At 40.4% G+C, this 121,896-nt stretch overlaps 2 protein-coding genes across 4 annotated transcripts; one reads left to right on the top strand and one right to left on the bottom strand.

Moving 5' to 3' along the window:
• The first annotated feature begins 513 nt into the window (after window positions 1-513).
• On the top strand, window positions 514-77,645 carry Cc2d2a (coiled-coil and C2 domain containing 2A). Of its 3 annotated transcripts, XM_060365370.1 has the most exons (39): window positions 514-660; window positions 6,887-6,947; window positions 9,432-9,518; window positions 11,676-11,799; window positions 15,840-15,928; window positions 16,222-16,323; window positions 17,569-17,670; window positions 18,553-18,729; window positions 20,460-20,619; window positions 23,417-23,553; window positions 24,241-24,372; window positions 30,365-30,574; window positions 31,827-31,933; window positions 37,077-37,217; window positions 39,966-40,122; window positions 40,658-40,899; window positions 42,623-42,800; window positions 43,311-43,467; window positions 45,932-46,079; window positions 47,590-47,728; window positions 48,996-49,199; window positions 51,151-51,243; window positions 52,412-52,503; window positions 53,586-53,600; window positions 55,119-55,286; window positions 56,705-56,810; window positions 58,556-58,665; window positions 59,827-59,923; window positions 60,634-60,732; window positions 62,413-62,589; window positions 64,317-64,337; window positions 65,852-66,055; window positions 68,955-69,044; window positions 70,400-70,513; window positions 71,876-72,010; window positions 72,606-72,728; window positions 74,075-74,133; window positions 75,947-76,124; window positions 77,352-77,645. In XM_060365370.1, exons 2-39 carry the CDS (start codon window positions 6,909-6,911, stop codon window positions 77,538-77,540), a joined length of 4,902 nt encoding a protein of 1,633 aa, XP_060221353.1. In that variant the 5' UTR covers window positions 514-660; window positions 6,887-6,908; the 3' UTR covers window positions 77,541-77,645. The 3 variants fall into 3 exon arrangements, with proteins under 3 accessions (XP_060221353.1, XP_060221354.1, XP_060221355.1); XM_060365371.1 differs by lacking the exon at window positions 53,586-53,600 and having other exon boundaries at window positions 515-660; XM_060365372.1 differs by lacking the exons at window positions 53,586-53,600; window positions 64,317-64,337 and having other exon boundaries at window positions 515-660.
• A 2,425-nt stretch (window positions 77,646-80,070) lies between these two features.
• Window positions 80,071-118,246, bottom strand: Fbxl5 (F-box and leucine rich repeat protein 5). The gene is made up of 11 exons (XM_021664350.2): window positions 118,057-118,246; window positions 110,161-110,376; window positions 106,852-106,947; window positions 104,210-104,396; window positions 100,472-100,654; window positions 98,680-98,805; window positions 96,030-96,178; window positions 95,070-95,152; window positions 93,530-94,252; window positions 86,440-86,588; window positions 80,071-80,871 (listed from the first exon to the last, which is right to left on the bottom strand). The coding sequence occupies exons 1-11, from the start codon at window positions 118,138-118,140 to the stop codon at window positions 80,795-80,797; spliced, it is 2,073 nt and encodes a 690-aa protein (XP_021520025.1). The 5' UTR covers window positions 118,141-118,246; the 3' UTR covers window positions 80,071-80,794.
• Between the last annotated feature and the right edge of the window lie 3,650 nt (window positions 118,247-121,896).

Below are 121,896 nucleotides of genomic sequence, written 5' to 3'. Positions count from 1 at the left end.
TCTCCTATTTCCTTGCCTTTTTGAGCCATCATGTGTGTATCCCTACAGGGTCATGTGTAGTGAGGATTCAGAGCACAAACAGAGGTTAGTTAGGCTTGTACACTCAAGCTTCCAGGCACAGCAGGCAAAGATCTTGTACAACACATTCACTCCCCTCCGCAGAGTCTTCACTGCTGCTAGTTTTGACGTCTCCTCCACACAACACGACCTGTCCTGATTCCAAGTCACTGCACCTGCGAACACCTTCTGAACTCTACCCAACACACCATGCAATCCCATGACATAAGGCACGGTACTGAGCTGAGAGCCTGTGTCCTCTCTGCCCCTCTGCCTTGCTGACTGGCTTTCACTTGTCTCTCTTCAGCAGGCTATTTTCCTCTCCTTGTCCAGCAAGCTCATATTCCAAGGCTTAAAAGTAAACTGTCACTTTAAAAGGAAAAAAAAAAAGCCGCCTAGTGACCTTCCCTGGGAACTGGTTGCTAAGCTGGTGTTTTTGCCCTGAGCCTTGGCTGCAGCTTCACAGGAAGCAGCCTCCCTTACCCCAGCCCACCCCTCACACATTTCTAAAAGATTCCCTGGCTTGACCCAACGGGCCTCTCATCACATCCCTCCACCCCAGAGAGTGGAATCTGCAAACTGCGTTTTGTAGAGTGGATTGAGGTAAATCAGTTCTTAACGGAACCAGGGCTGCAGCCCTAGTGTCCTGCTTTCAGTTTCCTTCTAGTTCCAGCTTGGAAGCCCGCCCCTGGGTGCCATGGGAGTGAACTGAATGCATTGTAACTTTAGGGACTCTGGTCTAGTTTGTGGGGTTTACTCTCTGAATGGGAAGGAGGGGCGCTGCAGGGAGGGAAGGCTTTGATTTCAGCTGCTGTCAGGGATCTGGCTTGCAGCGGACTTGCAAACAGTTTCACTGGAGCGTCCCTAGCGCAGCCCTCTCTGGCCACTGTGCTGCTTAACAATAGCTGCATGTTGCTTCCAGGCCTTTAGTTCAAGCTGTTCTGGGGCGGGTGGGAGGGAGGGAGGACATACCCAGCGATGCAAACTTTACTTTTCTTGGTAGTGGACAAAGTGCTCTGAACCACAGGGCTGAGGGCTGCCAGCCCCGTTAAAAAAAAAAAAAAATCAGTTAACCTGATTGTTTTCGTTTTTTGCAAACAGCTGCTATGAAAAGCTAGTAAAGTCTAATGGGAAATATGTATCTGCTATTGCACTTTATATAAAAGTTTCTGCAAATAGCTGTGATGCCAGTATAATGGGGGGGACTGTATGTGAATAGAGGAGATATGTGTATATATGTATACATACACACTCTCACACAAAGATAGATAGGTAGATAAATAGATAACAGGCAGACAGATGGATATAAAAAGCTGGCCTAGAGTTCCATTACAGAGTCATTCATTCAAGCTTCTGTTGAGCATCAATGAGGCAGCAGATGATGGCCTCAAGTTTCCGGTGTACCAAAATGACTTAGGCCAGGTGCAGTGCTGGGGGTTTGCTGGGGAAGCAGATGTGTAAACAGATAGCAAGAGCCTGTGAGATAAGCACCAAAAGAGATCTCTAAAAAGGTATGAAGAGCTTGGCGCACAGAAGGCCTCCTTCCAGGTAGGAGTTTCCTGCACCATTGTGCAACTGGTTAGGCCAATGCCACAGAGCACAGCCTGTGTACTGACCTGCAGTCTTCAAGTAAAAGGTGTCAGGTCCATTTGATTAAACGGCCACACAAAGCTATGTCACTAACCTTGGCTGTTCTAGATGCTGTGGCTAGAATAACTTGCTGTTACCTAGTTGATCATCAAAAAGGTGTGTGCCAGCTCCTGAGATTCCCCAGCTTTGAATGGGAGCAGTAGGGAAAGCCTCTCGTCTCCGAAGACAGAAAGTGAGCATGGCTGCGAGGGCAGGAGATCCCAGAAACACTTTAAATAGACAAAGCAAGTGGCCTGGGCCTGGCTGAAGAAATAGGAGAGGAGGCTTGATTGTAGCTGTCAGGAGTTAAAGACAAAAAGGAAAGAGAACAGGAAGAGTGAAGCTTCTTATAAACCTAAGGGTTTTCTCATGATTCTCCTGTCTCCCATGCTCTTTCCCCTATCTCTACCCCTTCTTCCCACTTTCCCTCCCAACCGAGACCACTTCTTATGACCATCCTGGCTAGCAAAAAAAAAAAAAAAAGAAAGAAAAAGACACTCTAAAGAGACATGTATGTCTCTCCCTTCAGCTATCAGATTATCAAAACAATGTATTCTAAGAGTCGGATTTCCTCCATGTCTCATGCTGGAGGGAAAACTTTTCTCTAGGAAAGACAGCTTGTCAGTCACGTAGCAAAAGGTGACTGGAGCAGTGACTATTATGTGTCAGTGATGGGCAAGACCATCACCTTCACCAAGACTGCTAGTTATGTAATCCTCCTGGTAGCTTTTATTCAAACATAAACTTCACTGATATCAGGACCCCTGAAGACAGACTTTGGCATCACTGGACTCTTTTCTTCCACTTACCAAAGTCACCACATTGAATAAAGCTCTTTCCTCTGGTTTTTCCATTATTTTTCTCTTTAGGGGACTGGTGTCCAAGCCTATCTTGTTAGGGTTGCCAAGACTCAAGTTATTTTTTTAATATTTTTTTATTTATTACAATTTATTCACTTTGTATTCCAGCTGTAGTCCCTCCCTCACCCACTCCCAATCTCACCCTCCCTCCCTCCCTCATCTCCTCCCATGCCCCTTCCCCAGTCCACTGATAGGGGAAGGCCTCCTCCCCCTCCATCTGACCTTAGCCTATCAGGTATCATCAGGAATATATTTCATAATCTTTCTCTGTGGCCTAGTAAGACTGCTCCCTCCTCATGGGGAGGTGATCAAAGAGCCAAGGCTCAGGTTCTTACCCTAACTCTGTGGCAATATTCTTAATAATAAAACCATAAATCCTACCAGTATAGAGAGCCTGGTCTGTGACAGTTCTTTCATTATAATCTTTTCAGCATGAAGCCCACAAAAACATCATCACCTGAGGCAGGGTGTATAACTGTGATTTTACAGAATTGGCAGTGTTGTTACAAGATCACACAGCTGGTGAAAAGAGGGTAATTTGAACCCAGAACCAAAAACTTTTTACAAAGGCCTCACTCTTTAAAGCCATAACTTCTTTGTAGAATTAATACACCATACTTTGGAAGCAGCTGCAATTGAGAAGTGCTTTATACAATGTAGCTCTTTCTCTCAGTACTTCTCTGCCTCCACAGAGATGCTGAATATGACTCTGATTCACTGATTTTTAGAGACAGTCCTTGTGGCCAGATAACACTTTCTTTTAAAAAACGTGTTGGATTATTGTACCGTGTAAAATAAGTTATTGGCCTAGTGATGCCCATGCCCTTCCTTACTGCTATGGTATCTGTGGCTTTCCATTATAAGCATTTTCACAATAAGGATAGTATGGTATAGATGGTAAACTTGTTTCAGCAAGACTAAAGTGTCAGAGTGTGGTAGCTGGAACCAAGGAGAACTTTGGAACCACAGAATGAAAATCTCACACCCGGAGTGTGAAATTTAAAAACTGTGACCTTGAATACATCACATAACCTTTCAAAGCTTAGTTTCCTTGGATCTAAGAACTGTTATGTGGGATTGAAGAGAGTGTATGTAGAGAGAAACCCAGGGCTTTTATTTTGATATTGTCATAGAACGTCTTAACAAGTGGCCAGGGCAAATGCTGATGACATGGGCTTATTAAAGCTGAGTCCTATTTATTCATCTTTTCTTCGGAGCAGCAGTGTTCGTAGGAAAGATAAATTTTGGTGTCATTTGATTTCTTTCAAACTCATTCGAAGGTAATGATCGGGAAAGAATGGGGAGAGAAAAACAAGTTCATTACATTTGTCATTCTCCACTTCTACTTTTTCTTCCATATATGATTTTTTTTAATTTATGAGAGTCTGTTTTCTGCTTACTAAAACACTTTACATTCTTTATTTCCAGTTCCGAAGGACCAGAGGTGTTTGTCAGAGCCATTGCTGTCTGTAAGCTCTTTGTTGTATGTTTCCTGCCCTCTCCAATACCACCCAACCCCCCATCTCTTTATCTCCCTTCAGCTTTCATCGTTTTCCTTCTCCTGCTTGGCTTGAGCTTTCTGAGGTGTCTGTATGGAAGGTGACTGACTTGCAGATCTTTTTGTTTTTCATTAACATGCTAATTCCCTAGGAAGGTCAGCAAAACTTTGAACACCTGGTGCAAGCTGCTTAAGTACCCCAGTACAGCCAAGATTTGGCTCCCTTAAGAGGCTTAAGGTTTGTTAGTTCTGTGCCTAATATTTCTCATTATCTTCTCTCATTGAATTTTCACAGCATCCTAGCAGAGCTTTGAAGGACTCCAGAATGTGCCCACAAAAAAAAAAATAAATAAAATAAATGGATCCAAATAGCAATTGAGTCATGCATTTGACAAATACACATGCACTTCCTCATGGGCAAAGTTTATCTGGGGATAAACTATCACACAAAGTGCTGTTCCTGCTCTCCTGAGCTTTGTGGTAGCGGTGATGGGCAGACACTGAGATATAATTACAAATGCAGATTGGTGGTAAGCATTATAGAAGCTGTTGCAAGGTACTCACGAAGTCCTTGGAGGATTGATACACAATAAGAAAGTTGTTGTATAAAGAACTCTCGGGAAAGACCCCTCTAAAAGTGAAGTGTTACCAGAGACCCAAAGGAACTGTAGAGTGTGTGTGTGTGTGTGTGTGCGCGCGCGCGCGCACGCATGTATTAGAGAGAGAGAAAGAGAGAGAGAGACTAACAGTTTAGCTAGCTTCTAAAAGAAAGTTCTAAGTAGAGCAAACAGCAAGTGCAAAGGTCCTGAGGCCAGAGGGTTCAAGTGCAAAACCATGCAAGGGAACTGTAAGGTTTTGACAGCGTTTTGGATTGGACTCATTAGGCAAGGGAAAGAGTCATTGGAGGACTTTGAGTGGTAGGATGTCATGATCCTACTTAAATCTCCAGCTATTCAGCCTGGCTTCCTGTAGAGACCACTGTAAGGGAGCCTTGTGGGAAGCAGAAGAGTCTGGCAGTCCCCGGGGCAGTCTGTACGAGAGACAATGGGGCTTGACTTGGCCACAGTGTTGGTAACAGAGGCTTTACAGGCGCAGTCCTGGATTCAGCTGGAAAGCCAGTAGGATATCTGAGTGGCAAATGCTGACTGTGAGCAGTCTGCAGGACCTTCCAGGTTGGGAGTGTAGAGCAGCCCAAGTCTGAAGGCCTCTAACCCAGGGAAGCCAATAGTGTCACTCTAGGGTTATGGCCAAAAGCCTGAGATGAGGGGTTGGGGCCTGGGGGCTGATGTGAGTTCTTGTCCTAAGGCCAGAGAGCCTGGACTTCAGAAAATGGAAGCCTCCTGTCTCTTAGCTAGTTCTCCTTTTCTATGGCTCTTGGATAATTAGATGGTGCCCTTCTTTTGGAAGTGGCTCTTCTCTACCTGGTTCATTCAAACTCAAAAACCCAATGTAATTTTGGAGATATGCTCCTAGACACACAAAATGGTAATTTCCCAGTTTTTTTTATTTGTTTGCTTGTTTGTTTTGGTTTGGTTTTTAGTATTTCTTGATCTAGTCACGTTGGCATATAAAATTATCACAGGTATGCTCTATCATAGGGGAATGATAACAGTTAAGGATGGTCACAAGGGTTCTGCCCTAGGTAGACTGGGTTTGTTTTGTACAAACAAACAAACAAACAAAAAAGTGAAAGTCTGTTGCACAGGCTGGTAGGCAAAGGCCAAGAGCTTAATTTAAGGTATCCACGACACAATCACCATTGGATTCTAGCATTCAGAAGAAGTGTCTAGACTTAGGTGTTAATGTGGAAAAGATCCATGTATGTGGAGTTTGTCAGGGCAGGAGTTAGGATTAGACAGCCAGGGGAATGAGAAAGGCAGGGCCAAGCTCGAGAGGACTCCAGTATTTGGCACTGGGGAGATGAGAAACCAGCAAAGCTGCCTGAGAAGGGGCAGTCTGTGAGTGGCAAGAACATTAGAAAGAAACCTGTTCCAAAAGCCAAGTGAAGAAACTGTTTGGAGTACATATCCGATGAGGTTCAGTAAATGAGATCGATAACTGATCATTAGACAGCAATGCATGGGTCATTAACAGACCCCAGCAAGAGCAGGCACAGGGCACATTAGACACCCCAAACATACCCAAAGTAATAAAGATTAGGAATGTGAGGGAATGTTTCCACGGTGTTCCCAGAAAGGCTGAAAAAATAGAGCAAGAGCTGCAAAAAGAAGTGAAATAGAAAGACGACGTGTGTGTATGTGTGCATGTGTGTGTGTGCATGTGTGTGTGTGCGTACGTGTATGTGTGTGTGTGTGTGTGTGTGTGTGTGTGTGCAATGAAAAGAAAGGCTGTTACTCAGAGCAGGAAGAAATGACTGTCTAGGCACCAGGGTAGGAGTGGGAGGTTACAATGACGGAACCCACTGACAGCTCAGAGCTGGACTGGGTAAAATCAGAAAGGAGACAGGGCACAGAAGCAAGTAGAAGCAGAGGAGTGCTGTGACCCAGTGGGAATTGTGGAGGTGAGGGGATTTGGCGCCCTCTAAGGTCTCACCTCTCTGCTCATCGACATAAGAAGATTAAAAATTGAGGCAGGGAGAGAAGAAAGCTAGAAATGGTCCTTTGCTGGTGACTTCCAGCCAAGGTCCATCTGACCTCCACGGTGTATGAGGGACAGTGTATTGGCTTCCCTCGTTCTTAGACTCCCCTTATCCCTGGGGTCTGCAATGCTTGTGAACAGGTCAACAGCGATGTGCATAAGCTTTGCAGTCTGTGTCCATCAACAGCAAGAAAGAGACATTGTTGCTTTCACTATGTCTGACCGCTTCCTTGTTCTTTCTCAGTCAGGAATCCATCACAGACAAGATGAATCCAAAGGAAGAAAAAGTAAAAATAATTTCAGAGGTAAATCACTGCTTCGCTTCCCTCTTGGGGCCCTTTGTGGGTGAGCAAGCTTAGTCTGGCATCAGGCGTTTATTGCCAGTGTTAAAAGTGATGCTTCACACAAATTAAATTTAGCACAATCGGACAGTTCTGAAAAGCCGTGGAAAGCTGCGCTTGGCACCATGGCAGGTACGCTAAGGGTGGGAAACAGAAGCGAGGTCCTAGAAAAGCTTCCTTGATTGCAACTCGGTGTTACCATGTTTGAACATGTTTGATCATTTACTGGCCGGGGGTTAACTAGGAACAGCTGCTAGGATTCTCCAAGACCGAACTGTTCGTTAGGAAAAACACTCCCCCACCTAGATTTTAGTTCATTTGCATACTAAATTATCATTTGTTACATCTGCCAAGTACAGAGACATCCTTGGGCCAAACCTAGTTTAATCTAACATACACCAGAGCACACACTTCAAGCGCTCTTATCTGCCTTTAGTGGGGAAGGAGGCTGGTGATGAGGTCTGTGCTACCTACCTCTGCCTGAAAGTTCTTTGTCACCATCTCATGAATCCAGCATGCAGCAGCTCTCACTGTCAGCTCGTGGACCCAGCTCTCAGAACACCAGTTCTTAAAAATGTGACCTCCTCTGACAATTGAAGGTTATGAACGAAACCCTGTCCTCTGAGTCTTGCCATTTCTGACTCTTGTTCAACAGTACAAGAACTCAGACGAGGGAAGCCATTTACAGTGGAGGCTGTAGCCCACTTAGACAAGGGAAGAGTGTCCTCCCGCAACCCTTACACCCCCTTGTATTAAGGCTCATGGGTTTGAGACCACAGGAAACAAAGCCTGAGAACACACTTTTTTAAATTTATTTTTATTTTATGTGCATTGGTTTATTTTATGTGCATTGGTATTTTACGTGCATATATGTTTGTTTGAGGGTGTCAGGTGCCCTGGAACTGGAATTACAAAGAGTTGTGAGCACCATGTTGGTGCCGGGAATTGAAGCTGGGTCCGCTGGAAGAGCAGGCAGTTAACCACTGAGCCATATCTCCAGCCCTTTAAAGGTACCCTTTAGGAAATCATGCAGATTAACTCTAAGCAAGTTTCCATGTGATTGTGAGCCTCACTCCCCCCCCGCCCCGTCTGTTGTTAATTCATTTAATAGTCCCTGGTGATCTAGTGGTGAAGAAAGCACTGAGGCTTGGAACTTGCATTCTACCCTCCCCTAACTCCCACTGGACACCCCTAATCCCCATTGACTAAGGATTAGGACACCCAAAACAGTCAAGGGCCTAAATTTCTCAATGATTTGCTCAAAGCCAAAGAAAACTAAGAATTAGACTTGAAAGCATGCCTGCCCACCTGGACATCCTCATCCTCTCCGGGAATCTCCTAGTTGTGAAAGGCCCTTTCCAGGCAGGTCTGGGGAGAGATGGTTAGGATGAGGCCTGTACTCAGAACTCCAGGCAGACAGAGCTCATCACAAAACCAAAAGCCCAAGCTGGGACTTGGCTTTCTCCTCGGGAACTGACCTCGGTGTCTTTTCTGAGGAAGGGGAACAATGAAGACGTGCATCAGCCAGGTTTCTGTGAAACCTTACACCACTAATGTCCACGCTCTGCGTTACAATTCTGCTTCGGTGGATTCGGTGAGGCAGTAAGAGAACTGACGTTTCTGTCGCTCTACTGTTCATTTATTGTTTAGAGTGTCTCCTTCTGTAGCTCAGGCTGGCCCTGAACTTCCTGCGCAGCCCAAGCTGTCCCCCCTGTCTTTCTGCCTCAGCTCCCGAGTTGGGGGTCACAGGTATGTGCTACACATCTGGCCACCTTGCAGTTTCTTGTTCGTTCAGAAGTGCGGACGCCCCCGTTTATAAAACTTCATAACTAGAAAACGTTAGCGTTTGGGCACTGCAGAGATCTTAGCTCTAGCCTCTTAAGTATAAGATGTATAACGTGTAACGTGGAAAAAAACTAAGTGTGGTTTGCACTCTTCCCTTGCCAAAGAGATCTGCCAAAATTCCCTGCGAGTTGAAACTCTTCTGCTAATTCAACTCGCAGGGTTGTTTTCTTTATTTTTTATCTGCTACTCAGCCTGGGAAACGGCATATGAAATCTCAAACAGGAGCCCACTGTCTGTCTCTGCCTCTTCATCCATCCTGGAAGTTTCACTTGATAGTCACCTTTCTTAGAATGAGAGTGGAGGCCACATTGTTTGTTCCCCATACCCCCAGGACCTGGGACACAGCAAGTGCTCAATGCTGAAAACATGGATGAGCACTTATAACAGTAACAATGGGTGCTTTAACACCATCTCAATTACAGTGTTTCAGTTGCAGTGCAAATTCCCCAGAGCATGACGATTTTAAGAACAGTGGCTGGCTGGTAGCCACTTAGATTTTGTTAACTGTCCCTTGGTTCAACCCTGTAGCTGTGGCTGGTGGACGTACTGAGGTCAGGGAGGAATTTAACACCTCAAGAGCTGCTTCTTTGTGTTTTGACAAAGGAGTTCACTGGAGATGATGTGGACGCAGAGGCAGGAAGACGACGAAAGAAGAATCCAAAGGTCCAAAGACAACAGAGAAAGAAAAAGGTAAGGAGTGATGAGAAACCCATGCCTGTCCCTGCAGACCGTTACTGATACACGTCTGATGGACAGCCTTCCTGCACCTCTGGGAAGCCACAGAGAATCCACAGGTGATGGCCAATCTTTGTTGCAACCTCAACTAAGGAGTCGGCCTGTGGGACATCTGTGGAGCATTATCTTGTTTAACAATTAATGCAGAAGGGTCTAGTATGCTGTGAGCAGGGTCATCCCTGGGTAGGTAGGTCTGGGCTATATAAGTAAAGTGGTTGAGCATGAGCCCACCAGCAATCCAATAAGCAATGTCCCTCCATGGTCTCTGCTCCAGTTCCTACCTCTGGGTTCCTGCACCAAATTCCTGCCCTGCCCTCCCTCTGTGATGAGTCTGCAAGTGCAAGATGAAATAAGCCCTTTTCTCCTTAAACTGGTTGGTTTTGGTCACAGCAGTAGAAACAACTCGAGTGCCACCGCAGAAAACATTCCTCCAATTCTTGGCTTACTCCTGGAAACTGTGAGGCAAGAATGCAAGTGTATGGCTAATGTGTAAGGTGTTAGTGCGGGGGTTATAAAGAGAGGCACTGGGAATAAGGCTGTGACCAATACCGAGAGCTTTTCTTTTCTTTTCTTGTGTATGTTTTGTTCTGTCTCATCAGAGATAGGACAAGTAGAAGGAAGAAAGCCACCCATTTGAGTGCTGCCACTGATGGCCATAAACCATGGTAGGCAGTAGATGGCAGTGCAGGATTACAAATCTTAAGAGACTCCCTCTTTCTTCTACCCCCAAGTCCCAAATTCCACGTTAGTCTCAGCTGGAGGTTAACTCCTGTCTCCCCAGCCTGCAGCCTTTCCTCCCCCACCTCTCTGCAGGAGTTCCTCTCCTCCGCTGGAAGCATCCCTGCAAGGTAACTCAGTTTCCTTACTAAAGAGCTGCTGGCAAGAAAAAAAGGCAAGAAAGGGGCTGCTATAGACTCGGCTGGAGTAATCATTGTGCCAGCCTGGGAGGGAGGGATAGGGAGCGCCATTTTGAGCTGGTAGTCACATGATGAGACTGCGGGGAGAGGGAGAGATAGACTTGGGAGGGGACTGGAAGTGTCAGGGGCCGAAACCTCCCCGCCAGCTCTTCAAAACTCTGTGTTCCCCCAGGAAAACAAGTTCCTTCTACCTTTTCTGCAGAGCGAACGAGGCCATTTAGGGGAGGGCACAGGGGGCTGAAAGGAGCTGCCAAAGCACAGAGGGCGACTCTAGGAGCCCAGGGACTCAGCTACAAAGTGGTGAAGTTTTTACCCATTCTTAACCAGTTCAGCCTGTTTGTTGCTCTGCAGCCCTGGACAGGAGATGCTGAGGTCAGATTTAAAAAAAAAAAAAAAAGTGTTTAGAATCACACAGCGAGCAGACAGTGACCAAAGATAAAGCTACCTGGCATCTAGGACCAAATGGGAGAAAGCCTTAAGGATTATAGGAACTCAGTGGCTGGGTTTCAGAAGCCCAACTTTTCCGGGCATCCTCCTGTTCATTTAACCTGCTCTAGAGCTTAATCCCAATTGAGGTTTTACTCAGATCTCCTCATCCTTTAAAGTCAGCTGTTTCCATCTGGATCTCTATGCTGCAGTTCTTCATACATAGCAATGAGTATACAGAGAGAAGGCAGAGCTACAATTCACGGTAGTGCTTTCACAGAGAAAGTAGTTAAATGATTGCTCAGGGTCCAAAGCCAGGCTGAGTGGGCCGTGAGCTTTATTCTGCCTGGCCAAAGAGACGTCCTTACCATCCTGCTTCCTCAAGACTTTGATGAAGATACCACAGGCTTTTCTCAGGGGCACCCCGTGTGAAAACAGTATCAGCCCAGGTTAGTCAGCGACACTTCAACAGTCCTTTCCTGTGTTATTTGGTATTGGAGATGATTGTGATTTCTGTTCTGTTGTGATTTCCTGCGTAGTTTTAAGCTTATTCCCTAGCAAATGTGCAAATTAATTTGGGGTGCCGCGACATGATGGGAAGCCTTCTAGTAACAGCTCAGGCTGACCCCAGTGACCTGAGCAAGGACCCACAGTGTATAGCGTGGACTGTACTCAGGCCCATCCTGTCCATGGTGAGCCACCACATCGTGAGAGTGGAACTGAGCCAACTGAAATCCAGACATCTCAGAAACCTCTGATCTATTCACAGCCACCCGCCACTCCCCCTGAGGAAATGGTGTCAGACAAATTCCAAGATGGTGGCCAGCAAGAGGTGGTGGAGGAAGAGCCCGAGACCAATCTCCTAAGCTTGCCAGCCCGGCGGGGGCCCCGGAGTGAGTATCTTGGTTGTGTTCAGCTGGTAGTTATTAACTGCCAACCACAAGCTCAGCACTGAGCAATACGGGGCATATTGTTTTCATATATGAGCAGAGGCCAGGCTGCGTGAATAGGACAAAGTGAAAGGAAATGTAGTAATTCTCAGAGGTTGAGTTTTGGAAGCCCCTTTTTTAAGGGAGCTTCACCCACTTCACTGCAACTCTGTGGCTCAATTTCAAAGGTAACATCAGACTAGAAGACAAGACACACAGTTTGGGGGCTTCTCTATAACCAGGAAAGGTAGAGCGCAGTAACTGAAGTAGAAATGACACAGATAATTAAATACATCCCAATTCAAAGGAGAGTGACATAGAGGGCACGAGTGTCACTGAAGCAGACTAAGACTGAAGAACAGAGGTGACACTCCTCACCCTTCATAACACTCACACTCATCCCCTCCACACTGACCTTCTACTTCTAGAAACCTTGGGTCTGGGGAGGCAGCTGCCTGGAAAAAGCACTTGGCCTTGTAAACATGAGAACTCAAGTTCAAATCCCCAGACCCATGTAAAAGCCAGGTATGGTAGCACATATCTGTAATCCTGACATTCCTTTGCCAACATCTCCTATGGGAGGTAGAGACAAGTAGAATCCCTCAAAGCTCAGCTAGCCTGGCACACACATGGACAAACAACCAGGAGACCCTGTGTCAAACACGGCAGAAAGAGAGGATCGATTCCTGTGGTTTGTAATGTGCTGAGGTGAACTCACACTTGCATGTACACACACAGGAGGATGTTTTTAAGAGCCTTGGCCTACCCTGGACTTTACAGCATTCATTCTTCTCCATACAGTGAACATCATTCATTGTGAGCCCACTGTCGCGAAAACCACTGCCCTTTACTCAATCCCTGTCAGGCAAAGTGGACTAGACAAGAGAAATGTGCTGCATTCTTCCAGGTAGACTCTTGTGCTGACGCAGAGCTGGGGAGGAGAGTAACTGTTAGACATTAGAGGCCTTTGGAAGCAGCTGACCTAAGTCCAACCCTAAGAAAAGTGTGCCTCCAACAACAGGAAAGCACCATGCAATTAGGGTTGCTAGGAATCCCAGAAAAACAGACCAAGAGTGATCCTAATAGCTGTTCCTTTTTCTGCATGCCTTTGTCAGTTTGTGCTGCCCTAACTAAGTATCATAGATTGTATGGCTTACAATTCCAAAGCCTGTTTGGCTCACTAAATGAAGCACCAGGGCTTCCTTATTACCAGATGGAGTCGAGTTGCACAAAGATGGTAGGCGGCTCCATGGCTTTGACTTAGCAACTGGGCAAGTAAGGCCATCTTCAGAGGAAAGGGGCAGCAGAAAGAACATGGGTGAGGGTTGGTAAGCAAGAATAAAGATGCGGAGTGTGAAATGCCCCTTGGGTACCCAGGTGGACATGGTTTATGGATGTAGGACGCTGGTGGTGGGAGAGCAAGGCTGGGACTGGAGAAGGCTTCCTCAACCTTCCCTCTAGAGCAGTCCTTTCTCCCCTCCATCCTGTCCCCTGGACTCTTCTCTTTTAGTACGCACCTCACCTCCTAGGCATGCTCCTGAGAACTGCTGGGACAGCCTGCTCTGTTAGGACAGAAGCTCCCCTTCTGTCCTAGAGACTCCGTGCTCTGTGCTCACTCTGTAGATTGTGTTGTCCTTCGGCACACAGAGGCTTTAAAGTTTGGTAGAGCCCCGCTTATAATTTTGTTGTTGACACCTGTATTCTTAGTGTCATTATCCAAAAAGTCATGGCACAATTCAATGTCAAAAAGCTTTTCCCTCATCCATTTTGAGTCAATTTTTGTTTATTGGGTGAGGATCTGATTTCATAGTTTATTAATCAATTTAAGTATTTACTGAGGGACATATGTATGCCATGGTGCACATATGAAGGTTCAAGGACAGCTTATAAAAATCAGTACTCTCCCTCCACCATGTAGATCCCAGGGATAGAACGCAGGTTCTCAGGCTTGGAGGCCAGTGCCTTTACCTGCTGAACCATCCAATCAGCTCCCAACATCATTCTTTTATCTTTGGACATGGGTTTTTCCAATTCCATTTGTTGAATACAGTGCTTTCCTATCTTTTGGTCTTGACACATCTGTTTAGGGTCGTTTGACCTCCTAAGACATTCCACCCTAAATGATTGCCAATTATTCTGTTTCCATTACTGAACTAGCTATGCAGTTCCATACTGGCTGGGCTTGTCCTGCCGTGGAAGAATAGGCTTGCTGGCTTGAGGGAAGGGTGTGATTATATTGACAGGAAGAGGCACATTCAGGAAAAAAATAAAAAATAAAAAAATAAAAAAGCTCATTGCTGTAGTGAAAACAAAACAAAACTGGCAAGAACAGTTTCCTCAAACCTCAAATGCAGAGCAAATGTGAGGGAAATAACTAATAAAGTTATTAAAGATTGGTTGGACAGTGTAAAGAACTTACAGATAATGAGAGAAGTCTACGATAGCCCATTAAAATATACTCATTGCCACTGTACCGGGGTAGCCAGAAGCCTTGCTTCCTAGCAAACCCTTTAGCCTGAGGCTGCCTTACCCTCCTCTTCATGGATGCCTTCCAGACCTCTGCACTTTGCTCTTGTCTGCACTCCCTGCACCCCATTTCTTTCTTTACACATTGTTGATGACATGCTAGACACTTGCTATTTTTCCTGAATACATAGCTCAGATATTTATGCCTGTCCCCTATCCCAAGCTTCCCTGTGGAAACTCCCAGCCTGACTCCCCTCCCCGTTTCTCTCTTAGTAGCATCATAATCTCCATGACCTCCGTCAACTCGTGTCAACCCTCTCCTTTATCTTCTACCAAAAAGTTCTCGAGTGGAACCAAATATCAAGCTTTCTATTTTCTGGGTATATGATCAGAGAAGCCAGTCATTTGTCAAGCATGACCATTGTCTTCATTGTCAATGATGCCCAGGAATGATAACACCTGGAGTCATCATCTGGAACCCAGCGAGGAGGCTGTGGAGATCCTATGATATTCATTCCACAGATGGTTCGTGATAGCTTTGCACTTGTTCAAGTGGTTCCCATCTACATTCAGTAATATCTACGATATACACATTGTCTCAAGGGCACAATGACTGGGAATTTAGTTGAAATGAGGATTAAATGTAGGCTTAGATTTTTCACCAAACCTACTTTATCTAGGGTTCTTAAACACCCTTGCCTCCCTTATAACACCTCCCCCACCTTAGATAGGGGATTAGTAGGAAAAAGGGCTATTGACCTCTTCTATCTACTTCCTGTTGATGGGCGTTGATGAGTCTTTAGGGGATTACCAGACTCAATCACCGGGATACCAGCAGTCCAGTCCAAAGGCCAACACCAAGAAGTAACACAAATCAGCACAAGTCAGCGAAAGTCGCAAGACTCAGTTGGAGTGCCCCCAGAGGTTCTCTGGAACGTTTCTCTCTGAGAAGTCAAGTGTTGAAGCATGAAGATCTGCAAAGCGATCCCTCACTAGGCATGGGCCTCTATATATCTGCTTCCCTCAGAGTCCACCCACTGGATGTTCCCAGCTGGCCAAAGTCAGGCCCCTCACCCAAGAGCTCACAGCAAAACATCTCGTGCCCTCTCACAAGCCACCTTTCAACAAAACATCACGTGCCCAGCGCGCAGTAAAACATCACGTGACAAAACTAAGTCTTCCAAGAAACCAGAAACCACTTTAATTAAACCCTGAACCCTCCACTCATCAGCCACCCTTACAGCCGAGAAGCTGCGTGTTGGAGTCCAGTGCTGACTGAGTTGGCAAGCGTCTGTGCCTTGAAAAATCAGGAGCCACGCATTCTGGTCTTAGTTAAACCGTAGTGACAGTCCCTAGCAGGATGCAGTTCTCCGTACCAGGCTCCAAGAAAGCAACTCATGTACTTCCACCATCAAAAGCGGCTTCCGCGCGCTTACGTGCAGCTCTGGACTAGCAAATTTATATCTCATTTTATATTTAATTTACCCCCGAAGAAAAAAAATGTATAAAAGTAATTTTCCTTTATTTATTTTTTTAAGGCTTACCGCCCATCCCTTCGGCTTCCAGAACAGGCTTTGCAGAATTTTCCATGAGGGAACGCATGAGGGAGAAGCTTCAGGCTGCAAGGGTAAGGGAGACACTGTAAATGTTCCCTTCAGGGCTGACTGCAGTTTTCAGGGGTTTGTCTCGCTTGTTTTGTATGCTCTAAAATGTGTGGATCTGAGAGCCATTCCATCTGTCCTTCAAGTCCTCGAATGTTAATATACCTCGCATTGGCACAGACCTTTTTCTGAACATTTTCCCTGCTCTGATCCCTGCTCTGCTGGGACCCTGTGTAATTACTGATTCTTCCTTAGTGAGGCAGCAGTGGAGGTTCTCTGATATTCATTACACCTAATACTTTCCTGTTTGGATTTTCAGTCCAAGGCGGAAAGTGCATTGCTGCGGGATGTCCCCACCCCTAAGCCCCGGCGCTTGCGCAGTCCCAGCGAGAGGGAAACAGAGACTGAATTTGGCACAGAGGTAAGACATGAATTCTTTCTCCTTTGACATGAGGCTCCCCTACTGTCTGGCCCTAGTTTCCATTTCTGCACAACAGGGACAAAAACTGCAACCAGATTCTTGGTTCTGTTTATGGATGAGTTAACATTGTCAGTAACAGACATACACAGTAGGTCCTCTCAGGTGGGAAGCTTCTTGGTTTTCTTCCTGAACTGCCAGGGCCTTGCACTTGCACCCTTAGCCTTATACCCTTAGCCCTGCTAGGTATAGGTTCTCTGAATATAAGCAATCCTTATGGGCTGTAAGCAGAGAAATGCAAATATTACCAAATCTGAACAACATCCAAAATAAAAAACAACTCTGGTCCCATGGTGATAAGGAGCACTCAACCTGTACAAGCAGAAGGCTCAGCTCCAAACAACCACACCTAAGGCTAGAAAGAGGGCTCTTGAGCCTTGGCTCCTATGCTGGACTAACACTGAGTCATAGTTGATGCTTTTCTTTAGAGACTAGAAATAATCTTCTGTGAAATGAATGAGTTGTGGATCTACAGAGTAAAATAAGACTTTTCATTTGGGGACCTATCACATATAAAGGTTTTGTTTGTTTGTTTGTTTGTTTTTTGTTTTGTTTAGTCTTAATAGAGCAGGGGTAAGTAAAAAAAAAAAATTCAGGCCCTCCATGTCTTCAAGTATATCTAAAGTCTGTGAACACGGCATACTATGGAATGACAAGATGATCAAAGAACAGAGGATAAGTCATTAGAGGACAGCTCTGGTTTCATTTCTGTTGCTGTAATAAATTTTTTAAAAATGGCAAAAACAATTTATTTGTCTTATAATTCCAAGTTATAATCTATCATTGTAGAGAAGTAAAGGTCGCAAGTTAGAGCATCATATCCACCATGAAAAACAAAGAATAAATGCATAGCTCTTTGCTTGTTTTCTCAGCTGACTTTCATCACTTTTGTATAGTTCCAAGAACCCCTGCCACCCATAATGGGCTTTCTCTTCCTACATAATCAACAATCAACACCACACACACACACACACACACACACACACACACACACAGACCAATTGGTCCATTAGTCCAGAGGCCAATCTGAGCTAGACTTTCTAGATCAAGACTCTCTTCACAGGTGATTGATTATAGGTTTTGTCAAATTGACAGTTATGCCAGCACAAAGCCTAACCCTCAACTTAGAATACTCTTAGTTTCTAGACTTTTTTTGTTTAATGTATCTTTTTTTTTTTCTTTACACAGTCAAGTAAAGATGTACAAGGCACTCAACAAGAAGATGACTCCCAGAATTATTCAAGAGTTAAGTTCCGAGATTCTGTACGAAAAATCAAGTCAAAAACCCAGGTCAGAAATTCTGTTGAAAAATCATGTTTGTTTCTGTTTCTCAAAAATAGCTAATCATAGATGCATAACTGACCCCTGCTGCCATGCTGCATGAGAGAGAGAGATGATTTCTACTTTTAAAGTCTTGGAGGACAGATGAAAATGCTGCCCCATTGTGGGAGGAGGAGGACAAAATGACAGGGAATGGTAAGGAAGAGAGGTTGTTCAGCTCTCAAGTTGCCCCAGTTGTTGTGATGCAGAAGGAATGAGGGTACCAACTCAAGAACCAAAATGATAATAACTGTTACTTATAAAAATGAAAAACAGATCCTACACTTCTCATCATTAACGAAACTATCTCTTCCTTGGCCTATAGAACAATGAATGTACTGTTTGACAATAATCTTTCCTGAATCACTGACTTCTATAAATACTATATTTTTATGCTTACTGGGATGTAGTTATGTAATTGTTCATATTTTTCAAAAGTAGAGCTGGAGAAAGACGGCTCAGCTACTAAGAGCATTACCTGCTCTTCTAGAAGACCCAGGTTCAGTTCCCAGCACCTACGTGGCCACTCACAATTATATGTAACTCCAGTTCTAGGGAATCTGATGGCCTCTTCTGGCCTCTATGGGATATGGTGCACATACATGCAGGCAAAACATTCATATGTATAATATAATATTTTAAAAAGTATCTAGAGTTACTTATTTTAAACACTCAACAAACTGCCTGGTGCTCTTGTTAAAATCCATGATCTGTAAGTCAGCTATCCTTCAGCAAAGACAATACAGTCAGGAGGCCTCCGTAAGCTGCAGTAGCAGCCAGCCAGCTGTCAGTTAATTATGTGGGACTCACTCAGTTTCCCCATCTAAGCTGCCACCACCTGTTTCTCTGCAGCCCCCTCCTGGGTTCCCCTCTGCAGAAGAGGCCTATAATTTCTTTACTTTCAACTTTGATCTTGAACCAGAGGAGTCAGAAGAAAAAGCACAGATAAAAGGCAGAGGCAGAGCTCATCAAGAGGACCAAGAAGGAGAAGGAGAAGAAGCACGCACACAAGAGAGACCAAAGAAAACGGTATCTGATGCAGTGATTGTGGGGAGGAGAGAGTGGGAAGACAGATGGTGGAAGAAGGGAGGAGCCTGCCCCATCCCAAAGGACAGCACACTCCTGTCTTGGTTGGAAGCAGGAGGACCACTATGCAGTGAGGATTGATGCACTTGACCTTCTGTAGCCCTTGATACAGCCACAGATGGGTAGTAAAGGCCTTAGTTAAATCTGTCCATCTTTTCTCGTGAAAAAAGAAATAGAGTAGCATGGTTTGAGAGTAGTTTTGTTTTGTTTTGTTTTTGTTTGTTTGTTCGTTTTGTTTTGCTAGATTCTGCATTGCACACAGACAGAGTCCTTGGCTCTGGAAGGCAAATGAAACCTGCCTCTCTCCCATGGCTTACAAGGGAGTACGTTTTTGTGCCAAATACCACCCCTGACTATAAATTATGCTGCGTAACTATGAGCCCGGGTTCTTTAAGTAAATATTATCAAATAAGCGTCTTCAAAGGCCATGAACCCCGCTGGGATTTAGGTTGCTGTTTAGGTTATCACTTCTGAGTTGACTTCTTCTGTTGTGCGATTTTCCAGGAAGATGGAATAACAAAAAGTAACCAATGAAAATCCACTTGTGAAAGATGAGAGGTCACCTTTATCTGATAAGAACCAAAAGGAAAATATAGTTTGTGTATAAGTGCACAGTGTGTGTACATGTGTGCAAAATATACTTGTGTGAGTTAATGTGTGTAAATGTGGATAGGTATGTGCCACAGTCCTCCTGTGTAGGCCAGAGGAGATCTTTTTTTTAAATTAATTAATTTTTTATTAATTATAATTTATTCATTTTGTATCCCAGCTGTAGTCCCTCCCTTGTTCCCTCCCAATCCTACCCTTCTTCTTTCATCTTCTCCTATGCCCCTCCCCCAGTCCACTGATGAGGGAGGTCCTCCTCCCCTTCCATCTGATCCTAGTCTATCAGGTCTCATCAGGCCTGGCTGCTTTGTCTTCCACTGTGGCCTGGCAAGGCTGCTCCCCCCAGGGGGAGGTGATCAAAGAGTCAGCCACTGAGTTCATGTCAGAGACAGCCCCTGTTCCCCTTACTAGGGAACCCACTTGGACACTGAGCTGCCATGGGCTACATCTGTGCAGAGGTTCTAGGTTATCTCCATGCATGGTCCTTGGTTGGAGTATCAGTCTCAGAAAAGACCCCTGTGCCCAGATTTTTTGGTTCTGTTGGTCTCCTTATGGACCTCCTGTCCCCTCTAGGTCTTTCATGTCTCCCTTCTTTCATAAGATTCCCTGTACTCTGCTCAAAGTTTGGCTATGAGTCTTAGCATCTGCTTTAATACCCGGGAGAGTAGAGTCTTTCAGAGGCCCACAAGAGGAGATCTTCAGGTGTATCTCATCACCTTCCACCTTGCTTGAGGCAGGGTCCATGTTGTTTGTCCACTGTGTGGGGCAGGCTAGCTGGCTAGTGAACCTTCAGGGCTTCTCCTGTCCCATCTCCCTATGGGAATACTGCAATGACAGATGCTCTTCTTGTACATCCAGCTTTTATGTCGGCTATAGGAAGTTCAAGCTGTAGCCTCATGCTTTTATAGTAAGCACCTTTACCCACGTATCTATCTCCCCCAGCCTGGAGAATGCAATGTTGTTGTAAGATATGTTAAGTTTCATTTGTTTGATATCAGTAATTCTTTTCCCAAGTGGACTAAGGATCTTGGTGTGACGTTCTCTTGCTACCTTTCAATGTTGCACAGGAGGAAGAGCTGCTTGATGAGAAGAATGCTGAAGACCTCCTGTTGGGCTTAGATCCCACAGCCCGTGACTTCGTGGCAGTCAGAGCCGCAGAGTACAAAAGTGGCCACATTTGGCTGCAGAAGGAAAAAGAAATCCTCTTCACACCTAGTCGGGCGACAGGTACTCACTTTCTTTCTTGCTCAGCTTGGACACCTTCCCTTTCCTGACGATGAAATATGCCTGGCATATTAAGGACCTCCCTTTCCAGAGCTGATCTTAGGTTGGAATATGATTTACTAATTAAGAACCATTTTGGGGGGCTGGGGAGATGCCTGGGTAGATACAGTGCTCACCACGCAAGCTTGACAACCTGGGTTTGGATCCTTGGCATCCATGTAAAAGGCCAGGTACTGTAGCACCTGCCCATTATCCCAGTGTGGGGAAGTGGAGATGGTTAGATCCCTGGAGCTCGCTGGCCAGATGAGCTCTAGGTTCAGTGAGAGACATCACTGTGTCTCAAAAACTCAGTGCATACCCATTCTCACTCACCTAAGCACACACGTACACCTGCTCCATGGCTAAACAGGAGTAGGAGAGCAGACTGCAACCAGGAACTGGCCCTCTTATTCCCAGGTGCCTTGGCTGAAGAAAGGAAGGAATAAAAATTGAATAAAAGATGACTGACTTGGTGGGGCTGGAGAGATGGCTCAGAGGTTAAGAGCACTGGCTGCTCTTCCAGAAGTCCTGAGTTCAAAACTCAGTAACCACAGAGTGGGTCACAACCATCTATAATGAGATCTGGTGCCCTCTTCTGACATGCAGCTGTACATGCAGTCAGAACACTGTATACATACTAAATAAAAAGCAATGACTTGGTGCACCACTGAGATAATATGGGTGAAGGGCCCAGTGTGTTGACTGAACTACATAGCTTTTATCCCGTTGCTGTTGCTTTTGTAGATAGCAGTGGCTTTTAAAGGAGTCCTGGCCCCAAAGGTGCAGAAAAAGCACCTTTCCTAATTTAATTTGTTGACACAGTAGTGTATCTGTGACAAATAAGGATACACATATTTGGGTGAGAAGTCAAAATTATTTTTACGAAAACCTCTAGACCCCATGAGAGTAGTGCTGACCTGGTATTTTAGTGTGATGAGTTAAGAATGATAAAGAAGCATGCCCCATGTTTTCGAGGAACAGAGGAAAAATTTCTAGGAACACGGGTATTTCTGGTTGCAGTGGGTAGAATATGTAGGAAATACAGTATCTGATGGCCACACACAGGCAAGATAGCATGATGACGTGTTAACGTCATTCAGAGTTAGATAATGTAGTCTGTAAACATTAACTCTTCAGTTACATCCTGGTCCCACAGACCGCCCTACCCCTGTTTTCTCTGGTCTGCTTTGCTGCAGTGGGGCCCACAGCCTTGACAGAATCTAAACTCCACTGGTGCCCCTCCCCAGCACAGAGCCCCAAGCTCCTCCCCCGCTACCCTTTGCCCCCTCTCACTACACCACAGCATTCTGGAAGCATGTCTGTATCCCAGCATGTGTAGTCCTCAGTGCAGTGATATCTGGCTGAAGGACAGGCATGCATTCTGAGAAAGGTCGTTAGGTGAAGGGATAGTTGTGTGAACATCACATAGTATACTGTGTGTACCCAGGTAGTACAGCCTGGGTATAGATATGGATTGTGTTGTATAGTCCCTGCCTCCTAAGAGAAGACCTGCATAGCACGTCATTCTGATAGTGCAGGGACCCGAGGCTAAGTGCAGGGAAGCCTGTGATAGAAAGCTTTGGGCTCCATTGTGATCTCATACAATTGTGGGCAGAACAGAGCCGACAGATCCATGGGTTGTTCATATGAATGACTGCACGCAGTCTTCCCCTGCAGGGTCCACTGTGCCGTATAGCACATTCACCTCTAAACAGGGGGATTGCAAGGTGCCTGCCCTGGGCAGACTCCTTCTTGTATCTTGAGTTCATCTCTCTCTTCCCCAAGTTTCTACAGTTTTGTGTCTATCGAAAGACACTCTAGAGCCGTGGTTCTCAACCTTCCTAACACTGTGACCCTTTAATACAGTTCCTCATGTTGTGGGGACCCCCATCCATAAATTATTCTTGTTGTTACTTCATAACTGTAATTTTGCTACCATTGTGAGTTGTAATGTAAATATCTGTATTTCCCGATGGTCTTAGGTGACCTCTGTGAAAGGGTCATTCGACCCCCATAGGGGTTGTGACCTCAGGTTGAGTACCGCTGCCCTAGTGTCATCCTATAGACCTTGTCTCTTGTCCCTGCCTGTTGCTCCCGCCGCCACCTATGTGGCTGGCTCTCCATAGCAGCAGCCTGGCCAGAGCCCTGAGTCACATGAGTATCTGTCACCAGGAAGTTCACAGCAAAGAGCAGCTTTTTACGAATAAAAAGGAAAGAAAGAGCACACAGATAATCCAGGTCACTTTTGCTTCACTTGGAGAAACTTTTCCTTTTCAGTGCTGAGTATCAGCCCCAGGTCCATTCTCCACGCTGACTGCCTTCCCAGGATGTGAGTTTTTGGATTGCAAACCATTTCCTTATACTTGACATCATCTAATTCTCCCAGGGATCCAGTGAAGGAAAAACTGTTAGTTCTCATACAAATGAATAGAGGTCCCAGTGTGTGGCCTGAATTCACTAGGCTAAAAATCACAATAGCTCAAACTCCCATACCCTGTCCCTTGGCTCTGAATGCCACATTCTTCTCCTCAGAACAGAGAGATGCTGAATTATTTAGGTGCCATATCTCAGTTACATGATTCTATATGATATTGCAAATGAACACATTCATCTCTTCCTCGGCTCTGCTTCTAGAAATTAATTTAGGAAATATGTCTTTTCCATAAGTGAGACCTCTGATGCTTCTTTTAATTCCCCAAGTGGCAGTTTGAAGGTCGAGACTGACACTCATGCCTATTGTATTTATCTGTGAACTACCTAGTGCCGACCTATAAAAAGCTTCCTGAGAATGTGCAGCCCAGATTCCTGGAAGATGAGGGTCTCTACATTGGGTCAAGACCGGCGGTGGCACACACCAATGAGAACATCATGGAAAACAGACTGCTGACACAGGAAGCTGTGAGTGGGGTCGCCACTCCCCGGAGGAGCCTGGCACCATCTGCTGGACTCACTTCCTCTGTAAACTCTTTCAAGGGAAATTGGTTCTTTCTAGTTCTTTCCCCTTTCTGTCTCTCAGTACATTCTGAGACGGCCCCTAAACACCACCACCTCTCCACTGCTCAGAGAACATCTCCTGCCAACTAGATACCAACATTTTCCCAGGTCTCAGTATTTTTTTTTTATTTGTCAACATAGAGAATGATTTCACTTTTGTGTTTTTCCCCTTAATTCTTTAATGAAGAGTAAGAGAACATAGAGAACATAAGATGTTTGTTAAGCATTCAGTTACCTGTCTTTCCCCTCTTTGTTTTGTTTTGTTTTCTCTGTGTACCCCTTGCTGTCCTGAAACTCCCTCTATAGAGGCTGGCCTCGAACTCAGAGATCCACCACCCTCTGCCTCCCAAGTGCTGGGATAGAAGGCGTGTTCTGCTATGACCAATCCACCTACTTGTGTTAAATGAAACTTAATAGTGGGGTGTTAGTGAAGAATCGATTTCATGGAGACAGAAACTCTTAAAATTCTTTTAGGGCCCAAGGTGACAAATGAAATACATAACCAAAACAGGAATTGTCTGAAAATGTTTTGCAAAATGTCTTCTGCCCAAATATAAAGAAATCTGGTCCTTCTTTCTGCTTGACCCACAGGAGAGGAAGTGGTTTGGAGATGATGGCAGAATCCTGGCACTGCCCAGCCCCATCAAGCCATTTCCCTCAAGGCCATCTCTGTCCACCCAGGAGCAAAGCGCCAAGGCTGAACTGGAGACTTTATACAAGAAGGTACATGTTCACATGCCCTCTTGGCTTTCACCCCTTGTTAACAGGTGAAGTTGAAGTCTCTCTGCTTACTGAATAGCTTGAGGTGAGTTTATAACATTCTACTTACAACTTTTTAAAAATAAGTCACCACCCCACCCAGGAAACCCAAGTGGCAATTGTAAGAGTGAGTCTGCGTCTACACACGTGATCCTAGCTCCCTCAGGTCTGATCGTCCCAGCTAGGGAAAGCAGCAACTTTATTTCCATAATCAACCTGGCTGTCCTTATTTTCACTTTTGCTCTTTCCTTTCTCTTTACTAGTCACATGCGCTGGAAGACCATTTCATCTCCTCTGTTTTTGTGATGTAAGGGAGGCGTATTTTCCCTGCACATCCCTTTACCTTTCTTATCTGAAGCTCTCTACCAAACTGCCTGATTTGGGTCCTTGATTTACCACTCATTTGGTGAACTTGGTCCTCTGTCTCTTTCCATGTCTTGACTCTTGCCTATAAAGTAGGATTACAAACAGTGCCTTTCTTCTAGAAATTCTATGCAGACTAAATGAGGTAATATGTGCTACCATGACAGAATATCTGAAGGTTAGAGCTTTATTAAGGAAAGACATTTAGCTCACAGTCCTAGGAGTTTAAAAGCATGGTACCAACAACTGCTTAGCTGTGCTGGAAGCTTCAGGGAAGATGCCATCACCATGGTGGGAGCCCATGTAGAAAAGCTCATGTGATGATAATGGAAGCCACGGGGACAAACCGAAATGGCAAGACCAGTTTTATAACAACTCCCCGCTTGAGCATTGGCCTGTTCCAATGATCAGCATTAATCTCTTCTGAGAACAGTGCCACCATGGTCAAGCCACCATCTGCCACCTGTTAAATTTCTGTCAACAAGCAAAAGCACCTCAGAGACCAAACTTCCAGCATTCTAAACTCTGGGGGACAAATACCAGACATCATTTTAAATCTGTAATATCTCCATGCTGATCAAACAAAACAGAGCAGGAGTATGAAGACCGTTCTGTAAAGTGGAGTTATGTGCAGAGAAGACCCAGCCTCCACTCTAAGGGCCTAAGCAGACATGTACTGCCCTTTGCAAAGGGCAGTCCTTTGCTCTCTGGCCTTCCCTTCGTTAAAAGGTGGGAATGATAATACTCTCCATGACCCTGCTGCATCCTACTGAGTGCTGAGATGACCCATGAGCTGCCTCTTTATGAACTTCAAACTTTTATAAAATAGTTTTTATAGGCAGGTGTTAACGAACGGCTGTTTTGTGTGGTCCAGGTAGTGGGTTTTCATATAGGTTCCAGTCAGGGAATGTGGGGGGACTTATTGTCCACTTGTCACAAGACAAAGATACGTAGTATAATTAGTAATCAAGACAGCATGAACTTATAACTATAACCTATCAGTATGTCTCTTCATCCAGGCAGCCATCTAAGCATGAAACATTAATATACTAAATATACTAAATATACTAGATTATGGGGAGAATTAGAAAACTGAGGTAGTTAATAGAGAGGGTGTCTTCAGGAGCTAGTGAATCCTGACCTAATTCTAAGCTAATGTGGAAATGTGTTGGAGTTAAGGGATCCTATTGTCAGTTGCACCAAGGGTAAAACTGGCTAAAATAAAGCCACTAGGATGTGAGACCAGACTGTCCTATTCTATCGCAGATGGATGACCTTTCCCTCTTGACACAAGCTGAGTCATTATAACTGGTGATTTTACCTCATGGAATACCAAAGAAATTATACCAATCTCCCAGTTTGATCTAGGCAGTCCTACAATGGTGGCTCTTCTCTCAGGTGTCTCTGGGCCGTGTCCAGTTGACAGTTAAAACTAACCAGAACAATAAATAACACTGTATGATTTTCTCAGTTCCAGCTTGACATTTGAAGACTATACATAGTGTATAATGGTAGAATCTGATTACCTCACAGTTACTTTTTGTGCAGCTAGCATATTACATTTTCCAAAAATATAATAAGGCCCACACTAAAAAATAGATCCCTTAAAACTGACTCTTCCTGGCTATACGTATGTATCCTCTAACATCTTTCCAGTCCCCTCTCACAGCAACTGCTGCAATACTAGCCTCAAATATGGGATGGATGTCACTGATTATCAGATGAATAAATAAAGAAAATGTAATAAATACACACAGCAAATGTGTTATTCAGTTTTCCTTTACTGTAACAGAATATCTGAAATAATCACTTTGAAAGGAGAAAGAGCTAGGCATGGTGACACACACTTTTAATCCTAGTACTCAGGAGGTAGAGGCAGGCAGATCACTATGAGTTTTGTGCCAGCCTGGTCTACAAAGCTAGTTCCAGGGCAGCCAGGGCTACACAAGAGACCCTGCCTCAAAGAACAACAAAATGCTGTGCTGAGGTATATTCAGAAATGTCTTTCTTTTTACTTCCATTCTTGGACTTAGCTGTCTCTTGTGCTAAATAGCTTTTCTTGGGGCTTGGCTAAGTTTTCTTATCAGATGATCAGGAGTCAGCAGTTCTTTGGAACTTGATGCTTACACTGAGAGGATCCAACTTTGATGCTCACTCAGCCCAGCAGGAGTGATCCATCCCCCAAATAAAGTCAGTCTCCTGTTAGTGAACTACTCTAAAACATTAGACTATCAATTCCAATGATAAGTGAATGTTTACCCAGAGGGTAATTTGGGAGTCTCATTTATTGACAGAGTTAATTTAGCACTGCTATTACGAACATTTCCTTTCATTACAAAGAAAAAAATTTAGTTGCTTAAAAGTGAAATAATCTGCAGCTTCTAAATTGAGATGAAGCAACTAATGACAAAAAAATGCAAATAGACATACAAAGAAAAACACTTAAACTTCAAATAAACTATGCAACCTAACACATTTTAACAGGGGATCAATCCAAGTCTGAAAATTAAAAATTCCAAATGGGACAAAACATAATAGAAAATGCTGTTTTCCCAATTACAGTAGCAAAGTGGTCGAGAGCCACTGAAGAGCAGCCCCAGTAACTGTGTTCCTTCCTTCTACCTTTCCTTTCTGTGTTGTTCTGTCTTAAACTAAAAGTGTGAACTATACCACATTGTACTAAGTTTTTGAAGTCCAAAGGTAGCAGTATCCAAAGTTGCCCTTAACCTTCATGTCCCACATGAGGAGACAGAAAGGGAGCCAGGGACTAAAGGTCCTTTGTTGGATGGGGACTGCCTGCTATCAGAAGTCTGCCAGTTGGAGGAATTTGTCAGGGATCCACTCTCCTGAACGTGAACTCATCAAGTGTTAGTTACCACTTGATGGAATTAGTACTTTCCCTTCTTGCTCTTCTTCCCAACTCTTCACGGAAGCTCTGCATTGGTTGCAAATGGCAGAAACCCAGTGAAAACTAGTTTAAGGGTCTTTGCCCAGTCCCCAAACTGAGGCTAAAACTGAAGGAGAAGGCATAGAAAGCCAAAGACTGGGACTTCAGCTGGGTGCCAGAAGACTGACACACACACCCTCTCTCTCCTTTTTTCTCTCTTACTCTCTGTGTCTCTCTCCCTCCCTCCCTTCCTTTCTCCTTTCCCTTTCTCCCTCTCTCCTTTGTTCCTCTGGTTCTTCTTCTCTCTTGTAGTCAGGGCAGGATTCTCCTTTTCCCACATATATTCTATCAATACTAAGGAAAAACGCTAGTCAGTTGTAAAGGAATCATGTACCCACACAGGTCATAGTCCAGCAATGTGGCATGGTCCTTGAATGGGAAAATGAGAGTGGTCTCCAGAAAGACCTGGAACAGAAGATGTGGGATCTCCCTAAGGTGCACTTAGGCTTTGTTATTATTTTCTCAGAACCATGTAGAAACCATCCTGTCAGTCTTGTCAACTTCACAAGTTGGAATACACTCGGAAAATACTCTCTCTCCTTGGGAGAAACTGTTGCTATTTCTTCCACGATAGTCCTCAGTTTGTAAGAAATATAAGCAGATGGAGGGTTGGGCATTCTGAGTGGCTGAGCTCAGCACCTAAGATAGAGGGACCAGCAGGAGTTACTGGATGGTGACATCATCCCCAAGATGGGAAAGGAATGCATAGAAAAGAAGCCCCAGGCAACATGCAAGTGCATACCAACACTCTACACAGGCTCTTACTCATCCCGAAAATACAGGCTAGAACCTGAGAACCACACCCTGAGTGACTGTAACACTTGAAACTCCCATAAAGAGGGGAGAGTAAGACGGAACTAGCAGCCAGAGAGGAAACTCCCATCACATCTGTGATTGACATTTAATTATATGTGTCTAGCTACATTAAAGTTATTTTAATTAATGCACGTTATCTGAGTGGTCCTAAAATATGTAAATTTAATTGCAGCCTCTCCATTCTGTACTTTTTTTTTTTTTTTTCTGGATTAGTAGACTGTTAATGTAGTAGACACTGAAGCCTGGAGGGATTGGTTTAAGACCAGTCACTCTTTTTTTTTTTTTTTTTTTGATGGAGCTTTGGGAGCTCTTTATGTTAACTGGAAAATTACAAGATTGTGTAACATAAATGCTTTATTTGCAAGTTATGAGGCTAAATGAATGTTGTAAAATCTCAAGGCAGAATTAATGCCTGATTCTGTATCACCTGAGGGGAATATGGTTAGTCGTCTATGTTTAATTCCCTTGCATGTCTCAGGGAGGGAAGCAGGATTGGGGCCAGAAGCATTGGAATCCAACCCTAGCTCTATCCTGAACTTGGTTTGGGACCATGGACACATCACGGTGTGTCTTTGGGACTCTGTAGAAATAGTAGACTGAGAAGAAATGTTTAGTTGGTGTTTGGCAACCATGTAGAGCTTTGTAGTACTTTGCATGCATTATCCTCTTTATTCAACAATGACTGCAATCCAGTAGAGTCCAGAATCAAGTAGCAGCTGATTTAGAGGGGAAAAAAATCCATTACCTGATAGGATGAGGCTTGGCATATGCAGAAGAGGGGATTCTAGCATTAGATGCCCATGATTTTAATGTTATTCCACAGTTGACTAAGAAGAGAAAAGGGAACTCTACACTTGTGTGCTACATTTGTGTATGTGTGTAGTATGTGTTGTGTATATAAAAATATGTCTCATGAAGCCAGGCGGGGTGGCACATGCCTTAATCCCAGCACTTTGGGAGGCAGAGGCAGGTGGATCTCTGTGAGTTCAAAGCCATCCTTGTCTACAGAGCAAGTTCAAGACAGCAAGGCTACACAGAGAAACTCTGTCTTAAAAAAGAAAAAGAAAAGAAATATCTCTCGTAGAATGTCTGGCTTTGCAGTTATTTTTGATAGTTTTATTAGGAGACAGCTGCCTGAGTCCAGCCATCTCTGGAACAGCCCTATCTTACTGACAGGAACAGGGCTCCAGAACCAGCTCTTACTCTGCTTCTTCAGATATTTCATGTTTGTCTGTTAATCAGTAAAAGATGTAAAGTGGGAAGTTGCCATTATCCTGTTATCTAAACTAAGGCATACAAGGCATGAATGTGTTGCCTGTCTTGACTTCAAGCTTGCCCACTCCTTTGTTCTCTTATCGTTCTAAATTCCTAGGCCAATGTCCAGGAGGGAACCTGACTGCAAAAAGCTGAGTCAAGGCTCCTGAAAACAGGTGAAACATTAGAATCCAGTCCCAGCTCAGTCACCCACATTTGCTTCCTTTCTTAACTCCTTGTATCAGAATACAATTGGTCAATGCCACAGGCCATCCCACGCCCCCTCTCTTTGTGTTTCCATCCTTTAAAAATGTTGTGTAATCTCCCTTCAGGGACATGGTTCAGATCCCTATCCCTCTGCATATGTTATTCTACTTGCTACAGATTTTTAAATCTTAGTTACAACAGAGGTCTTCTGTGATCCAAATAATGATTGATTTTCAAGGTCATCAGCTACAAAACCCAAGAAACAAGGAAACCTACGTCAACAGTGTACATCTGACAGCCTTTTTCTTTGAGGGCAGGACTGCACTCTCTAAGTAACGCCTTGAACTCACAGTCTGCTTTCTTTGCCAGGCGGTGAAGTATGTCCACAGTAGACAGCATATGATTGGATCTGCAGACCCTCCAGGAAATTTCCAACTGGATGTCGATATTTCGGGCTTAATCTTCACTCATCATCCCTGTTTTAGCCGAGAGCATGTCTTAGCATCCAAGCTGGCTCAGTTGTATGACCAGTACCTTTCTAGACAGCAAAGAAACAAGACAAAATTTCTTACAGATAAGGTACTTATGTTTTCCAGGCTTGTCATTGATGGGTTGGATTGTTCTGATTACTCTAGTTGGGATGATTTTAGCATCAAATGTTTCTGTCCCTATTTTACAAGTTCTCTCTGTCTAGGATGTATGACACACTGTCCAACCTAGAGGCAAAAGGAAGGCACTTTATTTCCTCTTCCTGTAGCTGTGATAAAAATGTCATGACAAAAGGCAACTTGAAGAAGAAAGGGTTTATTTTGTCTCACAGTTCAATATATAATCCATTGTAGTGAGGAAGTCAAGGTAGCAGGAGCCTGAAGCAATTGATCGCATCCATTATCAGGAACAAACAACAACAACTGCACACTTGATAGTGCTCAGCTCTTTCTCCATTTTACATAGTCCAGGATCTCTGCATAAAGAATGGTGCTGCCCACAGTAGGTGGGTCTCTTATCCTAATTAACTCAGTCAAGATAACCTCTCAATGCAAGCCCAGGTGCTAATCTCCCAGATGATTCTAGATCTTATCAAGTTAAATTGGGATCAGCTATTACAGGAGAGTAGAAGCCCGAACTCTGCAGCATACATTTGCCTTACAGAGGAAGATTTGTGTGGGCTACCAGCGATTCCACCCATGACATGCACATCATGTGATACGCAGTTATTACTTGATGAAAGGATCTCGGATCCTGAGACAGTTGCTGGCTTGAGAAGGTGGCTGTCCTCAGTTAGTCTCATATTTATGTAGATTTTTTTTTCCCCAGTAGCACCCAAACAGAGACCAGCTGCTTCAGCTGATGTAGAGGAATGGCTACCGCTTGGACTTGTGATACTATCCCCTGGGACTTCACTGGCATTTATGGCTTCAGACAATACTCCCCCAACCTTAAAACCTTACTGTCTATGTGAGACACTACCCTATAACACTTCCTCCACTGTTCTGATGACTTCATATGGAAAGGATACTGTTTTGTGTTAACGCAGAAAGACCCACTGTTATCATTGAAAGTATATTTGTTTGTGAGATGCTTAGTAAAATTTATATTTGTAACAAGCAGTCTCATTACCTGGCCCCCAAAGCAAAGATAAATAAACACTGTTCCATAGAATTCCAGATTCATATGAATAGAATAGGCGGTTCTTTGTCAGCATTGGTTTTGGTGGTTTTGGTGAAAGTCTGGAGATGCCAGGGCCTTGAGCAGCCACAGATGTGCTCTCGCCATTCCACTCAGGATTACAGAATTCCTAACACAGAACTTCTATTACTATCTTGTTAAGCTTCAAGCCCTGAGAAACGCTGTCCAGACCAGTCTTAACCCAGAGAAACATCAACAGCCTCTTGACGCAACCCAAAAAACCATCAAGGAATATAAATCTGAAATTCGGTGAGTAAAGTTTTCAAGAACTTCCCTTGGTCTCTGTTAGGCCATGTATTTACAGTTCATATTTCTGAAAACATGCTGAATTCATGTGAAATTCGTGGCAGAAATTTCGCAGGAAACGATGACACTGATAACCTAACATATGAATGCAGAACTTAAAGTCTGATGATAGGAACGAGGATACAGAGAAAGACCAGACTGATAAGCACTGAGTCAAGGAGGAGAGAGGGACTCACAGGCCCCACTGACCCTTTACCTCTGAACTGTTTGTTATACATAGATTCTGTTTTTGGTTGTGAACCACAGCGGAGGCCAGCAGGCTCCAAAAGATAGCTCCAGTCCCACAGTCACACAGATGGCCCTGGTTGATCTTGGAGGGTCATGAACATGATTTGTGGGGAGGGCATAGGGTGGACACGGATGGTAGAGCGGTAAAAGTGATAAGAATTAAAAAGTGTATGTATGTGAAATTATAAATAACAATAATTTTTTAAAAAAAATCAGTCTAGAACAAAAAGGTACCCACCAGCTGTAACCCAGAGTTTCAGGGGTGTGTGCTCTAAGGAGCCACATGCCTTTGTCACAGGAAGACAAATGTCGTGTGTGCAGCATCACTCACAAAAGTGAGATTTAGAAATAGCCCAGTGGTACCAGGATCACATCTGTGCAGACACCGACATCTGTCCTACAGTTTAAGATGGATGGGCCTGATCGCATGCCCCAACAGGGGGAAATCTGGAAAACAGTGTTGAATGATAAACTCATGTGCCAGGGGCTATTTGCTGTATGGTGTGGTCCACAGGGCAGTAAGAACACATGAACAATATTCATTTGTCATGGGCAACACATCTGCCTATGGACAGAAAAGGTATATGCCCCATTCTTTTTCCTGGGAGGGAGGGAGGATGTAAGGTTGCTGGGGGAGGCAGACTTCAGTTGTAATTACTACAATCACTGAAAAAACAAAACAAAACAAAACAAAACTCTTAGTAACCGAGAGAAAATGTGAGTAGGCAGCATCTTCTTCGATATCCGTAACTTTCTTTTTGAGTTCTTCATAAGTTTAAATTTTAAAATGTAAAGCCCTGGTCACTGCTCCTAAGTAAGGAAACATAAAATATGAAAGTCCTACCCCCCAGGAAAAGGCCTTGAGAGCAGTTTCTTGATGGTTGTGTATGCTGTGGGTGTTTACACGTGGGGGTCTGTGTGCATGTGTTTTATTGTTTTGAAGAATCCTTGCATATTTTTTGTCACCTGCTTTTTTATGTGCCCTGCCTCTTAGCCCTTTCTTCTCACCACACTCTAAGTCTTTGTCATTCAATCATGTAGATTTACCATAAAGTGTGAAGTCCCCAAGTGACAGGCATTACTCAGATAATTTTTAAGATGTGGAATAATTAAAATCCCTAAATTTGTGTGTTGGTTAGTTAGTTAGTTTGTTGTTTGTTTGTTTTTAAGACAGAGTTTCTCTGTGTAGCCTTGGCTGTCCTGGACTTGCTTTGTACACCAGGCTGACTGGCCTTGAACTCACAGCAATCTGCCTGCCTCTGCCTCCCAGAATGATGGGATTAAAGATGTGCCCCACCATGCCCAGCTATATTGGGTCTTTTTATATGTTGGGTATTTTGACAGAACAAATTCTTTTTTATTATTTTTTATATTAATTACACTTTATTCACTTTGTATCCCAGCTGTAGCGCCTTCCTCCACCCCTCCCAATCTCACCCTCCCTCCCTCATCTCCTCCTATGGCCCTCTCCAAGTCCTCAGATAGGGGACATCTTCCTAAAGAGCTAGCCCCTGAGTTCATGTCAGAGACAGTCCTTGTTCCCCTTACTAGGAAACCTACTTGGATACTGAGATCCATGGGCTACATCTGAGCAGGGGTTCTAGGTTATATCCATGAATGGTCCTTGGTTGGAGTATTAGTCCCAGAAAAGACCCCTGTGCCCAGATATTTTGGTTACAAAACAAATTCTTAGGACAGAAAATAATAAATCATAGAGATTCATTGTATATTTGTTTTTTTTTTTATTCCCTCCAATCTAGGCATGAATTGGAAATTCTTCTCCCAAAGTGGGAATTAGTGCAGTTTGTATACTGGAAAAGAATGAAAAGAATGCTTAAAATTAAAATTACTATTACAGTCATGTTGGTGTTTGACAAGGCCTTACTCATTATGTAAACAAAACTGGCCTCAAATTTCTGGCAGCCTCCTGCCTCAGCATCTCAAATACTGGAGGTACAGGTATATATGGTCCTATAAAATTATTTCTTATATTTAAAATGTCACTAGTTTTAGCAGAGAGAGTGAGCATGAAATAGCTTGAGAGAGATGGAGAGAGAGGAAAAGGAGGAAGAGAAAGAAAGAGAGGGAAGGAGACAGACATATAGAGAGAGGTGGGGGACGGACAGAGGTGGAAAGAGACAGAGAGCAAGAGAAACACAATAAAGCTGTTTTCAAAACAATCCTGGTTTCCCTAGAGCTGTGCTGATGAATCAGTTTGAAAAACAGCTGACTTGTATGTGAGGCAGACTCACAGACACAACCCATTATAGCTATTTCCTGGCCATTGGAGATGAAAACTTCTGAGCCTTAGCATATTTGATGCAGTAAAAGAAGGGGTTCAGCCCCTCTCTGAGTTCTCACTAAGAGAAACCAACCTTGCATAAATGGCCTATTCTAAGATAGTTTGTCAAGTAGGCCCTTTTCTTAACCCTCTGAAACCAGCTGATCCCCCACCAACTTCCCTGTGATTTCCCAACCCTGACATCTTCTGAGTCTTGGATTGGTATGGGTGACCTGGACCAGCACTATTTGAAGACTTTTTAAAGCAGCATTGTGGCTCTGTTGCTGATCTTCTGAACAAGATCCAGAATGTTTCAGGCAGGGATGATGGATGCCATGTGCTGCAGAAATAGACTTTCACTCTCCTGGGGCTTCACACTAGATGTGCTCCCTCTTGAGCGAATAAGAATCCAAGTACTACAGCTGCCATCCAGCTGTACCTCTGTATCACAGTTGCGTCTGTGACCCAACTTCTGGAAAGTGCTCACATCAGTACCATCCCCACTCCACTTACTCTGCCCTCACGCACTCCCCCTGCCTCTGAGGCAGAGCTTGGGGCTCTGAGACCTCTGCAGCCTGCTCAGCTCCTGGACACTGACACTCAGCCCTACACACATTGCCTATTTAGATAGCTCTTCCCTTGAGATGTTTTCAGTGTCCTCAGTCCACTCCCCCTCCTCCACCTAGCTAATAAAACTCCAAGGTGCCCTGGAGTTGTTGTCTTAACCCTTTAAAACCTGTATTCTCCCCTAAATAGCATCATCTCCTGTGGATCCACATAGAGGTCAGTGCATCAAAGCTTTATCTCAGCCCTGGGTATCCCATCCATTTTGCAGACCCCACTCACCTATGTAAGACTGCAGAAGTACTAACCAGGGCCCTATTCAAAAATCACCCTTCTCTCTTCCTCCACAGTTCTGCCATCATTTCTAACTAAATTTCTTTTGGGATTCTTTGCTTACTTAAACTCATATGGCAGTTGTTTTTGTTGTTGAGAAAAGTTTTCAGTATTTCTGAGAAATTGTTTTGTTGAGAACTGCAAAAAGGAAGTAGAAAAAATTCTGAAGGTGTTAACTCAGTAAGTTAACTTGATATTTCAGTTTTTAAAAATAAAACAAGGGCTGGGCACAGGTGATGCACACCTTTAATCCTGGCACTTGGGAGGCAGAGGCAAGCTGATTTCTCAGTTCAAGGTGAGCCTGGTCTACAGAGTGATTTCTAGGATGGTTACACAGATAAGCCCTGTCATTGATAGATAGATGGAGGCCAGGCTAGGGTCCACACACACCATATGTGTTAACTTATCCGCCCAGCAAGTCTGCAAAGTGACTTCTGTTAGCACGCCTACATCACAGGCGAGCATGGAGAAGTGATGTAGCTACTCCAAGGCAAGCTAGTAGATGCCAAAGCCAGAATTCACATTAGGCTGTTGTTCTCTTGCCTGCTAAGGACAAAGGAGATTCCTGAGTCCTGTCTTCCCAAGAGTAACTATCATGCTTTGCCACCCCTTTATTCTACCGCCACCCATTGAACCACAAGGAAGTCAGACCCCCCTTACTTCTCTGTACTGTCTCTATAGCCCAAGTCATTCCAAGTAGAACTGCCATTCTCTGCCCATCCCCCAGCCAGGTGATGGTAATTTCTGCAGGGCTCTGCCCCCTTAGCTTTCTTAGGACGTTCTCATAGGCAGACCCAATACCATCACGTCATCACTGACATGTGTGTCAGTCTCTTGAGCTAAACTGAATACTGCCTGAGCACAGAGACACTGCCTCTTTCCTAGGCATGTCTGTATGCCCTGGATTGGCACATGGCACCTGTTCCAAACTAACCCCCTGGCTGGTTTATGGTGTACTAGGGTGAATTTGGAGTCTAAATTTGTGAAGAAGGCTTTAAAAAATGTATCAGATGATCCCAAAACAGATTAAGTAACTGGAACAAAGAGAAAAGCACTTTCAAATGTCACCTCTTCAATTAAAACCAGAAACACTTGTCATCTCATTAGCATTAAAATTCTTCAAAGCAGGCAAGAGCATTGCATATTCTCTGTGCATAAACTTGTGATTTGCGTTAACGCAGAGAAACCCCAGTGTTTGTATGAAAACTGGGACACCAGCATTCTAATTCCATGGCAGCTGGTCCTGCTAGTCCCTTCCTTTCATAACTACAAAGGAAGCTGTCACTTGGAAGGAGCCTAGTCTGAAAAAGAATTTTAAAAGGTGGTTTAGTTTATCAAATACAGATTCAGCTTAAGAGAATAAATTAAAAGAAAACTTCCAAAACACTTACCTCATCCTATTACCTTCTCTTTTTTTTCACAGCTCCTAACAAAACAGTTTCTCAAAAATACTGAAAACTCTTAGCAAGAAAAAAAATGCCATATGTAGAAGCAAAGAGCCTCATATTTACTTAGAAGAAGAAAGTCGACGTTGAATAGGGAACTGGGCTGCTGTTCTGTAGAGGGGAGGAGGGGGCTGGATCTTGCAGCTGTCTTCTTCAATATGCAATAATGAATCATTATTACCGTTTTGCAAACTAGCATAACTTATACAAACTTGTCAATTATTACATCCCGTAGGCAAACTCGAAAACTACGTGATGCTGAACAAGAGAGAGATCGAACGCTGCTTAAGACCATCATAAAGGTCTGGAAAGAGATGAAGTCATTACGAGAGTTCCAGAGGTTTACAAACACGCCCCTGAAGCTCGTCCTGAGAAAGTGAGACTTCGCAAGTATCAGTTTATTGGGCTGTATCATACATCAAGAAAGACATGTAGTGCAGAGATACTGTTTAAAAACTACCAGCACACAGCATCAGCCCTGTAGCTGCTTCCCAGGCTGAGAAATAGAGCATTGCAGACACCTAACATCTCCCATGCCTTTCTCCAGCCACAGTTAACAGCTGTCTGGACTTCTATGATCATCATTTTCCTGGCTCTGGGTGTAACCCTTAAGAATACACATTTTAATAATGTTTGTATTCCACTTTTATAGAATCAATGTGTAAATGCAGTTACTTCTTTGTGCTCTGTATATTTCCAAGATTGATGGTGTGCAGCTATAGTTTTGTTTTATAAAATCCTACTGTAGGTGCTGAGGAGGTGTCTCAGTTGAGAGAATGCTTGCAGCATAAGCATGGAGACCTTAGTTCAGGTCCCTAGCACCTATGACAAAAGCCAGGTGTGCTTGCACAAGTCTGGAATTCTAGTGCTTGGGAGTGAGGATGGGGGGGGGGGTAACAGATGGATCCCAGAGGTCCCTGGCTGGCTAGCCAGTCTAGCCAGCTGATGAGAGCCAAGTTCAGGAAGAGAGGCTGTCTCAAAAGATAAAACTGAGAACAATAGGACACTCAACATCTATCTCTAGCTTCCACATACACCACAAACTACATTACATATAGTTTCAGACTTGCCTTTCAGTGTACACAGGTTTCCAGACATGTCCCTAGAAGGGAAATTGTTGAGTCCTAGGAGACACATTTCTCCCGCTTGACATGCTGACTCCGAATGCACTCAAGAGGGGTGATGCCCCTTAATACTTTCACCAGGATCCTTGTCACCTAGTTGGTGACAAACACCTGCTGGCATAATTTCTATTTCCCTGTTTTCTCATAATGGTGGGGTTATTAAACCTCCTTTACCTGTTTGTAATTTGCATGAGTTCTTAAGTTAACTGGAACCTCAACTTATTCAAGAAATGTACTGCAGGTACCCATGACCTCTCTGTGATCTGGAGCTATCCCCTCTCCCTTCCTTCCCAACCTTTTCCCTCCATCCTTCCCTAGCCCTCTCCCTCCCCTTTTTCCTCTAAAGAAAAAAGGTTTGGATTTTTTGTTTTGTTTTGTTTTTGTTTTTTCAATAAGAGTTTCTTTGTGTACCCCTAGCTGTCCTAGAAGTTTCTCTCTGTAGACCAGGCTGGCTTTGAACTCCCAGAGATCCACCACCTCTGCCTCTAAAGAGGAAGTTTTGATTTTAAAACAATAGAGTATATTGATATTTCTTGTTTGGTACTTTCTATCTTCTGTTTCATACAGATAACTACTTCAGCATCTCCTCTAGTCTTTATAGTTCTGTGTTTCCCATCTCTTTCTCAATTTGTTTTCAATTGTTCCTTGTTTGTAGACAGGAAAGGTATGCTTTGGTGACATGTGTGATTCCTAATTCATGAGAAGTCTATACGTTTTTATGAGTGTGGTTTATTGCCTCATCACTGTGCTGTCAATTTCCATGAAGAGCAGCCCTGCAGCTGGTATTGGTCCCTTTCTGGGTGTTTCTTTGGGGTAAATGGTGTACACACGTGTGTGCGTGTGTGAAAAGTAAGAAACTGAGGAAATTATCTAACACTTTGTTTAACAACAGATACTTTTAATGGAGAAGCTGTAATTGTCCAAAACTTAAACCATATGTAACTTGTTCAGGGCAACTTCAAGTGTGATTTTTCTTTGAGTCTTGCCACATTGGGAATATGCCAGGCTGACTTGAGTATAACTTGTATGTTATATGCCACTCAGGAGTCTAACCAGGTATGAATGTAGAAAAAGGCTCCTGGTACATAAGCAGGGAACCTTCACATCTATTTTAACCCAGGACTGTCTTAGTTAGAGTTTCATTGCTTTTATGAAGAGACAGTAAGGCCATGGCAATTCTTATAAAGGCAAACATTTAATTGAGACTGGCTTCCAGTTTCAGAGGATTAGTTCTTTATCATCATGGCAGGAAGCAGACGGAAATGGTGCTGGAGGAGCCGAGAGTTCTACATCTTGATTTGCAGACAACAGAAGAAAACTGTATGTGACACTGGTCATGGCTTGAGCATATATAAGATCTCAAAACCCATCTCCAGTCTACTTTCTCCAGCAAGGCCACACCTAGTCCAATAAAGCCACACCTCCTAGAAGTGCCACACGGGCCAAGTATTCAAACACATGAGTCTGTGGGGGCCAGGGACATACCTATTCAAAGCACCACAAGTACTGTGATGGTGTGCCTCCCACTTCCACAGACTTTTACAAAACACACTGTGAATACACCATGTTGATTGGAATGACTGGTGATGGCTCGCCAACAAAATTATTAGCAAACAACCTGAAATCATCAATCTAAGGGCAGGAGGTGGCTTCAGGGACTCAGTGACAAAGGTATAATAAAACTGTTAAAAATAAATCCTCAGGCACTACAGAGTGAGAACTTACACTGGCAACCCATGGATTCATTTAACCAGAGTGACCCTCTTGCTGAGCGGTCCACAGCTCTTCTACCTGTGTACTCACAGGCAAGTTTGTTAACTCTCTGTGCTAAGGTTTCCTCAGGGGTGGTGACAGCGTGGGGCTCATAGCCTAACACAAGCAACAGTTTTAGAAGAGGCCTTGGCACAGGGCAAGCTCAGCCTTGTATCTACTGTATTACTCTTGTATTACTCTTTTACTTCATTTCAAGAAATAACCAAGATCTGCAAATTCATTTAAAGGGAAAAAGCTGACCAAAAAGTAGACGAGGACACATACGAAGCAGAGATTCAAGCTGAGATCCATGAATTGCTGGAAGAACACATGGAAGAATACACGAAGAAGATGGAAGAATACAGAGCATCTCATCAGCAGTGGAAGGCCTGGAGGAAAGCCCAGGTTTATAAAACACCACTCAGCCTAGAGTAGGGCCGCCTAGGGAGGGCCTCAGAAGGTCAACCCCTGAGACAGGAGGAGGGCCTCTAGACCAGAAGGCCACATGGAGGTCTCCTGCTGGCTCTTCTGTCTCACTCTTACCCACTTGCTGGGGATCAAAAGGGATTGACTTGTTAATATCTTTATCTAAAAAGTCACCCAGACACTGTGCCGTGTTGAGACACTGTATTGATAGTACTGTTTGCAGTCAGTAATGTACAGGCCAAATGTGCGTTTACCATGCACAGCCATTTTAAAAGGTTGGTGGTGCCCCTGATGAATGTTCTGAGGTTGTCTCATTTCAGAGGCCCTGGATGGGGGTCGGGCTTGTCTTTGTTTGTCTCCCCTTTGGGAGAGAACTGGGACACAGGGAAATGCTAAGGACAGGCTGTGGATGGCGGGGGGGAGGGGGTGTCCAAGTCTCTCTGTTTTGAGTACCTGACCCTGAAGGACAGTCCTGGAGACCCGTTTCAAAGCTAGGTTACCTCTTACCCAACAGAGGGCCAAAAAGAAGAAAAGGAAGCAAACAGCAGAAGAACACCCTGAGGAAGAGGAGGATGAGGATCCCTTTCCGGAGGAAGAACCCAAGAAGCCCATCCCCCCAGAGCCCACTGACCCAGCTGTCATAGAGCAGCAGGTGCGGGAGAGAGTGGCCCACAGCAGGAGGAGGCCAGGGGAGCCCACGCTGGTTCCAGAGTTGAGTCTGGCAGGAAATGTGACTCCCAATGACCAGTGTCCCAGGTGAGCACGTTCTAACCATATGTGATATTGGAATGTCCAAGGTACACACTTTCTGACCATTTTCAACACTGGTGTATACTCACACATACCCATATACACACATGAGCACACAGAGAGGTATATGTATAATCATGCTACACCACGTGAACAGAGGAATCAGGCCCTCAATCAGAGGCATGAAGGTGAACCATGTGAAACTGCCCATGTATGCTTACTTTGGCGATTTCTTCGGGTTCCCCTATCTTTGTATCCCAGTTGTCACCCAGGAGCCCTCTCCATAGAGCTGGCTGTGGGAGAAGATCCCCAGTGCAAGTCAGTGCCTGCTCTCCATAGTGGCTGGCTGTACCCATGTCCCCTCCTGAAAGTACAAACACTGGTTTGTCTCTCTCCTTCTTGTTTTCAGCTTTGAGCCAGTTTATGTCTGGATACGTCTAAATTCTGGGGCTGTAAAATATTAGAGCTGATACTCCACTTAATAATGACACAAGCCTTTCTATCAGGGACAGCAAAACACTGTAGGTATACAGCAGTGACTGTTGCACATGAGTATATTTAATGGTGCTAAAATGTGGGTTTAAGAACAGTTGAAATGGTTGGGCATGGAGGTTCATGCCTAAAATGCCAGCACTTGGGAAGTAGAGACAGAAGGATCAGGGGTTCGAGGTCAGCTTCATCAACTCTGTGTCAAAAAAAAAAAAAGTTAAAATGATAAACATTGTTTTACATATTTAAACAAAATAATACTTAATTGCTATATTACCATCTCAAGCACCTATATCTGTTTTTTATTTTAATATCCTAACTGTTTACTTTTGTCAATGCTATTGACTAGCATTTTTGGCAGTGTCTCTGAAAATATATACGATAAAATCAAACCCTACTCTTGAAGGACCTGATGTGCTTTCAAACTTCCTGGCTGTAAGGCTGTTGTACTTCAGCTCTCTCAAAGTGCCAGAATACAATCTTCTGTGATTCAAATGATCTTTGAAAGTAAGACATATCTCTTAATAACTTGCATTCACTGAGCAGTCACCTACTCTTATGAAAACATGAAGGGAAAGCTTAAAGAAAGAGACCTGATCTTACTGCTAAAATGTGCTTCTATATTTTCTGTGTAACACCTATTAGATTAAACACAAGTCATTACTGTTCCTTGCAGTTTGAATTAACTCATCTTTTAAAAGCTTTGTTGTTGTTGTTTATGTGTCCATGTGTGTATGCCACATGTGTGTGGGTCAGAAGAGGGCTTTGGATGAAGGCCCTAGAGCTGGTCTTGCAGGCATTTATGCGCTGCCTGACATGGGTGCTGGTAAGCAAACTCAGGTCCCTAGAATAGCAGGAAGTACTCTTGGCCACTGAGTCATCTCTCTAGTCCTGAATTAATTCCATTTAACAAGGAATACGTTTACTTAAGCTTTTGCTTCATATACAAACATAGGTCTAACTTAAGAAAATTGAAGAGACTGTAGTACAACAGTGACTGGACTCTTGCTTTGTCTCTCATGCCCTTTCAGTGTTATCAGTGGCTTTCTCATTGGATCCATGTCAAAATATTCGACTGTAGCAAGCTCTTCAAGACCTGTCACTGTCTGTGTCAAATGGGAGGCTGATTTGACCAAGAGTTGCCACCCTATCCCTTGTCATGCTCAGGATCCAGTTAACAAATGCAGAGATCCTTAGTTCTCGAACACTAACTGCAGCTGTGTGTGCCCTCACTCTGCAGGGTGGAGGTCTCCAGAAGGGAAGATGTCAGGAGGCGCTCTGTGTACATGAAGGTGGTCTTCAACAGCAAGGAGGTGTCAAGGACTGCGAGCCGGCCACTAGGGGCAGATTTCCGAGTTCACTTCGGACAGATTTTCAATTTGCAAATATTCAACTGGCCAGAGAGCTTAATGCTTCAGGTACATCTGTTAACTATAATCCCTGCCCCAAGAATTTTGTGGTCCCTGAAGTTATCAGATAGTTTTAAATCATCTACAAGCAAAAATAGTTTCAATAGATTCTTAGTTATCAAATGTCTTTTTGTAAAGTCAGTGAAAACAGACAAGTCACCACACTAGGAATCTGAAAAGACTGGTAGGAAACTACTGGGACCAGAGAGCTCCCTAGTTGATTTGCTAAAGCAGTATTTCAATGTGATGCTCTGCCAGGATCTAGATCCTATCATGTTGATAACATTGCTACTACAATGCCCTATCCCAGGGAACTAGAGTAACTGAGATCAGGCTGTACTTGGTCCCAAGCAAGGTGGTTGGGAGGTGGGAATAAGATGGTCTCCCTGGAACTGTAATAAGACAATTCAATTTCCCCGGGCTGGGGCAGACCAGCACAAACACTCACAATATAGACGGCTACCTGAGAACACATTCTATTGCCACCTCTCCTGGCTGAGTCTCTTCTCTGGATTTCAGGTCTATGAAACTATTGGTCACAGTGGTACCACCTTGCTAGCTGAGGTCTTCCTGCCTATCCCTGAGACTACCCTTGTCTCGGGAAGGGCCCCCATTGAAGAGGTGGAGTTCAGCAGTAACCAGATTGTGACACTAGACCACGAGGGAGTCGGAAGTGGTAAGCAAAGCTGATTGCTTTCGGTAGTTCATGGTTTTCACTGTCAGATTTGGATCTATCTTTTTCCATTTCAAAGAGAATTAAAAATTATCACCAAATAATTATAAAATGGGTATGAAAAATTCAAAAGAGGACAGGGATAGTAGCTTACACCTGTGACCCTACTACTCAGAAGGCTGAGGCAGGGGGATTACCACAGTATGAAGTGCAGAATAAGACTCTGCCTCAAAAGCAGTGGGGGGAGAAAGGAAAGAAAGAGGGCCAGCAAGATGGCTCAGCAGGTAAAGGCACTTTGTGCCAAGACTGAGGAACTGAGTCTAATCTCCAGGACCCACATGGTAGACATTCTTTTTAGTCTTTAACAAGTGTTCATAAAATACATGATTGTTTGCCAAGTCTTTTGTTTATGAAAACATGTATGACTACACTACTATAAAGTATTAAAGAGCTTTGATATGCTCTTTGATGCCTTAATCCCACTTGTAACAATCTCTTAGAAAGAAGTAATTTAAAATTAAAATGAAAAATTGTGCATAAAAAAGATATACCACAGTGATATAAATGTATAAGGCTAAAAGATACTAACTTTAATCATTATCTGGAGATTATTCATGAACTTACTCAATTCTAAAATCTAATAAAATATATATGATGGGCCTTCTGGCTCCCTCCAGCATGTTTCTTAATGTCTTTTTAACCTACATAATTTATTTGCTTCTTTCACTTGTAGAATCTTCCAAAGTCACCAGTTCACTCGTTAGCCATATCCAATCACTGAAATCAGTCACTGTGTTCTTCACTTATTTTATTTTTTATCCCCAGAAATTGCTTAATTCCAGTCAGTCTGGTCAGTTCTGAATGCTTTTGTGCTTTTCTTGGACTTTCAATCATTCCTTTTTAATTCTTTTATTCATTCTCATTTACTTTATATCTTTAATCCCAGTGCTCAGGAGTCAGAGGCAGACAGATATCCCTGAATTCTAGATCAACCTGGTCTACATAGCAAATTCCAGGACAGCAAGGGCTACGTATTGAGACTCTGTTCCCCCACTCAATTTTTTTTTCCAAAACTTTCTGATCATTTTAACACCATGCTCCATACTTACTGGCCTAATTCTGCTGCTTCTTAATAGTGGCAGCTTTTTCATTTGTCTGGTAACTTTTTATTCTTTAATTCATACCTGAAGTTTCAACTCAAGAACTCTGTGAGGACCCAATCTAGAAGTCTGGAGACTCAGGCTTAGTTACAGGTGGGATAGTGACAATGGAGCTGACTTCAGGAGCCATGTATCCTGTCTGCACCCATCTTCCTCATTCATACAATGCATCCTTTAATGTTTCATAGGGATTGATATGTAAAGATAAGGGTGCCACCGCAGGGGAACAGTGCTCTTGTCTTATGTTAACAATAGTAACTGGAATTCTAGACAGTAAAGATACCATAGTGCTTGAAAAATCTTCACTTCCTTTAGTTAGCTAAACATAATAGATTTTATCATGAATTTCTAACTTGTGGGAGTCAAAGCTGTGAAACCTTCAGAAACTGAAACGGCTTAACTCTTAGTTTGCCTGTAGCTTGCCACAGTCTTTAACACCTCCCTTTCTTTCCTCAGAGGCATTATACTGAAAGGTTTTTTTTAGTTGTTTATTTTTTTGTTTGTTTGTGTGATTGTTTGTTGGGACAGGGTCTCTCTCTGGGTAGCCCTGGTTATCATGGAACTTGCTATGTAGATGAGGCTGCCCTAGAACTCAGTGATCCAGCGTGCCTGGCCAGCATGCCTTCATGCCTGGCCAGAAAGTGTTTCTAATCAGGCTCCCTTGGCCACAACATGAGAAAGTCCACATCCTTGCCACTCATAGCATAATTTTTCCCTATATCTTCCTTAATATTTTTTCCTGGTGCTTACTGCTCACCAGCATGCTAAGCATTGATCTTATTCACCAGCTCTGTCATGTACATGCAGACACAAACATCATGACATGAGGACTTGTTTCGTTAAAGCCCCCATCAGCTCATTTCTTTTTATTCATTGACATTTGTTTCTTTGCTGCTCAGGTCAGCCTGAAACAAAATAGGAGCTCATGTAAATGTCTTTAATAAATGAACAAATACCTGATTTTGAAAAACTTCATAGAAGAAAGCTGTTATTTTCCCTTATATGTAAAAGAGCCAAGGTTCAGAAAAGTTAAGTAAAGTTTTCAAAGTCCTCACAGCTGTGAAATGGCAGAACCTGGGTACTGCACACTGACAGTCTCAAGGACAGCACACCATGGAAACGCTACTCTGCGCTGTCAGAGAAAACCTAATTCTGTGCAGCTTTATCTGAAAGCTAGTGCCGTGGCTTGGGTCCTGGGCTCCATGTCACCACCCCTACCCCAGATTCCATCTTTCTACCAACACTCTTGCCAGGCCTGGGCTCTCTCCTTTCTAAACACCATCCTGTTGACCTTGATGCTCCCTTAGGCGTGCCCTTCTCCTTTGAAGCTGATGGCAGCAATCAACTGACTCTAATGACCTCGGGGAAAGTGTCCCACAGTGTGGCATGGGCCATTGGAGAAAATGGGATCCCCTTGATCCCTCCACTGTCACAGCAGAACGTTGGATTTCGAAGGTAACATGGCTAGAATGAACTGGTGACCAGTGTCCCCACTGTTACTAGAGATGTGCGGTGGGAGGCATGGGATGTCATGTTCCTTCCTTTTATTCCCAGCTTCCCGTATTTTCCTGGTACTTTTACATTTTTTAAGACAAAATTTAGGATATTAATCACCTGACATATATAGGATGGCCATTGGTGTCAAATATACCAAAAAACAACAACAAAACCCTTACAAAACCAAAAAACAACAACAAACATTTTATTTAATTGTCTCAGAAACTCTATGTGGTCTTCTCTTAACCTCATGAACTGGGAGGTGCACAGCATACAGTTGTTTGTTTCTCTCTCACTAAAGGTTGTTTGACTGGCAGAGCTTGTGGGATATGGGAAATTTCCTGCTGTTCAGCTCCCTTCTGCTGGTAGATCTTAGGTCCTCCTCCAGAGGAAAAGGAGGATCCTGGCTTCCCAGTCTAGTCAGGTGGCCATGTGATGCATGGCTGGCTCAGGCAGGAGACCCACATCCCTCTCTCAGGCTGCCTCTGCCGTCTCCTATAATTACATTATCAGTCGGTCATCTCATCATCCAGGCCATGGTTATCCCATCTCTGAGATAAAAGGATTTAAAAAACCAGAAAGATGCTTTGGTAGGTAAAGGTGTTGTCAAACCTGCATTCAGTTTAATTCTTGGGACCTACATGGCAGACAGGCTTGTCCTTTTTTTCTCCACACAGGGTATACATGCCCATACCCATATGCATGCATATACATGCACAGGCACACACACACACACACACACACACACACACACACATACACACACACACACGAGAGAGAGAGAGAGAGAGAGAGAGAGAGAGAGAGAGAGAGAGAATTATGGATAAAACTGTGGATCTCAATCATAGATAAGATACTTTTCCAAATGACTTCAACACATGGAGAATCAGAATGGGTTTGGCTTTGTCCCTTGAGTGTCCTATGTATCCCCAAACAACCTGCCACAAGTAAATGCAGCCACATGCCAACTCAAGAACCACTCATGATGGAGGCCCGGCTGTCCCCTGCAGCCAGGCATGTTTCTGATCTTCTCATTGGAGTTTAGTGCTGGGGACATCCCCTGCGGCTAAAGTTTTGGCTCCTCTGGAAGTAAAGCAAGGAATGAGCAAGTAAACTGTGATAAATCCCCCCCTTCACCATGCTGAGCATGGATCTCCTTTGAATCCTCTGTCCAAAGCTGCTGTCAAGTAGCTTTTGCTGGGAGGTGAGGCATTCAGGGCTCCCTGGACCACAGGGGCCAAGATGTGACAGGGGGTGGGGAGCAGCAGCATTTCACTGCATTGGACAGATTTGTAGCATTGGGTCACAGATGCACTATTCTATTCCTATTTCTTTATTGCCTTACAAGATATTTAATATTCAAGTAGAGAAAAAAATGGCTCCACAGCAAGCTTCCTCCTGTAGAAGGTAATGAGTCTTGTAGGCGGGCCTGATTGATTTTTCTATTTGTGTTTTGCTGTTTTTCCAGTGCTTTGAAGAGAGCGGATGCCATCTCATCCATTGGCACATCAGGGCTGATGGACATGAAGAAGTTGTCCAAGTGGGCAGCAGAGTCCAAGCTTGACCCCAATGACCCCAACAATGCCCCTTTGATGCAGCTGATCTCGGTCGGTAACATGGCCGGAGAAGTATAAGCCATTTCTAAATTCAGAGATGATAAAATACCCTGCCCTCAGCATGCATTTTCTTTTATAGTTTTCTGCACAGCTGTTTAAGAACGCAAGAGCTGTCACTCACAGTTTTAAATCTTGGCTCTTCCACCTCCCTGGCTGTGAGACACAGTTGAGCATGTACGTCCTGAACCCTGTGCTGCCCTCACAGTGGATCAGGGGAATATAAGCTGATATATATAAAGTCTTAGATGGGCACACAATCCACACACAGTGCATCTAATTAACTTGTTTTGCTATGGTTTCCTGTAGCCTCTGAGAACCCACTAAAGAAAGGTTCTATTTCTCCATTACACAAAGAGGAAACTAACTTTAGACTCAGAGCTGCTTGCGCATGACCATACTGATGATACCAGATCCCACATGCTTTTCCTCTTATGCTTTCAGTACTGATGGGAATTTTATGAAAAACTAATGGTTAAAAAATAAAAGGATGTGATAGATTTTTTTAACCATTAGTTTTTCCACAGAAAAACAAAGCACAGAGATTTCCTATCAATTGGCCTTTCTTCATGGGCCAAGAGTTTCCCTAGCATAAGAGCAGAGTCTCCTCTGCCATCCTATGGTCCCAGAAAGCCGCTGCCCATTTCTCTGTTCTTCCTAAGAGGAGCTGGAAAAGAACCTGGCAAAGAGGCCAGCAATGTCTTCAGGAAGGTAGCTGCTTCTCTGGCTTCTCTGTGGTGTCTGGGAGCTGTCATTCCTGGGCCCTCGAAGTTGGCTGGCCAGTGCCCATCTCTGGCTCACTCTCAGTAACTGAGGCCATGAGATCCTGTTCAGACCGGAGACCCTGATGACCCTGGGGGGTTGCATGAAACCAGCTGACGAGGAGCCTTGGTCTACATGTATGCACACAGGCATTTAAAAGTTGAACACATTTTATCCACATTGAGTAATCTTATTCCATTAGGCACATGGTCAAGGCAACCTGACATACAGCTCTCCCTTTCCCTGTGCATGGCAAGAGTGAAACACAGACACTGAAAGTAAAATTAACTTTTTGGGGGCTTTTTTTTTTTTTTTTTTGGAAAAATGACTTGCAATGATTTAAAAAAATGCAACATCTGCTTACCTCCATTATGTTTTAATACAACTTACCTTTAAACCTGTTGCTCACAAACTATTCAGCATTCCCGGAGCCCAGCACTGGTTTCTTTGGAAAGTATCTGCCCACTCTCTGGAGCCGTGGGTCTCCTTGCTCTTGTAGGTGGCAACCAGTGGAGAATCCTATGTCCCTGACTTCTTCCGATTGGAACAGCTGCAGCAGGAATTCAACTTCATCTCAGAGGAGGAATTAAATAAATCCAAACGGTTCCGGCTTCTCCGTCTTAGAAGCCAAGAAGTGCCAGAATTCCGAAATTATAAACAAATTCCAGTGTATGACCGAGAAATTATGGAAAAGGTATTCCAGGTAAGGGAACTATCTGCTAGGCATTTGGCCAGCTCCTGGATCTGCACCTTGTCACTGCTTTAAGCAATGCTGGTTTCTTTACTGTAGCACAATTAGAATTGTGAAGTTGAACAATGTCTTCTGAGCTAATATCACTAACTATGCCTGCCTTAACCAAGGATCCAACTCTAGTTGAGGACACTAAGTCTGTGCTAAGCACGCTCCAAGAAACAGTGGCAAAGCACAGGGAGACTTTGAACAGCCAAGGCAGGAAGGAAGCCAGAGCCCAGGTGCAGCATCCAAGGGCAATAGAAAATCAAAGGCTCAGCAGAGGACAGATCCCACAGACAGGTGGGACCTGTTGGCCCCTTGAGGAATTATAGAGAGTGGAATGTGTTTGCTGTGTTGGAGCAGGCCACAAAACACAAAGAAGTTTGTGTGTGAGGGCATCAGTGAAAAGGTTCTAAGAAATTATTATGATTTTTCATGGAGAAACTATTATTTAGTTATTCAGGTCTTCCTAGTATTCCTGGCTCTGACCACTGCTGAATTTCCTCAGCTTATCAAATGCAGTTAACTACATTATGAAATCCCTAAAAGTATGAGACTAAGGATGAGATAGGTCAGTGGCTAAGAATACATATTCTCAAAGAGGACTTGAGTTCAGGTCCCAGCATTCAACATCCATTTCAGTTTGTGGGAATGTGATGCTTTCTCTTGAACTACATGGGCAGTAAGCATACACGTGGTACACACACTACATACATACATACATATGTATATGCATGCAAGGAAAACATACATACAAAATAAAATAAACCTAAATTTTTTTTCCTTTTTTTATTTAACTTTTATTAATTACACTTTATTCATTTTGTAACCCCCCATAAGCCCCTCCCTCCCCCCCCTCTCTGCATGCATGCCCCTCCCCAAGTCCACTGATAGGGGAGGTCCTCCTCTCCTTCTTTCTGATCTTAGTCTATCAGTTCTCATCAGAAGTGGCTGCATTGTCAGGGTTCTAGGTTATCTCCATGAATAGTCCTTGGTTGGAGTATGAGTCTCTGGGAAGTTCCCTGTGTTCAGATTTTCTTGTTCTGTTGCTCTCCTTGTGGAGTTCCTGTCCTCTCCAGCTCTTACTATTTCCCACTTTACAAATAAAAGTATGTGGACAGTGGAATGCTTCTGCCTCAAGTTCTCCCAGATGCTAGGGCACCCTTCCATCCTGTCTCCGATGCTGGTGTAGTGGCTTCCTTCTCATTTGCAGACAGGCTTTTCCAGTTGACAACATGATCACCAGTATCACCCAAGTTTGGATCTGTGGACTTTAGCAAATGGAGACAGAGGTGCTCTCCTCTCCCAAGTTCAAAAACCCAGAAGAACATCTCTGAGTCACTGAATCTATGTTAGAAAGCACTGCTGGGCATTCAGCTATGACAGAGAATTTCATACTAGGTAGAATGTGGTAATCTTGAGTGGTACCTACACTATTTTATCAGTAGTTAAAAGGATAATCCTGAGTAGATGAAAGCCAAAAGCATCTGCTACTGTCCTCCCAGCAGCTAAACCAAGCCACCTGTAGCTAGACGCCATGTGCTAACAAATAGTTTTCACAAAAGCTTTTCACTACGTTTATAATCGCTTCACTTAGCACTGATAAGTCGAAACATGCCTAGGGCTTGAGCAAGCTGAGTGGTGAGCTTATTAGTACTCTGAATTACAGCAGCCTCCCTTGTTCTCCATGGTGCCTATTCCTGCCTGTGTGAACACTTTAACTTAAGGAACGGTGCACATTCCAATGGACTTGGGATCATGAGAACTGCATCTGCACCAAAGGTCAGGAGGAAGGCAGAAGAAACATTTAGAATCATGATGTATGACTTAAGCCACAGGTGCTAAATAACTCCCCAACCCCAAGGAAAACATCAGAGAGCATTTTAAAAATCATGACATGATGATGTCTTTTTAATTTTAGGACTATGAGAAACGATTACGAGACAGAAATGTAATTGAAACCAAGGACCACCTGGACACCCACCGGGCCACTGTAGCTAAGTACCTTCAGCAAGTAAGAGAAGTCACTTAAAACTGTCTTCACACGGGGAGGGCCAGCATTTTCAGATGGGAGTGGTTCTGCTTTTATAAATGTCTGTGGCATCTTGGGCAAGCCACTTAGTCTCTACAGGTTTTTTTTTTCCCACACATATAAGTAACTGATTTATAACTATGTTTAGCTCTTGAATATATGAAACTGCTAAGCTATGTGGTTTTCAGTGCTGACTGTTCTAAGTGGGGCGTGTTTACAAGGGACTCCATTTCTGAGCCCTGTCTTTCCATGAGTGCATCCATGTGTGCTGCTTTACAATAACCATTGTAAGAAGAAAAGCAAGAACTTTCAATTCACACTGAACTGCCCTTACACACTAGAAAACTAAAAACTAATTAAAACAGCCTCTTGTTCATGCTTTCCTTCTTCTATTTTTTATCATCTTAAGATTATTTATAAAAAAATGCAGTCTCCCTCTCTAGATTATCTACTCTGACTTATGTAGAAAAAATAATGACTAACAGATAGCAATTAGGAGGGCCTTTATTTCATTTAGAAGGTGAATTATTCTGTATAAATAAAATGTACTAACCAGTAAAATTTTCATCACTGGAACTCCATAAGAACCATTCTGAGCCTTAAGAATTTGTTCTCCAGCAGTGGTGGCACATGCCTTTAATCCCAGCACTCTGGAGGTAGAAACAGGTAGATCTTCGTGAGTTTGAGGCCAGCCTGGTCTATAGAGTGAGTTACCAGGACATCCAGAGCTACACACGGAAACCCTGTCTCAAAAAACAAAACAGTAGTAACATCAAGAACAACAACAAAAGAATTTGTTCTCAACTGTTCATGCTTCAAGCCTGTTCCTATTTTATTGGATTTATTGTTAATATATTCATTCAATAAAATTTTACTATCTTCTCTTTCAAAAACTTTTCAATCTCCTAAAAATATAACAGTGAGCAAAATGAAAACAACCAAACCAGCTGTTGAAAGTCTGCCCTTAAGGAGTTTTCAGTCCAGTGTGTGTGGGCAGGAGTGACTAGAGAGTACACAGAAATAGAAAACTGGCAGGGAGGTGGGGGTGTGAGACAGAGCCCTAGGTGACATGGAATCACTCAAAGAAACAGAGTCAATGGCATTTCAATAACTTGATCACCTTAAGTGATGCTGATTTTTTTTCTCCCAGGTTAGAGAATCAGTGGTGAATCGCTTCCTAACTGCCAAACACCATTTTCTTCTTACTGACTTGGTAGTAGAAGATGAAGTCCCCAATATCAGGTAAAAATAATCAAAGCTACTGTTATTGCTGCCTGTGTTTTATCTTATTCCATTACATGGAGGATGAACGTAAGATTTTGTCAGTATACAGTAGGCGTTAGAAATCTGGGCCAACCCGATTAATGCCTTATGACGGTGTTAGCTGAGGGATTAATATCAGGGCAAATCATCCTTTTTTGTCATGATAGCCCATTCCATCTTCCTCTACTGCCAAATCCATCTCAGCAGCCTTTGTCGTTTCCCATCTCAGCTAAACTAAGTCTGTCAGCCAGTATCCCCTACTGCACGTCCACTTTGCTTTCCTAGTCTCCTGATAACAGGCTTCCCACATACATCTCACACAGAGGAGGTGGTTGCAACCATACCCTCTGGGGTTCTAGGATCCCCTGGATCCCACAGATCCCAGCTTTCTGGCTCTGCTACAGAGCTGAGGTATGTGCTGGTTGAGGGCCACATGGAAAAATGGGTATTTACATGGAAGCTGGGCATTGGCGTCTACAGATATTCTGTCAGGAGTTGAGTGCACGGAAGTAAAAGGATAATTCCCTATAAGAGTAGTCTCATGGGGAGCATTGATCTCATGACCTTCGTGGTGATCAAGCATCTGCTGTTCTGTAAAGATTATTTCTGGAGGCTGAAGAGCTGGCTCAGCAGTTCAGAGCACTTAATGCTCTTCCAGGGGGCCTAACTCAATTTTCCTGCATCCATATAGGGCTCTTCATACCCTCCCGTAATATCTGCCACCATCTCCTAACCTTCATGGGACCATAAACATACCCACACACAGACCCACACATTACACACAGTTAAAAATAAAATAAATCTTCAAAGTTTATTTCCTATGCATGTACTTCCTTTCTCCCATCAAGGCAAGAAAGAAGACATGGTACTATCCACGCAACTCCATTTATGCACTAAAGGGAACAGTGACCTCAGGAATACACGCCAGACCTTTCTCTTTAGTCTAGCAGGTTGTTGGGTATTTTCAGACATAAGAGTTGCAGTTAGAAGAGATGATGATATTTCATGCTGTTTTTTTTCTTTCTTTTCCTTTTTTTTTCTGCTTTACTTTCTGCATTAAGTTCTGAAGGCTCGGGGTATGTTCATTCTTTTTTTTAATTTTCGTTTGTTCTTGTCTTTAAATTAAAATGCTTCCATTTCGAATACTCCCAGTCAACAATGTGCTCATAGGCTAGTTGCTAAGGAGGCATCAATGTCTCACAAGAGCAGTAGTTATATGGAGAGAATTCATTAGCAAGGGGGGAGATGTGTCATGTCAGGATGCCTGGCAAAGCTCTCAGGAACCCATCTTTTGGCTAGGGAGGTGTCCCAGCAGAGCGACTAGAATATAGCTCAAGTTTAAACCCTAATGCTCTTCCTGTACTAAGTAGTCTTCAGCAAATCAAGACACCTACCAGAGTCTTTGGTTTCTTTATATGAAAAGTGTGGTAAATGCAGCTGTAAAGATTAGACCTGTCATTGTAAAATTACTAGTGATCCTCTAGATAATATTGGAATATTTATAAATCATACCTTCTCTGTGTAAGGGGGGGTAGACCCAGTTTGAGCCGTTCCTGGAATCTCCTTAAGAGTCCTTGTGAGAGGGATCTGTGGTGCTCCGATAGCAGCCGCACAGCCATTATCCTCAGCTGGCACATGTCACCTGCAAAAGGCTCAGGCAAGAACCCAGACACCACAGCTGGTGGCTGTTTCCTGTGCGTAATGGCACTGTCACAAATCAGCGTCTAGGCACATGCTTTTGTCTGTTTTCCCACTCAGTTCCTCTTGTCATTCACTGACCTTGCTGCTTTTGTTGGCAGGCAGTGTCTATCTCACAGCCTCTCAGTAAAAGACTGAGAGGATTCCTTTTCTCCCAGTATCTTGCTGCTTCCTTGGCCTGCAGCATAATCTCTCATATCCTGGTCACTACCGTCCCAACAGTTATTCAGTTTAGAGCACCTAATAAGTGCAAGACAGGTGCTAGGGTGCTATGCACCCTTCCTCACTTACCATCTCAACCATTTCAAGATGCTAATATCCTCATTTTACACATGATGAAATTATCTGTTACAAGGCAAAGGGTGGAGCCAGGATTCACACTTAGTTGTGTAGTCTCAGAGAGTAAGAAGCACTATGCAGAAACTTCTCAAGAAGGCCATGTCAGGTAAATGGAGCTGGCTGAAAGCGTTCCCAGGGCTCAGGGGCAGTGCTCCCTCAAGAAGATGCAGCTAGCTCTCTGGAGGAAGTGGCGAGATGAGCTTCAGGGAGAGTAGTGCTGCAGTTGCCTGGCAGGGGTCATGGTGAAAGATGGAGAGCACAATTCATGCTTGAGGGGCTGGTGGACAAGGTCAAGAGCAAGACAGGAGATGCAGATGTGTGTGTTGGGGGTGGGGGGACGGTCACCGACCTGACTTTGCTTCCGCTAATGAGTGGCATGCAATGGGATCACCTCCTACCCCACCTGGCTTGGCAGAATGTTTAGACTCTTCCCACCCTCCTTCAAAGGAGAATTTCTAGGGGTCTCTGGGAGACCTTGGAGCAAAGTTTCTGAGGCCATCTAATAACTTTCTAGACCTTTCTTTTCCAATGTCCTAATGCTGTTCTATAATCATTAGCATTTTGGGCCTAAGCCTTTTCAAGCTGGCAGAACAAAAGCGACCACTGAGGCCACGGAGAAAAGGTCGGAAGAAGGTGACAGCCCAAAACCTGTCTGATGGAGATATTAAGCTGCTGGTGAACATCATCCGGGCTTATGACATTCCTGTGAGAAAACCCACAGTGAGGTGAGAGCCCTAGGAGCCAACCTTATAATGGAATGTGCAGAATCCAAGCCAAGCTGGATATTCTTGAATAGCTGAATAGTTTCTGTGCAGTGGGCCTTGGACATTCTTGCTGAAGCCCCTCCCCTATTGTCTGCAAGTAATGGAGTCAATTTAGGCTCAAGGATGTGGGTGTAGGGAGCATCTTTTACAATCCAAGGGCAAGAGGCACAGCTGAACTATAGGATAAACTGTAGGGATCAAGATGAGTTTCCTGAGTTCTCCTTGTCGCTCCTACTTGCCTCCTTCAGTAGAGAAGCTGGGTGCTAACCAGGGTCAGGTGTTAATAACCCATGGTCTGGCTACCTACAGCAAAGAGACATGGTCCAAGAAATGGGTGTGAGCTGGACAGAAGTGTAATAAGTATCTTTCTGTGGTTCACCTCCATTACCTGTTCAGAAAAATGAGTTATGACGATTGCGGCCCAACTAATATTAGTGGCATGACTATAATGGGGTTGAGTCTGAGGTTTTTTTAATGGAAATAGAAGAACAAAGAATTTTGTGGGTGCTCTTGGTGTAATGGAAGAAAGTAGAACTTGTCCGTTCACTATGTACAGTACCATGGTAGGTCCACTCACATACGGCCTTTCATTTAACTGTCACCACTATTACTATCTCTGTTTTTATCAGGTGGCAAACAAGCAAAGATGGTGTATGTGGCCTGGCCCAGGTCATCCAGCACTATCAGATTCTAGAGAGCGAAGCATCTTTCTCCATCCCTCTGTCCTCTTGCCCCATTATTTTGTCCTGTTTTCCTTTTTCTATTTTGTGTGTATGAATGTGCAGGGGATGTACACATGTGGATGTGAGTGCCCACACTCTTTATGCTTGTGTTCAGAGGCCAGAGGCGGATGTCATGTGTCCTGCTTTATCACTCTACCTCAACCCTCCGACTAAACTTAGAACTAGGCTGGTGGCCAGCTAGCCCCCAGCTGTTCTCCTGTCTCCACTTTCCACAGTGATGGAGTTACAAGTACATGGGCAGTCATCTCTTCAGCTCCGGCCCTTTTCTTTACTAATTCTTCATGTTACAGAACATCTATTGGTATAGTGGAAGGAAACCATAATGAGATGGAGTCAGGGTTCTGCTACAGAGAGGGACTGGAGTTCACATGACTCAGGTACCTTTGAGAGTGGAGGAAAGGGAAAGATATCCTTTCCTCTGCTCTCAGAGATACACGAAGGCCTAGGAAGGGAAGCTGGGGAAGGCTTTGGTAATCATAGGTGCCCCAGCATGAACTAGCACATACTCAAGTCTTTTACATGTCAAGTAGACAGTGGCCACTGTGATGGCTGCCAGCACCACACATCTTTAAAGACGTTATCTCAGTAGATAGGCTTTTCTTGTTATTTACTCCCTTCATACCTTTTCCCTCCCAGCAAGTTCCAGCAACCATCGAGATCCTCAAGAACTTTCAGTGAAAAACAAACTGCTTCCCCCAGCACACACAGCCCACTGCACAATACTGACTACCCCCTTGGCCAGGTAAGAGAACAAGGCTAGGTTTCTGCTTTGAATCTTGCTCTGTGTATCTTTAAGAATCGACTTTATAAGGGCCTTGGATATAGCCAGTTGGTATAGTGCTTGTCTAGCATTCTCAAAGCCCTGGGTTAGATCCTTGGCATTGTATGAACTGAGCGTGGTAGCGCTGCCTATAATCCTTGCACTTGGAAGGTGGAAACAGGAGGATCAGAAGTTCAAGGTCAGAGCAGCACACTTGGCTGCTCCTACAGAGTTCTACTACTCTCCTGGCAACCCACAACCATCTGTAATTCCAGTTCCAGGGGGTGCGATGCCGTCTTCTGGTACCTCTTGCTTGGTACCAGGCATTGTGTTACACACCTTTAGTCCTAACACTGGGTAGGCAGAGAGAGGTGAATCTGGTTTCAAGGCCAGCCAGAATTACGTGGTAAAACCCTACTTCAAAAGGTTAGGAACAAAGAATAATCTTGGTGTAGCACAAACACATGCATTGAAAACAGGCAATTTCTTTTGCAAAATGGGTGTACCGGAACCCAGGCAGGAAGTCCACCTGGGTTTTATGCTAACACAGGTGCTGACTGTGTCTTTTGCCCACTCACAGTCTTCCACAGAAGGGTAGTTTTAAAAGAATCACCAAGGAAATGAAGGAAAAGGGAAGGAATCCAGCTCCAGACCATCAACTTCCAGGAATGCAGGGGAAGGATGGCATTCTGCAAATACATGTTTTACCAGATGGGGGAAATAATTGTTTATTTAAAACAAACTTCAAGGTCATCTTCAGCTCCATAATGAGTCTGTGGCCAGCTTGGTTTGAGTGAGACACCAGCCTCTCCCAAGAAATGGTTGAAGCCGAAGGATATTAGAAGAGAAATTCATCTCCTAGAGATATTTACAATTTTTCAGACATCCTTGAAGAAGAGCTCTGGGATTCAGGCAGCTGTGGCAGCAGACCAGGCCTTGGCCAGTGCTGTTTAGTTGTACATGTGTCTTGTTTTATATTTAAACCCTACCCTCACCTCAAGTTCCCAAGATGATCTGTGAGGCAGTCACTGGATCTTTGTACTTCCCAGTATGACCACACTGAAGAAATCTCCCTTTTCTGCTCTTCACCATTTGAAAATAAATAAATAAATAAATAAATAAATAAATAAATAAAATAAAGATTACCTATAAACTCCTGAACTGCTGGAGCCCGCTGTCAGAGTTGAACAGTTCTTGAGTCAGGAGTGAGGATTGAAAGAAAAATTAATAAACCAACACACTACACATGGGATCTTTCTGAGAGGCTCTAGTAGAAACTAATTGCCTCACTTTATTCCAATAATCCCTTTTTAAGTCAGAGCAAAAGCACCTCAGTACAATGAATGAATTCACAGGGAAGTCAAAACTACTTTACCTCGACCACCTGCCTGTGTGATTCTCACACAAGCAAAAGGTGTGAACTTGACAAAATATCCCACCTGCTGTCTCCAACAAGAGGAGAGAGAGTTGGCAGCCTATCACTGACTCCAGTGAGGACCGGGGAGAAAGCGTGTCTCTCTGCTGAGACCTAAATGAGAAAGCAGCCTGGCAGACCAGCGGCTCCCACTGAACAGACTTCCTGTTTCATTTTCTACTGAAAAATACTATTTAATAAGCATGCTTTACTTTGCCTAAGATAGAGAATATTCACACATTTGATAAGCATAGCTCCTTCTATCAAAAACAAAATAATCAAAACAGACTTGGGGTTTGCTTTTGACTTTCAGGTCTTAGTACGTCCTTTCGTAGAGGTCTCTTTTCAAAGAACAATTTGCCACACAAGTACAGCTGAAGGACCCAATCCCAGCTGGAACGAAGAACTTGAACTTCCATTCAGGTAAGTGGACCACTTCTCTGTGGAGCTGGAGTGGTTGAGGTGAAAAAAGCATCATAGTGTGGAGAATAGAGCCAGAGCCAGCCTCTTGGCTCCTACAGCTGGCTGTGCTCTATGAGTGAAGTTGTCAAGCGTGGTGACAAAAGCCTTTAACCCCAGCACTCAGAAGGCAGAGGCAGGTGGATCTCTGTGAGTTTGAGGCCAGCCTGGTCTATGTAGCAAATTCCAGGCCAGTTGGAGCTACCTACTAAGACTTTATCTAAAAAGAAAAGAAAAGGAAAAAGAGGAAAATCATGCTCTTTCAGAACAGTGTACTTTCCTCAAGTCTCTGACTTCTTAGAGGCCAAAGACTTTTATTCATTTAGTACCCGAAAGGACCTAAATTAACCCTCAACTTCCATGAAGAAGAAATTAAAACCCTTGGAGGAAAGATGGTTTAAAGGCTTCAGAAGTAGCTGTTAGATGTATTCTGTATCCTGTGTGAGAAATCCTTGGAATGAAAGACCAATTTGGTAGGAAATTAGAAGTAATTAAGTCAAAAGAGGGCACAGTCACTACTGTCATAAATGAAACAAGCAATGGACGGTCAGAAACTAAAAAGCAGATGAAGAGTCTCAATCTGTGTGGTCCCCCAGCCTCTAGGCTTGCTGTGGAGGGACATGTTTACACAGGCGGTCCCGGAAAAAATTCTCACCCTTGTATCATTTGACTTCCATGTGGGAAAGTGAGGAGTGGTGGGTGTCATTTCTCCAGCCATAGTCTAGCAGGAAGTTCATGACTGGACGGTGGTCCTCTGGGCAGAGCATTTTCCAAGTACTTAGAAAGTTCCTAACTTTAGTGTTGGCTGGAGCCCTTGTAGCCATTCACCGTGCTACCTCAGGTCCTGGCAGGCAAGTTCCTTGAAAGACTTACTGTGGAGATTTGGGAATACAGGATTTACCAGTACAAGCCAGTGGAGGATTTGGATCTGCAGAACCCAAAGTTCAGAACCAGTCCCATTGGAGCATGTAATAAAAATGTGTACTTTATGTCCTTGTGTGAGAGATAACTTTAGATCAAACAAATGCATATGTTCCTACTTGGTATTTCTTAAGCATTGACACTGAATAGCCATAGTATCTGTTTTACATGTTTTCATGGTTTCTGTTCATGTGTTGTTCACAGGGCCCCCAACGGGGACTACAGCACTGCCAGCTTACAGTCGGTGAAGGATGATGTGTATATTAACATTTTTGATGAAGTGCTGTATGATATCCTAGAGGTGAGTTTTTATTTTAAGAGTCATCAGAACTTTGCATTCATTTTCATCCATATCCTCTACCACTGTGTACATCCCAACCTCAGGGGAAAGTGGGGAAGGGGCCAACAGGGAAAGGGAGTGGTGATTCTATTGCAGCAGAGTTATTTCCTGTTCCAGGGTTTGTTAGCTGCTTCAGATATGCTCCCTTATTCAATTCTTAAGTAATTGTATGAAGCAAGTTTGTTTTTAAATCTTTGGCTGACAATGAGAAAACTGAAATTCAGAGAAGTGGCTTTCTGGGGTGACAAACTATTAACTGACTGAACCTAACCCACATACTTGCAGCTAAAATCTCACTGCTTTCTTACTTACACAGCGGCCTTAGAGAAAGGTTTAGTAGGTAAAGTGCTCACTGTCACTAGTGCTAGTTTAGAATCCTAGCACACGTGTAAAAGCTGAGTGGGATGGTATGCACCTGCTTTAGGGCAGAGGATCTCTAGGGCTTGCTGACCAACTAGTCCAGCCAAAACAGAAGCTCCCATTCAATGAAAGACCTTATCTCAAAGATTAAGGCAGAGAAGCAAGTATGGAAAACATACTGGCATCGATTTCTGGTGTCCATCTGAAAAGCACGGTTAAGAGCATATATACCTGTTCACAAACACACACACACACACTTACATAAATGTCTGAAGTTCTTAAGTGATTCTTACTTTTCATGCTTCCTTTAGGATGACCGTGAAAGAGGAAGTGGGATCCATACCCGTATTGAGAGACACTGGTTAGGATGTGTGAAAATCCCATTTAGCACCATCTATTTCCAAGCAAGGGTAAGTAATTAAAGGTAGAATTACATGTGACTAGGAGACCTCTTGTATTTATTCTTCTTATTAAACTCTCAAAACTGTGAAAACATATACACACAGAGCTTGGAAGAATAAAAATCACTATGTCAAATGACTGATCTTCCATCACTGTTAAATGATATCTGCAATAGCCCTGTTCTTTTGAGTTAACAGCTAATGTATGACTGCTTGAATTTGAGTTTTTAAAACATTTAGACAGAAGTGAAGATTATGGTACAAAGTAAAGATTTGTCAAAATGATAAAAGTGGAGTGGATGAATGCCTGAAAGTAACTTGAAAAAAAAAAAAAAAAGTCAAGGCAGTTGATAGCCTGTTTTTTTCAGGTGTATTCTACCTGAAAATTCTATTTCTGAAATTGCGCACAATTCATGCTTTAAATCACACAGGCAGGCTTGACAACATACTTTTGTTGACATAATGGCTTAATGATTCCATGAGGTTGGTAATTCTTTTATGCCTTTGTAACTCTACTGAGGCAGTTGAAAACTCTAGAATCTCTTCAGAATCCCAGAGTTAAATCCATGGAAATAGGAAATTATGTGCTACTGTGATAGCTACACAGAGCAGATGCTGGCAGGACTACAGGGTCTCCAGCAAAAGACCCAAACCAAACCTCTATTCTAAGAGGCTCAGATTAACTGTCAAGCATAAGCTAGAATTGCAATCTTTCCTAAGCTACAGTCTACGACAGGATGTGTAGTGAAGTGCTTGCCATGAGAATTATAGTCCTCCTTTTAGTAGATCTTAAAAGAAAAATAATTAAAGAGCATGCCATATTACAAGTGAAGTTGCCTGTCATGTTTGATGTTGTTGAATCTCAGGTTTGCAGATTATTTAGAAATCATTGCTCTGAATGCCCTAATGTGTAGACCTCCTTTGCATGTGGTGGCAGCACCCATGCTCCACAGCTCTCTCTGCCTGAACTCATGACCGCTGGAGGCATGGTTGTTATGTACCTACTACATTTAAAAACACAGTGACATAGCAGAGAAAGATGACAAAGAGGATCAGTTATCGAGACTATGGCAAACACATACTATTAACATCAGGCAGGATATGCTAAAACATTAGTGAAAGAAACAATATATATATGTTTATCTCCTATATATATATATGTATGTATGTATACATATACATATATACACACACATATACATGTATATACCAATATAGAAATATTAGACCTAAGCCTTGACATGTAGTGAAGATTCTGAAAGGTAGAGAAGAAAAGCTGGGAAAGCAGAGAAGGGGAAGGCTGCCAGCCAACGAGCATGCATTGCATGTCAGACATTGTTCTTGGTGCCTTTCATCTCTTAGCTCATTCCCTTTACAACAGTCCTACAAATTATTGTTATTTTCTTCTTCTTACAAATTAGGCAGCTGAAGCACTTGGAGTTGAAGAAATGATTTGAATCTAGGAAACGTTCATAACCAGTGCACTCCCTAGCAAACAAAGAAAAGAAGCCAGGGAAGTATAGAGCCCTTTCTGCTGAGAACTTAGGGATTCTAAGGTGGACCAAGCTTAATGATTATCTGATATATTAGGTTATGAGAAATGGCTATTCCCTTTGAACTTCTGTTATAAAAAATCACCACAGTGCTTATCAAGCCAATCACCACAGTGCTTACCCATCTTCTTCGCAGATTGATGGCACATTTAAAATAGACATCCCTCCAGTTCTCCTGGGCTACAGTAAGGAGCGAAACATTATGATGGACCGAGCCTTTGATTCTGCCCGAAGCTTGAGCGAAGGCTCCTACATCACTCTGTTTATTACCATTGAGCCTCAGCTAGTTCCTGGAGAGCCAATTCGAGAAAAGGTAATGGGGTACAGTCTGGAAAGCCACAGTGGACGCTGAAGCCAAAGAGATGCTTGCTAAGTTAAGTATTTATAAACTGACTGAACTGCATAAACAGAAGTTCTGCTTTAATCTTCATTCATTATGCTTCTGGTTAGGACCTAAGGTTATGATGGAACAGACATGTGCATTTGCCCTTCAAAACTTAGTAGTTAAGGCAATTATCAACCCAAACTGTTAGGAAAGCAAGACAAACATAAACACGTTCTGCTTTTAGGACAGTGTTTTTCACATGAATAAAATGAAGTATGACAATTAGAAAATGAGATTATTATTTGACATTTACTGGCAAGCATGCTAAGGAAAGATTTCCATGTTTGACCTCAGATCCAGCTGTTCTATGCATGCAATCATTTCACAGCCATAAAGTTAGATGACCTTCATAGATCACAAGTTACTTTATAAATAAAGTATGAATGCGTCTTAAATAGCTCTGGAAAAGTTTCTACAAGTTTCAGCCATTATCATTTGAATTTTTTACTCTTTCCTGGGCACTGGATCTCCAATTTAAAGCTGGGGAAAAGGGCTAAATTTATTGAGCGCCACATAAGCAGTATATGGCAGAAGTAACATTTAAACATTTAACTTTACATTATATACATTCACACATCTAACTGGGTATTGAAGACACAATAGGCATTCTTTAAGCATTGGAGGTAGGGTGGCCTAGAAAAGGAGATGGAACATCTGTTATATAGCAGGTATGGTGGTGTACACTTCTAATCCTAGGAGAGGAAGGTAGGGGCAGAGGCAAGTGGATCTCTGAGTTTGAAGCCAACCTGGTCAACATAAGTGAAAACCTGTCTTAAAACAAGAACAAAGTCTACCATGCTTACACACATGTATAAACTTAACTTTCAAGTTTCTGTTATGTGACTTACTATGTGAAACCCTTGATTTCCAATTGTCATTAAGTGTGAAATGAAGACAGAAAACTGAGGCCACTTCTGTTTCGGTGTGTTTGTTTTCCAACATTGCAGTTTGGTTCATAGAAAAAAAAAATAGGTCTAAGACCATTAGCAAGTCCTATTCAGGAAAGAAAGGATCAGTGAAAAAACAAATGTAGTGAAAACCTAATCCCAGATCCTAAGCTTCATTGCTAAAGCTGAGGTTCTCAAGAAAAGAGAACGGATCCATGTCACATTATTTTCAGAAAGAGAACTATTCTGAATGTCTTTCTGTAGGTGTGTGCTCAGGTATAAATAAAAAGCATGTTCACGCACACAAATGGTCTCAGACTAAAGGCAGCATTGCGACTTCTGGCTGTTGCTGCTTTTAGTGACATTTCACTGCCCCTCTGTGGCTGCATGCAGCATTTTCCATTGACCTCTGATAGGACAGGCAAGTTAATTGACAGGCTCCTGACATCCCACAAATGCAGTGGTAAGCCCCATTTGTGATTCCCCCACAGGCTGTTAAAGAGAGGCTCCCAGCCTGAAATGCCAGGGACTACAGCCTGGAAATGGTTTTCCACTAACAATAACTTTGTAGGTTGGCAGATTAGAACTTTCTACCTCTATCCAACTCCAAATGATTTTTTAAAAAGTTTGTACTAGAGCAAGTTTTGTGAGTCAACAGCAATCCTAATACTTAAAACAGCCCTAACTTTACATTGTTTTGGTTAGAAGTCTTTAAAGCAGGTTGTTAATACTGTTTTCCTGTCATTTCTTTTTTGTTGCCTATGGTAGATGAGTGACATGCTTAAGAAGGTACTGGGTATCTTGTTTTATATTCGATTGGTCAACAGTTATGCTTTCACTAGCTGCTTTTGTATACTGCCTCCAGGGAACAGGTGCTAGGTTCCATTGTATGTGTGATCTCTTGGCAATGAAAAGTAGATGCTTGCAATGCCACAAAAAACATCTAGCCATGTGTGTAGCATGTGCCAGTCGCTGGGTGCAATCCCTAGTATAGAAAAAGACATAGAATGCCTTTGGGCCTATTTGCTATTTCATTTTGTCCGTAAGTGACTTCATTGACTCTGTGTGAAAGTCTCCTGCACACTGGGAGCTCAGCTTCATTTTCCATGACTATTTCTTAGAGAAGCAGTACAGAGTTAACAGTTATTTCTAATCAATGAAGGTTGTTACAGCTAACTATTGAGAGGCACAATGAACTCATTCTGTTTTCCTGAAATGTTCCATGAACGGAGAGGTCAAAGAACTGAAGCAGTTAAGACTCTTCTACAGTGCATTTTGCATAAACCTGAATTTGTTCCATCTAAATTTGCTTCAGAATAAACAACTCAAATTCTTGTAATATTTGGCCTTTCCATGGCACGTCTCAGATTACTAACAGCATAGTTCTCTGTAAGTGCTGGTGTCCTAAATGCATATTAATGACTTGATACTAACTAAGTGCCAGTATGTACGTATTAGGTGCCAGGAAGGGTAAGGAAAAGGTCAAATACAGGTCCTTTCTTCAAGATGCATAACAGTGCGTTTGAGTCCAAGTAGCTGAGACATTCTCTGTCCCACTTTCGTCATCCTGAAAGGCCAACAGTTGTACTGACTCAGCCTGCAGATACTTCTCCTGCATCCTCTTAGGTCTCCCAGTAGTACCCTGTAGAATCTGCTCAAACGTTCCTCTCTAGACCAGAAGTTCCTTCAGGAGATTTTCTTACTCCTTAATATAGAGTGTCTGAAATCTTTTAGACTTTTGGGAAATTGTTTTCAAATGACTATATAAATGAGTAAATGACAAATTTAATAAATAAAATTAAGGGAAAAAGCATAAATTCAGTAATTTTTCATACTGTAATTGTTCCATAATTTTGCAATTTTCTAAAATCACAATTCCTGACTTGACAGTATTATCCTAGGAATCTGTGACAGTTCACATTTGAGATGTGGGATACTAAGCCCTCTTCCCCTTTAAAAGAATAAAACTCTATTGATTGTGCTCATCAATCAGATTACTATTTCATCATTTAATTTGTATAGGTTTTTTTTATTAACCCAATAGTTTTCATATGGCTTACCAATTCACTACATTCTTTTGGTCTTATTGAATGTACATTAAGTATTTAATGGTCATTCTGATTCTTAAATTATCAATACAATTAAATAATGCTGCAGATATACCAAGAAAAATGACTTTTTAAAGAATCATTTAATCATACTTCCCAAACCACAAGTTCAGTTCATAGTGCCTGTGAAATCTGAATGTTTTCTGTCTTGACTCTTATAATCATACACATACAATGAAATATTTCTTTTTGAAGTTTGATACCGAGGAAGATGAGAAATTGCTTCAAGCAACAGAGAAGTTTCAAGCTGAATGTGCCTTGAAATTCCCACAGCGTCAGTGCCTCACAACGGTAACCGACATGAGTGGGAAAGCTGTTTTTATTACACGTTATCTCAAGCCTTTAAACCCTCCACAGGAACTCCTTAACGTCTACCCCGACAGCCCACAGGCAACTGCGGTGAGTCGCTCATAGCCAATCAGTGCTGTTAAAAATGTTTTAAAATTTAATGCACTGCCAGGTTAAGTATTATTACTCATAATACATAAGATACTAAGTACACAATATTGACAGGAATGAAAGTAATGATTCAAACTATCTTACTGTGATGAGGATTTCCTTTATTCAGGAAATCTGAAAGTGTCAGAGATGATGACAATCCTTTGTTCATTTTTTCAATAAATAATTGAGTGCTTAGTATGCCTTTGGCTTCATATTAGGTGCTAAAAATTAATATATAAACTTTCAAAATCTTACATAAACATAGTTTAATTAAGTATTGTCAGTGTTAGACATGGAATTTCTGCTTTACCAAAATAATTACTCAGTATTCTCTTTAAATTATTAGCATCACTGAATTCAAATTAACAGCATATATATTTGCACTATTTATCACATCCTAATGTGTACTCACAATTAAACATGAAATATACATGTACCATTCAGTGGCTTCAAAACTCCATACTCACCATAAAATTGCATGAACCATATATGTGTTAAGCCAATGTTAAGTGAGTACTGTAACCCATAACTGTTCTGATCTGAGAATATGGATAGTAATTGTTTCTAAGTTTTAATATGGTGATATATATATGTATATATATAAAACTTTTGATAGAATTCACTATATATAATTAATCTCTATAGGAAACCAAATAGTGACTTGAGAGCTGTTGGTTCATTTCAGGCTTCAGGCATGTGAGACAAATGTTTTACCATTGAGCTGCATCCTCAGTGCCCACAATAGTGATTTGCATTCTACCTAGCATTGTAAATGTGCATAAACTTCTCCCAGTAAAGACTGTTTAGAATGCATAAATAAAATATTTCAAATATTATTAAAGTTAGGCTAAGATAGACTAAGAGAAAAGAAATCAATGGGTAGAAAGCAAAATTGCATTAGAGTGATAACCTGAAATAATGTTTGATCTCATGTTACCTGGTAACTCATGATAACTACAACTGCATTGCAAGACTGAGGGAGAAAGAAGAAAAATCATGGAGATACAGCAGATAGGCAATTCACTGTCAAAATATCACCAAAAATGATATCTAATCCAGCTGCTCATATTGTGCTCTTCTAGAACTTCTTGAATTCAGATTCCACAGTGCACATAGTCTCTAAGCCCCTCATAGGATGGCCCATTAAGCCTTGTTTTCAGTGTTCAACCACTTTCCTAGTTCAAAGTTCCCAACTTTTCTACATCCCCCCCCCAAAAAAAAACAAAACCCTCTTATGGTCAGATCTGTAATAGCAATAGCCCAGTCCCTCATACCAACTTCTGTCTTAGTTACTTTTCTATTGCTGTGATAAAACATGGCCAAGACAGCTTATAAAGGAGTTTGGGGGTTTACTGTTTCAGAAGGTTAGAGTCTATGATGGTAAAATGGTAGAGTGTAGACCTGTTGAAGGAACAGCTGAGAGCTCATACCCTGATCCATAACTAGAAAGAAGAGACTGAGAGAGAGAGAGAAAGAGAGAGAATGCACTGGGAATGGCACATAGGTATTTTGAAATCTCAAAGCCTACGCACAGTAACAAGGCCACACCTCCTAATCTTTTGTATACAAAAAAACAAGTGTTCAAATATAGAGAGCCATTCTCATTCAAACCACCACACATGGGTTCCAGAAATCAAACTCAGGTCATTAAACTCAAAAAGCAAGTGTGTTTATCTACTGAGTCCCAAGATGTCCAAATTCTGTTGTGTGTGTGTGTGTGTGTGTGTGTGTATGGTTGTTTTACTGACAATATAGAGAACAAATGATGGCATGTTTATACAAACTTGAGACAGGTGATGCTTAGAATAAGCATCACAATGCAATGTCCAGATTGAAACCAGATAGTAGAATAGAGAAATCAGCATTTGAATGAACAAGGGTAAATTGTATACATTCCACAAGAACATTATACCAACATTTCCCCCTTTAAGTCCAATAAAAGGCTCCTTTTCTTTCAATTCAATAATTTAAAAATTATGAAAACGATTAGGTAAAATTTACATGTGCAATGTCCTGTCCATGTGTATTTAACAACTTAGGAGAAAATATCTGATTATCCTATCTTTTTTAAAAACTTATTTTTTTATTAATTACAGTTTATTCACTTTGTATCTCAACTGTAGCCCCCTCCCCACCCCACCCTCCCTCCCACTTCTCCCCCAGTCCACTGATGGAAGTCCTCTTCCCCTTCCATCTGATCCTAGTCTATCAGATCTCATCAGGATTGGCTGCATTGTCTTTCTTTGTGGCCTGGTAAGGCTGTACCCCCTTCAGGGGGAGGTGATCAAAAAGCAGGCCACTGAGTTCATGTCAGAGACAGTCCCTGTTCCCATTTCTAGGGAACCCAATTAGATGTCCAAATTCTTAAAAGAAAATTTATACAAGTATAAACATTGAAAACCAATAAACATAAAGTAAATAACCTCCTTAGACATGAATAAAGTGTGAATGATACCACAAAGACCAGACGTGATTCCAATATTCTGTCCCATCCTAAAATGAGCCAGTGTTCCTTGGAGGAATGGTTGCTTTCAGGACTGGGCTAAGAAAAGTACAGTACAAGATGATGCTACAGAGCCTTGTACCCCCCTCCCAAATGAGGAAATACAAATGAGAAAAGAAGTGAGGAAGATAAAGATATTTCAAAGGGACAGTAGACCCAGCTTCTTTAAGATAATACATATAACCTTCTGCATGGCTTTAGGAGAGGATTAAGATATTAATGTATTTAGTAAGCGCTTTGTGAACATCAATTTCATCCTATACACATATATGAAGCTTCTTTTGAGAAATTAAGTAGGGATGCAGCATTCTATTTTCTTGGAAATCATTTTTAATGTTAATTTTCTTTACACAGGAGCTGGTAGCTCGATACGTGTCCTTGATCCCTTTCTTGCCTGATACCGTTTCATTTGCTGGTATCTGTGACCTGTGGAGCACATCTGATGTGAGTCCTTCTTCCCTGATGCTTTACTGCCTTAACTGAACATTAGCTAAATGGCTTACATCATCTTAGACTGAATCATTCAGTAGTCATCATAAAAATCTACTTGGCCATCTGTTAGCAGGATGAGCTAAATTCTGAAATATTTTTCTTCTGGATTCAATTTTATCAAACTTCAGAAGAAAATAAGGACTGAGGTAATTAAAAATAATTCAGTGGTAAACGCTTGCCTAGCAAGTGCAAGGACATAGGTTAGATCACCAGCAACATACCCCTACCACTAAAAGTACTGTTTCAAAGAATGATTCACACAAAGAATGAAAATAACATTTCAGCTGTCTTGATTCTGAAACATACCAATATTACATTAATAATATCACAACCTTGCTTAGAAAAAGTCTACATTTCATTCTACAATAAGGAGTTGTATATTTCTCAATTTGTAGGCTTCCTACAGCATGTCATGTCAGATATATTCAGTGTATTTCTTGGTTACATTGCACTAAGTCAGGGATCATGGGTGGTAGAAAGCAGAGCAAACCTACATCACTACAGCTATTTAATGTGTTTCTGGATCCCAAGTTGTCTGATGTCTCCATAAAATTTAGCATACACAACTTTCTTTGATGGACGGTCCTAAATTGGGGAAAAAATAGTTATACTTTAGCTCTTTTGCTCCCAATCACATTATGGCAACAAAAATCTTGACATTTTTAGAGGTGAAGGTTTTAGGGCCATGAGGGATCTCCTTCTCAAGGGCACACATGAAAATATACAAAGAGGAAAATAGAAACAGCAAGACTAGACGAGGTCACCACCTTGTAGGTGTTGCCGCCTGATCTTTGCCTCCACCTCTGCAACTGCAAGACTGGATAAGGAACGTACAACCCTCAAAAAGCTGTTCTGAGATCAATCCAACTATCAACGTACTGCACTCAGAAAATGTTTAGTTAGCCCTTGGTGAAAACTTGGAAATCTACCATTTCTACCCACTCCGATCATATTGATTCTAGATATTCATGTCATCAGCATCAATGTTAAAGAAAATATGATGTCCACTAAAGAATGAGCATAGTAACACGATTAGAAAAAGTTTGAAAAATGTCTGATACTTAAGGCACTAATATCAACAAAGACATTAAATTTGTATGAGATCCTAATGCAATGGGATATGCATGCCTTTAATCCCAGTACTGGGAGGAAGGAGGCTGGGGTAAGTCCTGGGGTAATTGCTAGTTCAGGGCCAGCCTGGGATACAAAGCAAGTGTCAGACCATTCTGAACTACAAAGCAAATAAAATCCTGCATGGTCTTGAATGAAACAGTCAATATAACATTTTTTTTTCTTCTTTTTGTCAGCAATTTCTTGATCTCCTGGCAGGAGATGAAGAAGAGCATGCAGTACTGCTATGCAATTACTTTCTGTCCCTGGGTAAGAAGGCATGGCTGGTGATGGGCAATGCGATTCCTGAGGTACGGCCACATAGGGTGCTATTAAAAAGAGTGTGGTTATCTAACCAGATGGTGTTCCTGGGCAGGGCTCATTTCATGACAGTCCTTTGAATTGCTATGGAAGAGGCAGACACAACAGTCAGACAGAACTATGACTCAACAGCATACTCAGGGCTCTACTCTTCACTTCAGACTATTTTGGCAAACCTGAACATTCTACTATATACAGCGCCTATTTAGCTGTACTTTTAATACACACTTCACCCTTGTTCCCTAGTCTCAGTCCCTTGGTAATACCCTGCTAAGGGCGAGGGGAACTGTCTCCCTATTTCTTTTACTGCTGCTAATCTGGGAGGCAGTGGAGGCAGTTTATCTACCAGATAAAACATTAGAATGGTGATAGCTCTGTTCTGTTGTTATTTAACATATTACTAGTTTAAAGATGTAGTGAATCTCAGTGTATTTCTTAACCACCGCAAATGGCATCAGCTGTGATACAGTGAATGATTATGGGTTCAAGGTTAAATGTTCATGTGGATGTAGCAGCTCCTTTAAAGTGGTGTCTTAAAAGAGACCATGATGCTCTGGAGTCCTTGGGATTCATATCCCTTGAGTTATCACCTAGTAGTACAAGATAAGGCAAGCAAGGCATGGGCCTCTCTTCAAGGTTCCGTGATCCTCAGCAATCACCAGGTTACAACACCAGGTGAACTCACACATCAGCAACAATGAGGGCTCACTGAATAAAAGAATCCATAATATATGAGTATTCCAAGTAGGAAGTCAATGTCCTTTATCAACAGTTTGGTATATATCCTTCCTAATCTATGTGTTTATGTAACTATGTGTATCAAAGCTATGTGACTTTAATAGGAACTGAGAAAGTACTGGCATATGCAGCTTTCTGAAGGCTCAGGTGGCAACTTGACTGGCTCTGCAAAGAGTCCCACTAACAAGAGTTCTTCAGCAAGCTTTCACATGTACTGATTGGGCAAGGCAAGCACTAGCTTTGATCACTGAACTGTACTAGTATCAAAACCAAGATTTTTGAAAAATATTTTAACTCCATTAGCTATAAAATTTAAAAGCAGAGGTCCAACTAAAATGAAGAATAGTTTCTGGGGTTGGAGAGATGGATCAGCAGTTAAGAATACTTACTACTCTCACAGAGGACCCAAGTTCAGTTCTCAGCACCCATGTTGTGTAACTCACAGCACCCTCCTCTAACTCCTGAGGCAGACACATGCAGAGACATACACACAAAGAGAACAATCATACACCAACACGAGAGAGAGCAATCATTTTTTAAAAGAATTCTGTAAACTACTAATGACCTTATTTTATAATTAATTGAAAAATATTTTAATGGCTATTTCTTTTCAGGGTCCAACTGCCTATGTGCTAACTTGGGAGAAAAATTATTATTTAATATGGAACCCTTGCAGTGGACATTGTTATGGACAATTTGATACATTCTGCCCCTTGAAAAGTGTAGGCTGTTTAATTGGTCCTGATAATGTGAGTATTACCATTTCCTCATATGAGTGTTTTTCAAGCTGACCAATTTTTTAATATATTTATTTTATATAGGTAAAGGCTGTAAATAACTTCGTAGAAATAATAAAATATCTGGCTACTTTAACAAGTCCTAAATTAAACTTGTAAGTAGTCACCTAACCTTCAGGAGCAGTATAGAAATTTATAAAAACAAAAACATCAAAAAACTAAAATTCAGACTTGGAGGATCCAATTTCTTAACTGCTGAGCCATCTCTCTCCAGCTCCTGGAGGATCCAATTTCTATCCTGGCTCTATCTTGTTTGCTTTCCACAAGAGAGCTTATAAGGCACCATCCCTTCTGTCAAAGCAAATTTGTTACCTGAGAAGACTGGGTTTCATTTTTTTTTTTAAACTTACATTATTTGTGTGTGTATGAAAAACCAACTAAGGACTGATAATATATCACTGATTGTAAAATTCATAGAAACTTAAAATTTAAAGGAACAATTGCAGCCTTTGTAGATCTTTGCTTTCTTCACTGCCTATCCCTACATCATACATACACACATCTGTGTACTTATCTACTAACATATATCCTAATGTACTTTTTTTAGATTTGGTTTAATATTCAACACCATGATTCGCCTCTAAGGATAAATTTTGATGTCACAAAGCCCAAACTATGGAAATCTTTTTTTTCACGAAGCCTTCCATATCCTGGCCTGTCCAGTGTTCAGGTATAATTCTATTAGTAGCCAAATGTGGATAGAGATATGAAATCTTTACACAAAGTAACTACATAGTTCTTGGCCCTTAATTCTACTCCTAGTTAATTTAATAAATTTATACAAAAGATTTGAAATATTTTTTGAGACAAATTTACATGAATAAACATACATCCACAAATACAATAACTGGTATATACATTTTAGACATATTTGAAAGTTGTTTTTTTTTAAATAAAGGAAGTATATAACTTAAACAGAATAACAAAATACAGTTAAAATTTGTTTTTTAATGTTGGTGTTAATTCACTAAATTGATGTAACTGCTAAGGATGAAATCAAACTAAAGTCTACCCATTGGTGGCTCAGAAAATTAACCTCAGAGTCTGACAAGTAGATTCCAATTGGTAAGCATGAATACTATTTAATATCTTTGGATGGACAGGCACACACACACACACACACAGAAAGAAATTTGGTCTGTACTATAAAGAACTATTTTCACCATGGCGGAACTCTTTCACACAGTTTTGCATTGCTCTTGAGAAATCTCACCTTTAAGAAGGTGGTCACAGGGATGAAATCTGAGGCAGCTTAAAACTGGAACAACAGGTGCCAAATCATACTAGATAAGGTAATGCTTTGTAGTGGTCAAATGATTGCCTTAATGATCTTAGCAATGTAAAACTCTTGTTATTAGCCCTAATACAATGTAAAAGGATGAAAAAGAAAGTAGCATGTACATAAAATAAAGCTCAAATTTAGAAAACATGCAAAACAATGCAGACTTTCCAAGAATACCTGTAGTAAAATCATAAACACATTGTATTAGGTCACTTACTTTAACTTACTACAATGTAAACAGAACATGGACTTTCTTTATGGCCATATACTTATGACCATCAGTTGTGAAGCACTTAGTAAGTCCTCAATATCAGTTGAATGAAAGATCTACATAGACTTTCGGTTCATGGTTACTTGTGTGGCAAGAAGGAATGACAAACATTGTAATTTATGACACTTCCTTTACCCTTAGTTCTATATCCCTTGCCATCTCTTAGACAGTGCTTTCTTACTGAGTCTCAAAATTTAGTACTTAAAAAAAAACAGGAGCAGGGACAATAACTGATAAGTCAATAGCACTTGTTGCTTTTTCAGAGGACCTAGGTTCAGTTCCAGCATTCACATGGCAGCCTACAACCATCTATAACTATAGCTGTAAGAGCTCTGACACTTTTTTCTGACCTCTGTGGAATTTAAAATAAATTTAGAAAATTAATTTAGAAAATTAATAAATTTAGAAAAGAAGTGCCTATTAAAATTAACTGTAGGTGCTTACTGAACTTTCTCTTTTATAGCCTGAAGAACTAATTTATCAATGCACAGACAAAGCAGCTGCTGCTGAGCTACAAGACAGGTAACAAAATACCCATAAATCCACAGGCAATTCGTCACTAGAATCATAATAACAAACTTGAAACTCTCAGCTTGGCTCAATATGAATTATCACGGTAGGTAAGACTTTCTGTCTGGAGATATGAAATGCAAATATGATGTTTAAATCTTATGGCTCAAAGGAGGCATCAGCATAAACATGAGACATATAGGGGTGAACACTTAACAGGCAGTTCTCCAAAGACTATCTCAGATTACAGCTTAACCCCTGTAATTATGGGTCTTGTTGCACTCAGGATAGTCCTTGGCTTAAAACTGCCTCTTATGTCCAATTAGTGGCTTGTTAGACTTCATGTAGTTTGTGAATCTAACCCATAGAGAAGGCTCATTAAAGCCTGTGTGAGTCTTTGTAATTCCAGTAATACTGCTCAACTTAACTTGCTCTTCCTGTTTCAGAAGTATGAGAACTGTTCAAAGTGATCCACATACTTGTTAAATGTTAAAGTGGGCTTCTGACACCAGACAGACCGTTCAATTTCAAAGCCTCTGCTTCATTCCCATTCAGTGACATCTGTGAAGAATAGTTTGTCAAATTAAACAAGATTAAAGACATTTTGATGCATTATTGCTAGGAACACTAATTTACTCTGTTTCTCCATAAAGACTTTGTGTGGGATCTTCATCTGGGGCAGTGGCTCTCAACTTTCCTAAATGCTGTGACCCTCCTTTTAATGCAGTTCATGTTGAAGTGAATCCCACCATAAAATTATTTTCATTGCTACTTCATAACAGTGATTTTGCTACTGTTAGGAATCATTAACATGTTTTCCAGTGGTCTTGGGTGACCCCTGTCAAAAGGCCGTTCAATCCCCAAAGAGGTCAGCACTTACAGGTTGAGAACTGATCTAGAAGAACCATTCTACAACCCTGAATCTCATCTAACAGCTTCAGCATATTATTGACTCCACTCACTGATTTCATTTTTAAAGTGTTTGACAGTCCAACCATAATTTTTTACTCAGTCCATCATAAAACCCAAAGATTATGTGTTCAGTGCTTAAAAACAAAAAAACAAAAAAACAAAAACTGGTCCTATGGCTACTGAACAATGGGAAGCTGTGAGGATCTCTCAACCTGTGATTAAGATATTCAAGAGGCTTCAGAATCAGCAGTATTTAACTTGAATTCTCTTGTCTTAACTCAAGTCATTTATTCTACTGCAAACTCTCTCATGAATAACATTACAATATCCCCTACAGCAAAGCATTTTTGTTGGAGATCACTCAAAATGTATAAAAGACATCACTGCGCCTAATAAATAATGACAGTATGTTTATGCTTCATAGCCTATAAATCGAATGCAATGATGGTATTTCAGAGGCAATTTTAAGGTAACTTTAAAAACTATTATGAATAAGTCACTGGGTTATAAAATTAATAGAACACATTAAGAACTTTGTAAATATCTGAGATTCCCAACACAGTGAAAACCTTATGTCTGCATCTAATTTACCTGTTTAATACATTATCAACGAATAGAAAGGTAAATATTTTAGAATAAAAAAGTCTTGCTGAATGTATTTAATTTGGCTAGCTCTGTGTCAGCAGAAGCATTGTATTCTTTATCCCGTCTACATCAATTTTCTGTTGCACTGCATATAAACTCCAAGAACAAGGATCACTCACAAGTAGCTGTTAATCTTTAACCTGGAAAACACGACTAGCAAAACTGCATGTAAGCATTCATCTGAACCCCATGCTGCATACAAATTTCACATTTTCAATGTGGAGAATATTAAATAACAAAAATTAATTAGCTTACATTTTTTGAACAGGATTGAAAAAATATTAAAGGAAAAAATCATGGACTGGAGGCCACGCCATCTAACTCGATGGAACAGGTACTGTACCTCCACCTTGCGCCACTTCTTGCCCCTGCTGGAAAAGAGCCAAGGAGAAGAGATAGAAGATGACCACAGGGCAGAACTGCTGAGGCAGCTGGGAGACTACAGGGTAAGTGCAAGTTTCATAAAATGGCTTTTTTCATCCCCAAACTAGAAGTTACCCAATAATCATTTGGGGGGATCAAACTACACAAACTCATGAAGCACATGTATGAGGTACCACACACACACACACACACACACACACACACACACACTGACTTAAAACACAATCATTATCCTATCAATAGGACAGTATGAAAAACAGTACTTTCTAGGAAATGTATCCTAGGTAACAAATAAAAACACCTGGCTAAAGTATTAAACTCAACTGCAAACAAAGGTGAAAATAAACACCTTTGGTTAAGTATTCAGTTTATTTTTGTTTTGTTGATTATTTTTCAAAACAGAGTTTTTCTTTGTAGCCCTGGCTATCGCGGAACTCTGTAGACCAAGCTGGCCTTGAACTCAGAGATACACCTGCCTAAGCCTCCTGAGTGCTGGGAATAAAGGCATTCTGTACCACCACCATCACCACCAGGCTTAAGGGTGTAGTTTTATGATTGATTTTTAAATAAGTTTTCACTAATAAACTATGTATGCTGTCTGTTGGTGGTTTGTCCTATGTATCATGTCTTACAACTGAGTAATAAAAAAGACAATTTCATAATTAGCATAAGATAAACAGAATGAAAGCCAAAATGAATGAGTCACTAAGATAAATGCAGAACAACTAACTTATCAGAACGTTTTTTCAGTTAATCATAGTAACCTTCAACAGTGGAAAATTGTTCCAGTTCTCTGCAAGTCTTCCCTCCCCTCTCTTTGACCTCCTTCATGTGGTGACATTCTTGGGCAGGCTTCATTCATAAAAACAAATACTAGAACAACTCCAAGAACACATCTGCACACACTGCCAAAGTAAATAAGGGCAGCTGTATCACTGCCCATAGCAAATATCCAAAGACTCAAGTTGATCACATGCCCAGACCTATAAACTAATCTTTGTGCCTGGACAGGAATGCACTGATTAGCTTTACCTGGATCTATGTACATGGGCCATGTACTAAGGGCTTAGAGAAATAGGAACAATGAATGACTGGTGATAATTATTAATATGTTAGTAACTAAAACAAAAATATTAAACCATCTTCATTTATATGTTAACATATAGTAAACAGAAACAAAATAATCCCGTGAACCTAAAGGTTTAATATTAAGAACTTTGTAAATTATATATGGAAAATTTCTTTTTCTTCAAACTACTTAAAAGTACAAATGTGTTCTTTCTCCTCAGTTCTCTGGATTTCCTCTTCACCTGCCTTATTCTGAAGTGAAGCCTTTGGTTGAAGCTGTATATAGTACTGGAGTACATAATATTGATGTTCCTAATGTTGAATTTGCTTTAGCTGTATATATCCACCCTTATCCAAAAAATGTTTTGTCTGTTTGGATCTATGTTGCTTCCCTTGTACGTAACAGGTAATTTCCCAATGTGCTTTTTATATCACCTAAAGATTATTAGTATATACATTTTAAATTATCATGAAATTAAAAATTATTTTGAATAAAATTATTATCTATTTTCAAACTGTGTAACCCTGCTATAGTCTGTCTCATTACACTATGACCCAAAACTCAATTGAGACTATGAGCACTAGTGTTTAGATTTCAGCATGAGTACCCTTCACTTCCTTCTGTCCAGAAGAATGGCAACCTCAACACCAATACCTAGTAAGTTAATTCCTTACAACTTGGCGAGGGGGACAAGGAAAAACTCTGTAGCATCAAAATTTGCAAATGCTGGGTTGTCTCATAAAATTAATGTTACAAAAAACAAGGCAAGCACGGCCAATAAAACAATATAAATGTCAAAGGAATTTTAAAAACAAAAAAACTAAAGTATGGCTTAGATTGAAAATCTACATCCCACCTTATACCCTTGCCCCTGTACAACTGGAACCCACACACTCAGGTCCATGCACTATGGAGCATGCTCCCCCCAACCTTCACACACACATGCACAAGGTGGCTGGCAGAAGTTTTGGGAGATATTAAGTGTGTAAATATGTGTACTGATCTGGAAAGAGGTATGCAAAAGAGGAATACCTAAGTCAGGACATCTCAAATTCTCTTTGTGGAAAGCTGTTCTATATGTTGTAAGATGTTTAATAGCAAGGGCTAGAGAGGGGGCTCAGCAGTTAAGGGCACTTGCTGTTCCAGGTTTGATTCCCAGCACCCACATGGCAATTCATAAACACCCTTAACTGCATTGTCCTTTCCTTTTTTTTTTTTTTTACCTCTACAGGCACTGAACACACAGGGTGTACTACATGCATTTAGGCAAAAACCCATAAAATGCAATGTAAAAATCTAATAAAAATTTTAAGGTATATAACAGCCTACCTGGCCTCCAAGCACTAGCTGCTCCAGTTGAGTTCTCCTCTATCAAATTACATTTCCTAATGCCCAATCAACTCTTGAGAGAGGATGACCTCCAACTGAGAACACAGTTGGGGCTTTCACTTTCAAAGACAAAAGAGACCAAGTATCCACTTTAACCCTTTAACTGACACATCCCTCTACTAAGTTACACTGCAATTGTGTTTTGTCTCTGCTCTGCTGCCCTCATATGAACTCTCTTGGGCAGTTCCCTGACAGGCATAGTAAGAAGATGAACTATGTATAACCCTAGTTGTGCCGTACTACCTGGGTAATCATGGGCAGGTTAGTCATTTCCTTTCCCCGTGAGGATGCCGAGAAGGGGTGACCATATCACCCCTTCTACTGCAGTGTGAGCCTTATAAAAGCCAGCACATGTGAAGCGCAACACTGACCTTGCATTTAACACCTAAAGTCTAGCAGGTGTTGTGATGCAATTTACAGGAGTGCTACACTATTCTCAAAAGGACACCAATCACAAAATCCCAAATAAACTGAAACCAACTATCATGTTAAACTATCCCCTATATTAAGAATGAAAAACAAGATGTGTACATTAAAAAAAAAAAAAAAACTTCCATTCTTACAATTTCAGGAAACCAGCTGTTCAAAATTACTTATTAAAGATAATATCTAAGACTACAGAAAAAATAAATCCCCCTATAAGCTATACTGTTTTCTGATTACCCGAGGGATAGGCCTTAGTCTTCTCTTGATGACTCAAGGCCATTGTACTGTGCAACTTCAAGTTAAGAGTGAGAAAATGAAGGATAAATTTACACGAGACCCATTCCTGGGGAATTTTCAGTTTATTTTCTCAAAATGGTACCTGCTATCAGCTTCACAAAAAAGCTTTATTAAGCACTATAAGAAATAAATAGTTACACTATGAGTAACAGTCAATCATCTGACTCGACTCTATATTCAATTTCTTTTCACATTCTCAGAGAATGAGATACTGTTTTTTCCTCCTGTACATACCTACAGGAGGAAGCTAACTGCAGTGTCCACAAGAACTCGAAGACTGCATCACAGGTGTGACAAACTCAAAATGTTAAGATTACTTGCTTTTACATCTGTTCAGCCCTATTCCAAATTTGTAGGGTTGTATTTTGTTTTCAAATAATAACAGTAATGGAATCAGACTAAAAACACTTGACAGCAGGGTGATACTTGAGAATGCCAGCAGATACACCAGTGTTTAATTCAAATTGTTCCAGAAATTCCTCCAACTATGTTCCCATTTGTAACTCTTGTTCATCTTCAGACACACTGAAACAGTTATCCATTAGCCTGAGCTGAACCTGCTACCTGCAGTTATGACTGCCCAGCTGACTCAAAATTACATCCTCCTTCCTTTAAGTGCTCTGTTTGCACTTAACAAGAAGGAGGAAAAAAAAAAAAAGAGGCTGGGCACTAGTTTCTCCTTCACAATTATAATTAATTTCAAATGAAAATTTAACTCAATAATATTTAGTATCAAAAACTGTTAATGTGTCAAAGTCGTAGTTTTATGAACACTCAAAAAACAAATTTGGTTTGAGATTTAAAATAAAGTCACAACACAAGAGATATTGATCGGTAAACTTCTCAAAGTAGATTTTATTTATACATTTCTTCAAACAATGTGGAATTTTTAAAAATCCCTCCCAAATTTGACAGTTTAGGGACAGCAGCGGAACCAGGTGTCTAAAGCAAATACAAATAGACTGAAATAGACTGACTGGTGCTTTGCTGGCTCACTGAGCTAACACCAAGAGGCCAATTTATTCTATAATCTTAAAGAATCCTGCTCCTAAGTGTGTTTGAATTGGCCCCTGAGAATTGTTCAAATAAAGAAAATGTTAGGGAAAAAAAGATCCATTCCTAAAATGTTCAGCCTTTGAAAATAAATTTCAGAAACCTATTATTTGAAAGTATCTGCAAAACTTGGTACAGTGTTTACACATAAAAGAGCCAATAACCCCCAATGACTAAAATGCAAAATAATCTGAAAATACTTTAAATAGCATAGCATTAGTGATGTTCTGTTTAAAGCATTTCATTTAAAAGAAACTGGAAAGAATGTCCTCACCCTAACAAAAATCCTAATCCTTTTCTAAAACAAAAATATATTTGCAAAGAAAAACAACACTGTACAGTTCACTGCTAAATTAAATTTCTGAGACTGTAAGAAATGGGGCCAAAACAAGACACATCAAAAATGCGGTTGTTAACACAAGAAATGTGCTATAAGTAAAGTGCATGAAAGGAAGCCTGCTCAGCTAAATGAAGTAGACAAAGGTCAGAAGTCAAGGGTCATTCGCCAGAGCGGCAGCAGGCTCGAAAACCACACTGCAAATTCTGGCATCCACTGGCGGTGTCAGCATGAGGACCTGTATGAAAGTAAAAAATATGTGAAAGGAGGAACTTCACGGAGATTATGCAAAAACAGCTCTGCTTATTAATCTAAAGCTGTGTTTTACTAGCAGTTCACTAACATCATACAAGTAAAGCCTTACAGCAAATGCAATAAAAATTCAGACACAAATTTTCAATACTGGTCTGATTTTATCTAAAATATACTCCATAGAAGAAGGAACATAGTAACATTTCCCAAGAATCTTATAACCCAAGGAGAAAAGGAGACAAATCCACAGAAACAAAACTGCTGAATAATTTAACAACAAATTCTTTGAGCATTCTTCCTAGAAACATAATTAAGACAAAAAAATAAAACCCCATCTGTACTATGTCAGCCAAAGTACGCAGCAATGAACAATAAGTGTCATATTCAAAGTTTAAAACAATGTACTATATACACAGACTCAATGTATGTGCCATTCTCTGAGCATCTGTAGACAAAAACAAATGGCAGCTTTAAACAAAAATATCTCAAAACTGAATGCAAAATGACTGGTTAATTAAACACCTAAAACATAAAATTGAGATTCACTTACAATAATAAAACACTTGTGGAGTAACTGGAATTTTACACCAGCTGCACTATGCTACCCAGACACTAGATAAAAGATCTAGATCTATTCAGAAACCTAACTGAAAATTAGACAAGTAACAGAGAGATTTCACAAAAGTTAGTACTCTGAATAAAATTATTTTCTGAAGAAGAAACAAATGTAGAAGGGTTGTTTCTAGCATTCTGAAGACTTAATGTAGCAAGTACACTGACTTAAGAGGCAGCAACTCTTTATGCGTCCAGTGGGAAGCTAAAGCTTGCAACTGTGATACACAGAACAATGAAATGAGAAGACATGGCCACTACAGAGCATACCTACCTAACGAACTCAACATCACATTACGCCTCAAGTGTTCTCCAGCTTCCCTCAAAAAGACATTGATATCATACTGTTTTGTAAGTGCAGCAGTATATTGTAAAAGGTGACTATACTAACACCCTACGGACAGTAATCATGATACTTGCAGCTAAATATACAGACTTCATGTATTGCCTGAAGTTGAACATTTCCTTTCATTCCCAAGACAACACATATGAAACAATGAAGAAGTTCTTTGGATCAAGTCACTGAAATACAATGTTCATATATTTCACTATGTAAATGACAAATTATCTTTAAGAAAAACACTTTTACAAATATGTGTACAACTGCAATTGACTGTAATTTCACCTATGTTCACATACTTAAGAGTGACATGCCTGGGATTATCTTCAAATAAGAAAAATGGACATTACATACAATATGGAAATGGGCAACAGTGTAAATTTATCAGACAGTTGAAACTAATGATTCATGTTTGTAGGTTTCAAAAATACCCTGTAAAACTAGAGTGCTTACAGGCCCACTTTTATTTAATAAAAATTTAAATCTTCCATTTTTAATTGTTAGATGCCAAATATTTAAAATTTACAATACCCTATAAAGCAGCATTTTTCTTATTCTTCCTTAAAATGGGACACAAAGCTAAAATTAAAAAGATTTAGTACCTTTTTGTAATTGGTAGTTAGAAATACCCTGGTAAAGAATCCTAAACCTTGAAATTCCTCCCCCATTGTTAGTCTTTGACCAAATTTTTCTTTGTAACATATTTCCAGCTTTTCTATGCACCAGTCAATACTTAACCATCTCTTTGCTTAACTTGTCTTCACCTACATATTACTGCTTTGCCACCAAACATCTTCTATCTTTAAGACCCAAGCACTGCCTTAATATCATCTCTCTACCTACCTCTTGAGCCTTAATCTAATTAATGTTTATACTGCTGAATCTCAGCAAAATGTACCTATTATTTATCAGTACATAATTCTATTCTCAGTAACTGTCAAAGAAAAAAATGAAAATTTTTAATTTTCCAAATAAAAGACCATACATGTCTATATACATATACATGTTTGTTTGTTTGTTTGGTTGTTTTGTTTTTTTTTTTTTTTTGCTTGTTTCTTTCTTTTAAGAGAAAAGGTCTGATGTATTCCATGCTGGCTATAAACCTCTAGGTTCATAGGTTCATCTTCCTAAGTAGCCGGGCTACACAGCTCCATATACCCTGCCTACATCTATGCCCTTTTATTTTTAGTGACATAGAGGTAAAGAAGGAATATTATACGAATTCTATGGTGGCCTAGGAAAACCACCAAAGCTAGAAGCAGCAAAGAGAAATACACAATTAGTTTTTAAGAGAAACAGTACAAGTGGTCAAGTATGCTATTCTCCCACTTAACTAGCAATTGAAAGCATACTTCCCTTTAAATATTTGACTTCTCACTAGCAAATTTCTACCTCAATGTTGAAAATGGAGTAAAACAGTTATATCAGGCTAAATTATAAGAATATAGAAAATTTAAAGGCAAAAATCATTAAAGCAAAGAATACTTTTTTATATTCAAAGGAAAAGAACTCCAAAGGTAAGTTAATTCTGCTTTATAAAAATGACGTGTTTTTTCTTGGTTTCAAGTACGATGTATTACTCATGCTGTGAGTGTGTCTTCACTTACCTTCACTTACCTTCAATTCCTTTTTTTAACTTAAATTAGAAACATAAGAGAGCAAATCATCTGTGACTGTCACCTCCAGAACTAAGAGCTAATCTACCTTAACTGCTAAATTATGCACAAACTGAAATGCAAAGCAGCACAAGAAAGATTACTCACTAACATTGCTCAAATGTTCTTCAGAGCTCTAAACTATGCCATACAACAACTGTTAATGATAAAGATTTGTGTAAATATTATAGCTAAGACATCTTGCATATCCAAATCAAGTAACAATTTAAAAGTCATGGAAAATCATTCAGAAGAATCAGAATATGTGTTTGGCAGCAGTATCTTGCTCAAAGTAATAATGGAATAGCTGATGGCTAACATCTTTCCCAATGTCTCTGCCAGTACTTAGGCCACAGATCATTCTGTCTTTTCCATCACTATCTAGTTTACAAGTAATGTTTACCAGCATTAAGTTCTTTTACCTAATAATCTGGTAATTACATAAATTTTCTTTTAATAAAATACGTTTTAAATTAAATGTTACTTTCAAATATGTATGTTTACTCCTTACCCTGAACCATGTACTGAATCATGACTACTTTAAGAAATAAAAATGAGATCTCCTAAGCCTTCACCAGGTATTTCCTGTACAAGCTAAGCTTTGAAAGATACTATGTCAATGGTATCATCTTTCACAACTAGGTACAATTCTGGCACTTTCTAAATTGTTTGTATGTTCTTTTACAGAAAATATTGACTCAAAGTACTGCTTTAAAAGCAACTACCTAGAATCCTAGAAAGTGCACGATATGAACTTTAAACCCCATAAACTTTAAAGCATTTACACTTCTTCTAAATCATGCTCTATCAAGAAAGAAATTTAAAATTTAACTATTTCAAGTACTTTCAAACACTTAAAAAAAAACTCAGATCTGAGTTAAAAGTTGGTACTGAAAATTAGAAATAAAAAATTTATATTCAACAAAGGATTAAACAGCTCCTTTGGAATGCTAATATTATATATTCAAAACAGATTAAGATAAAAATAATATTGAAAAAGTACAAAGGGTTTTAAGCACTTAACTTTTTTCATCTATATATTTTTCAAAAAGTTTAAAAGCACTTAGGTACAAACTAAATTGGCATATAATAAAATTGAGCTAAAATGTAATATTTCCCGCCAAAATACTTATATCCAATAGGCAAAACAAATTAGAAGATTTGTTTCCAAACACAAGCTATGCTGAAATTATAAAAGCAATTCAAAATGTAACATACAAATAAAAAATCTTATTTTAAAATCATTTAGTAGTCTTAAAATACATTCTATAATCCTTGGGAAGCTTTGTTTTTAAAAGCTGTATTTATTTTTGTTCTTTCAGATTACATATCTGTGTGTGGGTATACATGTATGAACAACAGGGTCTGGATCCCTGGAGCTGGAATTTCTGGCAATTGTGAGCTGTCCCTATGTATCTGTGTGGAACCAAACTCAATTCCTCTGTAAGAGAAATACGAGTTATCCATTTAGCCACCAAATCCACCTGTCTAGTCTCCCATGGCTTTATTTTTAAAAATAAGCAAAAACTTTCATTCATGAGCATATTTTGTTTTTATTTGTTCACCTGGGTTCAACCAAAAAATCACTGCTTTGTTACACACTGCTGGTAAGAAAAAACAAAGATAGGCTCTACCAAGTTGCTTTTGTCAGGAACATGTCAGCTCTTCCAGAAATACGACAGCTGAGATCTGCTATCGTCTCTTCTAAGAGAAATCTAATTTCCAAGCAATAGGAAATTCAGTAATCTCTCTGCATGCTAAAATATTCTTCTTCTCTCTAGTTTCTCTGGCTCCTGTCAATTTTCTCCCAGGGATAACCTCAGATCGTCCCTCTCCTGTGAGAATGAGTTGGGCTCTCAAAATCAACAGTATACAGTGTAAAAGATAGGTGTATAAGAGAATAAAGCTATTTGTTTCCAGTTACAAAATTACAGGATGATTTGTTTTGTTAATTAATAATTAAGGAGCAGCTTTACTATGCTTCTGAGAAATCCAGATCGAATGCCCAAAAGAACAGCAACTATAATTTGAAAATGCATGTTCCAACATGTTCAATGAAGAATAGAATGCACTTTTAAAAAGGGGAGGGGAGAAACGAGAGAGAAGGAATGTCTAATGGTGTGCATGAGGGGTAGGGAGGTTAGGATAGGGTCTCACATAGCCCAAGCTGCACTTGAAGTAGGGGATGTCCCTGAATTACTGACACTACCTTCTGAATGCTAGGACTAATCACAAGCACGAGCCACCATTCTTGCTACCACTCGTTTTATATGGTGCATGCTAGGCAAACCGTCTTCCAACCAGCTACATCCCCAAGCCCTACTTCATGAATTTTAAATCAGTTCAGGAATCAACTTCTAAAACAGGAATTTCAGGTAGGCCTACGGCACCTCTGTCTTTTCTCAGTATTTACATAGTCTCAGTATTACATAGTCTACTCTCCTCAATCTTGAGGGTTCTGAGGAGTTCATTTCACCAAAGCCTTTCTTTGTCTATCTACTACACTAGATAAAGCAGTGCTATAAGGAAAAAAAAAAAAAAAAGAGTCTGTCATTCCTCACAAACCAGAGTACCTAGAAAATCAATACCTTTAAGTTTGTTAACTGGTAGGTACTAGAATACTATAGTGGCATTCTCAAAATCTTATAATAATCTTAATATTTCTATAACAAACTGTCATTTTTAAATGATTTAAACTCTTACATGCCTAAAAACCTGGTAGAATGGATAAGAAAGAAATTTAGCTTCAAGAAGTAAATGAATGCGTAGTATTTTGATTTTATTAAAGAAGCAAATCATTTTAATTTTATTAAATTTAAATATTAAGCCTGAAAGTAGGACAATTTGTGCAATTAGGAATCCAAAAAGCAAAAGCTATAAAAATTATTAGAACTACCAAAAATTTTTAAATGATTTCTTAAAGTTTCTCACTATTAAAAGGCATTACCGTTAATGTTGTCACAGTAGTAAAAGTATTCATCATTTAGGGAAGGACATGCTGAGACCAAATCCTGCAACCCTGCACCAGTTACGGTAAGACAGCCAGAGAGGTTAAGGTGCTCCAAGTAAGGCAGCCCTCCTCCCAGAGTCAAAACCCTGCAAAAGAAATAATGTGACAGTCAGAGAATATTAACCTTTGAAATTTTTAATACTGCTATGGTCCAGTAGTATTTTACACACATCTCAACTTGGTAATAAGAAAAGTTAATCATTTTTATAAAACACTGGAAACTGACTCATCCTTAGACAAAAATATATCTGATTCAAAAAATGTTCTACATTTTCCCTAAAGACTAGTAAAGAAGCATATGACACTTTCTGTGTAGGAACATTATAGTAACTCGATTCTTACACAAACACTGAGTGAGACCTACAGTTGTACTGTTCATTCTCCCACCAAACTAAGAGAAAAAAAAAAACACTTAAAAAATTACTGAAGTTTGAAACCTAATTATCCGTTCTGGACCTTCCCCCAAAACCTAGGGAAGGGGTTCCTATATTCCTGACAAAGAAGTGAACTAAACCAAACAGGAAGATAAGAATGAAAACCCAGTGCACACTGAATTTGTCAACCTGGATCAGACTTTGGGGAGTCTAATGCTAGGCAGTTCGTTATCAGCATATTTAAAACACAGTATAATTTGGGAAAAGGTTTCCAGGAAACAATCAGTTAAGTCAGTCCAATTCGAGGTGTACAATAAGGCTTACAGTGTGACTACATAGAAACTCTTACAAAGTACATGAGACCATGCTATGGGTTCTATAGCTAAAAAACCTAGAATCTAATGAGGTCTCTCACCAATAGCATGGAGGTCAGCAGTCCATAAAGTACATGTGGCATGCCCTAAGGATGGGTAACGGTATAGAAAGGGAAGAGTCTGGGATAATCATGCTGGGGAATTTGAGTGAGGTCTGCCTCCTCAGATAGCAAGGTCACTAGGTCATTAACAAAATCCACTTTCAGCTTTGTGGATGGGATTCAGGTATTTGACTTTTATCTCCTCCATTGAGGAGACATCCCTGTGTGATTAACATTCCTGGTTCTCTAAGTACAAGGACCTCTGTGTCCCCAAAAACCTAATTCCTCTCCTGGGTATACACACATAAGAAAACTGAAAACAGGTTTATGTCAAAACTAGCATACATCTCTATAAATGTCCACGGGAGCATTATTTACATCAGACAGAATGCAAAACACTCCAAATGCCCACTGATGAATGGATAAACAAAATGTGGTATAACCATACAATTACATGTTACACAGCTATGAAGTACAGACATGTGATCTGTGTAAAATTTAAACCCATTCTTCTACGTCAAGAAAAGCAAACCATAAATACTACCACTTAACAAGAAGTAAACCCACCAAGATGGTTGATAGATTAACTGGCTCCTAGAAACTGAGGACAAAGAAGAACTGGAGTAACTAATAACAAGTATGGGGTTTGTGTTTGGGGCATGCTGAAAATATATTAAAAGGAGGTTAGTAAGCTGGGTGTGGTGGCACATGCCTGTAATTCCAGCACTCAGGGAGGCAGACCAGGTAGATCTCTGTGATTTTGAGGGCAGCCTGGTCTACAAAGTGAGTTCAGGACAGCCAAGGCTACACAGAGAAACCCTGTCTTGAAACTCTGGAAGAAAAAAAAAAGGGAGCGGGTAGTGATAGTAAATTTAATACTATCTAAATTCATCTCTGTGTTTAAAAGAAAACCTAATATTACATTAAAGTAGATATTAAAATATATCAAGAATAAAATTGACAATGTCAGGTTATTGTATAATGATAATTAAAGGAATTTTAAAACAAAAATGGAATAACTAGATACAGAAGAGATAAATTAAGAAACTAAAATTAAATCTGTTATGGTATATTAGGAACCAATGTCAGAAGAAGTAAACTATAATGGAGATAGAAAAGAACTATGAATTTCTGTTGTTTTGTGAGACATTCTTGCTAGACAGTACCTTACTAACCTAGAAATCACAGTGCAAAATAGGTTGGCAGTGAACAACAATTCTCCATCTTCTTCCTGAGAGCTGGGATTATAGGCATACACTGTCACACCTGGGCAGGACTATGGGAATTATTGATACTCAGAGAGGACACCAAATGATAAAGGGCATGTTTTAAATCTATTTTATCTTATATTCTAATTTTAAAGGATTTTTTTCCCACCGTTTTGCCATCTCTATATACTTCAGGTTAACAGTGGTAGTAGATCAAAATCTATGTGGTCTGACACGAATGAGGAAGTATTTTTAGACAGGGTCTTACCATATAGTTCAAGCTGATCTTGAACTGACATAGCAAAGGATGGTCTGGAACTCAAAATTCTTTTGCCCAAGCCTTGAAAGTGCTATTGGAATAATTGGTCCAAGGAAAAATCCAGTAATTTATAAAGTCTAAGAACATCAACAGTTTGCAATTTAAAAATATGCCCCTTTCAAAGGGTAGTCTAAAAAAGCTCTAATGTGTCTTAACGAACAACAAATCTAATGAAATATAAAATGTTACAAAAATACCTAAATCAACCATTTGTGTAGTCACTGGCTTTAGTGGCACTTAGTGGAAAACAAACAACTATGAATACAAACAAGCAATTATAGTATATGATGAATAGTCTTCTGGGAACACACAGAATGGTCTTTACAGGTCAGAACAGGTTTCTCATAATGGCACAATGCTACATACTATGAGACAAATGATAAACAGAATTTAGCCAGCAGTACTATGTTACAAAAAGAAAATAAAATTATTAAAGAAAAAACCCATACAGTTCCATAGAAAATGAGAAAACAGTTGCTTAGGGCTAAAGTAGAAGTATGTATGTACGTTCATACCTGTGTGTGTTTGTGTGTGTATGTGTGCATGTATCTTTTGGGGACACGGACGAGAATAAGAAAAAGTAAAGGGATATCAAAAGTAGCCAAAGGTAGAATGACTAAGGGATATAGTAACAAACAGCAAGGGAATGTATTCTAAAAAGATCTCTCTCAACCCTGTCTTGTCACACACAATCAAGTATGCTAGACACAGGCCAAAATAACAAAAAGACAAATGAATAATAAACAAATTCTGGCCTCAACCAGGTAAAGCATTTAAACAATTAATAAAGTATATAAAAAGAAGAGAAAGCCAGGGAAACATACACACATTCTAGAACTGATGCAAACAAAAGTGATTTAAAAGGGCTAATTATTAAAGAGAAAAAAACAAAATCCCAAATTCAACAATATATAATTCAAGTTATCCAGTACCCAACCAAAAACTATCAAATATTAAAATAATTTACGAGAAAAAAATACATTAGTCAAAGACACAGCAATAAATGATAATGATGGCAGGACTAGCGAAAAATGACTTTAAGAGCTCTTAGAGGGCATGTTGGCATGACAGCCAACTCAACACCCCTAAAAATTGGTCCCTCCCCAAAAGACAGCCAAGACAACCAATTAAAAACTACGTCTTGGTAAAGCCAACACAAGAAAAACCAGTACATCCGAAACTCTGTAGAGCCCAGAACCCCGAGTGGCCTCATACAGAATGAAAGTATCTCCACAGCCCAATCCCCAACCAGCAACCAGGATGGATTTATTGTAGGTAAAAGGGAAATAAGGACCTTCAGTAGCCCCATCGCCATGCTGAACACTTACTGTCCCTCACAAAAAATTTAACACAGCTGACAGAGCTACCTAGAGACCACACTCTATGATATGCCCCAGAGGGAGCCAACATGTCCCCAATCTCTGACCCATGCAGCAATTGTACTATATTGTCTTGGAACCAAAAACAACTGCTGGGATATGCCCTGCTCCACAGAGAAGTAGTCAAGGCATCCTTCCATCCCTAAGGCTTTGTGATCACAGAGTCATCCCTGCTGGTGGCCCATGATTTTCAATTCCCAGGGAGTCAATGCTCTAATCATCATGATTATGCCCCATACGTTAGATGATACCCTGACTACAGAGAGAATAGTGCCTTGGTCTTCTTAAGCAGTCATACTACTATTACAAGACTGAGATAACACACTGTCTTCTGTTGAAATTTAAACCTAGGTCCCTGGGCCCACGGTGATAACAGGTGCTTCAGAGTCACTGACAATAGTTTTGTTTTTATTTTATACATATGAGTGTTTTCTCTGGGTGTATGTTTATGCACCATGGGATGCCTAGTACCTGTGGATGCCTGCAGAGGGCATCAGATCCCCTGGAAGTGAAGTTATTGACAAATCTGAGTCATCATATAGATGGGCACTGAACTCAAAAGCAGCAAGTGTTTTTAATCACTGAGCCATCTCTCCAGGCTCAGACATCAGTTTTTTGGCCCATCTGTAACCAAGTCTGGCTCAGAGATTGACCTTCTTCCAAGACTCAAGGTCACATAGGTTTCTGAAATAAATAGTTCAGAACTTGATTCTAGAGCTGCTCTCAGAGCCTACACTATGATACAGCATTACTGCTTCTAAAAGAAACATTAGACTAGAAAAAGAAAAAGGAAAAAGTCAAATGCTGTCCTGGTAGGTCTCTGGAAGGTTTAGGTACATGAATAGTGGTTCGCCAAAGGGGCGAAAGAAAAAAACAAATGACAGAGTAGCATAAATGAAAAAGATTATGCCGTTTTAGGGGCAGTTATCCTCCCTATAGTAAGCTTTGTAATTTCTCCCCTACAAGAAGTATACTAAAGAACACGATTATTCACTCAACTCAGGGCCCTGGAACAGCCAAGTATGGCCTTTGAAGAGGCAAGAGGTATATAACCCTCCTGAGAGTCTAAGATTTGAAAAAGTATCTGGAAGAACAGCATAAAACAGTAGAGTTTGAATGCCATGAAAATGGTGGCATAGGTCTATAATCCCAGCATTTGAGAAAGAAAGACAGTGTTGGTATAATATTCTTGTGGAATGTATGTATCCTTGTTCATTCAAATTCTGATTTCTCTATCCCATCATCTGGTTTCAATCCTCCGGACATTGCACTGTGATGCTTATTCAAATTATCACCTGTCTCAAGTTTGTGTAAACATGCCACCATTTGTTCTCTATATTTTCAATTAAACATCCAGCCAGTGCTGTGCAATGGAGAAAATAGGGTAGACATCCTGGTCTGGAGCGGAGGAGAAGAAAGCAAATGGAGTGGAGCTGGGGGAGGAGAGCAGAGATTGGCAGGGCAGGACTTGGGACTGTGAGGAAGGATGAATTAGACCTAAGATATGACTAAATACAAGTATAACGGGTGAAATCTGCATGGTAGGAAACTATACAGGCTTGGAGGTTTATGGTGGAGTAACTATTGCCCAACATTATACTCTAGGTTAATTAAATTCTAGTCTCCATACGATGATTTGGATATACAGCTGGTTTAGGAATATCTGCTAATTAACTAAAAGATAAATCAATGATAAATATTAATAACCCACAACAAGACAGGAACATCAGGAGTTCACGGCAAGGAGTTCAAAGTCACCTTGGACTACCTGAGATTCAAGATCTAAATAAATCATTTACTCCCCCCACCTCCGTACCTCCAAAAAAGTACAAAAAGTTTGAAGGCACTTAACACAGACAGAAAAGCAGTCCTACATAGTGAACCCTTGTATCAAAACCAAATTTAGTTGCTATACACTAGCAATGATGAATCAAAAAAGGAAATTAAGAAAGCAATTTCACTTATAGTATCATCAAAAAACATGAAATACTGAAGTATTTGACTATTTCAGTTTATTTTTAATCATGTACACAGTTGTATTTATTGTACACAGTTCTTCATTTATTGTCTCTAATGCTGTATAACTGGAGCTGGAGAGATGAATCAGAGATTTAATCACTACTCTTCCAGTGTACTCAAGATCTGTTCCCAGCACCCACATCAGGCAGCTTACAACCAACCATAACTTCAATTCCAAATGATCCACTGCCTCTGGCCTCTGCAGGCCACGTATGTGCAAATGCAGAAACAAACACCTACACACATAATTAAAAATAAATCTAAAAAAAGAGTATTCATAATCTTGTAACTCTAAGTGGGTCCCACAGCATAAGAAGACATGGCTGTTGTGGAGAGCTGCCTCTCAGTCTCTCAAAAGATACTGAACACTTTATCCCCACCCACTTTTCTCTCTGCTACAAAAAGGGGGATTAGGTAATTAGTATACTGTACTGAAGATTGTGCTTATAGAGCTGGGATGTCACACAGCTAAGTTGCTAGAGTTCTTGCCTAGCATGCACAAAGCTCTAGGTTTGATCTCCAGCAGTGTCGAACTGCATGTGATGTGTCTGCATGTTAAGTATACACCAACTTTATATCTGGTACCTCAGAGGACAGAAGAGAGCACTGGGTACCTAGAGGTGGAGTTACAGGTTTCAAGCTTCCATGAGCTCCCATATGGGTGCTGGGAGGTAGGACTGCAGCAAGAATAAGGGCAAGCTGGGACAGAGTGAGAGCTTGGCTCAAAAAAGCAGAAGTGCTACCTTTAATCTTGAGAAGCAGAGTTAGGTGGATCTCTGGGAGTTCAAAGCTAGACTGGTCTACATGACAAGTATCAGGCCAGCCACAGTTACTTACAGAGACTGTCTCAAAGCAGTAGTAGTGCGTGAACACAGATCAACAGCAATTTAGGTTACAGGCACCTCATAGGTATAAAAAAAAAAAAAAATCACACTGAACTACAACACACATGGTTTCCAAAGTGTTCAATATAAAATTTACTTTTGTAACATGCCCTTGAGACTATAACCTATACATCTACACACTAAAATGTAATGTGGCCAATTACTAATTTACAATTTACTATCAATTTACTAATTTAATTTACAATTAAATGTAAATACTTGTAAATGTATTTTCCTCTACATTTCATAATGTATCTGAACTTACTAAATGCAACTTCATGTTGGTATCAGAGGCACTATTGCTCCAACATTCTTAATACGCCTTGGTAACTTTCTTGCTTAAATGAATCAAGCGAAAAACTTAGATCAAAAATGTAATAGTTCATCTGAGAATAAAAATATGTCCATTTCCTAGAGATGATCACTCACCTGAGACCATGGTCTGTGATCTGGTAACAGCCAGACAGACTGAGGAACAAAAGTACTCGTCCAGTCTCTTGGTCAGATTTTTCATTCCCAAAATAAATTAAGTCTTTCCCCCTGGGCAATGTAGTCCTTAATGATTTTCTACACATTGTAGAAGTTGCTGGGAGTGTAGACATAGTCCTTAGAGCTGTCCCTGTGCAACAGAATGAATGGCCACAGTATGCAAAGGCTGGAGAAGCACAATGCTGCTGCCAACAGACACTAGTCCTTAATCCCACAATGTCCTTACTGTAACAACCAGAGGAGGAACAACCAAAGTTGGAGGCTGTTTCCATCACATGCAGATTTTCAACGTTTCTGTGTCTCCATTCTACAGCATCTTCAATGTCAGCCAAATCTTCAGCATCTAGCATCCACACATAAGGAGAAGTCAAACTTTCAGAAGACATGGGTTTAGTCCAAGTGTGCTCGTTGTCTGTTTCTTCACCAACGTCTTTATCAGTTAAGTTGTGCAAACAGGCATACTGCTTGGTGGACTGCATGGTAATATCTTTATTTGTCCATGGAGTTGAAAGACCCTTGCCTGCACTTTTCAAAAAGCCACTCTGATGAGACGTCAGAACTCCAAGCGCTCTAGAAATCTTCTCTAGAGCCATGTCTGTGATTTTTTCACATCCAGACAGATCAAGATGCCGAAGACTCTGGCAGCAACCAAGCCAAGACCAACTACAAGAGGGAACAAGCCTATTAAATTCCTCAAAAGTATTAAACTATACACACACACACACACACACACACACACATACATAAGCATTAGAATTATTTTAAATTCAAAATCGTTTAAACATTTCTGAAATTTCTATCATCAGGGAATATTTTAAGTGCTAGGAATAAAACCAAACCTAAGACTAGTAATTAAAAAACAAAATATTATTGCTACCTATTAGAGGTCAGGATGGGAGAAAAAAATAGAAGAGACTTAAGTTTGCTGTTCTAAAAGTAAGCCTTTAGAGTAGAAGCAGCACATAAGTGAAACAGAGTAACTACTGAATAATGAAGACAAAGAAGAAACAAACTCTAGAAATAGGTAGAACCACCTCTCTCTCCCTCTTAAATAGCAGAACTCAGAATAAAAGGGAGGTAAAATAAGAAGAAACCTAATGTTCTCCAAGGAAGAATCATTTTCATGGCTTGAACAAATTGGTAATTGAACCAGAAAGCATGAATTAAAAAAGAGCTTTGACAAAAGGCATTTAAAAACTGGAATAAAACCTTGAAAACAGGTAATGCTGACCTAGACAATTACAAAGCAAGGCTCCTAAGACATACAAATGGCAGTACCAATTTTCCAGATAATTTGCCATATGTGAATAGGAGGCAAAAACTTGGGAGGGTTCTATCAAGTTACAGCCACACATGTCAGGGATTTAGCAGGATTATGGAATAGTATGAGTAAACAGCAATTATGTAAACAAGAAAATAGAAAATATTTTTGCTGATCCAGTCAGAATTTATTATATTTAGATATTTAAAAATAAATAACCTGTCAAATGCAGAATCAGAAATGTCAGTCTGGGTAAGATCCAGATGTTCCAGGTTAGGACAAAGCTCTAAAATCTGTCTAACCTAAGAAGGAAAAGAAAGTCGCTGTGAGGACCTGTGGGAACTTGAAGTTAGATCAGCAACAGACAATGCTAAATATAACCCAGTGGTTTGTCCTATGTCTATATGCACACTGAAAGAAAAATAATAGTAACACATTAAACCAGTTACACTCTATGTTCAAGTTTCTTTTTGGTGTGGTATATGTGGAGGCCGGAAGTTAATCCACAGTGTCTTCCTCCATTTTACTTTCTGAGACATAATCTCTTACTGAATGCTGAATTCATAGGTTCTGCTAGTGTAGTTGCAAAATAATTACCAGAAATCTGCCTGTCTCTGCACTCACTTCCCCTGGTCTCCCACACTGTCTTTATATATACATGCTATTTTACATATATCTGTACATGCTGGGGATCCAAACTCGGGTCCTCATGCTTGCACAAAAGGCACTTTACCAAATGAGCAATTTATCTCTCCAGTTCCTGGGCTCAAATTTCTAGTAATCTTCTTAAAGATTCTTAGAAATCAGACCCAGAAAAATCAAACTTTTTAAGGAATATTCAAGGAGACTGTACGTAGGAAGTCATACTTTTATAAAACTAGTTCATCTCACTTGTCCATCTTGCCATGCCATACATATTACAATCAACCATATAGAACTAAGATTTACTACTTTACATCTATAAATCCAAGTAAATGCTTACCTGCCTAGTTCTAGTTCTCTTATCTCTATGCTACAAAGAATAGTCTAAGAAATGAAATTATATGAAAGCAAGCAGTGTATACCCATCCATGGGAAGACACTCTTATTCTTTCCTCTTAAATAAACATTAATAAACAAACCAAGGTTGTTGCACTGCTATTTTTCTTAATACTCAAGCTAGTATTCATTTGTACATACCATTTTGCTGGAGACTGCAGAGCTGTATGCTAACACTAAAGTTTTTACAGAGGTACCAACATATGGCAGAACATTATGAATTAAGCCATGGAGTAAACGTTTTTCCATTTGTGCAATGCTGATAGCAATCGATTCCTCTGCAGACTCTTCTGTAAAATGAATTCAAACATCTAAGAACTAGATACACCAATTGTAAGTAGGCCACTCAAAAGGATGCATCGAAATACTGAATATGAAATACTCTATACTGCCCTCAAACTCCATTGCAAACAATTCACTTTCAGGCAACAAGAAAAAGTTCTGAATAGTGAAGGAACTACAAAAATTATTCAAGAGAAGAAATAAATGATGTACACTTTTTTTTTTTAAATACCATCAGTTATTCCACCTAATTAAAAAGCACACAAAGCTAGGAGATATGAAACAACTCCATTAACCTTATCATCATGAATCTTCAAGCAAAAGGAAACACCTTCGCTCATAGAAAATTAAACATGAACATGGCCTTTTGCACTTGACTTAGTAATTTTTATGAAGCTCAGATGTTTATAACAAGTTATACTTCTCTAACAACAAACAAAAAACTACAGGTTTAGCTTGCCAGCAGACTGCTTTCACAGGATGAGTGAAGACCTGAGTTCAAGCCCCAATGTTAATGAAAACAAAATTCCCTACAATTCCAATTTTATAAAAAAACAAAAACAAACAAACAAACAAACATACTCTAAGTAGGCCTAAAAAACTGTCTCACTTTTCAGGATCTATTTATTATTATTTATAATTTTTCACTTTGTATCCCAGTTGTAGCCTCCTCCCTCATCTCAAGGTCCCATCTTCCCACCCTCTTCCTACCCTATTTCTCTTCCCTAGTCCACTGACAGGGGAAGTCTTCTTTCCCTATGACTGACCCTAGCCTATCAGGCCCCATCAGGACTGCCTGGATCCAATTCCTCTGTGGGTTGGCTGGGTTGCTCCACCAAGGAGAGGTGATCACAGAGCAGGCAACCTCTTGTCAAAGACTGTCTATTCTCCTCTTACTAAGAAATCCACATGGAGATTGAACTGTGTACAGGTTACATCTAAGCAGGGGGTCTATGTCCTCTTTCGGATCTATCTTTACAATACTTACCTAAAGTTCTAACCTGAGTGTACCAAAACATAAAACAGCTTAACATATTAAAGACCTACTTAAAATAAAATTGAATATAGTAGCTAAAGAAAACTATGTAAGAGTAACTAATATTTTACTGATTTCAAGTACTTTATAAAATACCTTAAATTCTTCCTTTACATCGACAATATGTATTATCACTAAAAATCACCTCAGCAAACCTTATTCCACTATTCTTTTATTCTTTTTTTTAAAAGATTTATTTATTTATTACATATATACCAGAAGAGGGCGCCAGATCTCATTATAGATGGTTGTGAGCCACCATGTGGTTGCTGGGAATTGAACTCAGGACCTCTGAAAGAACAACCAGTGCTCTTAACTGCTGAGCCATCTTTCCAGCCCTATTCTTTTATTCTTAATTCATTTTTCCCCTGTGGTCCTTCCTATCTAGATGAGCTCTGTTTACTATAAAATTTGCAGTTACACACTCTACTACTGGCCACAGATAAGCATATGATTAAGGCTAGCTACAATAATCTGTCTTATTAAAGAAAGTTCCAAACTCCTAAAGCTGTATCAAAATGTGCCCTCTTCAACTCATAAAAATCTGCAACATTTTAACTACTCTGAAGTAGTTAAATATCATTATGGTTTTTATTTTCTACAAGCACAGACCTTCAACTAGGCCAGCTTATTTTAGTTTTATAAACAGAAACTACTTAAAACTTCTCATCTATAAATTTTCCACTATTTTATAATCTTTTAGAAATTATTATCTAAAGTAGTATCTAAGAATCTGTTTTCCTCCCCTACACTCCCAAACATCATCTGTGCATATCTATTACAGCAATCCTCATTATGTACCCAGAACAAAGAAATTATAAATTACAAATTCTCCCTTATGTCTATTTATTTAAAAGTAAAAATAAAATTTTACCCACTCTCAAACCCTCCCTCATATAGTACTTACTGGAGGGGGGGACTAAAATTGTGCAACATGATTAATTTTCCTGTATTAATTTTTTGTAGTGTTATAGACTAAACCTAGGGCATAACACATGCTATACGAGTGTTCTGCCCTGAGCTGCACCCATCCAAAGTCTCTCATACATATTACCTCTGAACTCTGTAACAACCCTGAGGCAAGTGACACGACTTTACAGAAGAAGCCTCATTCTGTCTCCCCTCTCTCAGCCACAGATGATTCAATAAATGCTGATGAGCTAATGAACTGATACACCACTAAATCATATATTAAAAGCTGTAAAGCATTAAGATAGTTTATTTCCACACAAAAATAACCATCATTTTCTGATTGTTATTTTAATATAAAAACATAAAAAAACATTCTTTTAAAAAAATACTTCTAACAAAAAATTCCAAATTTACTTATTATTCCTTCAAATTTTTCACAAGGAGGCTTTTAAAGTCTACTTAGAAAACATGAAATATATACATTCTAAGGCCTAATAATTATTAACTAGAAGTCAATTATTTAAACAACATGTAATAATTTTTATTCTAATCATGAAATACCAGATTCATCTATATCGGCATCTTCATCCCATTCCTGGAAAGCACGACTTTCATCTCTCCTATTTCTCACCCATTCCTCATCAGGCTCAGTATCAAGTTCAGTGGCAGGACCACTATACCAGTCACCTATACAATGAACAAATGAGAGAAACAAAGTCAAATTACATATAAGGCCATTACAAAAAAGAATCTCCTATCCATACTGGAACTAAAGGGAATGGCTATTTTTAGAAATATTTGTGGTTTTAAGAAACTGCACATATATAAGCAAAGGATTAAATTTAAAACACACCAAAACCACCATGACCATGTAAGTTCAATTAATAGTACTTAATTAGTAAACATCAGTACTTCCCAATCTTTCTCTAAAACTAAAGAAAAAGACTTCAAAAGCTTACATAGTCTGCTATATACGGGCCATGTATATGTCTCTATGAAAAAGTTTTCAGTTCCCCTTTATAAAAAATAAGCTTAATGATAATAACCTAGTTTCTAAGAAAATAATTATCAGGATCTATAGGTGCAATTAAAAAAAAATAGAAATGACCTAATCTTTCCTTCCCTACTGTGACTTCACTTTGGATCCAGTAAATCCATTCTGTGACAGCTAACTATTCTTTAGCGACCAGTCAGCATACAGAAGTAGGTAGAACAGGAGTCAAGGGACACATTGAGGTAAAGCCAAAGCATAATATAAGTTCCTACAATTACAGTACATGTAATTGTAATTTTATGTTTATGAAGACAGAGAAAATAGCAATTTATTAAATTCTTAGATTATATCTCCCTGAAGGTCTCCCAACTAGACACCACCAACATCTAAGGCTGCTGGGTAGTCCTTGACATAAGTTACTGACCTATGGATTTCAAGGTGTTCAGCAGCAACCTAGACCTCTACCTACTAGATCAGTGGTTCTTGTCCTTTCTAGTGATGCAACCCTTTAATACAATTCTTCATGCTGTGGTGACTCCAACCTTAAATTTATTTTCATTGCTACTTCATATCTGTAATTTTGCTATCATTATGAATCATAATGTAAGTGTCTTATATGCAGGATATCTGATATGTGAGCTTTGAAGCTGATACTTAAAAGACACTGTTTTAATTCAGTGACAAATTAATGTAGTGCAAAATAGCTGTAAATCATACATGATTATATCACATGCTTATGAGAAGTTTTTCTAAACCTTCATATGCGAATGTAACTTAGCGCAAAGAAATTAATACGATTTGAAGAGCAATACATTAGGCATTATAATGGCTATATTAAAGACAAAACCAGAGCTGCTTACTTTAAGCCATGACCAAAGGAGAACCGTATCTCACCTTCATATTTTACAGAACTTATTCTATGCTTAAAATACTCAAATAATCTGATTATTAACAGCTCTAAAAATCAATTACATTTAAAGTTATACTATGAAAAATTCTGACCATAGTCATATGTACAAAGATACAGTACAATGAAATTCTGTATGCCCATTTTTTTTTGTATGCCCATGTTTTATCTTCAACAATTATCAACACTTTACCAGTGATAAAATGTTTATCCCTCTGACATTTTTTCCTAATTATTCTAAAGGAAATTGTAGTCATTAATAATTTATTCACAAATATTTTACCATTCCTAGCTCTTTTAAAATGCATGCTAAAATGAAATCAACTACAAAATCTATTTTTTGGTTAAACTCTCAAAGTTTCCCTTTGGCACTACATATTAATGGCTACATTTAATGCTAGAAAGGCAGACTAAAATAGTTTTTAAACAAATTGGAAGTCCCATTTACCTACCTCTTGCCCAATGAACAGGGTAAAGATGTTTCCACAAAGATCCTGTTTTTGCCAGCTGAGACCACTTAGTACTGACTTGACTGCACCGGCACAATTCTTGAGGATTAAGGTAACTGAAAATGGACAGCATTACCTCAGGAGGAAGATGAGTTATACCTGTGGAGTTTTCTGACACTTCCGCTTCTGAAATAAAAAAGAAAATCTTTAGCAGTAAGACTACATGTGCAAATGCAGTAAAAAATTACAATCACAAATAAAAGTCAGTGCCTGAAGTTAATTCCTTCCTGCTTGCAACATGTGAAAAGGAAGTAACACGCAATAGAGGTAACATGGGGATGTTTAACTTGTTAAGAACACGCAGGGTTAAACTATCATGGCCCAGATCATACTTCATCAGTGGGAGCTACAATACTGAACACGGAATGGACTTCCTCTTACAAAGGCGTCACAGAAAAAACAATACTCACTTTGTAGCATAAGTAGCATCATTTGAAAAAGGAACCAAACAGGTTACACTGCTTTAAATCACCAAGCATACACTCTGCCAGGTTATGAGATCCACAAGCCATTGTTAATGGCATTCATGCTCATATTTTCCATTCATGCAATAAGGCTGTAAGTTCCTTCCTCATGTTCCCTCTTTGATTTTGACAGTTCATGTAAAAGGTCTAAGAAATCAGATTTCTTTAATCTACAAATGCCTTAACCTATTTAAACTATGTGCCAATTCAGTAAACATAAATTTCTCTGGTGTACTGGTAAGAAATCTTTTGTTATAAAGTATTATAGAACCACACATGGAGAGGACCTAGGCCTTCTGCTCAGATGTAGCCAATAGGCAGCTCAGTCGTCATGTGGGTGGCCTAGCAAGGGGAACAGGGGCTGTGTTTGACATAAACTGCTCCTTAAAAATCTTTCCCCTGGCGGGGTGGCCTTGTCAAACCACAGAAAAAGAGGATGCAGCAGTCCTGATGAGATTTAAAAGGCTGGGGTCAGCTGGTAGGGGAGGAGGGCTTCTCCTTCCTGAGGACTAGGGGAGAATAGGGAGTAGAGAGGGAGGATGGAACCAGGCTGAGATGAGGGAGGGGGCTACAACTGGGATGTAAAGTGAATAAATTAAATATATATATAAATTTAAAAAAACCATAAAAGTTTTGTTCCCCCCAAATTTTTTTTTAAATAAAGTATTGTATAAAGATGAAACTTCCTATGATCCTGCAATCTGTTAGCATATTTCTCATATTTCTGAGAGAAAAACAAACATGGAACAAGGGGTGCTAGGATAAAGTTAGTTTATCCTAAGTACTGTTAAGAATTTGAGTATCTTGTCTATCTAGTTTGTCTTCACAAAGAATCTTAAATATAGAAACACTATGATCAAACTACTTTAAACTGCCACTTTTAAAATGCCAAATATTTTAAACATAATGCAACTATAATTTTCTTTGAAGGAGAGGGAAAATTAAATGTATGTGATGCTTTTAAACTCCATCTTATAGTTACAATTAAACAAGACATAACAGGTTTTGGCGTGGTATCCAGGGCACAGCTGTATTTCAAGAGTAAAGCTTATAGCTTTATGGGTTTAATCATAGCTTCGACTCATGAAGTTGTTTTTGTTTAAACATGAATCTTTTTTTTTTTAATACTGGAAAAAAGCCAATTTCAAAAAATTATATGGCATTTACAGGGCTAACACTGCCATTACCAATTTAAAGGCAGAAGAGTTTCTGCTAGAGTAAGGATGCCAACTGTTTGTGTTCTTTTATTTGTTTGTCTTTTGTCTATGTAGCCCTGGCTGGTCTGGAATTTGCTATGTAGACTAGGCTGGCTTCTAACTTGAAGATCTACCTGCTTCTATGCCTCTCAGAGTGCTGGGATTAAAGGTGTGCACAACTATGCCTGGATGTAAATTTTTTTTAATGTTTTGTTTAAAAAGCAAAGCTATTGAGCTAAATAAAAATAAGAACACCATCTATTAGAAGGGTAAGCATCTACTCTATTTGTACTTCATGTACACATTCTCAAAGTAACTATACACAGAAAAGTTTTACTTCTCTCAGATTCACAACCCTGAACACTACTAGAAACAAACTGACAAAGATAAACATCAGAGCAGAGAATGAAAATAAAATTAAAATGTTCCTTTCCTTAACTTACAATGGACTTATATCCCAATAAATCCATCATAAGTTCGATATGCCCAGAAACAAAAGTGCACCTAATTTAGCAAACACCACAGCTGCTGAACTGGAGGGCATCCACTGTCCTCCATGAAAAACATGAATGCATGGTTGATCCCGAGAAGGGACATGGTTGACTATAATGCTCACTGTTGCTGACGCGCCTTTATAGACATTTAGAAAATTTTGTACTGCACATAAAAAAGGGTCAAAATTCAAAACTAAGTACACAAATTACTTTCATTCCATTATAAAGTCCAAAAACTCTATATTGAACTGTAAGTTAACATAGGATAATTTTTATAAACTTTACAGACTTTGAAAACAGACAAAAATACACAAAATAAAAGATGCCATAATGAGGCTGGAGAGAGGTTACAAATACTGGTTGTTCTCACTTCTGAGAACAGGTTCTATTTACAGGATCCACTATAACTCCAGGCCTGGAGGATCTGATACCCTCTTCCGGCCTATGAACATCGAATGCACAGGGTACATATACATACATGCAGGCAAAATTGCATATACATACAATAAAAATGAAGAAAACAAATTTTTAATTTGACACTATAATCAAGGGAGCTCAGAAAACCGGCTGATACTGTAATACTACTTTTAACATAACAGTCCTTAACATAATAGTACTTACTTTACACCTAAAAAAATTCACTCAAGAAACACTACATGTGGCCTAACCCTACATCTGACCCCACCCTAGATGGATGAATATTATTTTTCCCTTTTTTATTAAATTATTATTTATTAAAATTTATTCACTTTGCATCCCAGCTATAGCCTCCTCCTTCATCTCCTCCCAGTTCCATCCTCCTTCCCTCTTCTCTATGTCCCTTCCTTAGTCCACTGATAGCAGAGGACCTCCTCTCCTTGTATCTGACCCTAGCCTATCAGGTCTCATCAGGACTGGCTGCATCATCTTCCTCTGTGGCCTGGGAAGGCTGACCCCACCCCCAGGAGGGAGGTGGTCAATGAGTTGGCCACTGAGTCCATGTCAGAGACAGCCCCTGCTCCCCTTACTAAGGAACCCCATGGAGACTGAGCTGTATATGATCTACTTCTGAGTAGGAGGTCTAGGTCCTTGGTTGGCGCATCGGTCTCTGAGGGTCCTCCACACCCAAATTTCTTGGCCTGTTGGTCTCCTTGTAGAGCTCCTGTCCCCTCCAGGTCTTTCTATCTCCACCTTCTTTCATAAGATTCCCTGCACTCTGCCCAAAGTTTGGCTATGCGTATCAGCATCTGCTTTGATATCCTGCTGGGTAGATTCTTTCAGAGGCCCTCTATGGTAGGCTCCTGTCCTTTCCCGCTTCCAATATCTATATTGCTTGCCCCTCTGAATGCGGATTAAGCAGACGGATGAATACTATAATCACCAAATTTTACAATAAAACAATGGTCTCCAATTATATTTTTATGTGAAAATGGTTTAAACTAACCACAGTATAAAAGCCTGACTTAAATTGTTCCACAGATAAAATGTGTAACAAAATGTCAACAGCACTCAACTATAAATTGTCCTTTTAAAATAGGTGAATCTTACCTGTATCTGACTTTTCATCCACAGAGTATTTGAAAACTTTTTGTCGCTCTTCAGATTGATTCCACAGGCTGAGACCTCTAAGGAGTTCTGCTGTGTCCTTCTGTGAGCAGTGCTGTGCAATCACTTTCTTTTTGATATCTTTAAGCTCTTCATAGGTAAAATATTCCATTAACATGGGCTGAAAAACCTAAATTAAAAAGTATTTATAGGGAAAGATTTTCAATTTATTTTACTCAAACCCCAAGTTGAATATTAATAATATATATTTCAAAAAGATATAAAGTGTGGTTATCATCACTAAACTATTGAAAAATTTTAAAGAACACAGCATAAAGCAGGCCTCTAAAAATTTTTAAAGAACAAGGTTTTCCTGTACCAAGCTTGTTAAACAGTCAATCATTTCGTTATTGTTAAACATTAGAGCCCAGCACCTGCCTGTGGTGATTTGAGTAAGAATGAACCAAACCCACAGACTCATATATTTGAATGCTTTAAGGTATGGTCTTGTTTAAGTGTGTCACTACAGTGGGCTCCGAGGTTTCAAAAGTTCATGGTAGCCTGGGGAGGTGAGGGGTGCTAGACCATGCTCCCTACCATGATAATGGACTTAGCCCTAAAACTGTATGCAAGCCCCCCATTACATGTATTCCTTTATAAGAGTTGCTTTGGTCATACAGTGTCTTCACAGTAATAGAACAATGACTAAAACACAGCCTTTTGGTAGGTACTGAGTAGCTGAATTCTACCAGACTGGGGCCTTTACATTAGATGAGTAGGATACACAATATACTGGAACACTAACAATCCCCACTCAGGTGATATAAACTATCCAACACTGCTTGTTCAAAACATTAGTTCAGAGGGAGGAAGGCGGAAGCTATGAAACTTTTCAGAGATTTCTTCTTCAAAACTGCCTTAACCTTCAATTTATAGGATTACAATCTTTAAATGAAGAACCAAGGCTTTGTTGTTGTTGTTTCCAGTCTCATAGATAATTTTGATTGACATCAGAAAAAATATGTTGTCAACTACTCAAAGGTAGGCTGCATGCACAGCAGTAGATGGGCAACAGAAAACAAACTCAGTATCTTTGAATGTTCCTTGTCTCATGTCAAGACAGGGCTCTTCCTTTTTTTGAAATTACATATATATGTGTGTGTGTGTGTGTGTGTGTGTGTGTGTATACAATTTTTCTTCTGTTTACTCTACAGGGTCCTTTGCATACAAATTATGACCTCCAGTTTGGTGTTTTAATGGGATTCCTGAGTGTGTGACTGAGTGGGTTTCTAATTCTTATGCCTTTTCTTGGGTTCCTTTCCTTCTGTTTGTCCAGTTCTAATGCACTAGTTTTTGTTTTATCTTATATTTTATTTTATTATCATTCCATAGAGGCCTGTTTGTTTTCTAATGAGAGACAAAAAGGGGATGGCTCCAGATGGAGGGGGAGGTAGGAAGAAGCCAAGAGGAGTAGAGTGAGGGAAACCAGAATGTTATGTGAGAGGGGGAAAAAAAAGACTATTTTCAATAAACAGAAAAATTAAAAGATAAAAAGCACTACTGCATTAGTTTCAGCACTAGCTGCCTATTACAAGGTGAAAACAACTGTAATGAGATACCATCAAGTACCACTGAAAGAGCACCAAGTCAATGTTTCCCATTCTGGGAATAGTTTAGAAAGTAGGTTGCATTTCATTATATTATCAAGGTGATTATAAAGTGAAAGTGTAATTGCAAATCATGATAATACACGATGTACAACTAAAAACAAAAGTATCCAGAGGCCAACAAGGTGGCTTAATGAGTAAGAGTATTTGCTGCCAAGACTTATGCCCAGAGTTCAATTCCCAGAACTCATGGTAGAAGGAGAACAATTCCGAAATGTACAATAAATGTTTTGTTTTTATTTTTCGAAGTAGGGCTAGAGAGAGAGCTACGCAGTTAAGACTACTTGCTTCTCTTGCAAGGGGTCTGGATTTGACTTCCAGCACTCATATGGTGACTCACAATCACCTGTACAATTTTACTCCAGGGAATCCGATGTTGTCCCTTGACATACAGTGTGTATGCAAATATGCAGAGAAAAGACTCATACATGTAAAATAAAAATAAGCCTTTAAAAGAAAAAAAGTATCCAGTCCTCATAGGATAGTTTCTCTATCTTACGCTGGATACTCATCATTTATTACTGAAAGAAGACAAATTGTTTAGCAATGTGCTTAATGATAGGCTAATTCATGTACATGAGGCACAACAGTGATAAATTTAAGAGCATCATTTAATTACTCAAATCCACTCATGAAAAAAAACACTGAAAACTCTTTAAATATGGCATAGAGAAAAATCTTAAAGACTTACAGAATCATCTAAAGATGACAATTATGAATGTGTATCAGTGCCATGAAACAAAAAAATCTGTATTTAAGTAAATAAAAATCATTCAGTAAAAGTAGCAATCTTTTATAAAAAAGAAAATAAAACTATGTTTTTTATAATTCTCACTAAATTCATTCCTGTTCCCAAGAAACAGTGGATTCTCTCCATCAACAGAACATTTTCTTCTTATGCATTATTTTGAGGAACCTAAGGCAAAATAGTATTTTCTGTTAAATTATGAATATAAAGCCAAGAAAAACTCTGCTTACCTCTTCTTCCTCTTTCATGTGAGGAAGAAAATCTCTTGTAAAAGCCTCCAATCTCTCTTTGAGTTGTTTTGCATAATTTAATTGTTCATACTCATTCTAGAAACAAAGAATAACACACATTTAGCGGAACATAGACACTTATCTTTAATGCCAGTACTCAGGAATCAGGAGCAAAGTGCATTTCTATGTTTGAGGCCAGCCAGGTCTACACAGCAAGTTCTAGAGTAGCCAGGGCATCATAGTAACAACCTGTCTCAAATATACATATATGTGTGTGTGTGTGTGTGTGTGTGTGTGTGTGTGTGCATTATATGTTGAGTAAAGACCTGCTTCACTGTATGTTGGCTGATAAAGGAAGTCACCTCGTTTTATTTTAGCATAGGGATGTTTTTGGAGCTGCGACACAGCTCAGAGCTGAAGCACGTGAGAAGTGCCTGCCATTCTACACTCAGTCTTGGCACTACCCCCACTCAGAGCCGTTAACACAATAGCTTCGCATTCCTAAGTAATTCTAATACTGGCTTTTAATTTTATTAAAATATAGCAAGTTTACTTTAAAATATACTATAAAGCCTTTATATTATCCTAACAGGGTGCATATATTAATATCAATATTTCTAAAGGCAAGGAAATCACATCTTAAAGTAAATCATTCTAATTCTAGACACCTCAATAGCCAAATATTTCTTTCCACATACAAATTCAAGTCATATCTTTAACATATCTTTAAAGTCGTATCTTTAAAGTCATCTTCCTGTAAGTTATCCATCTTTTCCAATGTAAACATATGGAAAACTTAAAAAAAAATAATAAAATATTTAAAAATATGATACTGTGATAATCAGAATGAGAATGTTTCCAAGGGCTTTGGTATCTGAATTTTTGTCCCTGATTAGTGGCACTGTGTTTGGGGAAGACTTAGGAGGTGTGGCCTTGTTAAAGAAGTATGTCACTGGGGGCCAACTTGGAGGGATTAAAAATAGTGAAAATTTCTAGTTCATTTCAAGTTCAGTGTCTCTACTTCCGGTTTCCTGTTTGTGGTTTAAGATCTGAGTATTCAGCTTTCAGCATCCAGCTCCAATCACCAAACCTGCCTGTTAACACACACACACACACACACACACACACCCACACATGCATGCACACACACACATGATGGTTATGGACTCATCCCTCTGGAACTATAAATTCCAAAGAAACCCTTCTTAGTTTTCTTGGTCATGGTGTCTTATAACAGCAATAAAAAGTAACTAAAACAAGTACTCTGTTGTGACCTGTTTTTCTTTTAAATAATTTATTCAATTATTTCTAATATTCAGTTCAATGTTGAACTCTCCTGAGATTTTTACACATCTCTAAACATATCCATATGTATGGCTTCCAATTCCACTTATATGTTAATTATCAAATTTGCTTTTCATACTAGTTCACTCTTTCTACTCTAAATCCATCAATTCCTTCTCTTATTAATAAATGCACATTTGTTCAGAATAAGCCTTAATCCTTAGCCCTCTTCCACATACGAAGTCCAATATAACTCTTACTCGTTTCTCTTTCTCTTTTCCTCTTCCACTTTGTATAATCCCAGTACTCCACTGATCTCAGGTCATACATAATTGCCAAGCATGTCCCTTTCCCTATAGTTTCAACAAATCACTACTTTGGTTCTAAAATTACTGGCTACGTAATACAGGAATATAATATAAAATACCAAGAGTACAAAGAAATATTCAACAGAAAAGTAAATCTCCTTTTTCCTATTATCCAGTATGTTTCCTCTAATTACCTCTCCTTTGCTTATCTACCAACTGTTCTTCCTTCTAGTAATTATGAGTAAAATTTCTCAATAATGGCTTGAGTGTTTTTCTGTCCTTTGAAATAAATCTCCCCTCTTACTGAATCATTTTTCTAAAACAAAGTATCTAAGTGAAGGGTATTTGTTAGCTTGATGGAGTTATAACTTACTTCTATGGTACACTGAACTGAAAGGGTTAAACTAAGATTAACTTCCAAATATTGTATAAGACAAATATAATTAAGAAAATGTACATACATCACTATCCTATACTGCACTCACAAATGTATTTCATTTTTCAATATTACTTTATTTTTGTTGCACTAAAATTTCACTCTGAACCCTAATCATTTTCTTTTTCAATATTATTTTACTTTTGTTTTTAAGATAAAATCTATGTACTCCTGGCTGGCTTTGAACTAGTGACCCTCCTGACTATTGGATTTCAGACAAGACCATTATTCATGCCATACAACTGAAACTGTCTTCTTTAACTATTCTGCTTACTACAATAGAGAAAATAAAATACAGTAACTGTAGCTGCCATTCAATTGGTTATTTTTGTTTATTTTTCTCCACTGCTACAGACTGAAGTCAAGGCCTTGCTCATCATTGGCAAGAACTCTACAACTGAATGACATCTTCCACCTTCAATTTTACTTTGTTAGTTTTTATCTTGTTTGAGGATGGGTCTCAATATGTAGCCTTGGCTGGCCTGAAACTCACTATTGTAGAACAGGCTGACCTTGAACTCACAAGGATTCACCTTCTTTTGCCTGGCCCCATCTTACATTTTAAATAAAATGTATGGAACAGAAGTGTTACTCATCCTAAACAAAATTTATATCTTTAGTCACCAGTACCTGAATTAATAATTTTTTAAAGAATTCAGAAAATGTGTGCAATAATTTCATGGTAATTAAAATTTTAACTTATAAAACTTTAAAATCTGGTAGTCAGTATTCACCAAAAAATTTAAAAAAAAACTTTATTAGGAATTAATAAAAAGCCAGTTTCCAAAGCCTCTCAAAAGACTAATCCAGACCCCTGAGTCCCTCTTTTCAGGTAGGTCTGACTGTAGACTCTTCCTTATCCTCTCAATTTCATTTTTGTAACAATCCTGCTGAGTCAGTTTAGGCACAGTATGTGACTATGGCAGTAATCTGATCAAACTCCTCACTACTACCTCAGGCACAAAGATTTAACACTATGGCCTATCTTCAGCAAAAATACTATAGAGTTGATTCAACAAGAGTCCTCCTGGTCCTCTTAATTTTCCATCCACTTGTTCTTTCCTTGTTTCTTGGCCCGTAACTCCTAGTTTTTCTTGTATTGAGATTTGAGCTTTATCTTTCTGTCTTACAAGCCTTCACTATAACCATTCCTCATTTACAGCCTTCCTAACTATCATGAATAAACAATAAATCTTTTCCCAAAATACACTAAAGTTGCTAACAAAAATTACAACAGGTGACACTACTTTTAATAGTTACATATCAATTTTTGCAACTCACCTTAACATTCTTCAGCCCCTTTTCAAAGAGACTAAGCATCTCGGAGAGTTTGTTGTCAGAATGAACATTATAAATGGTCTGACTGCGTTGCTGAAGTAAACCAATAATGTATTCATTTTCAATTTGCTCATGCATTTTAAACTCCTTGAAAGTAGCATATAAAGACTGGAGAAGAGCACGGAAGTCATTGTTATTGGAGAAGTTGGTTTTAGAAAGCTGAATAAAAATTTAAAAAGACATAGTTAGTAGATGCAATTATGAAACAATGTAACAAGAAACATTCAAATGTATAGCTAAATTATTATGTTAAAACACAAATAAAGGAAATTCATAAAATAATAATTTAAATAGCTGTAAAATTTAAAAGTACCATAGACCAGGAAGCTGCTGGTTGGCATTCTCAAGTACTTGATGATACAAGGGGGAGGGGAGCACAGTTTATTTAAATAAAAATGATCAGATCCAGTTCCCTCCAAGAATAAAAAATCCATTACTCTCTCTGTATTATATAAATAGAGGCAGGTACACCAAAAGCACATATATTAGAAGAATAAACTTAGAATAATGTGGCTTCTTTTTCTCTGTTCAAAATGTTCTTAAAGCAGCTATTACACTATTTCTACAATTTAAACATTGGAAAATATTTCACTACAGTTTAAATTTTAGTGTTGAGCTGAAACTGATCCATCTAGGAAGTAAGTATAAAATACTGAGCTATTAAACTTAAGGGAAGTATTCTCTCTCTCTTTCTTGCTCTCTCTCTGAAGAAAGGGAACAAAATGCCTATAATTCATAGATACCATCTTTTAAAAATTAAATATTCACTTTCATAAATTCAGATAGTTTTTCTTCTCTTCCAATAATCAGTGAGTAGCTATGATAAGCCAGATACTGTTCCTGGTACGTGAGAATACACAGAACAAAATCAAGATCTCTGCCTTCATGGAACTGACACTCTACTGAAGAGAAGATAATGAATCGTTAACCACAATACATGAGTCAATTATCTAGAACAGAGGTTGCCAACATTTCTGCAAAATCAAGCAGTAAATATTTTAATTTTCCCAGGGTACAGGCCTAAACCAACTATTTAACTCTGCCACTACAGCTTGAAACGAATCATACACAATATGTAAGAAAATGACTGTTACTTCATTCTATAAAACCTTGTATTTAAGGACACCAGTTTAATATAATGTTCACATGTCACAAATTCTTTCGTTTTCAACTATGTAACAAATAATGCTCAGATCCTTTCCATATTAAGAACAATATATACAGCACTTGATGAAATTCTCAGTTCAGATTTTGAGAATGTTCAGAAATACCAAACCAAATTACAACAAGCTTCATTAGTGGCTAATAGCTACAAATATCGCCATGAATAACTGCTTAAATTGGGGGCGGAGGTGCCAACGGATGCTTTAAAAGTCTTAATATAAAAGATTAGGGATATGTTTCAGCAACAGAAAGCTTCCCTAATAATCACAAGGCTATAGGTTTATTCTCAACTCCAGGAGGAAAAAAAAAAAATCTTAGTAGACATATGACATTAATTAAAAGCACTAACAGATATAAACTTTTCATGTACCAAAAGTATACAAAACACACAAGAGTTAAGAAAGTTGTTACAATTAACAAACTATTCTGTATTTGAAAGTTGCTAAAAGAGTATATCTGAAGTGTTTTTTTCTATCTACCTATACACAAATTATAACTATATTAATGGATTGGTTAATCAATTAGAGTTGGGTAATTATTAAACACTGTAAATGTATACCATACCACTGTAATCCTAAATATATAAAATTTCATCAAGTACACTTTAGAGTTTGGAAAAGAAGAATGAAATTTGAAAATCTCTGGAGAGAAAAAAAATGTTTATATAATAGATGAAAAAATATTTTCATTTGTATTAAATCCTTAATATTTGTGAATATGTGAATAAGGCCAAAACAAAGAAAAGAAGAAAGGGGAAAACAGGTTCTTAAGCTATGACCCACATCAATTTTCTCCACATAAAAATAATTTTAATCTGATACCAAAAGTTAGTGGTATTAACCACAAGTTAGTAAGTGAAAAGCATATCCTTGCCATAACTCAGCGGTAGACACTTAGCATGAGCAAATACCACAAAATAAAAATTTTAAACACCACAAAATAAAAACAAGATGTCAGAAGACACACAATATAGTTCTTTAAAAATCTATGTGAATGCTTTTATCAAAATTTTATTTGCTTCTATAAAGATACTCAAACACTTAGATTTACATAAACCTGGACACTAACAATCTATTTTTAGGTTATACTGCAGCTTATAGCATGCCGGAGTCTAAACTGCTTAGAAATATTTGTTATTTCTTACAACACATTACAATATAGGTTTATCATGGCCATTTTACAGATCAGAAAATAAAATGGGCTAGGAAAAATAATTTATCCTAAATGACGTAACTATGCAAAGACGCAGATTTAGCTTCTGTAACTAATTTATGTCACAGATGAAACGTCTATCCCACACAGAAAGCTATTTTTTTGGATCCAAAACAGTAACGGGTCATAATAATGACTCCAAAACAAAGGTCTCACTGTAAGAAACACTGTCTCCCAGGAGATAAAGGAAAAGGTCTAGGCACAGTTTAGTTTGTGACCAATGGAGAAGTGCTACTGACCTAGGGTGGGCATGAGCCAAGAACTGGCTAAACATTTCACAATGCAGATGACAGCCCCCTCAACAAATCATGTAGCCCAAAATGTCAACAGTGCTTCAGCTGAGAAACCCTGCTTCTGACCAAGTGTCTTCCAAATATTGTTTAGTACAAATGACCTTGACAGTCTCCCACTATACAAAATATGATGAAACAATGCAGTGAAATCCAGACAGAGAACAAACACTTCAAAGATAATTCAGAAAAAAACTATCTCTCTCTGTACTCTGGGATGTATTTACATTTCCACTTTCCTTTTCTAATGCTATTTCTGATGCACAAAGTTGATTTATGACCTACTAGTGGGCCATAAGATATTCTGTGAAAAACAATGCCCAATGGTAGAATTAAAGATCACTAGTAGCTTGTACAATAATATAGTCTGGTGCCACCACATTGAACAAAGACCCTACATATAACAACAAACACTAAAACAGTAACATAGTTCTTTTCATGTAAAAATACATAAATGACCTTCTGCCTCAAAACACTGTACAGCTAAAATATAAAGGCTGGTCTTAAAACTGATTTGCCAAAAATTTGTAACATAAAGTCAATTAAGTTAAAAAAATAGATACAAAAATTCACAGTAGGAATCTAAAAAGTATCACCACAGATTAATTTTTATTTTTTGTTCAATTATTCCAATTATATACTTTCAGTTAACCAGAGATTAACACCCAATGAAAAAGCTTTAGTATGCTCTGGCCAAATTTACAAATGGAAAAAAATGACCTACAAACAAACTGTTTTGCATAAAAACAGGAATAAGCAACAAGTGAGGTAAGGCTAAGAAAATGTGTGTCAGAGGGAAAAAAAAAATCTAGGATTAAAATTCAGGTTCTACTAATTGCTGAGTGAGCTGGATAAGTCATTTAACCACTAAGACTGTTTCCTCACTTTTAAATGAGGGATAACACTTGTCTTACAAAGCTCTTGTAAGGATTATAGAAAAAATGTCAGTATGTAGTAAGGATCCATTAAACCCCCTTTTCCTTCCTCTCGGTTCAAAATTCAGTATTATTCACTAAGTCAATCTTCCCAAATGCCAGTACATTTTTACAGATATGTACAAAAATAAAGGAAAAAAAAAAACTGACCATGAAGCTACAGAAAGTTTGAGTTTCAGAAAGTAATCTATTCAACTGTTTCCTGCATGTCTGAAAATAATCTATTCAATTTTTACATCTACTTTCTTTTTAGTTTTGGTGATAAAATATCCTTTTTTAAAATAAATGATAACAGTAGATGGCACTTTTCATACCCTTTCTTGAAAAACTTAGGCACTCCCTGTTTTCAGAACTTTAACTCTTTTAATTGGGGGTGGTGTTGTGCCTGCATGTGTGTCTATTCACCACATACACATCTGATTCCAGTGGAAGATAAAAGGGGACATAAGGTCTCCCAGAACTGGAGTCAGACTCTTGTGAACTTCCATGTTGGTACTGGGAATAGACCTGGGTCCTCTGGAGGAGCAACCTACTGCTCTTAATTGCTAAACCACTCTCAAGTCCCTCACTTCAACTTTTTTATAACTCATCTATCTATTTGTAAGTTTGGGATGTCTACAGGAACCATCTAACTGTTCTCAGAAATCAATTCAGAGACCGCTCCTGATTTGTATTGTGGACCTGACCATGTACTGCTTTCCGTTTGCTCTCACTGCACTCTTCGTGGGATTCTGCGTTAGCACAGACGATAGTAAGAACAAAACTCTGAACTCGTATGAACAGCAATTGCATTTTGCAATGCCAGCAGACACTACCGCAGGATAGACAGAAAAGAACCAATGGAAATAAAGTTTTGAGGACTGAAGGGAATGCTGAAAATTGGGAAGAAAATGGGGAAGGGATTATATACCATTTGGCGCAAATTCTTACTACACTCATCCTATTTTGGAAGATCAATGATTTATGAAGCAGGATTCTCGGCAGACTGTTAAAAAACAAATCAAAAGCTACTGTAGCTTCAGATGAAGAAAATTAAGCTAGGCATCGTAATGCTGACTTGGGTGATTATGGGTCTATCACTAGCTTACATAAACCCTCACCTAAGCAATCCAGGCCTACAAATCCCCACACACAGACACATACACACAAAACAAAAAGCTATGGAGTCTGATTTTATTGACCAACTTACTCCTGGGCAACTACTACTTTCTCTTTCTCCATTAGAGAACACTATGTATCAGTTGGAATAGTGACTTTCCCTTCTCAGTGCTTGTATTTTGTCTGGATTACCTTTTTATGTGAGCAAATCCACATTAAACTATTATAGAGCAATATTTAACATAATCTGTAACAATTTTGAAAGAATTAGCTAAGTAAATTGCTCAAAGCATAGAAAAACTGACTTGACGATACTAAAGAAATCACTTTTTAAATATACTGTGTTTTATAAGTTCAATACTGGGAATAAAATTGAAATCTTTATAGTTTCTGGACATTCTTGATTAAAATTTAGAATAATGTGAAATAGCATACTTTGCAGCATTTTAGTTTTAACCAAAGACTAGTTCTCATTTTGCAGTTTTACTGGAGGTTGTTGGATCTATATCCTTGATCTATATAACTGAAAGATGAGGACAACAAACCTTCAGATGACAAACCAATCAAAACAACCCTTAATTCTTTAAGGCTATTCTGCCATCACAAAAGACTTACTTTTCCACTTTTACTCACAAGGACATCTAGAGAACCTTCTATTAGCCATTGTTGGCTAGAAGAAATGATGAAAATTCCTGTGCAATTTTTTTTTCTTCACTAAATTACCTTGTTCATAGTTAAGAAAACTGGACTTTTAGTATTCTGATGAATATATACAATAATCTCATTAACTATTTTCAACTAATAATTAGTGACTTGTTTTACAATGTTGGCAATAAATCACTGGCAATTTTTACCAATGCTATAACAAATTAAAAATGATTAATTATGCTAGTTTATGCAAGAGGGAACACTTAACTACTGAGAATCTTATTTGACTCATTTTTTTAAAGTCAACTGCATTTTCAAAGTTTGTTCATATGTTCTCAAACAAAAAGGAGATACAATAATAGTGACTGTGCCCAGTGTGGTGACAAATGCCTGTAATTCTCGAACCTAGAATGTGGGAAGAGGAATATCAAGAGTTCAAGGCCAACCTTTGAAATGTAGTGTGTTCTCTAGGCCAGCTTGGACTAGGGGAGCTACTGTCTCAAAACAGTATCAAACTCAAACAAACAAACAAAAAAAGAATGACTGACTTCAACTTTTTAAAAAGACTTGGTTGTACATTACAAATTTTGATTATTTGGAAAGATCAAAATCCTTTGGCAATCTGAAGCATCTTAAATACTAGCCAAGGGTAGTGGTGCATGTCTATAATCTCAGTACTCCTTAATCTCAGCACCCCAGAGGCAGAAGTAGGCAGATCTCTGTGAGTTTGAGGCCAGTCTGGTGTACAGACAGAGTTCCAGGATAGCCAGGACTACATAGAGAAACCATGTATGGAAAAACAAAAGAAAAGGAAAAGAGAAGGGGAGGAAGGAAAAAGAAAAGAAATACTTAGAAAGCTCCTAGGAAAGTGTACAAACTGACAAATTTTACCCAATAGCACCAGAGTATTTCTGGACTACCTCTCCCCAAAACTAGCCAGAGAAAAGCCATGGGTTTGATTAGTTCTCACTTAATTCCTCTTTTGTTTTTTGAACAAATGAAAAACTTTTTTTTTGTTGTTTTCCTTTCCTGATAGTAAAGGCTAGTGTGAGGGAAAAACAGTCAAAAGGTGAAGATTACCAAAACAAAATCACTAACTGAAAAATGCAGGATTATACATATTCTTCTGCTCAAGGCTTAACCAGTCCTTAAGCTTCTCCTGGATAAGTCGTAATCACCCTCGCTGTACTGGAGTCTCACCTGGTATCTGGGTTCTATGTTCAGAGATTCCAATTTGAATGGGAGTTCAGGCATCAAGATTTTAAAGAGCTTGGGGTTAATTAATAAGCAACCAAGTGAAGAACCATGACCCTAAACAGCCCTGGGGTTTAAACGTACACCTTACTGGGTTTGGTTTTTGATTTTCATTTCCCAAAATGGAAGGAAAGAAATGATTGTGGGGCAGGGATGCTAAGATCTGAAACTTCAAATTCCTGGTCTTCTGTGGCCTACCAGTGAAGGCACTGGATTCCTGGAGCCTCTGTGGGTTGAAAGACAACTCTTGTTTGCTGTTAGTAGTGATGCTAATTCTATGTAATCTCCGAAGCTGCAATTTATTTTTATGTTTAAGTAATAATTACTTAACAGCTACTTACTCGGTTCATTTTTACAAAACACATGACTGCTCAGAGTTTACTTATATATGACCTTCCTAACATAAAATGACAATTGGGGATTTTAGGAATCAACCAGAAAAAAGTCCTCAACTCATCTTCACAGACGTGCTTCTTCAACTTAGGCTATATCAATTAAAAGTCCAAAGCGTGTTCCACAGCAAACCAACTTTTCCTAGGGGCCCCTTGCCTTCGATTCTGGTAAAAAGTCCAACAGAGAAATAGCTGTCTCGGGACAAAAATCTACAAGGAATAAATATCCGGGAAAATAAACAGTGGAAGGAAAAAAAGGATAGCCACATTGAAGAGCGCAGGTCTTCCCCAGTCCCTACACCAGGCTTGTGCACGGAACTAAACCAGTGCAACGCTGGAAGGTAAAACAAGCCTGCTCCAGCGGCTGCAAGACACGGCCGCCCGAGGAGCCAGGAAGCAAGTCAGAGGTCCAGAGAGGATGCGGCGTGTTTGCAAAGCAACTCAGAGAGCCCGAAGGGGCAGGGCGGACGGCTCTGCGGCGGCGAGCAACCGCGGAAGCGGCCTGCGGGCGCGGACCGGGCACCCCCGCGGGCGGGGGGCCGACTGGGGTCCCCACAACCCCGCACGGAGGGCTGCGGAGGCCCCGAGCGGCCGGGAGCGCCCCCAGCCCGGCCAGGCCCGCCCCGCGAGCGGGCGCCGCGCTCCCCGAGGGCACGTCCCAGGCCGCGGCCGACGCGGGCTCCGCGGGGGCCCGGCTCCCCGGGGACGGTGCGGGAGGCGCGCGGGCGACGCGGCGCTGGCGCTGGCTCGCGCGGCGCCGACGCGAGGGTCGCGGGAGGCGCGCAGGCCAGGCCGCCCGGAACCCGCCCGCTCCTCCGCGCCGCCCTCCGCCCCGCGCTCCGTTACCTTGTCGCAGTAGCGCCCCACCAGCTGCTTCATCCGCCAGTGCGGGGCGGTGAAGACGTCCACCTCATCGGGGAAGGGCGCCATCGCCACCGCCTCAGCGTACGCCTCAGCAGACGCCGCCGCCGCCTCTCCATAGACACCCTCGCCGCGGGGCAGAGGCGGCGCGCCCCCCTGCGCATGCGCCCGCCCCGTCGGCGCGCGCGCCCGCGCGGGCAGCTCCGCGGGCAGCTCCGCGGGCGCGCGCGGGCCGACGCCACGCGGTGCTGCAGCCCACGTGACCGGCGCGCGCCGGGGAGCGCGGCTCCCGCCTCCGCTCTGCGCCCTCGTCCCCGGGCTTCCTCCTGTGCTTCCGTCTCAGGGAGACGCACCCTCTCGAGGGTGGGAGTCTCCCGGGGTGCCCCCCCCCCGTGCGCCTGGCCTCTGGGCGAAGGCCGACCTGCGTGGCCGGGTGGAGCCCAGGTCCTCCGGCCGGGAGCACGGTGCGCGCGCCCGGCCTTCAGTCCCCTTCGCAGCCCCGGGGTTGGGGTTGGTGGCCCTGGGCCTAGCCAGCATAACCTCCTTCCTGCTCCTGAGGGCCGGGGACCCGGCGTGGAGCGTGGTGGGAGGGTGGGAGGCCAACCGTGGAGAGCTGGAGACGCTGGAGGGAGGACGGAAACCTCAGTTTGGGGACAGCAGCTCCAAAGCGGCCAGATGAGCCTGCGATGGGGGAAGGGCGAGGCATTATGGCTGTCTAATAGGGAAAGAGCCTTAGCACAAATTCCGCCATTTTAAGCCGAAGAGGCTCAGACAGGGAGAAAGGGCCATAAATGAGGTCACTGCCCAAAGGCCAGTAGGTCTCGCACCAACATGTCACCTGCCCTCATCTAAGCCCTCTGGTAGACTTTTCCCACTTATCGAAGGAAGTCTCTCTCATCTGTGGCCATAGGATTGATGGAGATGTGGGAGAAACGAGGGCAAGGCTGAGAGCCTGGGGGTGGGGTGTTTTCTCAAAAGCCGTAAACTTGGGGACAGTAAGCACAAGACATGCTATATTCACCTTTGTATTTCCTGCCACAGATTCATGACAATGGATAAAAGGGATCAAACGCTCAAAACTGGAGTAGGAGGAGGTGAAAAAGAACCCTGGTATGCGTCTGTGTAGGTCTAACCTTACCAATTGATATTAATATGCAAGGTAAGCAGGAAAACAGACTCTGGAGATGAAAATTAGGTTCATGGTGTCACCAAACCCTAGCTCTACTAACCTCGGAAAGCAACATGATTTCAGTGCTCTGAATGCAGTATTCTCTTATGTAAGATGTGGGGGTGTAATGCCTACTTCATAAGATTTTTAAGAACTGTACCTGCATCATCATAAATACTGTGTGTAAAACAATGTTGGAGAAAACAACTATGAGATAGGAAGTTAAGACACTGTCCAGGGTTTCACAAGTCAATAAGCAGAAATTCTGGCTGACAGATAAATTCGCTCCTGTGTGTTGTATTAGTTGGAACAAGGAGGTGGCTGAAGAAACAGAAAAGAGAAAAAAGAAAATAAAAAGAGCCAACTGAACAGAAAAGCTCTTGACTTCCCTCTCCTTTCACTATTCTCCTTTTCTCTATTACCGTTTGGCCCTGGGTTTCCCCTTCTTTACTCTGCTGTTTCAGCAAAGCTGTGGCTCTCTATGTTTTTAACAATTCTCAAAAGATATTTGCTTAACCCTTATTTATTTCATCGTGATCTTTCACTTCAGCTATCTTGGAATAAAGAGTCAGACTTCAAGTGTACCAGTCATATAGAGCTACATGAGATTAACCTCAGTAGTTGGAACAAGGTCCATCAGAATAAAGAAAGAATGAGGGAAGCACCCAGCATTCTTGTGATTTTCTCATTTTAACTATGAATACACCATATTATACGTCTCATTCACATATTTGTGTCCCTGTTGTTTGCTAGCACATCCCTAGAAACACTTAATAGGTGTATAACAACAAAAATGGCCACCTATAAATTGAATTTCACTCTAATCTAGAGTGGAAGGCTTGTAGTCCAGTAAGAAAAATGGCAGCTACTTTGGACTTTGGCTATTTCAAGGAGTTTATTTCAGGGACTAAAATGAAAGAAACAAGTGATTTAAAAAATAAGGCCTTTGAGTCATTTTCCTTTTTGAGGAAGCTGTTAACACTATTCCCATGGGCTGAGTAAAGGTCAATTAATCTTCTGGATATATATATGACTAATTCATGCTGAACTTTAGCCAGAGACAATACTGATAGTGTTACACTGTCACTGTAAATTCCTACAACAACGGATTTGAATTGTTACTAAAGTTCAGGCTGGCAGTTAGGTCATCTCTCCGTGGTCTCTTCAGGTACGATGACAGACAAACTCTAACAGACCGTCTACCCACTTACCACCACAGAGGGGTTAGATAGTGTATGTGAACAGAGCATGAAAGTCCGTGCGACAGAAACCGCCTTGGATTGTGGCTTTTTCTTATCCTTAGTCTCATGAGAAGCAAACAAGAATGCAGTGGGGAGGATGTCAAATTGTTTTCTGGAAAACTGAAAATACACTGGTAGGCGGCCTTTTCTGAATATTCCCAACTGTGCTTTTGAAGGCTCGAAGAATCACTAGTCAGAACCAGTTAATTCTAAAGCATATAACTTAGTTTACTTGACTATATGACCCAGTACTTTCCCCAAGAGAGGGTTGATTTTTGAAAATAAGCACTGACAAGGTTGCCATTAAGAAACCATCATAATCCCAGGAGAGTACTGGAGTTGATCATCACCATTGAAAAGAGCTAATTAGGGCTCTGCAGTGAAGAACATAAGCTGCACTTCCAGAAGACCTGGGTTCAATTCCCAGCACCACAAGTGTTTCATCTGTGCTTCAGGGGTATCAGGCATGCTTGTAATAAACAGACATATATGTAGGTAAAGCACCCATGTACATAAGCAAATGATTTTTAATAACCTGTTATACTGAGATAAGCTGATTTAGCAGTACACTTTTAGAAAAAATGATGGCATTGCTAAAAGAAAAGATAGCTAGTGAGTTGAAATACAAGTCCAAATGTTCTTGGGTTTTTTATATGCAAATAGACACTGATGATATGTGTATACACACATAGACACACAAAAGAGAAAGAGAGAGAGGTTCTTCCAAGCCTTTACTTCCTTTGTTTTAATGAACTAACATTTTTTCTTTTCTGGTTCTTACCATACAAGTAAAGACATGTTGCTGCATGCATTCATTTACTAGGACTGTCATAACATGTTATAACATTCTGGTTGACTTGAACAATAGAAACTTACCTCCCACCGTTCTCGAGGCCCAAATCCAACATCACGGTGACAAGTTGGTTTCTTCTGAAGCCTCTGTTTGGTTTTTCACACAGACACCTCAAACTGTTCACACACTGCCTTTTCTCTGTAATGTACGTGAGACCTAGCCAGAAGTGAATCTATGGGTTCTGAACCTTGAAACTAATAGCTTGCCTTCACTTGTTGTGCCCTCTCTTTCTGCTGGTCTGTGGAGCAGTCTTGAGTGTCCCAGCTCCCCGCACCCGTGCCTTTCCCACCGTGATGGACTACTCTCAAACAGCTAGCCAAACCCTTCTTCCCTTATGTTGTTTCTTGTTAGGTATTTGGTCACATCAACGAGAAAGATAGTGAATACAGTATGCAGTGCCAGAGCTATGCTCATCGGAGACCCAGCCTTCCTCACAGACACAGAGACGAGGCCAAGTGTCTCACCTTCCCGACACCTAAGTCTCCCAACTTGTCACTGGTAAAGCACTCTGTTTTTAGAGCAAGACATGACACACAAAGCACGCCACCTTGATGAGTTCTCCC

Source organism: Meriones unguiculatus, chromosome 12, assembly GCF_030254825.1.
Source record: "Meriones unguiculatus strain TT.TT164.6M chromosome 12, Bangor_MerUng_6.1, whole genome shotgun sequence".
In the NCBI taxonomy this organism is placed as follows: domain Eukaryota; kingdom Metazoa; phylum Chordata; class Mammalia; order Rodentia; family Muridae; genus Meriones; species Meriones unguiculatus.
Note: the sequence above shows the minus strand (reverse complement) of the source record. Positions and strands in the feature narration are given on the sequence as shown.

Bases quoted from the DNA above. Each gene is read 5' to 3' on its own strand.
- Cc2d2a (XM_060365370.1), top strand. From the start codon at position 6,909: ATGAATCCAAAGGAAGAAAAAGTAAAAATAATTTCAGAG. The intron at 23,554-24,240 runs GTGAGTGGGGTC...CTTGACCCACAG, and splicing joins GACTGCTGACACAGGAAGCT to GAGAGGAAGTGGTTTGGAGA. The intron at 74,134-75,946 runs GTAACAAAATAC...TTTTTTGAACAG, and splicing joins GCTGCTGAGCTACAAGACAG to GATTGAAAAAATATTAAAGG.
- Fbxl5 (XM_021664350.2), bottom strand. From the start codon at position 118,140: ATGGCGCCCTTCCCCGATGAGGTGGACGTCTTCACCGCCCCGCACTGG. The intron at 110,377-118,056 runs GTAACGGAGCGC...ATTTTTATTCAG, and splicing joins TGGGGCGCTACTGCGACAAG to CTTTCTAAAACCAACTTCTC. The intron at 104,397-106,851 runs GTAAGCAGAGTT...TTTTTAATTTAG, and splicing joins ACATGAAAGAGGAAGAAGAG to GTTTTTCAGCCCATGTTAAT.